The 126,395-nt window shown below is 50.3% G+C and overlaps 2 protein-coding genes across 2 annotated transcripts; one reads left to right on the forward strand and one right to left on the reverse strand.

Moving 5' to 3' along the window:
- Positions 1–2,909: 2,909 nt before the first annotated feature.
- On the reverse strand, positions 2,910–18,660 carry LOC140403643 (eukaryotic translation initiation factor 4E-binding protein 2-like). Its single transcript, XM_072491791.1, has 3 exons — positions 18,317–18,660; positions 4,998–5,180; positions 2,910–3,584 (listed from the first exon to the last, which is right to left on the reverse strand). The coding sequence occupies exons 1-3, from the start codon at positions 18,447–18,449 to the stop codon at positions 3,553–3,555; spliced, it is 348 nt and encodes a 115-aa protein (XP_072347892.1). The 5' UTR covers positions 18,450–18,660; the 3' UTR covers positions 2,910–3,552.
- Positions 3,579–98,616, forward strand: LOC140403641 (uncharacterized). Its single transcript, XM_072491790.1, has 20 exons — positions 3,579–3,679; positions 26,881–27,005; positions 29,962–30,102; positions 33,096–33,156; positions 33,808–33,967; positions 38,267–38,464; positions 40,236–40,367; positions 49,396–49,531; positions 54,086–54,159; positions 56,463–56,582; positions 61,075–61,240; positions 71,387–71,565; positions 72,598–72,796; positions 73,735–73,939; positions 78,991–79,164; positions 80,439–80,547; positions 83,562–83,710; positions 86,930–87,035; positions 91,399–91,497; positions 98,130–98,616. The coding sequence occupies exons 2-20, from the start codon at positions 26,885–26,887 to the stop codon at positions 98,379–98,381; spliced, it is 2,781 nt and encodes a 926-aa protein (XP_072347891.1). The 5' UTR covers positions 3,579–3,679; positions 26,881–26,884; the 3' UTR covers positions 98,382–98,616.
- The last annotated feature ends 27,779 nt before the right edge of the window (positions 98,617–126,395 follow it).

Here is a 126,395-nt window from a genome sequence, read left to right on the forward strand (position 1 = left end):
TCTGTCCAAGGGGGCGTCAGAGCGCATGGCATTCTATCCACTTATCCTTCACACCAACCATGGCATCTAGCCCGAGGACATCGATAGCAGCTCCATGGATACTCTAGCCGAGGACAGATAACACCCTAGCGATGAGCGACTGAATTTGACTGGCACAGGAACCTCCATATTAAAAGCCGCCTTGATGGATCATTGGACGGTTCAGCAGTGCAAGATTCATAGGGAGGAGTTCCAGAGGCATTGTGCTGGGTGGGTCCATTACTACCAGGAGAGGTAGACTGGGACACTATGACTGGCATCACTTGAGCTGTAATGTGTACGCAAAATTAATCATTTAATGTCCTTGCAACTCGCCAAACCGCAATGAAAACCTTTGCAGTGTGTAGCGGAGGGTCAGGATTGGCTGCCGCTAGCCTGCAGTCATATAGCTTCTGAGTGGGGCTGTTGTTGAATCACAATGCAGCACTGGTCCACATTTTCATAGAATTTACAGTGCAGAAGGAGGCCATTCGGCCCATCAGGTCTGCCCCGACCCTTGGAAAGAGCAGCCTACTACTTAAGCCCATGCCTCCACCCTATCCCTGTAACCCAAGTAAGGGACACGAAGGGGGAAATTTATCATGGCCAATCCACCATACCGACACATCCTTGGAGTGAGAGGAAACCGGGGCACCCGGAGAAAACCCACGCAGACATGGGGAGAACGTGCAAATTCCACACAGTCACCCAGGGCCGGAATTGAACCCCGGTCCCTGGTGCTGTGGGGCAGCAGTGCTAACCACTGTGCCACTTCAAACAGGAAACAGTGAACACTGTGGGAAAACAACATAAAACCCCTTCCCCTTCACACCCTGGAGAGTTACAAAGGGAACAATGGCGAGCATTGATTTACTCGTGTCATTAAGTAATGGAGGGGAGGGCTGGGGGAAGAGAAGGCAATGTAATGAATGCCAGCCCACATTTACCCCACAGCGAGTTTACCAGAAAGGGGGGGCAGCAGCAGATCCAAAATCTGGGAGGGGCACTTTGACTGCAAATTGGAATAGATTAAAATCTATTCAGTTGGAATGAAGGACAACGTGATCTGTGCAGACGAACATCCGTATGTTTGCGTGTACGGTCTGTGCAGGGGAGGGAGGCAGCCCTGCGGTACTTCACAAATTGCACCGCTCAGGAACTCAGGAAGGCCACGGGCCTGATGCCATGTTCATCGGCAAGAGTGCCAACGTTGGCTTGATGTCCAAGGCAGCAGCAGGATTCCTGCTTGGGTCACTGTCTGTGCGGAGTCTGCACGTCCTCCCCGTGTGTGCGTGGGTTTCCTCCGGGTGCTCCGGTTTCCTCCCACAGTCCAACGATGTGCGGGTTAGGTGGATTGGCCATGGTAAATTGCCCTTAGTGTCCAAAATTGTCCTTAGTGTTGGGTGGGGTTACTGGGTTATGGGGATAGGGTGAGGTGTCGACCTTGGGTAGGGTGCTCTTTCCAAGAGCCGGTGCAGACTCGATGGGCTGAATGGCCTCCTTCTGCACTGTAAATTCTATGATTATTGAATAACTCACTGGAGCATCGACAGAAGGGAAAATGATAGAAATACAGAGCTCGTCAATCAGTGTCTGCGAGCGAGAGGATAGGATGACAGCTTAAACCTTCAGGTGACAAAGTGGAATTTTCTCCCACAAAGCCACGATCAGAGCATGTAAATTCACCTGAGAAAGGAAGGCATGTTGAATTGCGCGGGACCGAAACATAGCCTGCATGAGGGAAATCTCTGGTGGAGGATTAGTGCTGGAACCTGCTACAATCAGAGTACTAAAGCAGTGGCCTCACTTCAAGTGCTTGCTGCTCCTGATAGATCTGCTGGGTTTTCCAGCCTGTTCCTTTTAAAAAAAATCCAATCATAATTGATGTTAAATGAGAGGAGCGACGACCAGCAGCCCCCTACATGGATCATAGAATTTACAGTGCAAGAGGAGGCCATTCGGCCCATCGAGTCTGCACCAGCCCTTAACCCCACACCTCCACCCCATCTCCGTAACCCCACCTAACCTTTTTGGACACTAAGGGCAATTTAGCATGGCCAGTCCACCTAACCTGCACATCTTTGGACTGTGGGAGGAAACCGGAGCACCCGGAGGAAACCCACGCAGACACGGGGAGAACGTGCAGCGTCCGCACAGTCAGTGACCCAAGCCGGGAATCGAACCTGGGGCCCCGGAGCTGTGAAGCGACCATGCTAACCACTGTGCTACTGTGCCGCCTGAACAGGCAACGTAAAAGGGGGACGGCACCTTTCCGAGGGGGGAGTTTCCGAGCCTCGGACACTGCTACCCGGGGCCAGGTTTTGGGTCACTGGCCTGGCTCGAAGAATAATAATGAAACATTAAAAAACTCAAAACGCTTACATGCAGGAAAAATGGTCGGCCAAATGCTTTGCGGAGAAGGACGGGGAAGAGATCTATCGCAATCTCCACAGTCTTCGGACCGGACCCCAGGCCGGGCAAGAGTTTGAAACCCCAGTTTGAGGTACCAACCCCAGTTCGAATAACTATGTATCTCAATCTCATTATGCCCAGTAAATAAACAATAAGATACATTTCCATCGCTATTTGCAAGTCGGTAACAGATAGCTGACCACGACGTGAAGGCAATATCACACAGCCCCCAATGCGAGTATCGACCGGGGACTCTGCCAAGCATGTCCACCCAAAGCTCAGCCTACTCAGACCCAAGACACCTCTACCTGGTCCTCACCAGGACCCGCACGGTTTCCTATTCAGAAATAAAGCTTGTGGGGGGACGCACGTTGCCGTCCTGAAGATGAAGAGGCCCGAGCGACGGAAGGAAGGCCCAAGGCGATGTGGCACATTCATCAGCAGGGCCGCATCCCTCGAAAAATAAAACTCACGGAACGTTTGCGTTCAAAACTAAATTTTAAAAAAACACCGGCAGCTTGGGAGTTCAAAGGATTATAATTAAAAGAATCAAGCAAGGAGCTTACAAACGGGGCTTTTGCAGGAATCAAAAACAGCTCTCCCCAAAAATTCCCCCCCCCCCCCAAAAACAAACGAGTACAATACCACTCTTACGCCAAAAACCCTTTCCAAAGCTCAATTTAAACATCATTCTCAGCTGTTATAATAACGGTGTTGGGTTTGGGGGACCGCTTCAATATTGCTTTGCGTACAAACAGTTTAAAAAAGAATTTCCTTTCGTTCTTTAACAAAACTTTCACTTTAAAAAAAAAAAAAAGGGCTTTTCTCTCCACCACCCAAACCATTATTTTCAAGAATTTGGTGAAAAACTATGACCAGCTTATTTTGTTACAAAAACATGATTTAACATCGTGCGACCAAAGGGTGTGACTTTGTAGCAGGGTTGACCTCTGGCCACAGGCACAACTTGTTGGCGTTAACTCCCTCTCTTCTTCCATTTTTGATTTGCAGATTTCCGCGGGAGCTTGTGAACCGCTGCAAAGGCCCAGGGGGATTTGTGGAACCGCAAGCCAGGTCGTCGGAGCGTCGGGAAGTGGAGGCGGCAGTCAGCACACGGCGAGATTAGATGTCCATCTCAAACTGAGCATCCTCCCCTGGAAAAACAAAGAAGAAAGAGTCACCCGCCAATATTTCAGTGCATTGACTATCTCAAGTGAGGTCCTAGGAGGTGCATAATCGAGTCAAGAAGGTAGGAGGAGCAACTGGAGCCTAAGCAACGGATATATCGCACAACCGGGTTGCACGCACCACCGAGGGAAGGCAGCACAGACAGGGGTGCTGCCCCTTTGGGCGAGGCGTTGAAAGCGAGGTACTGCCAAGCCTCTCAGCTCCACGTCAAAGATCCCGCAGCCACTATTCCAAGTGGACCGGAAGATTTCCCTCCCTTCCACCAGCTTTACGAAAACAGATAATTTGCGGCTGTTAAACACCATTCTCCCAGCTGCACCCAGCAATAAATGGTCCCCAGGGCTTCGCTGAGCCCTACCGGACTAGAAGCTGCAAACAGATAAATTAAAACCAGAGAACCTTCTTAACGCTCCACCCATCTCCATGACGATGTAACCTTTCAGGGTTCATTTTTAACTAATCCAGCTCGAACTCCCCAAACACAGCATCTCTACCTGGACTGCACCTCTTGCCAGCAGTGTAGACATCATGGGTGGGATTCTCGGATCCTGAGGCTAAGTGTTGACGCTGTAGTAAACGCCATCACGTTTTACGACGGCGTCAACAGGCCCTCAGGAACAGCGATTCTGAGCCTGACAGGAGGCCAGCACGGCCCTGGAGCGACCCACGCCGCTCCAGCTGCCGATACCGGCGCGAAACGGACACCGCGGGTCTGCTTTTGCGCACTGCAACTGTTGCGTTTGTGCGCATGCGCGGTGGCTTCCTCCTCCGCGCCGGCCCCGACGCAACATGGCGTAGGGTCACAGGGGCCAACGCGGAGCAAAAGAGGCCCCCAGCCCGAGAGGCCGGCCCGCCGATCGGTAGGCCACAATCGCAGGCCAGGCCATAGCAAAGGCCACCCCCCCCCCCCCCCCCCCGCAGTTCGGACCCCTCCTCCCCGCCCATCCCGGGCAGAGAATCGCTGGGGGGGGGGGAGGGGGCGTAGAGCGGCCCCCGACCGGCACCACGTCGGCGTCAATGGCACCAATTCTCCGCTCACCGGAGAATCGGCAACGGGGCAGCATCGCGCGATTCGCGCCTGGCCCGGCGATTCTCTGACCCGGCCTGGGCTCAGAAAATCCCGCCCCATGTCTCCAGCTAAGCAGGCCTGTCTGTTGTTTTACGGCTCCATTTATTCGAACGGTGTGCAGGGTCTGATTTTTTTGTGCACAAAACAGTTCACTCGTACAAGCGGGGCGCAGGGGTGCAAATGGTAAGACTACGCTAACCAGACCTGGGAACATGCCAACTGCATCGATACTGGTCTGTTGTTATCACCCGTCACTTCAACAGATAGAAATTTTCAGGAGTGAATTTCTTTTGCTATCGTCAAATCTCACCAGTGGCCGACTTGCCCTCTCGATTGTTTTCGGCACAGTGGCCAGCGTTGTTCACTACTGCCTTGGGGTCATCGGCAGGTGTGGTTACGCCTGGGATATGCGGGAGGTAACGAGGTGGGGTCTTGGCAATCGGGGAATGGCGACACTCCATAAGGAACTTCCGATCGTAAATAATCCGGGTACCTTAAAAACAAATGTAATAAACGTCTTAGCCGCTTATCAAACCAAGTGTACAAACTGCTGTTTGAAGTCAGCACCACAAATACTGCAGAGTCTCAATGACATCAGACCTCATTTGTTTATACTTTTAGAAGGAACGTTAAGATCTTGGAATGGGGGTGCGGAGGAGGCATACGAGAATGGAACCAGCGATGAGGGATTTATAACAATAATATAATCTTTATTAGTGTCACAAGTAGGCTTACATTAACACTGCAATGAAGTTACTGTGAAAAGCCCCTAGTCGCCACATTCCGGCGCCTGTTCGGGTACACAAAGGGAGAATTCAGGATGTCCAAATCATCTAACAGCACGTCTTTCGGGACTTGTGGGAGGAAACCGGAGCACCCGGAGGAAACCCACGCAGACATGCGGAGAACGTGCAGACTCCGCACAGACAGTGACCCAAGCCGGGAATCGAACCTGGGACCCTAGCGCTGTGAAGCAACAGTGCTGACCTGCCGCCCATTTAGTTCTGTCTCGAGACCTCAGAGAGCTGGGATCACTCTCCTTGGGCCATTGGAGATGACGGGAGGAGGGTGGGCAGCAGAGTTATTGAAGCTTTTGGACAGGGTAGTCAGGCAGAAGGTTATTTCCGCTGGCGGGAATTTTGGAAGCACAGATTTGAGGCAATAAGCAGAAGAGGGGGATGTGGAGGCTTATCGAATTGTTTCATGTGACGATTTGGTGGGATCTGGAATGCTGAAAGGATGGAGCAAGAAATTCATGAGGAATTTGGAATTTGGAGCCATACAAAATGCCGGTTACGCCACAGCTAGAATACGGTGTACCGTTCTCGTCGCCACACTATAGGAAGGATGTGATTGCACTTGAGGAGATTCATCAGGTTGTTGCCTGGGCTGGAGTGTTTTAGCTATGAAGAGAGAGGCTGGTTAGGCTGGGGTTGTTTTCCTGAGAGCAGAGAAGGCCGAGGGGGACCTGATTGAGATGGGCAAAATTATGAGGAACATGGGTAGGTAGGAAGCGACATTTCCCCTTAGTGGAGGGGTCAATGACTAGGGGGCATAGCTTTAAGTTTAAAGGGCAGGAGATTAAGGGGATTGGAGTAAAATTGTTTTCCCCCCCCAGAGGGTGGCGGGAATCTGGAACTCGCTGCCTGAAAGGGTGGTAGTGGCGGGAACTCTCACAACATTTAAGTAGTATTTACATCAGCATTTGAAATGCCGTAGCCATACAAGGCTACGGACCAAGAGCTGGAAAATAGGATTAGGATAGATCGGCGCTCGATGGTCGACAGACAAGATGGGTCGAAGGGTCTCTTTCGGTGATATAAACCTCTATGATTAAACACTTGAGGAGGAAAAAAAATAGTCAGGATATTGTGGGTGGGCTAAGAGTCAGAGGAATGGGACTAATTAGCGTAGACATAACTGACCAAACAGCCTCTCCTGGGTTGGGTGATCCTACGATTCAATCCTTTCAGCAGGACACACCCAGTGACCTATTTATTGTTCCTCCTCCTTGGCCCAAGGTCTAATATCAATGATTTATGACAGCAGCACCGTTCAATGGAAACACTCTCACGAGCCACGGGTGGAGCTATGGCGACACTCGTCAGACACATGCAATAATCCTGGTTTAAAAAAAATGCTCACGCAATTCAGGAAACTATGCTTGCTTCATAACTGCAATGTTAACAAACATTTACCACCATTCAGTCACCCAGGAAATAAAACACCCACATCTGACCAAAACGCACGCACACTGCTTTCCGTTTCACCCATGTTATTTTTTTTAGTGAGCTTAAGGAGGACCCAATTCTTTTTTTTCCCCCCCAATTAAGGGGCAATTTAGCGTGGCCAATCCACCTACCCTGCATATCTTTGGGTTGTGGGGGTGAGGCCTACGCAGACACGGGGAGAATGTGCAAACTCCACGCGGACAGTGACCCAGAGCCGGGATCGAACCCGGGGACCTGGCGGCGTGAGGCAGCAGTGCTAACCACTGCACCACCGTGCTGCCCTTTCACCTACATTTTAAACGTTCACTCGCGCGCACCTGTTTTATTAGTCAGAAGTACAATTAGCCACATTGGGGTTTCCAAGTTGGCACATGCGGCTGGTGACTAACACATCGGACATCGCTGCTCTGTGGCAGCTTCAAACTAGGGATGACCTCTGCCTGGGCCCTTTCTGCATGGCTCTGTATCACACTTGTACTAGAACGTAAGAAACAGGGACAGGAGTAGGCCACTCAGCCCTTCCGAGCCTGCTCCACCATTTGAGATCATGACTGATACACTCACTTTCCTGTTCGGAGCCCCTGTTCCGCACCATCCAATGAGATCATGGCTGTGTCCTAACTCCGTAGACCTGCAATCGTCCCGTATCCAATGATAGCGTTGACTAACAAAAATCTATCAATCCCAGATTTAAAATTAACACCCGATTATCCAGGCCCCTTTGGATCCATCCCCCTAATCTCCTCAGTCCCTCGATGTACAAACATAACCTATAGTCCTTCTAGTTAGAGAGGTGGGTTTTAAGGAGCTCTTCCGCTGCAGAAACCCTCATTCATGTCATTGTTACCTCAGGATTTGACGATTCCAACACGCCCCGGGCAGGTCTCCTGCATTCTATCTTCCAGAGGTTTGAATATTTTATAAGGCAGAGCGAGATAGATTCTTGACAAGGTTATCGGAGTGAAAGGTTATCGGAGGTCGGCAGGAACGTGTAGTTGAGGTTACAATCAGATCGGCTGTGATCTTATTGAATGGCGGAGCAGGCTCGATGGGGCCTACTCCTGAATGGTATGTTCGGATGACATTTTGTCCTTGCCAAGTCTTCGCGCGATGACAAATAGGAATGCTATCCACATACACAATGAGATGTCACTTGGGAGGCTAATGCAATCGGAGTCAGCCTCCGATTGGACAAATAATTGGCTTAAGGATAGAAAAGCACGAGTCCATGTTCTTCGTGTTCTGACGAAGGGCAGACGGCCCTGAAACATTAACTCTGCGAGTGTGGAGTTTGCACACTCTCCCAGTGTCTGCTTGGGTGTCACAACCCAAAGATGTGCAGGGTAGGTGGATTAGCCACGCCAAATTGCCCCTTAATTGGAAAAAAAGAATTAGGTACTCTAAACTTTAAAAAAAAAAACTCTGCTTTCTCTCTCCGTCCAGATCCTGCCACATTCAGCAATCTCAGAGGTTTGCTTACTTTTGAGTCCCAGTATATGCTTGCTTTTCACACTGGAGGGCGGTAGACAGTGATGTCCCCCCCAGGTGGTCAGTGCTGGGATCGCTGCTCTTTTTCCCTACATATAAATGCGGAGCTTGGAATGCGGAGTAAAACTTCCCAAATTCGGAGGAATGGCAGACAGCGAGGATGATACAAATCACCAGCAACGGGACAGAAATAGACTAGCAGAATGTGCAGACAAAGTGACAGATGGAACTTAATACAGAGAAATGGGAGGTGATGCATTTTGGTGGGGGGTTAGCGAGAGACAATGCAGACTTAATGACACAATTCTAACAAGTGCAAAGGAACAGCGGGGCCCAGGAGCACATGTGCATCGATCTTTGGAAGGCGGCAGGCCATATTGAGAGCGGTTAGCAAAGCAGACAAGCGGATTGAGTGAAGATTTGATGGGGGTGGAGGGGATTAAATGGGGTCGACTACGGCAGCACAGTGGTTAGCTCTGCTGCCTCCCGGTGCCTAGAACCCGGGTTCGATCCCGGCCCTGGGTCAGTCCGTGTGGAGTTTGCACATTCTCCCCGTGTCTGCGTGGGTCTCACTCCCACAACCCAAAGATGTGCAGGCTAGGTGGATTGGCCACGCTAAATTGCCCCTTAATTGGGGGGGAAAAAAATTGAGTACTCTAAATTAGAAAAAAAAAGGTGGATCGACAGGAAAAAACCTCTTCCGATAATGGAGACAGGTGGTGTGGTGGCGGGAATATCAGAGGCTTAGATTAATGCTCTGGAGGCATGGGTTCAAAACCCACCACGGTAGCTGAAGGAATTTAAATTCTAATTAATAAAACCTGGAATTTATTAGTGATAGTGACCATGAAACTGTAGAAACCCATCTGGTTCACTAATGGTCCTTCAGGGAAGGGAATCTGTTGCCCTTACCTGGTCGGGACTACATGTGACTCCAGACCCACAATGTGGTTGACTTTTTAAACTGCCCTCTGAAATGGTCTTTGGCAATCCACTCGATTCAGGGGCAAAAGGGATGGGCTACCAAAGCTGGGCCCTGAAAGAATAAAGTTAGCCAATTGTACAAAGACTCAGGAACACAGATTGAAGTTCTGGGCAAGAGATGGATGGGGAATGCGGGAAAGACGCAGTGGGCTGGAACAACTTGGAACACACAACCCACGAGGGTAGTGGAAGCGGAAACGACCGATTTCAAAAGAAAATTGATGAACGCTCGAAGGAAACCAACCTGGGGACTATGGGGATTGGATTAAATGGCTCGACAGTGAGATAGCATGGGCTTGACGGGCCGAGCAGTCTCCTGCTGTGCCCCCGAATGATTCCTTGACTCTACTGGGCCCACAGCTGTTACTTTGAACTTCCTGCCGTCGTATGAAGCAAGCCATTGGTTCTGGCTACTCGGCAAAGCATTTGGAGCTATTTCAGCCCAAAGGTTCCAGAATCTCATGTTGAGGCATACACTCAACGCCCCCGCCCCACCCAGTCACCCACCTCAGCGTTGCCTGTTGCTGCGCTGGTAGAAAACACTACAACTGGAGAATTCCCTCCGGACTCGCCAGGGTCAAACCCTAAAACACATCAAAGGCAGACACACACTGCGTTGTTCAGACAGAAACTCCACTCTCCAACTGCAACAAAGAGCTGTGTCACACAGAACGGTCCCCAGGGCAAAGCTGAACACATCTAACGTCCTGCTATTTTTGTTAACTTCGACAATCTCAAAGCAATCCAATTATTCTGGAAATAAAGACAGGATCAAACCGCGGGCCCAGTAGATTCAAATTTCCTTCGCTTTCAAACATCGCGGCTCTCGTTTCCGGCTCTCAACCCCTCAAGTCTCCACTCAAGTCTCAACAGTCGCATGATGATCAAAGGCCCCCCCCCCCCCCCTCCCCGCCCAGTTCGGTTTCCTCTGTCAACACTGGGAGCAGTCAGCGTTTTACAACTCAGTGTTGCTATTTGTAAAGAGAGTTCCCCTTTTGCCCAAATCTGGGCCTTCACAGATGGGCCCTCTCCCTTGTGGAGCGCCCAGAGGGAGGTTCATACCCTGGCAAATCCCAAAGGATGAGGCAGCGTTAATGCTGCCCAACACTTAATATTTTTTTAAATTTTTAATGAACTTCTGCGGTGTTGAAATGGGCTCACGGGACCAATCAATCATTAACGGAGAGACATTTATAAAAACCCAGAAGGCCCGAGGTGGTTAAGCCAAAGAAAAAGGCCGCAAAGCAGCATAAAGCATAAAGGTCCCAATGTGGGCCGGTTTTTAGGAGGCGATTTCTACGAGCTCCAACTGATGGGCCTCCGCCCATTATCGGGGGATCTTGCATTCAATGAGCTGCAAGGGGAGACCAGTCAGGCCGTCGCCGTGGGTTACGGGAGGGTTACTACAGTATCGACCAGGAGGCCCATCACCTGCTATACATCTCCATTACTCCGCAGCATGTCAACGTCTCGCAGTTAGAACTTGGTTACAAATTCTACCTGACAGCAAAGGCCACAAGGAATATTCCTGAGTGACGATGGGCCATTGGCTCAGTTAGAGAAAGCAGTTGTGTAGATTTGTTTGGTAACAATCCTGCTGATTTGAGGCGTTCCAGCCTTGGGGCTTCTGAATATCGCGGGAAGAAATTTAGCAGGGTTTCCCTGCTAACGTTCCAGCACCAACAAACACTTCTCGGAATAACGGGACATCTTACAGACTTGTTCTACCTGTGGTGTACACGGAGAGTGGAGCTATCTATTACTGTTACACAGCGAGTGCTTAACAGCAATTTCCACACTCGCCTCCCGACTCCCCAAAGATTGTCCACCATCGACAAGGCACAAGTCAGGAGTGTGATGGAATGCTCCCCACTTGCCTGGATGAGTGCAGCTCCAACAACACTCAAGAGGCTCGACACCGTCCAGGACAAAAGCAGCCCCGCTTGATTGGCACCCCTTCCACAGACATTCACTACCTCCACCACTGACGCACAGTGGCAGCCGTGTGCACCATCGGCAAGAACAGCCTCCCCGAACAGGCACGACTAGGGGCTTTTCACAGTAACTTAATTTGAAGTCTACTTGTGACAATAAGCGATTTACATTTTTAAGATGCACTGCAGGAACTCACCAAGTCACTTCAGCAGCACCTTCCAAACCTGCGACCTCGAGGACAAGGGCAAGTTCCTCTCCAAGCTACTCATTGGAAATACTTCGACCGTTCCTTCACTGTCGCTAGGTGAAAACCCTGGACCTCCCTCAACTAACAGCACAGTGGGTGTACCTACACCACATGGACACCAGCAGTCCAAGAAGGCCACTCGCCACCACCTTTAGGGCAATTAGGGATGGGCAATAAATGCTGGCCCAGCCAACGACACCCACTCCCATGGAAGAATGAAGTACAATAGCTCTGGTACTAAAAAACACATGCATCCCATCCATTGACTCGATCTACACCTCCCGCTGCCTGGGGAAAGCAGGCAGCATTATCAAAGATTCCTCCCACCCGGCTTACTCACTCTTCCAACTTCTTCCATTGGGCAGGAGATACAGATGTCGGAGAACACGCACGAACAGACTGAAAAACAGCTTCTTCCCCACTGTCACCAGACTCCTAAATGACCCTCTTATGGACTGACTTCATTAACACTACACCCTGTATGCTTCATCCGATGCCGGTGTTATGTAGTTACATTGCATACCTTGTGTTGCCCTATTATGTATTTTCTTTTATTTCCTTTTCTTTTAATGATCTGTTTGAGCTGCTCTCAGAAAAATACTTTTCACTGTACCCTGGCACACTTAATGAATGAAATGAAAATCGCTTATTGGCACAAGTAGGCTTCAAATGAAGTTACTGTGAAAAGCCCCTAGTCGCCACATTCCGGCACCTGTTCGGGGTGGCTGGTACGGGAATTGAACCGTGCTGCTGGCCTGCCGTGGTCTGCTTTAAAAGCCAGCGATTTATCCCTGTGCTAAATCATCCAATCCAATCAACGGCAGTCTTCAACGACTGACAATCAGTGATTTGCAAGAAAAACGTTTTCATAGAATTTACAGTGCAGAAGGAGGCCATTCGGCCCATCGAGTCTGCACCGGCTCTTGGAAAGAGCACCCAAGGTCAACACCTCCACCCTATCCCCATAACCCAGTAACCCCACCCAACACCAAGGACAATTTTGGACACTAACAGCAATTTATCATGGCCAATCCACCTAAAATACACATCTTTGGACTGTGGGAGGAAACCGGAGCCCCCGGAGGAAACCCACGCAGACACAGGGGGAACGTGCAGACTCTGCAGACAGTGACCCAAGCCGGAATCGAACCTGGGACCCTGGAGCTGTGAAGCAATTGTGCTAACCACAATGCTACCGTGCTGCCCCTTCCGTTTTGGTGGAATCGAATACTTTGAGGGCAGGGTGGAGCTGCACAAACCAAATCATATTGGCAGGCTGCAGCCAACCAAACTAGTTGAAGAATAGGACTCGAGTCCATCAGAAACGTTCTTTCAAACCAACGATAAAGATTAAAATGAGGATTTTACAATTTGCAATGGTCCCTGTACAGGCAGTGAATTTATACACAACCTGTGTTAGACGTTGTTAAAAAAGGAAGACTCAAAAGGAGGAGAAGGTGCCAGAAGATTAGGGGAATGGACAAAGGTGAGACTCGACATTAAGGGCTAGTGACAGACAGGGGTGGTGATGGTGGGCCGGGGCAAGGTAATATTGTTGTTCAGCAAAGTTTCCACCAAAGCCTTAATGTTGATCATATAAATGGCTTCAAATGAATGAAAATAACATCACGGGCAGCACGGTCGCAGAGTGTTTAGCACTGCTGCCTCAGTACCAGGGACAATTCCAGCCCGTGTGTGGAGTTTGCACTTTCTCCCCGTGTGTGCGTGGGTTTCCTCCGGGTGCTCTGGTTTCCTCCCACAGTCCAAAGATGTGTAGGTTAGGTGGATCGGCCGTGATAAATTGCCCCTTAGTTTCCAGGGCTGTGCGGGTTAGGTGGGATTTTCGGGAGTAGACTTGGTTGGGGTGCTCTTTCGGAGGGTTGGTGTAGACTCGATGGGCCGAATGGCTCCTTTTACACTAGGGATTCTATGGGTGATCAGGATATATCCACATTAAACACAGGCTTTTCTTCTTAGACATTTTAGAGTCAGAGTTTTACAGCACTGAAAAAGGACGTTCGGCCCATCATATATATGCCATCAAGCACCGATCTATTCTAATTCTATTTTCCAGCACTTGCTCCGTATCCTTGTTTGCTGCGGCGTTTCAAGCGCTCGTTAAAGTGCTTACCTGTTGCCTCTACCAGCCTTCCAAGCATTTTCTGGGGCTCGACCAGCTTATTTGCACCACGATTGCTTGCAGATTGCTCTTCTTTGCCCAAGGGCGGAGACTCTGTAGTGTGTAAACATCAACTGGCTTCTCCTTAACTGAACAGCAGGGCGCTGGGAGAATCGCCAAGGTTCAGAGAGGCGTGGGATTGTCAATCGTTAAGAGGCACTCAGCCAGGTTAGGGTCCACAGCTCAGATAGTGGCTCCGCCCTCTGCCGAGGTCCCTCCCTGCACGGCAGAGTGTGGCAGATCACGAGCCCCTGAGCCAGCTCCCGATGACAGTTCCTGCACACGATGTTTTTAAGCACTTCCTCTCATTATTTTGGTTTCCACACCAACAAAATAAACGGGTTGACAGGAGTCACACCAGGATTCCAGCGTTCCCCGGAGTACTTTTAGCTGCAGCACTCCCTGGTATGAATGGAGGATGGAATGTCAGAGGAGGCAAGAGCGGCAGGGGGCCCCGCCCCCTCAGGCGAGAGCGGCAGGGGGCCCCGCCCCCTCACAGGCGAGAGCGGCAGAGGGCCCCGCCCCCTCAGGCAAGAGCGGCAGGGGGCCCCGCCCCCTCACAGGCGAGTGCGGCAGGGGGCCCCGCCCCCCTCACAGGCGAGTGCGGCAGGGGGCCCCGCCCCCCTCAGGCAAGAGCGGCAGGGGGCCCCGCCCCCTCACAGGCGAGTGCGGCAGGGGGCCCCGCCCCCTCACAGGCGAGAGGTGTTGCCCCTCGCTCCTCCCGGTCGGATTTCACAGCCGTTGTCTTCTCGTGCACGCTGCCGCTTCTGCCGGCCCTCCTGTCCTCCAGCTGTATTCTCCTCTATCTGTTCCTGTGGATGTCAGGTTGGTTAATGTTTCCCTGCCCCCCCCCCCCACCTCCCTGGCTCTCCTCTATTGTTCCCTGTCTCTCTCTCTCTCCCCCCCCCCCCCCCCCCGTGGTTCGCCTTTCCTTCCTCTTAGACTGAGTTGTCGTCGTCCCCGTCCATCTCCCCCTCTCATGTTTCGGCTGCTTTCCCCTGATTCTTGGCTACCTGGCTATTCTTCTGCTTGTTTGTTGGCCACAAACAGGTCTCGGAACAATTGGGCGAATGGCTCCCACGTTCTGTGGAAACCGTCGTCTGACCCTCGGATGGTGAATTTGACTTTCTCCATTTGGAGAGATTCTGAGAGGTCGGACAGCCAGTCTGCAGCTTTGGGTGGTGCTGCTGACCGCCAGCCAGTCTGCAGCTTTGGGTGGTGCTGCTGACCGCCAGCCGAACAGGATTCCACGGTGGGCGATCAGGGAGGCAAAGGCAAGGACGTCCGGCCTCCCCAGGAATAGATCTGGCTGGTCTGATACCCCGAAGACTGCCACTTTCGGGCATGGCTCCACTCTCAACCCCACCACCTTGGACATTGCCTCGAAGAAGGCTGTCCAGTCTCCCACAAGTCTGGGGCAGGACCAGAACATGTGGGCGTGGTTGGCCGGGCCTCCTTGGCACCGGTCACATCTGTCCTCCACCTCCGGGGAGAACCTACTCATACGGGTTCTTGTTAAGTGGGCTCTATGTACCACTTTTAGTTGCGTCAGGCGGAGCCTTGCGCACGTGGAGGTGGAGTTGACCCTATGCAGTGCTTCGCTCCAGAGTCCCCACCCTATCTCGACCCCCAGGTCCTCCTCCCATTTCCCTCTTGTTGCATCCAATACGGTGTTGGCCCCTTCTACCAGTCGGTCAGACATGTCACTACAGTTTCCAGTCTCTAATAGGCTTGCGTCCAGTAACTCTTCCAGTAGTGTCTGTCGTGGTGGTTGTGGGCAAGTCCTTGTCTCCTTTCGTAGGAAGTTTCGGAGCTGCAGGTACCTTAGCTCGTTCCCCTGGCTAGCTGGAATTTCTCCCAGTCAGTTCGCCCAGTGTTGCGATCCTGCCGTCGGTGTATAGGTCCCCGTCTGTCAGTCCTTCTGTCCTGTCTCCACCTTTTGAAGGTGGCATCAGTCAGCGCTGGTGTGAACCTATGGTTGTTACAGATGGGAGCTTTGTCCGACATTCTGGTCAGGCCAAATTGCTGCCGTAGCTGGTTCCAGGACTGGAGTGTGGCTATCACCACCGGGCTGCTGGAGTGTTTTCTGGGTGGGGATGGGAGCGCCACCGTGGCGAGGGCCTCCGGAGGGAGGTCCCCCTGCAGGAGGCCTCTTCCGCGCCCACCCACTCGGCTTCTGGCTCCTTGATCCATCCCCTTATTCGCTCGGCTGTCGCCGCCCAGTGGTAAAGTTGTAGGTTTGGGAGGGCTAGCCCCCCCCCCCCCTGGATTTTGTTTCTTGGAAGACCGTCTTTGTGATCCTAGCATTCTTCCCCCTCCATACGAATGCCATGATTAGTTTGTCTAGTGCTTTGAAAAAGGCCTTGGGGATGTAGATCGGGATGAATCGGAAGAGGACACTCAACCGGTTTGGCCACGTTGTAAACGCACCTTCCTTGTCTGCCAAGTCCTGGGGTTGGACTCGAACCTGGAGCATCCGGCTCAGAGGCAGGGATGCTAACCCCCTGTGCCACAGGACCCCCCCCCCCCACCCCGAGCATCTGGAATTCATCAGAAGTGGAACATTCCCACGTGCTGCCGAATCCCCATCCTAGCCAATTCCTCTGCGTCAGGACGACTTTGCAGCAGAACCGTGCAGTGTACATTTCAAACCTGTGGAACTCGCTACCACAGAAAGTAGTTGAGGCCAAAACATTGTATGTTTTCAAGAAGGAGTGAGGGAGAGCTCGTGGGGTGAAGGGGATCAAAGGATGTTGCGGTGGGGGAGGGAGGGGGAAAGAGGCAGGAACAGGCTATTGAATTGGATGTCAGTCATGATCATAATGAATGGCGGAGCAGGCTCGAGGGGCCGAATGGCCTCCTCCTGCTCCCAGCCTTTCATAAGCAAGACTCACCAGAGGACAAAGAGCATCTCCTAGACACGGATAACACATGGGTCAGCTACAGCTCTTAGCCACTAGGTACCCATGGGTCCCCTAGGATGCCAGGATTGTCGTACGAGGAGAGATTGGGTCGACTGGGTCTCTATTCACTAGAATTTAGCAAGACAATGAGGAGGGGGATCAAATTGAAACGTATAAAATGACTGGATGCTGAGATGTTCTTTCCTCTGGTTGAGGGGGGGGGGGGGGTCTAGGATAAGAAGTCTCAGTCTCAGGATACGGGGTAAAACATTTAGGACTGTGGAGGAGAAACCTCTTCTAACCTGCACATCTTTGGACTGTGGGAGGAAACCAGAGCACCCGGAGGAAACCCACACAGACACGGGGAGAACGTGCAAACTTCCAGTTACCCGAGGCCAGAATCGAACCGGGATTCCCGACGCTGCGAGGAAGCAGTGCTAACCACTGCGCCGCCCGTCCCTAACTGCCCCTGGCTTGCCAGGGCCATTTTAAGAGCCCAGTTAAGAGTTGCCACATTGCTGTGGATCCAGAAATACATATGGGCCAGACTGGGGTAAGGATAGCAGATTTCCTGTCACACTCCCCATAACCCCCTCCCCTTTAGGAGCCTTAATTCACTTGCTCATATTTGGGGTGAGCAATTATTGAGCTGATTCAAAATGGGGGGGGGGGGGGGGGGGGAGGGGATTTAAATTTACAAGGAGGCAAAACAGTAGTTTAGTTAGTTATTATTTTACAAGGCCAGGCCCGAGCCCTCATTATAGGGTCCACTCCAGACAGACAAAGGGAGCAAAAAAAGATATATAACCCAATCAATCGTCTCTCTTTTGGTTTAAAACAAAAATGGACACAACTGCTGTGGGTGGGAGCCTGGCAGACACTGGAGAGAGCAGAGAACAGAGTGGAAAAAGATCCCAACTCTCTCAAAATAAGAGGAGGGAGATTAATGTCTCAACAGTCAGGCAACCCCTCCCAAAGGAAAACAAATCAGGCAACCTCTGCAAAAAAATAAAATAAAACCAGCATTGCCTTGTTAATCACGAGATTCCCCATTTGCAATACAACATGAAAACCTGAGTCAATGCAAAGGAGAGAGGGGTATTTACCAGCCACTGAAATTGAACCGATTTAAAAAAAAGCCTGCCTCGATTTTTAAAAAATCGATTAATCGCAGTTAAATGAAGGCAGTGATCTGGTCCAGTTCGCTCTGGACTCTGGCCCACTCGCTCTTTTTGAAGCAGAATAAAAGTTAACCCCGCTCCAGCAGCAGACACGAGGTTTCGGAGCTGCTGTTTGTATCGGGGCCCCGCAATTGGCAACATGTGAATGTAGCAATTCCGGGGCCGCTTGCAACCCGCGCTTTGTGGTGGTGGGGGGGACTGCAGATATTGCAACGAGGGTCAATGCTACCATGATCAATCGTTTTGCATTTGGGACAAAAGCCTTTCCTCCCACCCCTCCGATGTTTAAATCCCTCCCCCCCGCCGGACCAGGCACACACACAAAAAAAGGAAAGCATCGAGGCCGCTCCTGTTAATTTCAATAGTGGAGAGTCGATTTGCTACATGAAATTGCACAAGGCGCTGTTGCAATCTTGCTAGTTGGGATTGGGGGTTTTCTTTTTTTTTTGGGGGGGGGTTCAAAAGTCTGCATTTGTCTTACCTCCCGGAGTGGTGGAGAACAGGGTCCCCCCTGGGGTAGTGCAATAGTCCAGAGGTAGCTGCGTTGTATCGTTCAGGACGACTCTTCTGGTGGGAATCACTCGGCATTCGCTCTGCTGACAACTTGCAGACATCTTTAAAACAAAAAGAGGGAGGGGAATGCAAAATCTCTGCTCTCCAAAACGACCCCGCAAACAATAATGATAAATAAATAAGGACTATTAAATGTTGGGATTAGGGGGACTGAGGGGTGGGTGAAATTAAAAGCGCCCCTTGGCCGTCCTGTCTGCCTCTCTTCCAAACCCCCAACAGCAACACTTCCACCCTCGCCCACCAGTGAGGCAGCACCTCTTGGATGACCTCCTTTCCGTGATGTCTGCTTATTTGGGGGGGGGGGGGGGGCACACACACACCAAATCTCCGCCTGTGGTCAATGCTGTAAAGGCAGTGTGTGTGTGTGTTTGAGAACTTTAAAGGGACCTCCTTTCTCCATTAGCTTTCACAACCCTTTCTAGTTTATTAACATGCCATGCAATGTTGGGGCCCCTTGCTGTAAGATCATGATCTGCCAATTGCATTCACTGAATCGCTTGTTTATATATAATTTTTTTAATCGTGCATTTTTATGGCGCCTATCCCAGAAGGACCAAAACAAATTCAAAATTGTCAAAAGGTGCTGCCATTGCCACCAGCACTACTGGGATTTTTTTTTGCGCTGCTGGTTTAGCACAGTGGACTAAATAGCTGGCTTGCAATGCAGAACAACACCAGCAGAGCGGGTTCAATTCCCGCACCGGCCTCCCCGAACAGGCGCCGGAATGTGGCGACGAGGGGCTTTTCACAGTAACTTCACTGAAGCCTACTTGTGACAATAAGCGATTATTATAATAATAATAATAATTAAATGTATTCTTTCGTGTGATCTTGGCACTGCTGGCAAGGTCAGCATTTGTTGCTCTTCCCTAATTGCCCCGGCAGGCGCCGTAGAATCCCTCCAGTGCAGAAGGAGGCCATTCGGCCCATTGAGTGTGCAATGCCCCTCCGAAAGAGCACCCTACCTAGACTTACTCCCTTACCCTATCCCCGTAGCCCCACCGAACCGGCACATCTTTGGACTATGGGAGGAAACCAGAGCACTCAGAGGAAACCCACGCAGACACGGAGAGAATGTGCAAACTCCACGCAGTCACCCAAGGTCAGAATTGAATCAGGGGCCCCTGGTGCTACGAGGCAACAGTGCTAACCACTGTGCCACCGTGCTGCCCTAGGTTCAATCAAATTGTTGTGGGTCTGGAACAATAATGGTCAAGCTAGGCCAGTGAGTGACCCTCCTTCAACTCAGGGGGCCGCAAGATTGAAATGGGGCTTGGTCACTAACCGTGACCCCCATGAGTAATGTTAAATACATTTTGATACATGCTGAATATTTCATAAGTTCTAGAAAATGCTTAATCATTTATACATTAATAGAATTATCATCAACTTTGAATGGTAAAAACAAAATAAATATTGACAAAATAAATATATTTAAAAAAAGACACGGATGGAAATCAGCGGAATGTGGCAACCCTGCGTGTGGGCAACAGTGATCATAATGTCTCGTGGGGCTGCACTCAGAACCCTGATGGGCCACATGTGGTCCCCAGGGCGCAGGTTGCCCAGCACTGGTCTGGTGTCACTTGGAGGCCAGGTAGGGCCAGAAGGCTGTGTGAATTAGGTGGGTTTTTAAGGCATGTTGGTGCATGTACTAAATGAGTCGATGCTGTATGTATTTGGACAAGGGAAGAGATGGGACTTTCATTTGCAATGATGGTTCTTTGGGGCTTGGGTGTGTATGCGGGGGTTGTGTGCTAACGGGGATTTCTTGGTTTTCCTGGGACTGGGCAAGGGGGAAAGGGACCCGGGCGGGGGCCTCCACGCTGGCTGGTTTAAGCCGGCCAGTGAACGGGAGTCAGGTGGGGGGAGGGGCTGCGGCCATCGGAGCCTGGCAGAACAGGGTCCGAGTGGTCTAGCCGGGGTGGAAAGTTGGGGGGAAGGAACAGAGGTTGAGGGTTTTTACAATTGTAGATTATTAATCCGCTGCTGTGATGGGGTTTGAACCCTCAGAGATTCTCTGGATTACTAGTCCAGCGATGTTACCGACACACCGCTGTCTCCCCTCTCCTTGCGTGTAAGACCAGTTCTACCAGGAGCAGTCATTCCAGCTTTTACTGCCTGTTGTGTTTGGTCCTTTGTAATTCAGGAAGAAATCACCAAACACTTTGACTTGTCCAAACTAGAATCTTTTATTGAGTCTTGTGTGGTAAGATAGCAATCTAATACAGAGCACGTTATCATGGAGTCTGCTAACTACTCCTCTGAACTTGCACATAGCACTGACCATTCACATGTATGTCTTCTTACCCTCTCAATTTTCTTCTGAAGGTGGCGGGTCTGAAGGTGGCGGGATGTGTCTCCCCTTATCGTGGTCACAGGGTTACTTGACCTTAGTCTAGAGACCGCATGTGGGAGTGCTGCAGCACTGAGAGAGCTGTAGCGTAGAAGGAGCGCTGCAGCACTGGGGGAGCACTGCAGCATCCTAGGGGTCATAGTGCTGTATGTAGGATCTTGCTGTGTGTGAACTGGTTGTCATGTTTCCTGTATTACAAGTGACTATACTTCAGAAAGCATCTCCTTGGCGTTAAGGTGCTTTGGGATGTCTGGTGGTTGAGACAAGAGGGATATAAATACCAGTCTGTCTTTTATTTATTTTCTTGCTCCTTTATTGGTGATGCACCGTCAATTACCACAAAGACGAGAATAGTGGAACAATCGAGGCTTTATTGAGGGAAGATGTTGTGCCTCCTGTAGCTAGAGACTAGAATGGCTGCCAGCACCGGAGAGCACACACTTTTATACTCCGCCTACTGGGCGGAGCCAGCAGGCAGGGATACACCATTGTACCCTTAATATACGGGCAGTGCCGTAATACATATAATATGCCATTAGTGGTGACTACTACAATTGCCACCTTACTCTCCCACTTTTATCTTTAACCTTTTCCTTGGTCACCTCAACAGGTGCCTGAATGAAATACTGAGTGTCGATTTCAATAGTACCCTTAGCTGCTTGTAAATTCTCGCCGTTTAGTCTCACTCGCATTTGGGTCTAACATTATAATCTGAGGATCTCGGTGAGAAAGTGCTGTTTTAAAAAAATATATTTTTATTCTCCATTTTCACATTTTCTTCAGAATTTACACCCCACCAACAAAGAGTAAACGGTAACGAATACAATGTCAATCCCCCCACCAACAACAACGATCCCATCCTCCCACCAACCCCCAAACAACGGCCCACCTGACAATACAAGCATCAAATGAAACAAACCCTCCCAAGGCGCGAAACTAAAGAAAAGGAAAAGAGCAAAAGGAATCAGGAGTCGCCCCTGGTCACTGTTGACGTATACAGTCCACCCCCCGCCCCCCCCCCCCCCAAATATTCAATGCCATCCAATCCCCGAAAGAGTACGGTGAATGACATCCATGAATTGTAGACACTGCCCCCCCCCCCCCCCCCCCCAACCTCCTCCCCGACTCCTCCCCTCCACTTCCTCTTGTAAACTCCTCCCCAAACCTCTGTTCCTTCCCCCCAACTTTCCACCCCGGCTAGACTCACCGAAACCTGTTCTACCAGGCTCCGATGGCCGCAGCCCCTCCCCCCACCTCACTCCCGTTCACTGGCCGGCTTAAACCAGCCAGCGTGGAGGCCCCCGCCCGGGTCTCCTTCCCCCTTGCCCCGGTCCCAGGAAAACCAAGAAATCCCCTTTAGCACACAACCCCAGCATACACACCCAAGCCCCAAAGAACCATCATTGCAAATGATGCAAACTCTTCCCTTGTCCAAATATACAGCGTCAACTCATTTAGTACGTACTCCAACATGGAGTGTAAAAATTAAGTTACATGAGGCTACATCGGTACACGACCATTTCTCAATTCTGCCAGTCCTTCTGCCTTCGCAAACTCCTCCGCTGCTTCCGCCGTCCCAAAATAAAAGTCCTTGGATTTGTACATCACCCTCGACTTAGCTGGATATACAATGCCGCACTGCACCTTGCGGATGTACAGAGACTTCTTCACCCGGCTGAAGGCAGCCCGCCTCCTCGCCAGCTCCACCATAAAGTCCTGGTATATGCGTATACCAGCTCCAGCCCACTGCACCACCCGCTTCTGCTTTGCCCAGCACAGGACTTTCTCCTTCACGCTGTACCTACGGGAACACAGAGTTACTACTCTCGCTGGCTCACTCGCCTTTGGTATCGGCCTCCACGACCGATGAGCCCGATCCAGTTCGTATCGAGAGGGATCGTCCCCCTCTCCCAATAGCTCCGCCAACATGGTGGCAAAATACTCCGTCGGCCTCGGGCCTTCCACCCCTTCGGGCAGACCCACGATCCTCAGATTCTGCCGCCTGGATCTGTTTTCCAGGTTTTCCATTTTGGCTCGCAGACCCTTGCTGGTCTCCCTCACCTTCCGCAACTCCTTCCCCATCGAGGTGAGTTGATCACTGTGCTGCGATAATGCCTCTTCCACTTCCTTCAGTGCCTCACCTTGCTCCCGCACCTCCGCCACTGCGCTCGATACCGCCCCCCCCCCCCCCTCACCGGGGCAATCGCCTCCTCCACCAGCAGTTTCAATACCGCCCCCATCTCCTCCATCATCGCTTCCATGTGCTTTGTGAACTGTTTTTCAAGTTCCACAGCCATCACTTTGGTCATTTCTTCTGCTGTGAGCGATGTGGCCTCCCCGGTGCCCCAGCCTCCGCTTTCCTTACAGTTCCTGCGCTGACTTTTCCACTCACCGACTTTCATTAACCCTCTTTTTCACGGCCGTTGTTTTCCAAAACTTGGACATTTCTCCTCCCTGTGCCTTCTTACAGCCTTTCCAGCCTCCGTTGCCCCCGGGGCCGGGCATTAAAACTCCAAAATTCCTATTCCCGAGCGGGAGCTCTCCAGTGCTGCTGCCTCCCGCCCACCGTCACCGGAAGTCACCGAAAGTGTTGTTTTATTTACTCATGGGATGTGTGTGTTGTTGGCTAGAACGTTTACTGCCCATCCCAAATTCCCCGCGTTTAGAGGGCATTTAAGAGTCAACCACATTGATGTGGGTCTGGAATCACACGTAGGCCAGACCGGGTAAGGACGGCAGATTTCCTTCCCTGAAGGAGCGTCAGTGACCCGGATGGGGTTTTTACATCATTCGGCAATGGTTTCATGGTCATCATTAGACTTTTTCATCCCGGATCTGTGCTGCTGGGATTCGAACCCGGGTCCCAAAGAGCATTACCCCAGAGGATTACCTGCCCAGTGACAGTACCACGGCACCAGCATATTCCCTTGTGCAGGGGAACGGGGAAAAGGCAGGGCACTAAACCATGATGCTCGTTTGGGGAGCTAGTGCAGACACAATGGGCTGAATGGCCTCCTTCTGCAGTGCAACAATTCTGCGATCCTGTGATCCTTCATTGGCGCGTGTGAAGATCTGGCACTGGTGAGCATGAGATGAAGCTGTACACCTTTTACACTAATCAGAGTGAAGGATAACGTTGCTCTCTTTACATCTTCAGTTACTGAAGTCTGAAGTTAAGGCTTGTTAAGGGAGGTTGATAGGGCCCAGATCATATTCCAGTAATTCTAATCTAGCCTCTGCCCATGAGAAGATTGTGCAGTTGGCACCTCGACGTTCCCCTTCTCAATGGCTCTCAATTAACATTTCAACATCAGGAACGTTTACAGATGCTTTATTGGAATGTAATAACATTCCTGGGACAACCTCGGAGCAGCTGGCTGAATCCTCACCATTTGCAATGTCTCCAGTAAAATGAAGGAATTAAAGGCCTCAAGTGTTGGGCTCTTGTCCTCAAGTGCGAATCAGCCATTGGTCCCTGCTGCTGCTGATGGCCCACAATGCCCGACGGAGCTGGTAAGGGCGGCGTTTCCTGTTAACAAAATCATTTGTGGCCTATCCGCCTCACCAGCCGTCTACAATCCTGAGGGGGTATTGTCAGGGTGGATGCGGAGAAGGGGGGGGGCGGTTACTGTTTAAAAATAAGGGGTTGCCCATTTAAGACAGAGATGGAGAGAATTGTTTTCTCTCAGAGGGCTGTGAGTCTCTGGAACGTTCAGAGTTGGATGGATCCCTGAAAAGCAAGGGAGGGAACGTTTATCGGAGTAGGTGGAATGTAGAGTTGAGGTAATAATCAGATCCGCTGTGATCATTCATTCTATGAACTCTTCAATTGTGCTATCAAAGTCCATCTGATTTATGCAGTCTATATTAAAATCCTTTGATTATTGCCGTACTTTTCTGAAAAGCTCCTATTATTTCTTCCTTTGCATCTTACCATGCCCTTACTGTCGGGGCCTGTGCACCACTCCCACGTGACCTCCTGCCGTGACCATTTCTCATCTCCACACAAACCATTTCCACATCCCGAATTTAGGTCATCCCTCTCTAATGTACTAACGCCATCGTTCATTAACAGAGCCACCCCGCCACCTTTTCCCAGCTTCCTAAATGGAATGTCGTGCCCATCAATATTCAAATCCCAGTCTATATCATCCTGCAGCCATGTCTCTGTAATGGCTATCGGATCGTGTTTATTTATTTCCATTTGAGTTCCCAGTTCCAGAATCACAGAATCAGAATCACTGGATAATACAGCACAGAGGAGGCCCTTCAGCCCATTGAGTCTGCGCCGACGCATGAAAAGCACCTGACCTGCCTACCTAATCCCATTTGCCAGCACTTGGCCTATAGCCTTGAATGTTATGACGTACCAAGAGCTCATCCAGGTACTTTTTAAAGGATGTTAGGCAACAATACAGCCATGCACAAGCAACCTCTCTCTCCAGCTCCCTCCAGCCAGTCGGCCGTCACCTGACTCTAACATTCACTTATATACTAGTGAGACTCCTAGTGGTCAGTTGGTAAATTGCAACACAACCACGATATCACGATACCTTTGTTTAAAAAAAATTAATTTACGGGATGTGGGCGTCGCTGGTTAGGCCAGCATATATTACTCATTCCTAGTTGCCCTTCAGGAGGTGGTGGTGAGTTCCCTACTTGAACCGCTGCAGTCCTTCAGCTGCAGGTACACCCATTGTACTGTTAGGGAGGGAGTTCCAGGATTTTGTCCCAGTGACAGTGAGGGAACGGCCATATAGGGGCTGGTTTAGCACAGTGGGCTAAACAGCTGGCTTGTAATGCAGAACAAGGCAGCAGCACGGGTTCAATTCCCGTACCGGCCTCCCCGAAAAGGCGCCGGAATGTGGTGACTAGGGGCTTTTCACAGTAACTTCATTGAAGCCTACTTGTGACAATAAGCGATTATTATTACCCATTACACTCCTGACCTGTGCCTTGTAGATGGTGGACAGACTTTGGGGGGGTCAGGAGGTGAGTTAGTCACCATAGGACCCCTAATCTTTGACCTGCCCTGCTAGCCACAGTATTTATACGGCTGGATCCAGTTCAGTTTCTGATCAATGGTAACCCCCAGGATGTTGATTTCGGGGGATTCAGTGATGGTAACGCCATTGAATGTTCCTTGGAACTTCCCAGTTCATTGAATATTTCCTTAGCACATTATTCCTTCCAAAGTGTTACACCTCACACATTTCAGGGTTAAATTTCATCTGCCACTGATCCGCCTATTTGACCATCCCGTCTATATCTTCCTGTAAGCCAAGATACTCAACCTCACTGTTAACCACCGGCCAATCCTTGTGTCATCCACAAACTTACTTTCCTATCTGTTTTGTTTCAAATGCTACGTGCGTTCAGGGACAAAGATCCTTTGGTTTTAGACTGGAATCACAGATTGGCTCGGCGGGCTCAGTTCATCCAGTTTTCTTCCCTAAAGGACGTTGGTGCTTGGTTGAGGGAGAGCGATCGGGTGGCTTGCAATCCGATGTTTCCTTGGCCAAGTTTGACCGGAAGTCACTGGCCTTCATGGAATCCACACTAAAATGTTGAGGGCCTCCCCTCTCTTCCCAAAACCTCAAACCCGATTGATGTGATGGGTGTTCTGGATCACATACAGGTCACCAACACTTGAAGTAGTGCAACACTATTTTATTAAAAGGTTAACTATTTAAGCATACTTGAACTGTGGGTAAATACGACACTCGTTTTAACTAAAGACCTTTGCCTTGTCCTAACCAGTTGATGCTCTCAGCACATGGTGAATGTCTGTGTTGCAGGCTGTGAGCTCTGTGCTCCTAGCTAGCTGCTACTCGAATGAGCGGGAACTCTGATGCCCCCTGTCTTTATAGTGCGTGTGCTCTCACTGGTGATTGGCTGCGGTGTTGTGTCTGTTGATTGGTCCCAATGTGTGTCCATCAGTGTGTGTCTGCACCATGATATACTGGTGTATATTATGACACCGATGATCAAGAATTTATTTTTATCTGTGGCGGGAATTCAGAAGTATTCAGTTCACTGCAGAGCACTCTGGGAAATGCAAAATAAATCCTAGCTTTTTCTTTCAATTTTCTAATCAATCCATTTTGTTTCTTCAGTGAAATGGCTGCAACATATGTCGAGGAGATTGAGGACAAGATTAGGAGAAAGGTTTTATCGAAAAGGATCCGGATTTCAGAGTATTTTGGAGATTACGACAAGTTACATTCTGATTACATCACACGTAAGTGAGAATGATGTTGGGCGGGATTCTCCTCTACCCGGCAGGGCGGGCGTAACGGCGCCGAGGAGTGGCGTGAACCACTCCGGTGTTGGGCCGCCCGGAAGGTGCGGAATCCTCCGCACCTTCAGGGGCTAGGCCGGCGCCGGCGGGGTTGGCGCGTGCCAGCTGGCACGGAAGGACTGGTACGGCACGATTCCACCTCCGCCAAAACCCCGGCGCCGGAGAATTCAGCAGCCGGCGTCGGGGAGACGGTGCGGAATTCACGCTACCCCCGGCGATTCTCCAACCCGGCGGGGGTCGGAGAATCCCGCCCCTTATCTGAGAAACTGCTGAAAAAGTGTCCGTGTTAACTTTGGGGGGAGGGATTTGGTGGTGGTCGAGTGACTTAACTGTTAATGTCACTCGGCAATTTATGGGAGGTTTCTGGAGAATGATAACTTGTCCACGGAGGGGATTAAGGCTAAGTGTGAGGAGGAGTTGGGGGCAGCTTTGAAGGAGGGATAGTAATCCAGAGGCGAAGGTTAATAGACTTTGGACATGGTTCAAATCCCATCATCGCTGGTGGAATTTCAACTGAATGAGTAAGATCTGGAATGGTGAGCGTGCATCTGTCAACGATTAATACAAATCCGTCTTGTTAACTAATGTCCTTCAGAGAAGGAAATCTGCCGTCCTTGCCCCGGTCTGGCCTACATGTGACTCCAGACCCACAGCAATGTGGTGGATTCTCAAATGCCCACTGAAATAGGCCGAACAAGCCACTGAGTTCAAGGGCAATTGGGGGGTGGGCAGCAAATGATGGCCTTGCCCATATCCCGTGAAAAAGATATTTAGTTGTCACTGAACCACTTGTGTTCCTTTGGGCTGAGTAACAGATCCAGCAATAGGTCGACAGTTTGCCCTGGGAGGGTCTGAGAATTGTACACACGCATCCTCAGTACAAAGCTGCATTCCCACAAAACAGCCTCTTCTCGGTTTTGAATCACCCGTACGCACCCTGGTCCATCTCCTTCTCTTCCCTCTCTCGAGGACAGATTCCTCAACTAATAATAAGAACCTTTATTAGTGTCACAAGTAGGTTTGTATTAACACTGCAATGGAGTTACTGTGAAAATCCCCTCGTTGCCACATTCCGGCGCCTGAACAGGAACACTGAGGGAGAATTCAGAATGTCCAATTCACCTAACAAGCACGCCTTACGGGGCTTGTGGGAGGAAACCGGGGCACCCGGAGGAAACCCACGCAGACACGGAGAGAACGTGCAGACTCCGCATAGACAGTGACCCAAGCCGGGAATCCAACATATAAGCCCACATATCCTCCGAGATTTCAGTGGGAGCGTTAAAGACCCAATATGTTCTCTTTGCTTCCTCAGTTTGAAGGTTTTGTTCGCATCTTCAGATTTTTCCAGAGTCCCAAAAGATTTGAAGATGGACAGTTTAGCGCCCCCTTCACCCTGTCAGATGTGGGTGCTTGGTTTTATAAAGAGGGTCGATGTGATGAGAATTTTGCATGTGGTTGATCAGGCTTCTCCTTAACTGCGTCTATGTGTAGAAGAATGTTGCCGGGGTCTGAACATTGCAGCTGTGAAGAAAGATCGGACAGGCTAGAGTTGCTCTCAGTACAGAGGAGGCTGAAGAGTGACTTGAATGAAGTGTACAGAATTATGTGGGGCCTAGATAGAGCAGACAGCAGAAACTAATTTCTCTAGTAGCGAGTTCAATTACCAAGGGGCACAGATTTAAGTGATTGGTAGAAGGATTTTTAAACGGGATGTGGACATCGCTGGTTCGGCCAGCATTTGTTCCCAACCCTAATTGCCCTTGTGAAGGTGCTGGCAAGCTGCCTTCTTGAACTGCTACCATACATGTGGTACACCCACTGTTTTTTTTGGGAGGGAGTTCCAGGGTTTTCACCCAGCGACAGTGAAGGAACGGCCGATATACTTCCAAGTCAGGGTGGTGAGGGACTTGGAGGGGGATATCCAGGTGGTGGGGTTCCCATGTGTCTGCTGCCCTTGTCCTTCTAGGTGGTAGTGGTCGTGAGTTTGGAAGGTGTTGACAAAGGAGCCTTGGTAAGTTCCCGAAGTGCATCTTGTGGCTGGTACACACAGTTGCCACTGTGCGTTGGTGGTGGAGGGAGCGAATGCTTGTGCAAGGGGTAGCGACCAAGCGAGTTGCTTTGTCCTGGATGGTATTGAGCTTCTTGAGTGTTGCTGGAGCTGCGCTCACCCAGGCAAGTGGAGAGTATTCCATTACACTCCTTGTGGACAGGGTTTGGGGAGTCAGGAGGTGAGTTACTCGCTGCAGAATTCCCAGCTTCTGACCTGCTCTTGTAGCCACAGTATTTATAAGGCTGGGTCCAGTTCAATTTATGGTCAATGCTATCCCCAAGGATGTTGATAGACGGGGGGGGGGGGGGGGGCGTGGAATTCAGTGATGGTAATGCCATTGAATGTCAAAGGGCAATGGTTAGATCCCCTCTTGTAGGAGATGGTCACTGACTGGCACTTGTGTGGCGCGAATGTAACTTGCCACTTGTCAGCCCAAGACTGGATATTGTCCAGGTCTTGCTGCATTTGCATGTGGACTCCTCCAGTATCTGAGGAGTCGCGTACGGTGCTGAACATTGTGCAGTCTTCAGCGAACATCCCCACATCTGACCTTATGTTGGAAGGAAGGTCATTGATGAAGCAGCTGAAGATGGTTGATTAGCGGGGGCATGGGGAAAATATTGTTGGACCAACTAGTGTCTCAGCTGAGAGCAACAAGCCTGGCGTAGGCTAGGATGGAAGTTGGGGTTGACTGGTGTCCATGGTTTGGTGCCACCCTAGATGGTGCACTACCCACACAAAGAGCTCGCAGAAGACTCCTCTGTGTAACTGTCGATGGAAAATTCATTTCCATCTGCGGTGAGCACGCGTGACATTCATTTTACCCTTTTTTTTGTCTTACAGGATCTCAGTTTCTACGATGCTTGGATCAAACTGTGGGGATTCATTTCAGCCAAGAGGAAATGAATTGCCTGCTTAATAAATACGATGTAAAGTGCAATGGGACTGTCAACTACAAACACTTCATCAATGTCATTGAAAAACGTAGGTGAAGGATCAACAGAGGCCAGGTGGTGTTGGGGGTGGGGGGGTGGGGGGGGGTGGTGGGGGGTGGCTGGAAGAATTCCATGAAGTGGGATGGACGTCAGCTGAACCTCCTGAAGTAAAGCCCTGGCCTTTGGGACTTCCTTGTTCGAACATTCACTAACCCGCGCTCAAACCTTCGTAGGCCTGAGCACCAATTGCAGGCCCAATTGTTTTCACTTGTCCACAGTTAAAAAAAAAGATTATGAGTACCCAATTCTTTTTTCTTTTCCAATTAAGGGGCAATTTACCGTGGCCAATCCACCTACCCTACACATCTTTTGGGTTGTTGGGGGGGGGGGGGGGGTGAGACCCACGGGGGAGAATGTGCAATCTCCACACGGACAGTGACGCGGGGCCGGGATCAAATCCGAGTCCATGGCGCCGTGATACAGCAGTGCTCTGTGTCACCCTGCCGCAGATCTTATCTGCAGTTTTAACAGTTCAACAAAATAGAAGGCGAGTTTAGAAAATTCCAGAACAAAAAAAAAAGGAAAAGTTTATTTATACTGGAAGTAAATGTCGCCCTGCAGTCTCTGAGCTTCTTTACCCATGGGGCTTCAATCTTAATCAACAAGTCACACTTCAGATGAGTTGGATTTGCTCTGTTTTTAAGACAACTTCAACTTGGATTAAAGGCACACTCTAAATGCTGAGGAGGCTGCCCTGACAATGGACACTCACTATTCCTAAAGTTTTGCCTGATCTTACTGAAGACAAGACACTATAAAAGTAACAAATCTTCTCAGACTCAAAATGGTTTGGGCCCCCTTAAACATAGGTGAGAATGAGCTTGCGCAGTTGCAAAGGTGGTTATACCTCATTCTGTGTTGAGCCTCTGGGTAGATTGCTGGGCATTCAGGCACTTGGGTGGACCTGTGGCCCAGCGGGTTAGTGTCCCTGCCCCTGGGCCGGAAGCTCCGGGTTCGAGTCCCACCCCAGGACTTGACAGCCGAGGAAGGTGCGTCCATAACGGGAACAAACAGGCTGATTATAAACTCGCAAAATCCTTCCTAACACGTCAATGGCTGGCGGAAAGAGCGGGAGAGACTCCTGGTCAACCAACTTGATGTGGAATGCCCCTACCCCCCGCTCAAGGTATAAGCCACTGGCGGCAGAGTACCTACCTGTTCTGGAAACTACTATCTCTGGAAACAGACAAAATTGATGCATTGCTGGGAGGGGAAAAGGAAATGGAATAAGGTACTTCACAGGAATGTCGCGCAGGGTAAAATCGAGAATGGTAGGCAGGACTGTTGTGGTGAGCAGACACTAACTGCACAACCCAATGCTGCCCCCGCAGTGTTGTAACCTAGCTCACGGAGTCCCATTGTCAAGCACGTTCGTGGTTCGCCGTTTGTGAGGTTTTGCAGGACCGTGACCCCTGCGGATGGTGGGACATTACAGTATTGCCTTTAAAACAAACTATTGGCCAACTGGAGCGCAGTGACCAGTATCAATAGGATCAATACATCCAAAAGCAAAAAAGGTGTGGACGCTGGAAATCCGTGATAGAAGCGGAAACTGCAGAAACTGCTCAGCAGGATGTGTGGTGAAAGTAACAGAGGCCGATGATATTGCCGATCAATCGATTGTCCATAATCCTTTTAAGAACTTTTGCCATCAAGGTGCCGGCCACGTCGACTCCACCCAACCTTCTCCACCCGGATCTCTGGAATTCCCCCTATTTCCACCTCTCTATTTACCACCAGGGCTGATGTATCTTAACAATTGCTGTATAACTGGCCCCTTGTAACTTGAGTATACCTGTGCCCCTTCATGTGTGCCTTTGGGTTGCTGCTGGATCCAAGCCCATCACTCCTATTCCCGCTGTTAATAGACTCCAAGTTGCTTGTTGAAGTCACACAAAGCTGTTCTTTATCGAGACGGTTTGGTGGCTTGTTCAGTCTCACATTTCTCCTCCCACTCAACCCAGTGTCCCAGCTGTCCCCTAATTATACTCTTTTCAATAAAACAATAATAAATAAGTTAATCAAAAATGACAGGGTGGGGGGGGGGGGGGGTACAGCCCCTGGTGGGGCTCTGTAACGAATATATATCAAAATGTCAAAAGAAACTTACAAAATTCAAACCAAGGCGTCATTCCTGGGGTGATGATGCCGTGGTGCCCATCGGGCACGGAAGGCCTGAAGTGTCCCGTTGGACCCCGTGTGCTCCCCATTTAAAAAAAAAATATTTTTTTTTAGAGTACCCAATTGTCTTTTTTCCAAATAAGGGGCAATTTAGCGTAGCCAATCCACCTAGCCTGCACATCTTTTGGGTTATGGGGTTGAGACCCACGGGGAGAATGTGTAAACTCTCCACGGACAGTGACCCAGGGCCAGGATCGAACCCGGGTCCTCAGTGCCGCAAGGCAGCAGTGCTAACCTCTGTGCCGCCCTTTGCTCCCCATTTGTGCTCAAAGACAATTAATGTCCATTAATGTTTCTTTCAACTTTAACAATATTATTGACAAAATATTAACATCCACTTCTTAATTATTCTACTTCCTTTCTTTAAAACCTATTTTCTCTGTACCCCTTCCAGTCCTCTCTCTCCTACAATGCAGACAGAGGCCAGTTGGCCATTTGTGTCTATACCGACCCTCCAAAAGAGCATGCCACCTAGACCCACTAACCCATCCCATCCCCGTAACCTAACCTACACATTTTTGGACACTAAGTAATTTCGTTATTTATCATGGCCAATCCACCAAACCTGTACATCTTTGGACTGTGGGAGGAACTGGAGCACCCAGAGGAAACCCACGCAGACACGGGGAGAACGTGCAAACTCCACACAGACAGCCACCTGAGGCCGGAATTGAACCCGGGTCCCTGACGCTGTGAGGCAGCAGTGCTAATAACCGTGCCGCCCACGTATGGTGCCAATTTATAGGGTTTGAGATAAATGACGTTGTCCCTGCATTAATTCCATATCTATTTTATCAATAGGTTTCGATCCCAATAGTGTGAAGGAAGATCCAAGTCTACAGGTAGTGGAAGCGCCAGCATTGTGAGTAGCACCAATCATTATTACAGCAATCACTCTCCCAGTGCTTATTATCATAGAATTTACAGTGCAGAAGGAGGCCATTCGGCCCATCTTGTCTGCACCGGCTCTTAGAAAGAGCACCCCACCCAAGGTCCACACCTCCACCCTAACCCAGTAACTCCACCCAACACTAAGGGCAATTTTGGACACTATGGGCAATTTAGCATGGCCAATCCACCTAACCCGCACATCTTTGGATTGTGGGAGGAAGCCGGAGCACCCGGAGGAAACCCACGCACACACGGGGAGGATGTGCAGACTCCACACAGACAGTGACCCAAGCCGGAATCGAACCTGGGACCCTGGAGCTGTGAAGCAATTGTGCTAACCACTATGCTACCGTGCTGCCCACTATGATCTGCAATCCTTAATCCTGGATTAAATTGAACCACCACCCTTTCGCTTTGCAATCCCAAATGAAAGGGAGCCTGGACCAAATTCAAGGCAATGGCTAATATCACAGCCCATGATGAAAGAGAGTTCAGTGCCAATCATGGGTGCAAAGAAAAATTAATGCGTTTCTTTTTACAGCGAACGTGTTTCAATTTGAGCCCAAAATTCATAGAATCTAACTTTTGAAACTAATGCCCGATGGGGTTGTTATCTTTGCAGCCTTGGAGAGATCAACCCTGAAGATGATCCAGACGCCATGAGGTGCATTGAGACCCTCATGAAGCAGCTGTCCATCCATTACAAATACCACGGGACCGACATACTGTCGCCGTTTCGTGACTTAGACAAGCTAAACATTGGGACGCTGACAGACAGTCAGGTAAGATGAATGGTTCCCCATCACCTCACCATTGGCTCCTGTCAGCCACCCAGGCCCCAGGGCCTGAAACTCCCGCACTCCGAATCCTTGAGATGCTCTTCAAAACCCACCTGCAACTTTAATATACCCATTAGGCCAATCTTTCTCTCTTCCTGACAATGGGGGGACGTTATTCTGCTCAGAAGAAAAGAGCTGATTAACTTAAGCTGGATAGGAGCAATTGGATTCTGTATTCTGCACTCTATCCCAACTCACTCTTGTTTAGTTAGTTAACAGCTGCTAATTTGGGGGCGGCATGGTTGCAGAGTGGTTAGCACTGCTGCCTCACAGCATAAGAGACTCGGGTCGATTCCGGCCTTGGGTGACTGTCTCTGTGGAGTTTGCACGTTCTCCCTGTGTCTGCGGGGGTTTCCTCCGGGTGCTCCCATTTCCTCCCACAGTCCAAAGACGTGCACATTAGGTGGATTGGCCGTGATAAATTGCCCCTGAGTGTCCAAATGGTTAGGTGGGTTTACAGGGTTTTGGTGATGGGGCTGGGGAGCGGGCATGGGAAGGGTATTCTTTTGGAGGGTTGGGGCAGACCCAATGGGCCGAATGGCCTCCTCCTGCACTGTAGGGATTCTATGGCTGAAAATTCTTCCAACACACTGGCAGGTGGTAAGAATGGGAGAGATTCTGAACCAACTTAGTGATGGACGAACATTCACACCTTCACTACTCATAGCTCTGGCCTACAACATACATGTGAAAGTGCACGTTGCTACAGCAACACACTCCCACCGCCGCCATACTGCACCATATAGGCAGGCAAGGTTGCTTGAATGGTGAACTTGCGAAAAAAATCCGAATCAGATATGAAACTAGGTCAAAGGTTACCAATGCGCGCTCCTGCTTGTTTTAAAATAAACTCTTGTGCTGTTTTTTATTTTAAAATTTATCAAGGGGCAATTTAGCGTGGCCAGTCCACCTACCCTGCACATCTTTTGGGGTCGTGGGGGTGAGACCCACGCAGGCACGGGGAGAATGTGCAAACTCCACACGGACAGTGACCCAGGGCCGGGGTCGAACCTGGCACCTCAGTGCTATGAGGCAGCTGTGCTAACCACTGCGTCACCGTGACACCCCCACCCCCAGTTTTTATTTAATATATCCATGCTCCAAGACTGCAATCTTCTGTTAACAGCTGGATCGGAGACACTGGATTGCCATGCCAACATATATATTCATTTACATTAATGCTGCGTGAACATATACACTCAGAGTAAGATAATTATACGTAGGAAACCTGTGCCACTTGGTGTCATGCCAACCAATAAACTGCGCTGTGATTGGTTGCCAGTTCTAAACAACATATCAATTCCAGCACCATTAAAACGCACCGTGATTCTCTGCCGAGTTGTCAGTGTGACGTAATTTGAAGAGTTTAGATCTTCTGTGACCACACTTTAGGTTTGTGAATTTTTATTGATAAGTTCCGTCAGGTTGTGGAATTAAACTGAGTCCTCATTGGAAAGAAGGTTGACGCGATCGCCCGATACCATTGGCAGTTGAACACTTGACCAAGAGAAAGAGCGTAAAGGAGAAAAATGGGGAGATGGGCTCAGGGGGATGAATTCATTCCGTTGGCCTTGGCCTGATTATATTCTGCTGCTTGGCTGTTTGGCGCAAGCGTTTTTTGGGGACTTACCTTCATGAAGCGACTGTGCTTTCCCAGGTGAGCAATTTAATGCGTGCCGCCTTGAGCTGGTTTAGCACAGTGGGCTAAACAGCTGGCTTGGAATGCAGAACAAGGCCAGCAGCACGGGTTCAATTCCTGTACCAGCCTCCCCGAACAGGCGGCGGAATGTGGCGACTAGGGGGCTTTCACAGTAACTGCATTGAAGCCTACTTGTGACAATAAGCGATTATTATTTTGTTCAGTTCCGTTGCATTGGATGATGTGCGTGAGTGTTGGGACTATTTGAATCCAGCTTGTACATTATTCCATTGAATATTGGGATGCATTCAGATCGGCGATTTATCACTGGTCCGGCAGCAGACTGATTCGCTTCACGTATCGCAGGGAGCAAACCCTAACGAGGGTCAGCCTTGACCACGCTGAGGACAGAATGGGCTTTGCATCAACCAAGTTACTCGAAAACTACAAAACCGCAACAGCCCCTTCGGCCGACCTGTCTGAGCAGGCGTTCCTTTTCCACACAGCTGTTATCTCACCTGTTCCTCCCTCGCTGATAAATTCATTTTCTTTTCCTTAAACCACCAACTTGCCCTTCACGCTTCATTCACCAAACCCAATGAGCGCCTCTGGCTAGGCCCAGCATTTGTGGCCCATCCCTAATTGCCCTTCAGAAGGTGGTGGCAATTGCCTTCTGGAACCGCCGCAGTCCACATGGTGCAGGTACACCCACTGTGCTGTTTGGGAGGGAGTTCCAGGATTTTGACCCAGCGACAGTGAAGAAACAGCCGATATATTCCCAAGTCAGGATGGTGTGTGGCTCGGAGGGGTGGTGGTGTTCCCATGTATCTGCTGATGTATCTAGCTCAGGCCCAGTTACGTAACTCCCAGCATGTTGATGGTGGGGGATTCAGTGGTGGCAATGCTCGTGAGCACTAGGGGGAAATATTTGGGTTCTCAGGGCAGCACGGTAGCGCAGTGGTTAGCACTGCTGTCTCACGGCGCCGAGGTCCCAGGTTCGATCCCGGCTCTGGGTCACTGTCCGTGTGGAGTTTGCACATTCTCCCAGTGTTTGCGTGGTTTTCACTCCCACAACCCAAAGCTGTGCAGGGTGGGTGGATTGGCCACGCTAAATTGCCCCTTAATTGGAAAAAATGAATTGGGTACTCTAAAATTATATTTTAAAAAATATTTGGGTTCTCTTATTTGGATTTGTTTTATTGTCACGTGTACTGCGGTACAGTGAAAAGTATTGTCCTGCGTACAGTCCAGACAGATCGCTCCAGACATGAAAAACATAGGACATACGATAAATACACAATGTAAATACATACACACAGACATCGGGTGAAGCATACAGAGTGTAGTACTCTTCAGTAGAGAAAATGCGAAGAGAGATCAGTTCAATCCATAAGAGGGTCATTCAGGAGTCTGGTAACAGCGGGGAAGAAGCTGTTTTTGAATCTGTTCTTGCATGTTCTCAGACTTTTGTATCTCCTGCCCCGATGGAAGAGGTTGGAAGAGTGAATACCCTGGGTGGGAGAAAGAACAAAGAAATGTACAGCACAGGAACAGGCCCTTCGACCCTCCAAACCCGTGCCGACCATGCTGCCCGACTAAATTACAATCTTCGACACTTCCTGGGTCCCTATCCCTCTATTCCCATCCTATTCATGTATTTGTCAAGATGCCCCTTAAATGTCACTATCGTCCCTGCTTCCACCACCTCCTCCGGCAACGAGTTCCAGGCACCCACTACCCTCTGTGTAAAAAACTTGCCTCGTACATCTCCTCTAAACCTTGCCCCTCGCACCGTAAACCCCCTAGTAATTGATCCCTCTACCCTGGGGAAAAGCCTCTGACTATCCACTCCGTCTATGCCCCTCATAATTTTGTAGACCTCTATCAGGTCTCCCCTCAACCTCCATCATTCCAGTGAGAACAAACCGAGTTTATTCAACCGCTCCTCATAGCTAATGCCCTCCATCCCAAGCAACATCCTGGGAAATCTCTTCTGCACCCTCTCTAAAGCCTCCACATCCTTCTGGTAGTGTGGCGACCAGAATTGAACACTATACTCCAAGTGTGGTCTAACTAATGTTCAATACAGCTGCAACATGACTTGCCAATTCTTATACTCAATGCCCCGGCCAATGAAGGCAAGCATGCCGTATGTCTTCTTGACTACCTCTTCCACCTGTGTTGCCTCTTTCAGTCACCTGTGGACCTGTAAATCTTTGGGCTTTGGGGTCGAAACACACGCAAACACGGGGAGAATGTGCAAACTCCACACGGACAGTCACCCAGATCGAACCTGGGACCTTGGCGCTGTGAGGCAACAGGGCTAACCCACTGCGCCACCGTGCTGCCCTGTTGTAGACAGAATCAATGGATGGGAGGCATTTGGAGATGGTCATTACTTGTCTCTTCATGTGGTACGAATGTTATTTGATTATCATATGGTCAGAACATCCCAAGAATTACTTTTGAAACCCACGGTTATGTGAAGAGGTCCAAGATGCCGCGGTATGACAGTACGACACCACATTATTTTTCATGTGACATCCTAATGTAATCTAGCTATTAATATACAACCTGAAACTTTTCTTATGTTTCTCCTGCAGTTCCACCGTGCTATAATACGTCCTGTTGGTCTGACAGATGAGATGGTGTCCGTAATTGGCTCTCACTATGCAATCCCAGAGAAGCCTGGTTTCATCAACTACCTTAACTTTTGCAATGACATTCTCGCTAGAATCAAAGCCCTGAAGACTGACCGTCCCAATAGGCCTCCGATTCCCTATGGCTACTGGCCGCCTGAGGTACGTGGTACAGGGGAGGCAGTGGCGTAGTGGTATTATCGCTGGACTAGCAATCCAAAGATCCAGAGCCATGGTCTGGGAGAAGCCAGGTTCGAATCCCACCATGGCAGATGGCGGAATTCATTAAAAATCTGGAATTAGAAGTCTAAATGTGTCCATGAAACCTTGTTGATTGTCGTAAAAACCCATCTGGTTCACTAATGTCCTTTAGGGAAGGAAATCTCTCGTCCTTACATGGTCTGGCCTAGAAGTGACTCCAGATCCATGTGTGGTTGACTCTTAAATTGCCCTCAGGGATGGGCAATAGATGCTAACCCAGCCAGCGACCCCCACATCGCATAAACAAATATTAAAAACTTAAATAACACAGCACGAAGCTTGTGTTTGGCTTCAACATTTCATTGAGTTTTGATGTTTTAAGTTTCTGCGGTTGACGCTCCCAAGTTCTCCACGAAGGCTGTCAGCATTGACAGTCATGGCTGGGAGGAGCTTACCGTCAAGCATTCAAAATGGCGACCAGTTGTCCATCAAGCGGCGCCTCGCTTTGAGTCGCAGAGCCTGAACGATGTGAAATAAAGAAAGGAAAGCAATTCTTTCGTTCCCGTTCCCACTACCTCATGTGGCCAAAGATCTGTGGGACAAGAATCAGTCACCACGGAGACCCCCAGAAATCCGTGACGCTGAGTAGATGTCATCCTCGAATCACGGGGCGGCCGAGCGTGGTGTCGACATTTGGCTTTTGTTGTCCGAATTGTGGCCGGAGTTCTCCGGCCATTGGGATTCTCTGTTCCCGCCGGTAGTGCGGGTTTCCCGACGGCTTGGGATGGCTTCAATGGGAAATCCCATTGACAGGCAGCGGGAGCAGAGAATCCCTTCGCCAGTGAACACCGTGCCGGTGAGAAACACGTGATAGGGAACTGGAGAACCCTGCCCTTTGGTGTTTGGGATTCAGTGTTTGAGTCCCTGCCATTTCTTTCGCGTTTTTGGGTTTGTTTCAACCAATCTTCGGATAAAAATTTGGATATTCCTTGGATGCTTCCCATTTCTGTTCAGTTTTTAAAAACGGGGTAGTTTGGCCTCAAGATGTTTGATGGTTGTCATAGGGATATTGGGTTATGCCAGATATTCACCTCAGCAGCAAGGTCTGTGCCGGAAATTCGGGAAAAGAGGAGCTGGAATTGGGATCCAGAATTCCCTGCGTGACTAAAATCTTAAAAAGGTCTGATAAAATGCGAGGGTAGCTGAAGGTTTGTCAGAGTTAATCCAATCTCGTAACGGATTCTGGGGTGCTTTATGGGGCGCGTGGAATGGGCTTTAAGCCGCATCTAACGTGTTGTTCCCTGATCTGAGGCACTTGTTAATCTGTGTAGAGAGAACCATCCCCTCCACACCTTATCATTGGTGAAGGGATGGTGTTGAAGGCGCTTTGACCCTGTGGCTAATCTATGCTAATTTATCCTGACGACATTTAAGAAGCATTTAGAAGAGCACTTGAAATGCCGTAGCATACACGGCTACGGACCGAGTGCTGGGAAATGGGATTGGAATAGATAGGTGCTTGATAGCCAACACAGACACGATGGGCTGAAGGGCCTCCTTCTGTGCCGTAAAACTCTCTGAATCTACGACCAATACCTGCGATCACTTGAAAATAGAAAACGTTGCGCTGAAGTGAGCTTAGAACAATCATCATAAAAACAAAGCTCAAAAATGTACTAGCAATGGCAGTGAGTGAAGACAGGGACTGACGAGGTTGAGAATATATTTGCAGATCCCCAAAACGCCTGAGATCCTCGAGGTGTTTGACAATCTGCGGAGAACCATTTTCCTGAAGGGCATTCGAACCTCCGAGTTCTTCAAGGATTATGACAAACTGCGGAGCGGCCTTATCACCGAAAGTCAGGTGAGTGAAGCACTTTGCGCAACAAAATCAAAGTTGTTAATAAGAGAAGAACATAAGGAACGGGAGCAACGGTCTTTTCCTTCTCGAGCCTCCTCTGCCAGTCAATAGGGTAATTAATGGCCGACCCTCTGTCTCATTTCCACTTTCCTGTCCAATTCCCCTGCCCCATGTTGAGAGCTGGAGCGGTCCAGTGTGAATCACGCTGAGGTTTCCCCCACAGAGGGTGACAGTATCAGTGACATTGCTCTGGTGGTCATAGACAATGAGCAGGTATGAGTGGCGGAGTGGGTTAGCAGCCCTGGGCGCGATTCTCTAAAAGGGAACATAGCGAGCGTGTTTAGCCGCATGTTCACCGCCACTCACAGTGGCAAGAAACACATTATTCAATGTGACTCGCGTTGGATAAGAGGCCTGAATGGGGAACGCATGGCCGAGGCTGCACATAGCCCTGTTTGGGGAGCTCCACCCGCCGGAACACCCAAAGCAGCGAGAGATCGGGACGCCATTTTAAAATGGCGCCCCGATCTCCGAGGCCCCCGAAGCGACCCCTGATCTCTCCCCAGCCCGGATGCACTATGGAAGGATCCCCCCCCCCCCACCGCACACAACCATACAGTATACCCCCCGAAAGACCGCGCACGCGCATAAATGACAGCTTGGCACCACCAACCTGGCACACCCATGCCAGCTGGCACTGCCACCTGGGCACTTTGGCATGGCCTGGCTGGCACCCAGTGTTCCAGGAATTACCAGCGATGGAAACAGACAAAAGTCTGCCTTAACGCACAACTCGGTGTGGGAAGAGAAAGAAGATGGTGGCATTGACCCCTACCAATTGGAGAATGTGGTCCATCTCCATTCTCTCTCCTGCTTTCCTTCCTTTCCTGTTGGGTGTGGGATGCTGGGTGGTGACAGCCAGGGAGACAGGTTGGAGTTTCCATGCAGACAGTGGTTTATGGAAAGAAATATGGGCAGGAAATTTGGCCTTCCCACATCCCTCTCTTCAATGCACGTTCCGCATCCCACAGCCATACGCCCATCATGTCTTACCTCTTTGACTTCCCAAGATCCTCTTCTCGTCCACTCTCATTCCAATAACCCACCCTCCCTCCTGCTACCCCATGATGATTAGGTCCACCTCCTCAACTCTTGTATCCTCCCCGTTACCCCTCCCAGTCACTCCTCTCATCCTTAATCCTCCATATGTTGTCCACTCATCCCCAACGGACTGCAAGACCCCCATAAGCTCACTTTTAACCTGTTTTCCCTTCTCTTCCCTTCTCCCTTCCTTCCTGATTCACCGGGCAGGGTTTTCCAGCCCCGACCGCCTCCGGGATCAACCGATCCTGCCGAAGGTCAATGGACTTTTGGTTGGACTTCCGAATGTCCCACAGTGGGTCCCCCCCACCCCCATGACTGGGCCAGAAAATTGATGGAAGTGGATACGATCCTGCACGGTCTTGACAAGATGGAGGTGGGAGGATGTTTCCCTCTTGTGGGTGAGTCCAGAACAAGGGGGCACTGTTCTAAAATCAGGGGTCAAACTTTAAAAAAAAAAAAATTTTTAGTAAGGTATTTGAATTTTTTTATAATAATAACGATAACAATGACATAAACGTGGTATAATAAACATTACCACCCCCGACCCAATCTTCACACATCCCAACCATGAAACAACAATCCGGCCCTCTCCCCCCACCCTTCGAGTCCCTCCACATTAACAAGATCCGTCTCTGGGCTACCAGGGAGGCAAAGGCCAAGAAGTCGGCCTCTTTCACTCCCTGAACTCCCAGATCTTCCGACACTCCAAAGATCGCTACCTCCAGACTCGGCACCACCCCTGTTTTTAGTACTGTCGACATTGCCTTAGCAAAACTCTGCCGAAACTCTCTAAGCTTCGGGCATGCCCAGAACTTGTGGACCTGATTTGCTGGGCTTTCCGCGCACCTCGCACACCTGTCCTCAACCCCGAAAAACTTGCCCATCCTAGCCGCTGTCATGTGTGCCCAGTGGACTACCTCAAATTGTATCAGGCTAAGCCTGGCACATGATGAGGAGGTATTAACCCTGCTTAGGGCATCCGCCCATAGACCCGCCTCTATTTCTCCTCCTAGCTCGTCCTCCCACTTGTCCTTAAGCTCCTCCGCCGGAGTTTCCTCCGCCTCCGAAATATCCAATGCCTTCCCCTCTCCCACTCAGGGACTGGAGACTACTCTATCCTGTATCTCCCTGTGGTAGTCACCACTAGCAGTATTATATGTAATACAATAAGGCTCGTATCGTCGAGGTACATGGGTAAATCCCTGCCTGCTGGCTCCGCCCAGTAGGCGGGGTATAAATGTGTGTGCTCACCGGTGCTGCAGCCATTCTGGTTCCAGCTACAGGAGGCACAACATCTTTGCTCAATAAGGCCTTGATTATTCCACTACTCTCGTCTTTGTGGTAATTGATAGCGCATCACCCCCTTGCCGGCAGCTGTGGAAAGGCCGGAACCTGCTTTCTCAGGAAGTCTCTCACCTGCAAATACCTAAACCCATTCCCTGCTGGCAATTCAAATTTATCCTCGAAGGCTTTCAAGCTGGGGAAGCTCCCGTCTATAAATAGATCCCCCATCCTCCTAAATCCTGCCCTTTGCCACCTCCGGAACCCACCATCCAGCCTACCCGGTACAAACCGATGATTATTATAAATCGGGGTCCAAATCGTGCTCCCTCCATTCTCTTATACCTCCTCCATTGCCCCCAGATTCTCGGAGCCGCCACCACCACTGGATTTGTGGAGTATCGGGCCGGCGAGAATGGAAGAGGTGCCGTTATCAGTGCTCCCAAACTTGTGACTTTGCATGACGCCGCCTCCATCCGCTCCCACACCAACCACTCCCCTGCTACCCACTTCCTAATCATGCATATATTAGCCACCCAGTACTAATTGCAGAAGATCGGCAGCGCCAACCCACCCTCCCCCCGACTGCGTTCCAGCAACATTTTCTTCACTCACAGGGTTTTACCCGCCCACACAAAGCCCGAAATAACCTTATTCACCCGCTTGAAAAAGGTCTTTGGGGTGAAGATGGGGAGGCACTGAAAGCCAAACAGAAATCTGAGGAGGACTGTCGTTTTCACGGTCTGTATCTTCCCCGCCAGTGATAGCGGCAGCATGTCCCATCTCTTAAAGTCCCCTTCCATTTGTTCTACCAACCGGGATAGGTTTAACTTGTGCAGAACCTCCCATTCCCGGGCCACCTGGATTCCCAGATACCGAAAGATCTTCCCTACCATTCTAAGCGGCAGCTCTCCCAGTCTCTTCTCCTGTCCTCTTGCCTGGATCGCAAACATCTCGCTTTTCCCCATGTTCAATTTGTACCGCGAACAATTGCCAAATTCCCCCAGGATTCGCATTACTTCCCCCAACCCCTCCAGCGGGTCTGAAATATACAAGAGCAGGTCATCTACGTAGAGCGAGACCCGGTGCTCCACCACCCCCCGAACCAGCCCTTTCCAGTTTCTAGAGGCTCTTAATGCCATGGCCAATGGCTCTATGGCCAGAGCAAACAGTAACGGGAGAGGGGGCACCCTTGCCTCTTCCCTTGGTGTCGTTTAAAGTACCCCGAAATCAGCCGGTTCGTACGCACACTCGCTACTGGTGCCTGATGGAGTCAATAAAGCCTTCACCAAACCCAAACCTTCCCAGAGCCTCCCACAGGTAATTCCACTCCACCCGATCAAAAGCCTTCTCCGTATCCATCGCTACCACCACCTCCACCTCCTCTCCTTCTGGGGGCATCATAATAACATTCAAAAGCCTTCAAACATTGGCCTTGAGTTGCCTGCCCTTTGCAAATCCCATCTGGTCTTCCCCTATCACCCCCGGGACACAGTCCTCTATCCTTGTGGCCAGTATCTTAGCCAGCAGTTTGGCATCCACATTCAGTAGAGAAATTGGCCTGTATGTCCCGCATTGCTCTGGATCCTTCTCCCGTTTCAGGATCAATGAAATCGAGGCCTGCGACATTGTTGGGGGGAGGACTCACTTCTCTCTTGCTTCATTAAATGTCCTCACCAGCAGTGGGCTCAATACCTGTGAAAACTTCTTATAGAATTCCACCGGGTAGCCGTCAGGCCCCGGGGCCTTGCCCGGCTGCATGCCCTCCAGCCCCTCAATTATTTCCTCAATCTCAATTGGGGCTCCCAGCCCTTCCACCAGATCCTCATCTACCCTCGGAAACCTCAACTGACCCAAAAACTGTCTCATCCTCTCCACCTCAGCCGGGGGATCCGACTCATGTCGTTAACTATAAAAGTCCTTAAACATCTCATTCAACCCCGCTGGGTCCAGGACAGTATTCCCGCCTCTACTCTTACTCTTCACCTATCTCCCTGGCCGCCTCCCTTTTGCTGAGCTGGTGCGCTAACATTCTGCTCGCCTTTTCCCGCTACTGATAAATCGCCCCCCTTGCCTTCCTCAACTGTTCCACCGCTTTCCCTGTGGTCAACAGCCCAAACTCCGCCTGTAACCTCCGCCGCTCCCTCAGTAGCCCCATGTCTAGAGCCTCCGAGTATCTCCTGTCCACCTGGAGTATCTCCTCCACTAATCTATCCCTCTCAGCCCGTTCCACCTTTTCTCTGTGGGCCCGTATCGAGATTAATTCCCCTCTGACCACTGCCTTCAAAGCTTCCCAGACCGTCGCTGCAGAGACCTCCCCCGTATCGTTTGTTTCCAGATAGTTCTGGATGGACTTGTTAACCCGCCCACAGATCGCTTCGTCCGCTAGCAACCTCACATCCAGTCTCCACAGCGGACGTTGCCCTCTCTCCACACTAACCCGTAGATCCACCCAGTGCAGGGCATGATCCGACACTGCTATTACACTGCCAAGTACTCAGTCTCCATCACCCCCGGTATTAGCGCCCTGCTCAGAACAAAAAAGTCGATGTGAGAGTATACCTTGTGGACATGTGAGAAAAAAGAAAACTCCTTCGCCCTTGGCCGTGCAAACCTCCATGGGTCTACTCCCCACATCTGTTCCATAAACCCCTTCAATTCCTTTGCTGCAGCTGGCCTCCTCCCTGTCCTGGATTTTGACCGGTCCAATTCTGGATCAATGACTGTGTTAAAATCTCCTCCCATAATCAGGTTATGTGACTCTAAGTCTGGGATCTTACCTAATACACGCCTCATAAATTCTACATCGTCCCAATTCGGAGCATATATGTTCACACGTACCACTCGCACCCCCTCCAGCTTCCCACTCACCATTATGTACCTACCCCCCTTGTCTGACATGATTCCCCCTGCCTCGAATGCCACTTGTTTGCTGAACAATATCGCTACCCCCCTGGTCTTTGAGTCCAGCCCTGAGTGGAATACTTGGCTAATCCACCCCTTCCTCAATCACATCTGGTCTGTAACCTTTAGGTGTGTCTCTTGTAGCATTGCCACGTCCGCCTTCAGCCCCCTCAAATGCGCAAACACGCGAGCCCTCTTGACCGGCCCATTCAACCCTCTAACGTTCCATGTAATCAGCCTGGAAGGGGGTTTACCCCCCCCCCCACCCTGCCGACTAGCCAACACCCTTTTTAGGCCAGCCTCTGGCTCCGCCTCCTCGAGCCCCACTTTGGGCATTCGGCGTTCCCAACCTCCCATTTGTCCCCTAGTAACAGTTCCTCCCCTGTCAGCAAAGCAGCTACTCCCCCCCCATCCACCCCCCCCCCCCAGCAACAACACTAGAAACCCAACCCCCCCAAGTCAAGCTCCAGCTTAACACCTGCTTGCCCCCCACTGCGCTTCCGTGAGTCAGCTGACCCATGCTGACTTGATAGCGCCCGCCCCTGGCACCAAGCAGTCTGTCTCCCCATTGTTCTCTCCCCTCTCCCCCCCACTTGAACAAACATATTAAGAACATCACATTCCCCAGTAAACAAACATCAGAAAAAACAGTGAAGAAAGAGCCACTTTAGCAAAAACAGAAGCAGCCCCAAAGACAGTCCCCTCTCTAACCAGCTCCCTGCAAGACAAAGTTACCTTTAGCCATCCAAACAGCCCCTTATTACACATTGCACTACTTATACTTTTCCAGCCCAGCACAACAAATCACCACCACAGTACTTCTCCAAGGCTACAACATCTTTTAGTTCGCCTCCAGCCTCTTTTCTTTAATACAAGTCCATACTTCGTCTGGTGTTTCGAAGTAGAAGTCCCGTTCCTTATGTGTGACCCAAAGACGGGCTGGGGACAGCATCCCAAACTTCACCCCCTTCTTAAAGAGGGCCGTTTTTGCTCGATTAAACCCAGCTCGCCTCTTGGCCAAATCCGCGCCCAGGTCCTGATAAATGCGCAGCTCACAATTCTCCCACTTGCTACTCCGTTCCTTCTTGGCCCACCGCAGAACGTGTTCCTTGTCCATGAATCGGTGAAAGGGTACCACCATCGCCCTCAGCGGCTCGTTCGCTCGGGGCTTCTTCGCTCGGGTTCTGTGCGCTCTATCCACTTCCAGGGGCCGAGGGAACGCCTCAGCCCCCATCAACGTCTCCAGCATGTCCGTCACATAAACCCTCGCATCCGATCTCTCACTTCAGGGAGGCCGACAATTCTAAGATTCTGCCTCCTGGACCTATTCTCCAGGTCCTCCAGCTTCTCCTGCAGTCATTCGTCTCTGGCGGTCATTCATCATGTCCACCTTGGTCTCCAGCACGGTTATGTATTCCTTGTATTCGGACATCTTTTTCTCCACCTCCTGGATCGATCTCCCGTGGGTCTCTTAATTCTGCACAACTTGATCAATCGAAGCCTTAATCGGGTCCAGCGTGTCCTTCTTCAACTTGGCGAAGCAATCTTCAAAAAACTCCACCAGCTGCTCCGTCGACCACTGTGCCGTCTCCCCACGGCCTTTGCTCTCCGCCATGCTTTCCCGCATTGCTGACTCTGCTCACGTCTTCCTTATAGGACTTTGTCTTCTCACACGGCCACTTCTGGTCCAATTCTTCATACACCGCAGGGGAATTTCTCCTCACTGTCTCACTCTGCACTGATTTATCCCATAAAATCCAGAAAAAAACAGGGGATAAAGGTCCAAAAGTCCATCACAGGCGGGAGCTATCAAATGAGTGACCTACTCCTCCATGGCCGTCACCGGAAGTCCAGGGGTCGAACTTTTAGGTCAGAGATGAGGAGAATCTTTTTTTTGCCTCAGAGGGTCGTCCAACTTTGGAACTCTCTGCCTCAGAAGGCGATGGAGACGGGGGTCACTGAATAAGGTGGAGGTAGATAGATTCTTGTCAGGCAAGGGGATCAAAGGTTATCGGGGGTACATGGGAATGTGGAATTCGAAACACAAGCCATGATCTTATTGAGTGCCGGAGCCAGCTCAAGAGGCCAAATGGTCTACTTTTGCTCCTGTTTCATATGTTCATATGTTCATGTTGTCTCTGTAATTATATCCGTTCCTCTTCACATCATAGGCCTTGCCTTTTGAAGTTGCCCCTCCTCCATTAGTAACAATGACAAGGAGGGAGGCTATGAACATAGCCAAAATCCATCAGTTGTGTCATGTACTAAAAACACAACTGCGTTAAAATTTAACTTGTGCGGCGGCGAATTTAGACACTTTTAAAGGGGGACTGATCGTGGATGCAAAGTTGAACTCCCAGCAGGGTCTGGGAGTCACGTCTTCCTCTAAACTTGACTTTAAGGAAACAAACACCTGAATTTATACGGGCTTATCCCAATCATCAAACATCCCAAAATGCTTTTCAGCCAATATAGTACTTTTAAAAAATAAATTTAGACCACACAATTATTTGTTTCCAATTTAGCATGGCCAATCCACCTATCCCGCACATCTTTGGGTTGTGGGCGAAACCCACGCAGACACGGGGAAAATGTGCAAACTCCATATGGACAGTGACCCAGGGCCGGGATTGAACCTGGGACTTTGGCGCTGTGAGGCGGCAGTGCTAACCACTGCGCCACATTGTCACCCCATCAATAAAGTGCTTGTGTGGGTCACTGTCCGTGTGGAGTTTGCACGTTCTCCCCGTGTCTGCGTGGGTTTCGCCCTCACAACCCAAAGATGTGCAGGGTGGGCGGATTGGACACGCTGAATTGCCCCTTAATTGGAAAAAATGAAGTGGGTACACTAAATTAAAAAAAATAAAAATGTTTTAAAAATAAAAATAAAGTACTTGTGTAATGTGGAGAAATAGCAGCCAATTTTCACACAGCAGACAGCAATGTGAGAAGGACCAAATCGGTTTTTGTGACGTCGATTGAGGGATAAATATTGGCCCCCGGACACTGGGGAGAACTCCCTCGCTCTTCTTCAAAATAGTGCCATGGGATCTTTCAGATCCGTCAGACCATGAGATGGGGTCTTTGGTGTAAAAGACAGCACCTTCAACAGTGCAGCACTCCCTCAGTAGTCTTGCACTCGAATGTCAGCCTTGATTTCGTCTGTAAGTCCAAGAACAGAGACTTGTACCTGGAAACTTGCAACTCAGATACAAAGGGTGGGATTTTCCCCTCGCTCCCCCCTCGTATCGTGTCCTCGGTGCATCTTCCGCCATTTTGAAGTGCACCGTGATTGAATCCTCGTAATCCCAATAAATCTATTTCGTAATGGAATAGCTCATTCTGAACGCACACTTGTGTGTAATAAATATCAACGCAAAGCAGTTGCTGCGAGTCACAACTGTCTTTTGATTGTCGTATCCCTCAAAACATACGGCTCAGTGACATCGGCTGGGATGTCTGTCGGTGTCTCAGCTCAATGAGACATTGGCGTAAAGGCACGAGAGTCTGTCAGTTTACTTACAGCATCAGAAATTATAGACACGAATGTAAATGATGGAACCTTTCCAACATAAAAACTATCTATTGTCAAACAAAATGGAGAATCTGATGGGTAAATTTGATGGAAACACTGTGGCTATTCTGACTATGTATGTCACTGAAATCAAAATGGCTGGTGGAGTAGAACTGCCTTTACCACCGGGCCATAATTGAGTGATTTATAATTCATTCCTTTCCACAGTTTAGGCGAGGTCTGTACCTGACTTGTGGAAAGGAAGGCATCTTATCCGAGCAAGACATCCAGACACTTCTCAAGTGCTTTGGCACTGCAGATTGCAAAGTCCGCTATCGCGATTTCTGCAACGTGATGGAACATGGTGAGTGGGACTTCTCCAGTGGCGACGAGTTTGCATTCTAACTTCTACTCGGTCCTCCGTTACAGAAGAAGGATGGTGAATGGTGGCGCTCCTGCCTTGCTATCTCAATCAGCCTCGGTGTGAACCTGGGTCTAGAGCCTGCCTGCCCATCTTAAGACAATCCGTGCAGTCACATGATCACCTGCGGCCAATGTGACGGCTAGAAAGAGACAACCGGACTGGCCATTTTTACCTATTTAGCCAATCAGGACGCTGGAAAACATCACTGAATTGGAAAGCCACGTGATCACACCGCCTAAATGTGACCGTGGTGCACACCAAATTCTTTATTAGATAGATAGGTGGATAGATGGATGAAATGTTGACAGAATTATTAATTTCCCGTAATGGGTCATCATGAAGGAAAATAAGTGCGCCCGAATCCAAACAGCGCCAAGTGCCCTCGATGGAACTGAGACTTAATATTCCCTTCCAATTGGGAGGTCATGTCGAAGGAGGAGAAGCACTGAGGGGGTAGATTCTGCTAACTGAGGAGGGAAAGCTTGTTTGCTTCTGGACGTCTTTCCGTGTTTTGTTTTTTAAATTTAGAGTACCCAATTCATTTTCCAATTAAGGGGCAATTTAGCGTGGCCAATCCACCTACCCTGCATATCTTTGGGTTGTGGGGGTGAAACCCACACAGACACGGGGAGAATGTGCAAACCCCACACGGACAGCGACCCAGAGTCGGGATCGAACCTGGGACCTCGGCGCCGTGAGGCAGCAGGGCTAACCACTGTGCCCACCGTGCTGCCCCATCTTGGCGTGTTTAGGCTTCTACTTCACCCCCCCCCCGAGACTCCTCATCCGCTGTGTGTTTCTCACTTCCACACTTTGTACAGTGCCTCCAGCTGTTCTTATCGTCCTCCCCACTCAACCCAGTGTCCCCTATTTATACTCTATTGAATAAAACTAAAAACCAGTAAACTAAACAAAAATGACAGGATAAAGCCCCAAGTGGGGCACTGTGACAAGAACAAAATGTCAAACGGAACTTAAGTAATTAAACTAAAGTATAATTCCTAGGGTGAGTCATGTACTCCAGCAGCTGTTTCTGTAAAGGCACCTCACAATTATAAAAAGTCATTTTACAGCTAGTTAAAGAATTAGTTAATATTGGCGCAAGGGAAAATGCTGGAAATTCTCAGTAAGTCTGGCAGCATCTGTAGGGAGAGAAAAGAGCTGACGTTTCGAGTCCGATGACTCTTTGTCAAAGCTTTGGGCACGGGAGCAATAGGTCAGAAGGTGAGAGCATTGAGGGAGAACTAGGGAATAGGGACAGTGTGGCTCTGAGGCAGAGCAGACGGGGAGAAGTTGCTGAACACAGCGGGTCTGGTGGCCTGAAGTGCATATGTTTTAATGCAAGGAGCATTACGGGTAAGGCAGATGAACTTAGAGCTTGGATTAGTACTTGGAACTATGATGTTGTTGCCATTACAGAGACCTGGTTGAGGGAAGGGCAGGATTGGCAGCTAAACGTTCCAGGATTTAGATGTTTCAGGCGGGATAGAGGGGGATGTAAAAGGGAGGCGGAGTTGCGCTACTTGTTCGGGAGAATATCACAGCTATACTGCGAGAGGACACCTCAGAGGGCAGTGAGGCTATATGGGTAGAGATCAGGAATAAGAAGGGTGCAGTCACAATGTTGGGGGTATATTACAGGCCTCCCAACAGCCAGCGGGAGATAGAGGAGCAGATAGGTAGACAGATTTTGGAAAAGAGTAAAAACAACAGGGTTGCGGTGATGGGAGACTTCAACTTCCCCAATATTGACTGGGACTCACTTAGTGCCAGGGGCTTAGACGGGGCGGAGTTTGTAAGGAGCATCCAGGAGGGCTTCTTAAAACAATATGTAAACAGTCCAACTAGGGAAGGGGCGGTACTGGACCTGGTATTGGGGAATGAGCCCGGCCAGGTGGTAGATGTTTCAGTAGGGGAGCATTTCGGTAACAGTGACCACAATTCAGTAAGTTTTAAAGTACTGGTGGACAAGGATAAGAGTGGTCCGAGGATGAATGTGCTAAATTGGGGGAAGGCTAATTATAACAATATTAGGCGGGAACTGAAGAACATAGATTGGGGGCGGATGTTTGAGGGCAAATCAACATCTGACATGTGGGAGGCTTTCAAGTGTCAGTTGAAAGGAATACAGGACAGGCATGTTCCTGTGAGGAAGAAAGATAAATACGGCAATTTTCGGGAACCTTGGATGACGAGTGATATTGTAGGCCTCGTCAAAAAGAAAAAGGAGGCATTTGTCAGGGCTAAAAGGCTGGGAACAGACGAAGCCTGTGTGGCATATAAGGAAAGTAGGAAGGAACTTAAGCAAGGAGTCAGGAGGGCTAGAAGGGGTCATGAAAAGTCATTGGCAAATAGGGTTAAGGAAAATCCCAAGGCTTTTTACACGTACATAAAAAGCAAGAGGGTAGCCAGGGAAAGGGTTGGCCCACTGAAGGATAGGCAAGGGAATCTATGTGTGGAGCCAGAGGAAATGGGCGAGGTACTAAATGAATACTTTGCATCAGTATTCACCAAAGAGAAGGAATTGGCAGATGTTGAGTCTGGAGAAGGGGGTGTAGATAGCCTCGGTCACATTGTGATCCAAAAAGACGAGGTGTTGGGTGTCTTAAAAAATATTAAGGTAGATAAGTCCCCAGGGCCTGATGGGATCTACCCCAGAATACTGAAGGAGGCTGGAGAGGAAATTGCTGAGGCCTTGACAGAAATCTTTGGATCCTCGCTGTCTTCAGGGGATGTCCCGGAGGACTGGAGAATAGCCAATGTTGTTCCTCTGTTTAAGAAGGGTAGCAAGGATAATCCCGGGAACTACAGGCCAGTGAGCCTTACTTCAGTGGTAGGGAAATTACTGGAGAGAATTCTTCGAGACAGGATCTACTCCCATTTGGAAGCAAATGGACATATTAGTGAGAGGCAGCACGGTTTTGTGAAGGGGAGGTCGTGTCTCACTAACTTGATAGAGTTTTTCGAGGAGGTCACTAAGATGATTGATGCAGGTAGGGCAGTAGATGTTGTCTATATGGACTTCAGTAAGGCCTTTGACAAGGTCCCTCATGGTAGACTAGTACAAAAGGTGAAGTCACACGGGATCAGGGGTGAACTGGCAAGGTGGATACAGAACTGGCTAGGCTATAGAAGGCAGAGGGTAGCAATGGAGGGATGCTTTTCTAATTGGAGGGCTGTGACCAGTGGTGTTCCACAGGGATCAGTGTTGGGACCTTTGCTCTTTGTAGTATATATAAATGATTTGGAGGAAAATGTAACTGGTCTGATTAGTAAGTTTGCAGACGACACAAAGGTTGGTGGAATTGCGGATAGCGATGAGGACTGTCTGAGGATACAGCAGGATTTAGATTGTCTGGAGACTTGGGCGGAGAGATGGCAGATGGAGTTTAATCCGGACAAATGTGAGGTAATGCATTTTGGAAGGGCTAATGCAGGTAGGGAATATACAGTGAATGGTAGAACCCTCAAGAGTATTGAAAGTCAAAGAGATCTAGGAGTACAGGTCCACAGGTCATTGAAAGGGGCAACACAGGTGGAGAAGGTAGTCAAGAAGGCATACGGCATGCTTGCCTTCATTGGCCGGGGCATTGAGTATAAGAATTGGCAAGTCATGTTGCAGCTGTATAGAACCTTAGTTAGGCCACACTTGGAGTATAGTGTTCAATTCTGGTCGCCACACTACCAGAAGGATGTGGAGGCTTTAGAGAGGGTGCAGAAGAGATTTACCAGAATGTTGCCTGGTATGGAGGGCATAAGCTATGAAGAGCGATTGAATAAACTCGGTTTGTTCTCACTGGAACGAAGGAGGTTGAGGGGCGACCTGATAGAGGTATACAAAATTATGAGGGGCATAGACAGAGTGGATAGTCAGAGGCTTTTCCCCAGGGTAGAGGGGTCAATTACTAGGGGGCATAGGTTTAAGGTGAGAGGGGCAAGGTTTAGAGTAGATGTACGAGGCAAGTTTTTTACGCAGAGGGTAGTGGGTGCCTGGAACTCACTACCGGAGGAGGTAGTGGAAGCAGGGACGATAAGGACATTTAAGGGGCATCTTGACAAATATATGAATAGGATGGGAATAGAAGGATACGGACCCAGGAAGTGTAGAAGATTGTAGTTTAGTCGGGCAGTATGGTCGGCACGGGCTTGGAGGGCCGAAGGGCCTGTTCCTGTGCTGTACATTTCTTTGTTCTTTGTTTGTTGTCATTGGACTCGAAACGTTGGCTCTTTTCTCTCCCTACAGATGCTGCCAGACCTGCTGAGTTTTTCCAGCATTTTCTCTTTCGTCCCAGATTCCAGCATCGGCAGTAATTTGCTTTTACCCAGTAGTTAATGTTGGCGATGTTACTAATCATAAATACAAGGAGCAGCCAAGCCAGATCTTAGGAAGAGATCAACAAGAGTCCTTTGGAGTTAACTGTACCTGGATTTTTCCCCCCCCGTGTCGGTGTGTGGCACTGTTGAGTTTCTAACACGAAACATTTCTCTCCTCAGCGTATAACGTCCCTCACCTAGACAAATATCCCACAGCAGAGGTATGCAGACCACCAAGAGGAACTCTGTTCCAGGTGAGCTCCCGGATGTTAAGAAGGCGTTTTTGGGTCTCGAGTGAAGTCTGGAAAGCTGAGGTGGCATAGTTACTGTCAGAATCAGGTTGCACATCGCAATGGCAGACCGTGAAGTCACAGTGGGCCGAATGGCCTCCATCTGTTCCGTAATGACTCTAAGGATTGAATTCTGTTGGTGGCCATGGGGCCCTTCATGAGGCCATTGCGGGGAACGGCCATTCAGTTATTGGCAGAGGCCTCCCTCATAGAGATACCAGCTCGGGCACAGGGAGAAGGAGAGGGCGCCTCCATGTTGAGGCACCCTCGAAGGGCTAGTAAGAATTTAAGTTTAAAGGGCCAGGCAAGTAGGTGGGCCTTAGTAACCGGACCCTCCTATTGGAGCTGTGGGGGGAGCCATTGCTCCCTGGGTGCATCTTCGGTGGGGCGTGAAGCCTCCGGGAGGGAAGGGCCCTCCACCTTTTCCCGGGAAGACTGTGAGAGGCTATCCCGCTGTACCTGAGAGTCTCCCCAGCTGGCTTGGGACCATGGCAGCAGTAAAACCCCAGCATTGTGGGAAAACAAACGTCAATAGATCCGTGAATTGGATTAATTGGCGGCTCCGTCTTCAAACAGCTGTTCCCTTTCGAAAGTTACTATCGAATCCACTTCCACTACCCAATTCAGATAGCACATTCCAAATCACCGAGAGAAAAAATAGTCTTCTCTTCCCCCGGCCATTTTGTCAATTATTTCCAAGTTGCTTCATCTGGATATTGGCCCTCCCCTCAGGCGGAACAGTCTCTCCCTATCTACTCTCGCGAACCTCCTGATGATATTGAAATCTCCCCTGGATGCTCTCTGCTCTAAGGAGAACATTCCCAGCTTCTTCCGTCTCCCCAGGAAACTGAAACCGCCCCCCCCAACCCACCCCGCCATCCCGGGAACCATTTTAGTCAATCCCCACCGTTCCATAGCCTGGTCCCCGGAATTAGATACAGAAATTTAGCTGAGGTCCAACAAATGACTTGCAAAGGTTTAACAAAGGTTATACTAACTGTATAGAACCTTAGTTAGGCCACACTTGGAGTATAGTGTTCAATTCTGGTCGCCACACTACCAGAAGGATGTGGAGGCTTTAGAGAGGGTGCAGAAGAGATTTACCAGAATGTTGCCTGGTATGGAGGGCATAAGCTATGAGGAGCGATTGAATAAACTCGGTTTGTTCTCACTGGAACGAAGGAGGTTGAGGGGCGACCTGATAGAGGTATACAAAATTATGAGGGGCATAGACAGAGTGGATAGTCAGAGGCTTTTCCCCAGGGTAGAGGGGTCAATTACTAGGGGGCATAGGTTTAAGGTGAGAGGGGCAAAGTTTAGAGTAGATGTACGAGGCAAGTTTTTTACGCAGAGGGTAGTGGGTGCCTGGAACTCACTACCGGAGGAGGTAGTGGAGGCAGGGACGATAGGGACATTTAAGGGGCATCTTGACAAATATATGAATAGGATGGGAATAGAAGGATACGGACCCAGGAAGTGTAGAAGATTGTAGTTTAGTCGGGCAGTATGGTCGGCACGGGCTTGGAGGGCCGAAGGGCCTGTTCCTGTGCTGTACATTTCTTTGTTCTTTGTTGTTTTATCAAGGGGTTAGCACGCTGGGGCGGTCTTGTGACAGAGTGGGTTAGCATGCCTGCCTCTGAGCCAGACGCTCGGGTGAGTTCAAGACCCACCCCAGGACCTAACGGCTAAGGAAGGTGTGCTCATTTTAACATTTTTTTTTTCCAATTAAGGGGCAATTTAGCGTGGCCAATCCACCTACCCTGCACATCTTTGTTTTAAAAAATATATGTTTAGAGTACCCAATTCATTTTTTTCCCAATTAAGGGGCAATTTAGCGTGGCCAGTCCACCTACCCTGCACATCTTTGGGTTGCGGGGGCGAAACCCACGCAGACACGGGGAGAATGTGCAAACTCCACACGGACAGTGACCCAGGGCCGGGATCGAACCTCTGACCTCGGCGCCGTGAGGCAGCAGTGCTAACCACTGCGCCACCGTGCCAGCCTGGGAGGTGCATTCATAACGTGATCAAACCTGTAAATCCTTCCAAACACACCAATGGCTGCCGGTAAGAGCGGGAGAGACTCGATGTGGAGTGCCCCCTCCCCCCTCAAACCATAAGCCCCTGGCGACAGATTAGCGACCTGTTCCGGGAATTACTAGCTATGTTCGCGCAACCACGAGGAGTGGGATGAGAATCGGAATGGAATGGGTATCACTCTGAGGTTGACTCACATTGTTTTGTTTTTCTACCCCCCCCCCCCACAGCTTGGGGCAAAACTAACAGATTTAGAGGAGCAACGCGTGAATGACGTGCTCAGAGGGTTTTCAAAGCAAGTGGAGAAGAGACAATTGTTGGTGAATCCTTTCTTCAAAGATTTCGATGAGGTGAGCGTACATCCCTTCGCTCGGGAATGCTTTCAGAGCTGTGAGCTTCCCCAGTGACTGCCTGAGATTCCACATCCCCTCATTGTACCCAATGCCCCCGGATCGCCCATTCGCCACCTCATCCCCAGTTGACACGATTGAAGTCAATCCACATTCTCACCATTGCTTCATTACAGGCCTCATCCTGGGGAACCATTACTGAACCTTCTCCAGGGCTGGTATATTCTTCTTAACGTTAGGTTAGACTTTCATATTCAACAGGCAGAACGTGGTGGAACATTCACCGGGTGTGAACAGAGAGGTTGAGTGCCTTGGGTTGCAGGAAAAATATAGACAGGATGGTCAAACGGGCAGATAAGTGGCGGATGGAATTTAACCCTGAAAAGTGTGGGGTGATATACTTTGGAAAGAGTAATGTGACACGGAAGTATTTGATGAACAGCATGACACTGGGAAGTCCTGAGGAACAAAGGGACCTTGGCGTGTTTGTCCATAGATCTCTGAAGTCAGAAGGGCAGGTTAATAGGATGGTGAAAAAGGCATATGGGACACTCGCCTTTATTAATCGAGGCATAGATTACAAAAGCAAGGCGTCATGTTGGAGTTGTACAGAACTTTGGTGAGGTCACAGCTGGAGCACTGTGTGCAATTCTGGTCGCCACATTATAGGAAGGATGTGATTGCGCTGGAGGGGGTGCAGAGTAGATTCACCAGGATGTTGCCTGGGATGGAACAGTAAAGAATAGAGATTGGATAGGCTGGGGTTGTTTTCGCTGGAGCAGAGAAGACTGAGGGGCGACCTGATCGAAGTGGACAAGATTATGAGGGGCGTGGAGAGGGTGGATAGGGAGCGGCTGTTCCCCTTCGTTGAAGGGTCAGTCACAAGGAGACACAATTTCAAAATGTGGGGCAGAAGATTGAGGGGGGGATTTGAGAAAAAACCTTTTTACCCAGAGGGTGGTGATGGTCTGGAACGCACTGCCTGGGAGGGTGGTAGAGGGGAATTGCCTCACATCCTTTAAAAAGTACCTGGATGAGCACTTGGCACGTCATAACAGTCAAGGCTGGGGGCCAAGTGCTGGTGAATGGGGTTAGGTGGGCAGGTCAGGTGTTTCTCATGCGCCGGTGCAGACTCGATGGGCCGAAGGGCCTCTTTTGCACTGTATTATGATTCTGTGATTCTCCACTTGCCTGGATGAGTGCAGCTCCAACAACACTCAAGAAGCTCAACACCATCCTGGATAAAGCAGCCCACTTGATTACCACACCATTTACCACCTTCAACATTCACCCCCTCCACCACCGACACACAATGGCAGCCGTGTGACCCATCTACAAGATGCACTGCAGCAACTCAACAAGACTCCTCAGGCAGCACCTTTCTCCTCGTGGCTGGTTTAGCACGGTGGGCTAAGACAGCTGGCTTGTAATGCAGAACAAGAGCAGCAGGGGTTCAATTCCTGTTCCAGCCTCCCCGAACAGGCACCAGAATGTGGCGACGAGGAGCTTTTCACAGTAATTTCATTGAAGCCTACTTGTGACAATAAGTTATTATTATTTAGGGCAGCACGGCAGCATTGTGGCTAGCACAATTGCTTCACAGCTCCAGGGTCCCAGGTTCGATTCCGGCTTGGGCCACTCTCTGTGCGGAGTCTGCACATCCTCCCCGTGTGTGCGTGGGTTTCCTCCGGGTGCTCCGGTTTCCTCCCACAGTCCAAAGATGTGCAGGTTAGGTGGGGTGGCCATGATAAATTGCTCTTAGTGTCCAAAATTGCCCTTAGTGTTGGGTGGGGTTACTGGGTTATGGTGATAGGGTGGAGGTGTTGACCTTGGGTAGGGTGCTCTTTCCAAGAGCCAGTGCAGACTCGATGGGCCAAATGGCCTCCTTCTGCACTGTAAATTCTATGATAATCTATGAAAACCCACCACCCCTACCATCTAAAAGGACAAAGGCTCAGATACCTGGGAATCCCACCACCTGGAAATTCCCCTTCAAGTCACTCACCATCCTGACTTGGAAATACATCGGCCGTTCCTTCCCTGTCGCAAAATCCTGGAACTCCCTCCCCAACAGCACAGTGGGTGTACCTACACCACACGGACTGCAGCGGTTCAAGATAACAGCTCACCACCATCTCCTCAAGGGGCAATTAGAGATGGGCAATAAATGCTGGGCCAGCCACATCCCATAAATTAATTTAAAAAATAGAAAGTCTCGAATATTTCAAATGAGCTTTAGCCAGCCAGCACTTAATATCATCGTAGCCATTGGCCCAAAGGACAATAGGCATCTCTCTCCATTACAGAGAGAGACAGCTTGAGGGGCATTAGTCCACAAGCTTGGGGAAAGTCAAGGAGACAGGAGGGGGCAAAATTCTCCGTAATCGGCGCAATGTCCGCCGACTGGCGCCAAAAACGCGCAAATCAATCCGGCATCGCGCCGCCCCAAAGGTGCAGAATCCTCCGCATCTTGAGCGGTCGAGCCCTAACCTTGAGGGGCTAGGCCCGCGCCGGACTGACTTCCGCCCCGCCAGCTAGCGGGAAAGGCCTTTAGTGCCCCGCCAGCTGGCGCGGAAATGACATTGCCGGGCGGCGCATGCGCGGGAGCGTCAGCGGCCGCTCACGGCATCCCCGCGCATGCGCAGTGGAGGGAGTCTCTTCTGCCTCCGCCATGGTGGAGACCGTGGCGAAGGCGGAAGGAAAAGAGTGCCCCCACGGCACAGGCCCGCCCGCGGATCGGTCGGCCCCGATCGCGGGCCAGGCCACCCTGGGGGCACCCCACCAGGGCCAGATCGCCCCGTGCCCCCCCCAGGACCCCGGAGCCCGCCCGCGCCGCCTTGTCCCACCGGTAAGAGAGGTGGTTTAATCCACGCCGGCGGGACTGGCATTCTAGCAGCGGGACTTCGGCCCTTATGGGCCGGAGAATCGAGTGGGGGGTCCCGCCAACCGGCGCGATTCCTGCCCCCGCCAAATATCCGGTGCCGGAGAATTCGGTAACCGGCGGGGGCGGGATTCACGCCAGCCCCCGGCGATTCTCCGACCCGGCGGGGGGTCGGAGAATCTCGCCCAGGACTTCCATCAAATGTCACAGTGGGTTAGAGGATTGGACCAATGACGTTGGCGTTATTCTGTCCCATACGCCAACACGTTAGCAACTGAGATGATCAACCGCCCCAACTCACTATACCTTATATACCTCTGATGAAATCGTTTTTGTGCTCATTTTAGTGCCGATGAATAGCTTCTGATTTGCGAACCAAAGGCCATTTTTTTGTCTCCTCACCCCCCTCCCCGCCAACACCACGTGGATAATTTATTCCTCAGTTTGAGAGTCTGAAACTTTCCCTCCGACAGATGTTCAGCTCTAATGATCCAGATTAGCTCGGTCTCCTTTTCAAACAGCGGTTACAAGATTGTCCATCCTCCAGTATCTCAGGCTCACAGCCACATCCAACAGAAGGCCTGAAACCTAGGCCTGGATTTTGCCTTTTGACTTATCGGTCCTACTGGGAGCGGTGGGATGCGGGATTGGGGTGGGGTGCAGGCATGGGGGGAGTGGGAAAGAGCATTGGGAATTGGCCAGTGGAAGGGCAGACCTAGTTGGTGAAGGGGGGGGGGGGTTACTGGAGGCCTCAGTGGTGTGTGTAGAGTTGTTTGGAAGGCTCATGGGGGAAGGGTGCTGGGGGGGGGGTTCCTCAGGCAAACATGCAGGATCCAAATGATAGGTGTAAACTGGGATCCCAAGGTGTTGGTGGGATGTAATTTATTGGGATGTAGTTTGTTGGGATTGGGAAATCCGGGCAACAACAGTCAAAGCTGAAAGGCTGATCGCAGCCCGATTATCATTTTCAAAGCTGCAGTCCGCCTCATGAGACCAGATTATGAGGAAAAGCCAGTAAAGCTAGTTTGGAGAGCCGGTACAGACACGATGGGCCAAATAGCCTCCTTTGGTGCCCTAATATATCATATCATAGAATTTACAGTGCAGAAGGTGGCCATTCGGCCCATCGAGTCTGCACCGGCCTTTAGAAAGAGCACCCTACTTAAGCCCACACCTCCGCCCTATCCCCATAACCCAGTAACCCCACCTAACCTTTTTGGACACTAAGGGGCAATTTAACACGGCCGATCCACCGAACCTGCACATCTTTGGACTGTGGGAGGAAACCGGGGCACCCGGAGGAAACCCACACGGACACGGGGAAGGCGTGCAAACTCCACACTGACAGTCACCCAAGGCCGGAATTGAACCGGGGTCCATGGAGCTGTGAGGCAGCAGTGCTAACCACTGTGCCACCGTGCCGCCCCCAAATTCCAGCCATTTGCTAACTTTCACTGCTTTTTCCTTCTGGTCTCCCTTCCAACCTGCAGTTAAAGCTGGACGTGAGGCGAACGTAGGCCCACCCCAGCCCCCTACCCACCACAACCCCCCCTTCACCCCCAACCCCCATAAGCCTCGGTAATTAATATCTGGATGCATTCAATTAAACAGAACGTGACGTACAGAAGACTCCTGACTAAGACGCAGTTTGAGAGAGGATTGGATTACCTGGGTTTGAGCGTGGAGCCAATGGATTTCAAACTGCTCTGTAAACGATTTGAGGATCCGGTCACTGGAGAAATAAACTACGTCGCGTTCAGCCAAGCCGTTGACAAAGGTAAGAGAGTCTCCGTTTGATTACTGCTCACCGAGGATCTCCTAGGAACCAGTCCAATAAAAGCAAAACGCCGCAGAGGCTGGAAATCTGACACAAAAACAGAAAATGCTAGATAAAGGCAGCAGGACTGACAACGTTCGAGGAGAGAGGCACAGAACCGTAGAAGGATCATTTAGATCCGAAACGTTAACGCATGTTTCTTTCTCCAGCCGCAGACACTGCTGAGTCTATCCGGCGTTTTCTGTTTTTTATTCCTTGAAGGATCCTAGGCCGGAATTCTCCGGCCTAGGATCCTTCAAGGAATAAAAAACAGAAAACGCCGGATAGACTCAGCAGAATTCTCCGGCCGTTTGCCAGCGGTCGGATTCTCTGGTGCCACCGGCGGCAGTGCCCCCGCCCGTGGGTTTCCCGGCGGAGTGGGGCAGCTTCCATGGCCCATTGACAGGCAGAGGGAGAGCCCCGCCACCAGCGAACCGCGCGCCACCTCCTGCCACTGAGAAACACGCGGCTGGGAGGACCAGAGAATCCCCTCCCACATCGCTAAAACAGCACCTCCCAAACGTCATTGCATGACTTTGTGCTTCAGTCATCGTGTGACACCACCCCCCCATCTCTCCGCCAGAGGGGCGTGGAATTGTTGATCGGGGCGTGGGGGGGAGGGGAAAGATAAAGTGTTGTATGAACATTCGAATTAGGGGCAGGAGGCCCCTCGAGCCTGCTATGCCTTTCGATAGGATCGTGGCTCATCTGATCGTAACCTCAACATCTTAATTGCACCTTTTGCAGCCACAAAGTCTGTCTGTCTTTTAAACCAGGATTTAAAAAAAGTACTGCAGCATATGTATAAACAGCCTAACCCAGACTTTTAAAACCATTACTGCATCAGATACATTCGGACAGCATGGTGGCACAGTGGTTCGCACTGCTACCTCACAGCGCCAGGGTCCCGCGTTCAATTCCAGCCTCGGGTGACTGTCTGTGTGGAGTTTGCACGTTCTCCCCGTGTGTGCGTGGGTTTCCTCCGGGTGCTCCGGTTTCCTCCCGCAGTCCAAAGATGTGCAGGTTAGGTGGATTGGCCGTGCTAAATTGCCCTTAGTGACCAATTGGTTAGGTGAGGTAACGGGGCTAGGAGTGGGGGTTTGGGCCTGGGTAGGGTGCTCTATTGGAGTAGGGGCCGGTGCAGACATGACAGGCCAAATGGCCTCCTTCTGCACTGTAGGGATTCTATGATTCTGTATATCAGGGGCTGGTTTAGCACAGTGGGCTAAACAGCTGGCTTGTAATGCAGAACAAGGCCAGCAGCGCGGGTTCAATTCCGGCCTCCCCGAACAGGTGCCGGAATGTGGTGACTAGGGGCTTTGCACAGTAACTGCATTGAAGCCTACTTGTGACAATAAGCGATTATTATTATTATATTACAATAAATGAACCAATTTCTTACATTCACCACACAGGCATGTGCACACAAACATACGGACACACAAATTAGGAGCATGAGTGGGCCCCTCGGCCCCTCGAGCGTGCTCCGCCATTCAATACGATCGCGGCTGATCTGATTGTAACCTCAACCCCCACATTCCTGCCGACCCCCGATAACCTTTCACCCCTTGTTACACAAGAATTTATCCAACTCTGCCTTAAAAATATTGAAAACTTCGGCTCCCACTGCCTTTTGAGGAAGAGACTCACCACCCTCTGAGAGAAAAACAATTCTCCTCTGTCTTAAATGGGTGACTATTTTTAAACAGTGACCCCCCTAGTTCGAGATCCACCCACAAGAGGAAACATCCTCTCCACATCCAACCTGTCAATACCCCTCCAGGTCTTATAGGTTTTGCTCTTACTCTACTAAACTCTAGTGAATACATACCTAACCTCTGCGTGGCAGGGCAGCACGGTAGCATTGTGGATAGCACAAATGCTTCACAGCTCCAGGGTCCCAGGTTCGATTCCGGCTTGGGTCACTGTCTGTGCGGAGTCTGCACATCCTCCCCGTGTGTGCGTGGGTTTCCTCCGGGTGCTCCGGTTTCCTCCCACAGTCCAAAGATGTGCGGGTTAGGTGGATTGGCAATGCTAAATTGCCCATAGTGTCCAAAATTGCCCTTAGTGTTGGGTTGGGTTACTGGGTTATGGGGATAGGGTGGAGGTGTGGACTTTGGTAGGGTGCTCTTTCCAAGAGCCGGTGCAGACTCGATGGGCCGAATGGCCTCCTTCTGCACTGTAAATTCTATGAAACTCTCCAACCTTTCCTCAGAAGACAACGGGTGGAACAGTGGTTAGCACTGCAGCCTCTCAGTGCCAGGTTCCCGGGTTCGATCCCGGCCTTGGGTGACTGTCTGTGTGGAGTTTGCACTTTCTCCCCGTGTCTGCGGGGGTTTCCTCCGTGTGCTCCAGTTTCCTCCCGCAGTCCAAAGATGTGCAGGTTAGGTGGATTGGCCGTGCTAAATTGCCCTTAGTGACCAATTGGTTAGGTGAGGTAACGGGGATAGGTGGGGGAATGGGTAGGGTGCTCTTTTCAGGAGGTGATTGCAGATTCGATGGGCCGAATGGCCTCCTTCTCCGCTGTAAGGTTTCTATTCTATTCTAACCCGTCCATCCCTGGGCTGAGTCTAGTAAATCTCTGAACTGCTTCTAACGTATTTATATCGTTACACCCGTCTGGGATGGCACGAGTCCGCAGCCATAGGCAGGGGCCCTGAAAAGACACAGTTTGTGTCGTCACGCACTGGCTCCCAGAACTCGTAACTGAAGCATGATGAACATTCAGATATAGAACAATTTACACCTGGACTGGTCTCTTATTCCAGAGAGGCTGCACAGTGAGTCCTTGCAGTACCTGCTGTTTCCCTCTAGAGTGTCTCAGTGAGCAGTAAATTCCACCAGTCCTGGTCGAACCTCAATTGACAGCTACATTAACTGGATGCCAGGGTTTCACGTGGGCAAGGGGAATTGGGCAATGTTTTTTGATCAGGCGATAGTCCCCTGTCAATAGTGTGCGATTCCTACCTCATTAACCTTTTTTACATATTGGGCCGTACACCATGGCCCTGGTGTTGGGTGATTGGACAAGCTGAAAAGGGGAGGAAAATCCACGGTACGCGGTTGTTGGTAGTGGGGGGGGGGGGGGGGGGGAATTAAAGGGATGCAACACTTAAAGATGCTTGACTATACCCAGTGGAGTTTAGAATAATGAGCCATATAAGATACTGAGGGGGTTTGGCAGAGTGGGCGCTGGGAGAATGTTTCTAAGGGGTCACAGACTCCCTACAGTGTGAAAGGAGGCCATTCAGCCCATCGAGTCTGCACTGACCCTGCAAAAGAGCACCCTACCTAGGCCCAGTCCCCCACCCTATCCCTGTAATCCCACCTAACCTGCACAGCTTTGGACCGTGGGAGGAAACCAGAGCACCCGGAGGAAACCCACGCCGACACGGGGAGAACGTGCAGACCCCACACAGTCACCCAAGGCCGGAATCGAACCCGGGTCCCTGGCGCTGTGGGGCAGCAGTGCTAACCACTGTGCCACCTCATTTCAGCATTTGGTGTCCCCCATTTGAGATGGAGATGACAAGCAATTTCTTCTTGAAGGGTTGTTAACATTTGGAATCCCCCCCCCCCCCCCCCCAACCCCCCTCCCCCCCACCAGAGAGAAGTGGAGGTCGAGCCATTGAATATATTCAAGGCTCAGCGAGGCAGGTTTTTGAATGACAAAAGTCAAGTGTTGTGAGGGAACAGGCGGGGAAATGAAGTTGAGGCCACAATGAGATCAGCCATGATCTTATTGAATGGTGGAGCAGGCTCGAGGGGCTGAATGGTCCCCTCCTGGTCCACTCCCACAGCCCAAAGACGTGCAGGTTAGGGGGATTAGCCATGCTAAATTGCCCTTAGTAACCAAAATGGTTAGGAGGGGTTATTGGGTTACGGGGATAGGGTGGAAGTGAGGGCTTAAGTGGGTCGGTGCAAAGAACAAAGAACAAAGAAATGTACAGCACAGGAACAGGCCCTTCGGCCCTCCAAGCCCGTGCCGACCATACTGCCCGACTAAACTACAATCTTCTACACTTCCTGGGTCCGTATCCTTCTATTCCCATCCTATTCATATATTTGTCAAGATGCCCCTTAAATGTCCCTATCGTCCCTGCCTCCACTACCTCCTCCGGTAGTGAGTTCCAGGCACCCACTACCCTCTGCGTAAAAAACTTGCCTCGTACATCTACTCTAAACTTTGCCCCTCTCACCTTAAACCTATGCCCCCTAGTAATTGACCCCTCTACCCTGGGGAAAAGCCTCTGACTATCCACTCTGTCTATGCCCCTCATAATTTTGTATACCTCTATCAGGTCGCCCCTCAACCTCCTTCGTTCCAGTGAGAACAAACCGAGTTTATTCAATCGCTCCTCATAGCTTATGCCCTCCATACCAGGCAACATTCTGGTAAATCTCTTCTGCACCCTCTCTAAAGCCTCCACATCCTTCTGGTAGTGTGGCGACCAGAATTGAACACTATACTCCAAGTGTGGCCTAACTAAGGTTCTATACAGCTGCAACATGACTTGCCAATTCTTATACTGCAGATGCGATGGGCCGAATGGCCTCCTTCCGCACTGTATGTTCAATGTTCTATGTTCCTGCTCCCATTTCTGACCATCTTACGGCTACATATGGGGGGGGGGGGGGGAGAAGAAAATCTGTTTGTAGTTTCTTCAATCGCTTTTGCCTTTTTGGGTCGAAGGTGATTACCCAAACGCAGCAGGTGACACAGTAAAGGTGGAGGGGCTGTACTGGTGCAGCTCCTGAGCGAACGCCAGCTTGGTAGCTGTGCCAATGTGGAAGCGGTTCAGTGTCGAGTCGGTAACTGGGGGAGTGCCTCTGTTTATCCCCACCTCCCCATTTACCCTCCCTCTCCCCAGGGTGGCATTCCAGCAGACCCGGCAGGAGGCGGGCGCAGAGACCCTGAGGGCAGAGCTGCTGCCATGACCACTGCTGGCAATGCCACCTTGCGGCGCATGACCAGCTGCAGTCGCCGTTCAGGTGGCCCACTGCCCCCCTCCCTCCTGACTCCGATTCTCTGCTGATCGCGTTGCCGGAGGATCCCGTGCCTGGAAATGGGAATGTTCGAGCACCGCGGGGTGGGTGCACTGTGCTGTTGTCCTGCCCAAGCTAGCTCCGTTTCCCTTCCTCTTCTACCTCCACGGGGCAACCCATTGTGCCAATAAAATGAGCATTCCAGGGAATGTCACAAATCACAAAAAGGAAAAAAAATCCAGAACCCATATGGGGGAAAAATAGCCTGAAAGTATTATTTGAGGAAAGATTGGAGGTAGTTCAGAGGAAGGTCGTTAGATTGATTCCAGAGATGGAGAGGTTGAACAGCTTAGGCCTATACCCTCTAAAGTTTAGAAGAATGAGGGGAGATCTAATTGAGGTATACAAGATGCCGAAAGGTTTGGATAAAGTAGACGTGGAGCTGATGGTTCCTCTAGTGGGACATTCTAAAACGAGAGGTCATAACCTTAGAATAAGAGGTAGCAAATTTAAAACCGATTTGAGGAAAAACCACTTCTCCCAAAGGGTTGTGAATCTGTGGAATTCGCTACCCCAGAGTGCGGTGGATGCTGGGACAGTGAGTAAATTTAAGGAGGAGTCAGACAGATTTTTAATTGGTAATGGGTTGAAGGGTTACGGAGAACGGGCAGGACGGTGGGGTTGAGGCCAGGATGGGATCAGCCATGATCACATTGAGGGCGTTAGGCTCGGGGGGCTAAATTGCCGACTCCTGCTCCTCGGGCATGTGTTCCAGGGAGGAGATGCTCTGGCTGATTTCGCAATCCAGCTCTTGGCCTATGACATTGTAGGTAGCAGATGAAGAACATATCAGCCATGAGCAGACCCAATGGGCCGAATGGCCTAATTCTGCTCCTATCTATCTTATGTCTTAAGATAGATCTTTCAGATCCACTTCCACCCACACCATAGTGTCAGAAAGACTGGAAGTAAATACATAGTTAGGCAAGGGACAGTTAGCCGGGGGTACTGACACTTCAACATCCCAATGATAGTGTTGTGACTGAATTACTCTGCTTTTCAAAATGGCGCCGATAGCCCCGACCGCATTCACTTGATGTTCTTCTGAAGGAGTCTGCGTGATGACGTATGGCTCGTAGGTCCAGAATGAACGCACAAGTACCCACCCAGGCCTTCAGCGAGAGCCATGCCTGTCACAAGGTACAGGATAGAGGACACATCAGCTTTCTCGAGCACTCTGCTGCCTGGATCACCCTTGGCTGAGTGAGATATCATGGTTTGCATTTCTACAGAACCCAGTCAACAAGAGGGGACAATTCCTCCTAAGGGCAGCGCGGTAGCATAGTGGTTAGCACAATTGCTTCACAGTTCCAGGGTCCCAGGTTCGATTACCCGCTGGGTCACTGTCTGTGCTCATTCCAAGAGCCGGTGCAGACTCGATGGGCCAGCAGACTCGATGGGCCAAATGGCCTCCTTCTGCACTGTAAACTCTAAGAAATTCGATGAAATAGTCCCACATTCCTTCCTTTTGCTTGATCGCTGTCCTTCCAATAACATAGGAATAAAAAAAACACCGGAAACTTTATTTTTTAATGGGATATGAGCATCGATGGCAAGGCCCAGCATTTGTCATCTATTCTTAATTCTGATTGAACTGGGCCAGCACGGTGACGCAGTGGTTAGCACTGCTGCCTCACGGCGCCGAGGACCCGGGTTCGAATCCCGGCCCCGGGTCACTGCCCGTGTGGAGTTTGCACATTCTCCCCGTGTCTGTGTGGGTTTCACCCCCACAACCCAAAATAAATGCAGGGTAGGTGGATTGGCCACGCTAAATTGCTCTTTAATTGGAAAAAAAGAATTGGGTATTCTAAATTTCTTTTAAAATTAAAAAAAAACAATATTAATTGTGATTGAACTGAGTGGTTTCCTCGGCCATTTCAGAGGGCTATTCAAGAGTCAGCCACATTGCTGTGGGGCTGGAGTCACATGTAGGCTGGGCGGGGAAGAGCATTGATGGAGCGGCCATGGAAAGGTTGGAATGCTGTCATCCTGAGGGTGGGAGAGGGGATTTTTAAGGGGGTCAGGGGTTATGGGGAGAAGGCAGGAGAATGGGGATGAGAAACACATCCACCATGATTGGCTCGATGGACCGAATGGCTTAATTCTGCTCCGATGTCTTATGTTCCTATGGGAACATGTTTGAGTTCCAGGGCACTGCTGCCTTTCTCCCTGAACGGTGACTCAGCATTCTGATGATAGGAACATCGGATCAGGAGTAGGCCATTCAGCCCTTCGAGCCTGCTTCACCATTCAACACGATCGTGGCTGATACGACACTTCAACCGCCTTTTACCCCACACTACGCCCAGTAGGAACATCGGAACAGTCGATGTGCTGGAAACTGCCCTGGGCGTGGTGTTGGGAGCCACAATGATGACACTGGAGGTGACCGCTGATCCGTGTTGGAAAGAGCAGACTCCCAGCAAATCCCGGCGGTTGTTGGAGCCGGGATTTTCCATGCTCATTGGCATTGAGCACAATCATTTTTTCAGCGCAGCCAACATTGCGCACAGGGCTCCTTCCCTCTGTCACCACCACCTGAACTCGCTACAGCAGATCATTAAACCTCTTTGTGCGTGGTAGCCAGCCCCTTGCGGCAGCGCCCAGATAGATTTCTGGATGTGTGGGAGGTGGGGAAGCACAGAAACCCATGACAGGCAATTGACTATTCAAAGTATTTTTAGTTTATTAAGGAGCAACAGTTTAGATACAATATGCATTAATGACTTGGAGAAAGTATACGTTCCACGGCAGTTTACTGATCCCAGAGGATGAATGGATGGTTGATCTCAGTAGCTTGCGATTGCAACATCCATCTCTCCAGTCGAGGTGTTAGTGAACTCTTCCATAGAGAAGCCATGGTGTAGAGGCAGGCCATTCGGCCCATCGAGCCTGCACCGGCCCTCCGAAAGAGCACCTGACCTAGGCCCACTCCACCACCCCATTCTTCCTCCTCCACCTGAAGAAGATAATTGCCTGGCGGGCACTACCCCCCCACCGCCCCGTCCCCCCCTGACCCTGAGCACTTGCTGACATTCCCCTTTTTCCTGCGGGGCTGGTAGCCCACCTAACGGCAATCACTTATTCCACCTTTCCTGACCATTGAATGCGAGAGAGAGGCACTCAAAACATCAGTGTGGTTACCGCCTCCCTTGTCCGAAACCGGACCGAGGTCAGCCTTTAAGTTTACATCATGCTGAGGGTCACTTCCTGGCACTTTCTAAACACTGACAGAGATAAGGGGAGCATACAACACGTCATCCTACCGACCAAGGAATGTCAACAATGCAGCCTGAACCATGTGTCCTTGTAGTTCCCAAGGGCTGTTTAGAAGTTGAACAGTTTAGAAATTGCCTTTCAAGACAGAGAATTAATGCCCCTGAGCTAATCTCATTAAATTTTCATACCACGCAGGAATTGCCAGTTTATTAAAGACCCCCAATTTACCTCAGTTCCTGGCAATGCCCACCTTCTTCCCAAGACCTCACGGGTGTCAGGAGGGCCTGTGAATGGATGGTTCCCCGCCGCCGTCCGTCTCCCCCCCCCCCCTCCCCAATCTATCCCCCACTTCCAGTCAGCTCTCTGGTCCGGTGTAAGGCCGCCAACCCTCCAGGTTAGGCCCTGGAGCCTCCAGCAATGGTCGATCAATCTCCAGGGCACTGCTGCCCTGGATAAAAATCACCGGGGCCTGAAAAAAAAGATGGATGACAAAAGAATGTATCTGATCATTTCTCTTCACCAGGTGTAAAAGGTTCGATAGTCAACCATCGCCCAATTGGTCAATGAACCATTTTGCCTTCCGATTGGCGGAGGAAGGCCGAGCGTCACAGGATGGATGAGTTGGCCAACTAGGGCGTGGGTCTCTCTTTACGTAGCCCTCTCACCTGTATCCCCAGGAGCAGTTTGGTGGGGGTAGGTGGGGTGGGTGGGGCGGGGACGGTGGTGGAGCAGGAAACTATCATAGATTATCATAGAATTTACAGTGCAGAAGGAGGCCATTCGGCCCATCGAGTCTGCACCGGCTCTTGGAAAGAGCACCCCACCCAAGGTCCACACCTCCACCCTATCCCCATAACCCAGTAACCCCACCCAACACTAAGGGCAATTTTGGACACTAAGGGCAATTTAGCGTGGCCAATCCACCTAACCCGCACATCTTTGGACTGTGGGAGGAAACCGGAGCACCCGGAGGAAACCCACGAACACACGGGGAGGATGTGCAGACTCCGCACAGAGAGTGACCCAAGCCGGAATCGAACCTGGGACCCTGGAGCTGTGAAGCAATTGTGCTAACCACAATGCTACCGCGCTGCCCTTAAGGTCACATAATCCCAGATGACCATCGGCTGCTTTCAACTTTGAGAGCTGACTGGTGGTTGTTTAACCTGAGGATCACCACTCCTCAGGCGAGGGGCATTCAGGAATAACCTGAGCCGGTACGGGAATTGAACCCTCGCTGATGGCCTCGCTCTACATCACGGACCAGCTGTCCAGCCAACTGAGCTAAACCGGCCCCACTTGAAGTAGGCTTCAATGAAGTTACTGTGAAAAGCCCCTAGTCGCCACATTCCGGCGCCTGTTGGGGAGGCCGGTACGGGAATTGAACCCGGGCTGATGGCCTTGGTCTGCATTACATGCCAGCTGTTTAGCCCACTGTGCTAAACCCAGCCGAAAAAAATAAATTTAGAGTACCCAATTCATTTTTTTTTCCAATTAAGGGGCAATTTATTGTGGCCAGTCCACCTACTCTGCACATCTTTGGGTTGTGGGGGCGAAACCCACGCACACACGGGGAGAATGTGCAAACTCCACACGGACAGTGACCCAGAGCTGGGATCGAACCTGGGACCTCGGCGCCGTGAGGCAGCAGGGCTAACCCACTGCGCCACCGTGCTGCCCATAACTGGAGACTGGATGGGACCGCCTCAAATCTGCCCAGGTGACGACCCCCGACCCCCCCCCCCTCACCATTTGCCCTTTGAACTTGTGGACGGGGCAGCAGGATAGGTGAAGCCCACCCGCTCAGTGGTCAAAGGTCATTTTCTGTGGTCCCTCTCCCAGAATACAGTGGGTTTACAGTGGATTCCGTTGAGTCCGAACCTCCAGCGGAAGACACGACGCCGAGTCAGGAACAACAGCTGATCGGATTCACACAGCCGGCAACGGCAGACGACAATAACGTCGACCTGGGTGAACTGATGTCTCGAATGCGCCACCATATTCTCGTCAACAGAGTCCGGGTGAGGATTGCAGATTCTATCACTCCTCGTTTTTACTCTCCTTTCTTGTTGTTCCTCCTGTTGGATTTCCCCCCTCCCCCCACACCCACAATGCCCCCCCCCCTCCCACCCAAAACCCACATTCCCACCCCCACACACCCCAGCGCGCACAGCCCTCCCACTTCCTAACCCTCACCCATCTGCTTGATCGGCATCCCATTCGCCACCTTAAACATTCACTACCGACTCAGAGTGGCAGCCGTGTGTACCATCTGCAAGATGCACTGCAGAGACTCAACGAGGCTCCTGTGACAGCACCTTCCAAACTCATGACCACTACCGCCTCGGAGGACGAGGGCAGCAACCACATGGGAACACCACCACCTCCAGATACCCCTCCAAGCCACTCACCGCCCTGACTCAGGATCATATCACCTGTTCCTTCACTGTCGCTGGGTCAAAATCCTTCCTAAAAGGGCGGCATGTGGCGCAGTGGTTAGCACTGGGACTGCGGCGCTGAGGACCCGGGTTCGAATTCCGGCCCTGGGTCACTGTCCGTGTGGAGTTTGCACATTCTCCCCATGTCTGCGAGGGTTTCACCCCCACAAACCAGAGATGTGCAGATTAGGTGGATTGGCCACGCTAAATTACCCCTTAATTGGAAAAAACAAAATAATTGGGTACTCTAAATTTATATATAAATGTGTAAAAAACGAAAGAAAAATCCTCCCTAACAACACTCTGGGTGTTCCCTACACCTCAGGGACTGCATTGGTTAAAGAATTGGTTAAAGCACACCGCTACCTTCCCAAGGGCCATTAGTGATGGGAATCAATGCTGGCCTCGCCCACACCACTCTAACCCAGGAACGTAGGGACAAAACGTACCCCCTTCGTTCCCCCATCACCACCACCCCCTGCCTCCCCTACCACCACCTGCCCACTGGTATTCGGATGTGTGAGTGTTGGACGGTGAACACATAGGATAAACTGCTCCCCTACCCACCAAACCCCCCACTCTGCTGGTCTAACTAAAATATATTTCCCTTTTCAGACCGTTGATTTCATTGAGGACTTTGATGCTTTACACAGTGGCCGAATAGCCATCCCGGTCTTCAGGAGGACTCTGAGTATGATCGGGTTCAAACCTGAGCTCAGTGACGCCCAATTCAGAGCTTTAGTGGAATGTTATGAAGATCCCACGATGCCTGACCATGTCATCTGGACTAACTTCACCAAGGACATTGACTCAGGTACAGAATTCTGGGTAGGAGTGAGAGACATTCTTAGAAACACACACAGAAAATAGAAGCAGGAGGAGGCCATTCTGCCCTTCGAGCCTGCTCCGCCCTTCACTATGATCATGGCTGATCATCAAGTTCAATACCCTGACCCTGCCTTCCCCCCCATATCCCTTTAGCCCCAAGAGCTATATCAAACTCCTTGAAATGACACAACGTTTTGGCCCCAACTACTTTCTGAGGGAGCGAATTCCTCAGGTTCACCGCTCTCTGGGTGAAGAAATTTCTCCTCACCTCAGTCCTAAAAGGTTTGCCCCTTATCCTCAAACTATGACCCCTAGTTCTGGACTCCCCCACCATCGGGAACATTCTTTCTGAATCTACCCTGTCTAATCCTGTTAGAATGTTATAAGTTTCTATGAGATCCCCGCTCGCTCTTCTAAACTCCAATGAATATAATCCTAACCGACTCAGTCTCTCCCCATATGACAGTCCCGCCATCCCAGGAATCAGTCTGGTAAACCTTCGCTGCTCTCCCTCCACAGCAAGAACATCCTCCTCAGATAAGGACACCAAAACTGCCCACAATACTCCAGGTGTGGCCTCACCAATGCCCTATATATTTGCGGTAAAACATCCCTATTCCTATACGCAAATCCTCTCGCTATGAAGGCCAACGTACCATTTGCTTTCCACTGCCTGCTGTACCTCCGCGCTTACTTTCAGCGACTGATGTACGAGGACACCAAGAACTCACTGAGTATAACTGGAAGTGTCTTTATAAAGATAATCTCTATGTAATCTTTATTATCTTGACTTTGCGACGCTCCCTGTGCCCTACCAGTCTGTCCTTGTCAGAGGTCCACTCTGGCATGGATATCTTGTAGAACCATCTCTTAATTTAAGGGTTGCCTCACTCCTATTTAAATAAACGTCAATTCTCTTCCCAGTGTTTACGCTTCCCGAATTGGAGAAGAAACCCAATGTGAATGTCCCACCACTGGAGACTTACCAACTACCCAAGGTTGGCACCGTGGACGCCGACATCTTGGACCCCACGGACCGTGCTCAATTCGAGTCACTGATTTGCCGTCTGAAGGAACGGATTATCCACAGGCACCTCGAGACGTACCCCGTGTTTCGAGATTTTGATAGGTATGTTGGTTATTATTTTCCTTAAAAAAAAAGAAGCTCATCAGTGGAATCCTTAAATTAATATTAGGCTAGGTCTGAGGAATGGAGCAAGAGGAGGAGGTCATTTAGCCTCTCGGGACTGTTCCCTCATTCAACCAGATCATGGCTGACATATGGGAGATTGGAGAGGTTGCGATTGTTCTCCTTGCAGAGCGGAAGGCTAAGAGGAGATTGACGAGAGATGAGCCACAAAACCGCGTGCGATATGACGAGTCCAATTTGCCAATCAGAGGACCTGACCATTATCCCTGCTCTCCATCTCTTGCCAATTACCTAACCAGGTCAGTAATTTGCCTTCAATAAGCCTCAACTTTAGCCAGATGTCTCTTCTGAGAGATTTAATTTGATGCCTTCTGGGGATGCATACAAAACACAGACATAGACATTCTTCTGTCCATTAGTTCAGTCACGTCTTCAAATTCAATCAGTCGTCAGGACGTCCCTTTCGCAGATCCATGGTGAGCCTTCCTGGTTGGATGAAGATCAATGATTATCAATCTTCCTCTTCCCGCTCCAGGTGGTGTGCTGAGGCAGACTTTTGTCCGTTTCCATAGCTAGTAATTAATGGGGCAGGTCGTTATTCCGTCGCCAGGGGGCCGCTCCGCATCGAGCGTGATTGACCAGGAGTCTCTCCCGCTCTTACCGCCAACCATTGGCGTGTTTGGAAGGATTTTGTGGGCTGTTACTCAACCTGTTTGGCCGCGTTATGAACGCAGCTCCCTTGGCCGTCAAGTCCTGGGGTGGGGCCTCAAGTCAGCGATGCTACCCACTGCGCTGCAAGACCTCCACGGTTGTCAACGCCCTCGTTTAAGCAAATTAATCATGAACCCTGAAGCTTGAGCAGATCACGCACACCAGCCAGGGAACGGTGTGGTTTGCATTCGATACACGGCACAGTGAGGTGATTATCGACAGAATTGGGACAGCGACTGGGGAATTAAAACTATTTCAGCCCTGATTCCGGCCAATTTCGATGCTTCCGAATTCATACACCCAGCAAGTGCAAATCTCCAACCTCTTGGACACAGTCTCCTCCGGGTTTGACACCCCGCTCCTCACTAAGACACCCAGGCACAAGGTCACCTTCACTTCCCTCTGCGCATACATGGTGACACGCAGCTCTCGCCTCTGAATCAGATACCCAATTCCAAGCACTTGAGCAAAACTCTCTGCTGACACATCAGTGCTGTACCGGGCGGGGGAGTGCTGCATTGTTGGAGGTGTGTCTTTTTGTTCTCTTTTTGTCTGATGTTAAACTGAAACTCTTTCTGCCCTCTCAGGTGACCTAAAGGACCCCATTGCGTGATTTCATAGAGCCTGATGTTATCCCCAGCGTCCTGGACAATATTTATCCCTCATCGACCATCACTATCAGGGCATTATCTCATTGTTCCTTGTGGGTCCTTACTCAGCACTAATTGGCTGCGACATTCCTGGGCATGGCAACAATGACTACTTTACAAAAGTAGCTTTTTGGTTGTCAAGAAATTTATGAAACCCTGGGAGCTTCCAGGATTGAACTTCTGGCTGGCAAAGTTACACCCCCCCCAAAACAAAGCCAAGTGCTTGTAAAATGGGATCCTGCTTGGGTGGGGGACCTGATTGGGAGGGGCTCCTGATTGGGAGGGGGCCCTAATTGGGAGGGGGTCCTGCTTGGGAGGGGCCCTGATTGGGAGGGGGTCCTGATTAGGAGGGGCCGTGATTGGGAGGGGGCTCTAATTGGGAGGGGGTCCTGATTGGGAGGGGGCCCTAATTGGGAAGGGGTCCTGATTGAGAGGGGTGTCCTGATGGGGAGGGATCCTGATTGGGAGGGGGCCCTGATTGAGAGGGGTGTCCTGATGGGGAGGGGATCCTGATTGGGAGGGGGTCCTGATTGGCAGGGTGTCCTGATTGGCAGGGTGTCCTGATTGGGAAAGGGTCCTGATTGAGAGGGGTGTCCTGATGGGGAGGGAGTCCTAATTGGCAGGGGGTCCTGATTGGGAAAGGGTCCTGATTGAGGGGGGGGGGGGTGTCCTGATTGGCAGGGTGTCCTGATTGGCAGGGGGTCCTGATTGGGAAAGGGTCCTGATTGAGAGGGGTGTCCTGATGGGGAGGGAGTCCTAATTGGCAGGGGATCCTGATTGGGAGGGGGTCCTGATTGAGAGGGGTGTCCTGATTGTCAGGGTGTCCTGATTGGGTAAGGGTCTTGATTGAGAGGGGTGTCCTGATTGGGAGGGGGTCCTGATTGTCAGGGTGTCCTGATTGGGTAAGGGTCTTGATTGAGAGGGGTGTCCTGATTGGGAGGGGGTCCTGATTGTCAGGGTGTCCTGATTGGGTAAGGGTCCTGATTGAGAGGGGTGTCCTGATTGGCAGGGTGTCCTGATTGGCAGGGTGTCCTGATTGGGTAAGGGTCTTGATTGAGAGGGGTGTCCTGATGCGGAGGGAGTCCTAATTGGCAGGGGGTCCTGATTGGGAAAGGGTCCTGATTGAGAGGGGTGTCCTGATGGGGAGGGGGCCCTGATTGGGAGGGGCCCTGATTGGCAGGGGGCCCTGATTGGGAGGGGCTCTCCGTTGGAAGATTCACTTTAAAGTTAATCCAATTGCGAGAAAACTTTTTTTTTAACCAAAGGAGACTTTGTTCTGGGTTGTATTTTTGCCAGTTTGCCTGTAAATGGTATCAAAATATTTACCAGGGATTTAGCCACCACACGTGATTATACTCGTGCCAAAGCCAAGTGATAACTGGCGCCCACACTCAATTTGCACCGACATAGAGTCCATCCCCTTTCACCCACATGAGAGCAGCTGGTTTCAAAGAAGCAGCATTGGACACAAGCCCAACCTCCCAGTCAGGTAAAGATGATCAACTTGGGATGGAACGTTAGGTCATTCAGCCTGTCGAGCCTGCTCCACCATTCAATCAGATCACCTATCTCACTACCCCTTCCTGCGCTACCCCTATTTAATAGTTCACGGTAAGCAAACGTAAACAACATTTATTTGACAATAATTATCTACATGAGCACCTTTAGAACCTCACCAGGTTCTAACGGGGGAGCTCATACTCCTCAAGGAGCTCAGGGAAAACAATCATCCCCACACCGCATGTCCCTTGCAGGTTATTACACCCTTGATGTCATTAGTATTGTTCCAGGCAGGAGGGGGGTTAATTTAAATCCCAATAATTCCACCTCTCTCCACCTGTCTGTAAACAGAAAGGTGTTTTTGATTTGCTTCCCCCTTTATAAACAGCAACATATTTCCCAACGGCAGTTTTGGTGGTGTCCAACTTTCTAATCATAACCCTGCAGCAAACTCGAAATAGGACGAACTTAAAGGGTTAGTTTATTTGCACACACCCGAACCACCAGAGGGTCGCCACATCGTCTCCCAAGCAGTCCCAGTAAAAGAGGGATAGGGAAAAGAAAGATTTACAGGGCAAAGTACACAGAGATTGTTTCAGATGGGTCCAGAGCCCAGAATCAAAGTCCACTGAGGTATTCCTTCATGGAGGTCAGCAGGCTGAAGCCAATGGTGGAGGATTCACTTTTTTGCTGACGTTGACTTCATAAGGCAAGATACGCATGCAACCATGAATCAGTCTTGTAGGCGATGGTATAGAGGTTCCCGTAGAAACAGTGTAAATGGGGCCAATATTCAATCTGGCAGAACCTCTTTTCTGCGCTGCTGCTGCTAAATAGATGGAAAAATGACTGGCCAAGTTTGAAGTACAGCAAGGCAATATAACTGGTTCCACCAGCTGTGGAGGTTTATGCCATATGACTCCCACCTCTCCAGAATATCTTTGCCAAGGGATGCGACTTCCTTATCTGGGTTCCCGAGATGGTTGATTGTTCCAACCACTAAGAGTTGAAACAAAGTTGGCAGGATCCTTTGTCCTAGCAGATGAAGAGGCTCAGGTTGGCCAGTCCTGGCTCTTGGAATGCAGAAGACCTTTCTATAGTTCTCTTTGAATTTGGTCTCTGAAGCCCCCAGATGATTCTTAGTGCATCTTCTGAGATAACGAGGTGTAAGTTTCTTCGATACTGCCATGGTAGCTCCTTTTGTGCAGAGGGTCACACACAGACATAGCTCTAGCCATTTTAAAATGGCCTTTGTCCAGTTTTTTAAACTATAAAAATAGCCATGAGGATCTCTAAATAAATTTATAGTTGAAAAAAATGTACACGGTGAGACCCGGAGTATCTAGAAATCTGTCATGTCATGTGAGAGCACCTTTAAGAAATGGGTGTTTATCAATGATGTCAGAGAGTGGGTGGAGCTGGGCTGTCTGTCCGCTTTTTACTTTCGTTTTAGGCTGTTTGCTGCAGGGTGAATTTTAGTTTTGTTTTCAGTGTTGGAGCTGAAGCCAGACAGAGCAGGTGTACTGTTGATCTCTCTGCCCTGAAAAGACTATCTCTTGATCATTTGGTGAATTCAGAATTATAAATGTTCTCAGTAGTGACTGTAAACCTGATGTGCTTCTGGTAAAAGGCGTTTTAAGTCTTATGGATGTTAAAAGGAAAGAATTAATGGTTGCTAAGATGTTCACTGTATGTTTTAAAAAGGTTAACTTGAGTTCATAGAATAAACATTGTTTTGCTTTAAAAAATACTTTTCCATTTCTGCTGTACCACACCTGTAGAGTGGGCCGTGTGCTCCCCATACCACAATCTATTAAAGGTTGTGGGTCAGGTGAACTCCATGATAAACTTCTCTATAGCCTGGCCCATTACAGTCAATTTCTGTCTTGAGCGTGCCCGATTACAACTCCCAAAGATTTACCACCCTCTGAGTAAAAAAATTCGTAATAAGAAATGGAATGCGATAGTTCCCGAATGGAGGAGTTCATGTTCAATTAAAGCCAAAACAGGAATCGGTCATTCAGCCGGTCAAGCAATATTCCATCATGGCTGACCTAATTACTTTCTTGGCCAAGAAACCGTACACGGTAAATTCAGGCTCCTAGTTGGCCACCTCGGGTATGCGCTGTAGATGGTTGAGTTCCGCTCTCGTCACTGTCACTTTTCTAGATATAAAAATAACCACGTGTTTCGGGCCCAGTTCCGCCGGTGTCTTTCTCAGCTCAACCTGCCAGCGACCGACGAAGAGATGGACCTGCTGGAGAAAGTCTTCTCTGATGAACTGGGCTTCGACTACGTCAGGTTCCTGGAGCAGGTGGACCCACCGGAGAGACCGGAGAAGATGTGAGTATGAGTGTTGCCTTACTGGATGCCGTTAATGCGCGGCTCTTGGCTGGACTGGCCGGCGAGGTTTGACGCCTCCTTGCGATAGTTTTCATTCCTCGTCCTGATGATGGTTTACCTCAGGTTATGTCGGCACGGGTGTCACCAACATCCTGACATCTCAACTTAGCGGGTGTTCCCCGTGGTTAGAATTTTGCGCTTGCCGTGGGGATTTGCTAACCCGGGGCTGCATTGTGGCCCCCCTCCCCTTATTCAGGATGGTTACCCACCCCCAGAGGGGAAGGCAGGGAGCTCAGCAGCCCCATCACATGTGGTGGTCACTGCCGGTACAGCATCTCGAAGAAGATAGTTCCGCGCTAGGTGGAGTGGGGGTGGGTGTTTGGGGGGGGGGGTGATAAGTGTATGTGTCACCATTGCTGCAAACGCACCCCATTTCCATTGGGGCTCCCTTGTTGGCCAAAGAGTGTCTGACTAGGAGGACCTCCAACCCTGGTCAGCTGAGAGCCTTCCATCGCTTACCTGGCGGTTGTCCCTGAAGGCCGAGCATCCACCCGCTGTTTGTACAACGGCAACGGTGACAGGAAGGCGCTTCCAGTTGGCCACTTAAGTGGCTTAATTGGCCTCTAGGCCGGAGTGGTCACTGCTGGCAAGGTGCCCTGCTGGCCAAACACTTTCCAACAGGGTAAAGATCAAAAGATGGAACCCAGGTTGAATCGATTCCTCCCGTCAGTCTCAGGATGGCTAAGTTCAATGTGACTGTCAATGTACTAACTCAGCGTAGATCAGGAGAGGGATGGGAGGGGACACCATTGTTGCCGACCTATCTGGTAGAACCGGTTCCCAGCAAAGGCGTCCAAATGGGGGAGGATGGCTTGGCCGATCTGCCAAAGGTTGTCGCGAGGTCAAGCAGGACAAGGAGAGACCATGTGACATGGCTAAAGTCTGGCCATTGTCACAGGAGAGGTGACTGAGAGGTCACCTGAAGGCCATTGCTTACCCTGACTCTCTACCGGTTGATGCCCCACACTTTACCCTTTGGTAACTGTCCGGAAAAGCTCTGGTGCTCATCTCCTATTCTGCACCTCCCCCAGTCTTAGCTGGCCCACATTATTGAATCCCGAGCCAAGGGAGTTGGATACGGGGCTGCGGTGATATGGAGTTATGCCGGGCTCAGTTAGGCCTGAGAATCAGGAAGTTGGATGTCAGCTTGCGCTCGCCTATGAGCTGGTTGGACGTTTAGCATCCTTGACACTTTCGCATTTACCTCTGCACAGGTATAATAAACTAATGAACGAGATTCACCTGCTGAAAGAGTCAAGGAAAAGCCTTGAACTGGAGGCCGCAACTGACATTAACTGCATCTTAGAAAAAATTAAAACCAAGGTGAGCACAGTTTATCGGAGTCCATTCCCAAACTCTCTAACAATACCAAATTACAACACCATAATCACATCGCAGCTGTTATACAGAGTACCTAATTTCTGGCCCCTTGCAGCCTCCGTAGACCGGAGCTTTGCTGCCTATATCCTCCACCGTTCCTTTGCTTGCCGATCTACTTTGACGCCCAGTTTGGCAATGCCACGATTTTGAAATTCTCAGGCTTGTTCTCAAATCCCTCCATGGCGTCACGCCAAGCAGCCTCTGTAATCTCTTCCAGGCCCACAACCCTCTGAGATCTTGGTACTCCTCCAATTCAGGCCTTTTCTGGCCCTCCCTTTTATTCACCTCGCCACTGGTGGCCACGCCTTCAGCTGCCTGGGCCTTAAGCTCTCAAATTCCTTCATCTAAAGCACCTCTCCCTCCTTCTATAAGACTTATAAAGCTCCTTAAAACCAGCTTTGGCCACCTGTCCCAGTATCAGCGTCAATGTTAAAGGCTCTATATAAATGCAGCAACGTGTTCCATCTACAAGATGCACCGCAGCAACTCAGCAAGACTCCTTCGACAGCTACTTCCAAACCACCTGGCAGGAATCAGAGGGAACACCGCCATCCGCAGGTTCCCCTCCAATCCATTCACCATCCTGACTTGGAAATATATCGCCGTTCCTTCACTGTCGCTGGGTCAAACTCCTAGCAGCACTATGGGTGTGCTTACACCAAATGGACTGCAGCGGTTCAAGAGGGTGACCCACCATCGCCTTCTCAAGGGGCAATTAGAGTTGGGCAATAAATGCTGGTCTAGATAGCGACTCCCGCTTCCCATGAACAAATAATAAAACAAGCATCTCTTCACTTCTTCACATCATTCTGCAGGGAAAGTGTGCAAAGATACAGAAATGAGAGCTCGGGAGATGCAAACAGCCTCAAAGCCATGGCCCACTAACAACACTAGACATAGATGCAAACACATTTGAACTAGCAAGGACTTAGTGCTGGGGAAAATGCAAGTTAGACCATCGGTACGAGTAGGTCTGTGGCAGAGTCTGTGGGTTCAGCCTCAATACCAACCTGCCACTTGCTGGTTATGCTTCAACAATCAGATACTAATTTACCGGCCCTAAAGACTAATTATCCGACTGATACTGCTCAAGACTGACCGCGGGATTCTCCGACCCCGCCGGCCGCTGAATTCTCCGGCACCGAAAATTCAGCGGGGGCAGGAATCCCCGTTGATTCTCCGGCCCACAATGGGCCGAAGTCCCGCTGCTGTCATGCCAGTCCCGCCGGCGTGAATCAAGCCACCTACCTTACCGGCGAGACTGGAGGCGTGGGCCGGCTCCGGGGAGTGCCGCCATGGTGGCCTGGCCCGCGATCGGGGCCCACCGATCCGCAGGCGGGCCTCTGCCATGGGGGCACTCTTTTCCTTCCCCCCCCTCGGCCAGAGCCTCCGCGATAGCCGATGCGGCAGTGACCCCCCCCCCCTGCGCATGCGCAGGGATGACGTCAGCAGCCGCTGACGCTCCCGCGCATGCACGGACATCCGCCGCCCGGCGCAGTCCCTTCGGCCCCGGCTCGCGTGGCGCCAAAGGCCTTTCCCGCCGGCTGGCGCGCGTCAACAACTCCGCCGCGGGCCTCTCCCCTCAAGGTGAGGGCTTGGCCCCTAAAGGTACGGAGAAATCCCCACCTTTGGGGCGGCCCGACGCCAGAGTGGTTCCAGCCACTCCATCCCACCGGGAACTCCGCCCCGCCAGGTAGGGGAGAATCCTGGCCAAGGTGTGAACATTTCGAACCGTATGGATATATTTCCTAAAAAAGAGTCATTGATTTCAGGGTGGGGGAGCAATAATGTTGATGAGATGAATAATGACCTTGGTCGTAGGGTTGAGGTCATATCCATTTTTCCCATCGCAACCAACAGATCATCTACCAACTTCCAATGCCTGAACTGCAAAGTGTAATATCCCGTGCTGAAATGCCAGATGTCTAATATTGAATACACAGTACTTAACTTTGCAAGCCTATTAAATCTCAGCATTGACTATTGGGTTCAGTATAAAGATGAGCCAGATGCAATATTGCCGTTTTAATTTTACCATCCCCACCCGCCCCCAATGCTAAACTCACCCCTCTTCATATCTAATACCCCATTGGGAGGCTGTGAGGCTTTTAGCAAAACAATTGTGTGTTTAAGTCAGTGATTGGCAATCTAGGCTGGTGAGTGGGCCACACACGTGGGCCTCCTCCTCAGTGAAGTTGAAATCGGGGCTTGTTCACTGACCATGACTCTTGAATAAGATTAAATACATTTAATACATGCTGAATATTTCATAACAGGTTATAGAAAATGCTTAATCATTCATATATTAATAGCACTGCCATCAACTTCAAATGGGAAAGGGTGTGCAGTGGTGCAGTGGTTAGCACTGCTGCCTCACGGCGCTGAGGACCTGGGTTTGCGCCCGGCTCTGGGTCACTGTCCGTGTGGTGTTTGCACATTCTCCCCGTGTTTGCGTGGGTTTCGCCCCCACAACCCAGAAAGATGTGCAGCGTAGGTGGATTGGCCAGGCTAAATTGCCCCTTAATTGGAAAAAAATAATTGGGTACGCTAAATTTATTATTTCTTTATTTAAAAAAAAAGCTACAAATAGGAAAAATAAGATAAATATTTCAACTTTAGATGCTGAGGGAGTTGCGCGGCTCTCACAGTCAATGTTGTGAGCAATCAGCACGCACCTCACTTAACTCGTCCTTGATTTACGTGCAAATCTCTTCAGTCATACCGGTAGAGAAAAAAAACGACATGGACAGAAATCAGTGGACTGTGGCAACCCTACGCATGGGCAACGGTCATCAAAATGTCTCATGGGCCGCACTCAAGACCGAGATGGGCCGCGTGTGTCCCTGGGCCGCAGGTTGCCCACCACTGGTTTAAATTTTAGTGGTTCAGATGTGTGAGTGAGGAAACTGAAAGACAGATGTTTCCAGCTGCTCCTTACCTATATTGTGTTGCTTCAGACATACAGAAAACCGGTTAAGATAGGCGACCATATGAAGGACTTCGACAAGCTGAATAGTGGGCGTATTCTAAAGAATAACTTCAGGAGGGCCCTCGACTTGGATGGTTTCGAGTTACAACCTTCGGAGATGGCAATTCTCGAGAAAGCGTAAGTAGACACTGTAGACTTTCTGCTTAAGATGACAGGGCTTCAACCTGATATCATTGAAGTCATTCCCTTTTGAATTCCTGCCTTAAAGCCATCTTTCTCTCTCTGAGACAGTCCAGGCTTTTGGGCCAAGCTTTTGCTCATCTCTCTGAACATTACCTTTTGTGGCCTCAGGGTCAAATGTTGTTTGAAAGCGCCCCTGTGAAGTATCTTGGGCTGTTGTACTATGTTAAAGTTGCTATATAAATGCAAATTTGTTGTTTAGAGTCCAACAGCGATAGTTACAGTAACAATTCTTATCTGAGCTTCTGTTCATGCAGCAAGTTATGGGTTATATGGTCTTCTGCTGAGCCACTGAGTACTGGGAATGCTGGGAAAACTCAGCAAGTCTGGATGTATCTGTAAGGAGAGAGAACAGAGGTTTAAAAAAAATTTAGAGTACCAATTCATTTTTCCAATTAAGGGGCAATTTATCGTGGCCAATCCACCGACCCTGCACATCTTTGTGTTGTGGGGGCGAAACCCATGCAAACACGGGGAGAATGTGCAAACTCCACACGGACAGTGACCCAGAGCCAGGATCGAACCTGGGACCTCAGCGGCGTGAGGCAGCAGGGCTAACCCACTGCGCCACCGTGCTGCCAAAACAGAGTTAACATTTTGAGTCCTTCGGCTCTTCATCAGAACTAAAGAGAGGAGGAACTCAGTTGGATATTAAACTGTAGCTGCGGGGGAGATTGCAACAAGATGTAGCAACCTCATGAACAAGAGGCAGTGAGGGAGGGGAGCAGGGGGAAGGGAGGGTCAATACACTGAAGTAATACATGTATGGAATATTTAACTAAAGAGGTTTAGGATGAAGGAGAGAGTTCACAGTCTAAAGTGGTTGAACTCAGCGTTGAGTCCTGAAGGCTTTAACGTGCCTCATCGGAAGATGAGTTGTTGCTCGCCCAGTTCGCGTTGGCTTCGCTGGAACATTGCAGCAGGCCAAGGACGGACATGTGGACATGAGAACAAGATGGCGAGTTGAAATGGCAAGCGACAGGAAGGTTTGGTTCCTGCGTGCGCACTGAGCGAAGGTGTTCCGCAAAACGATTGCCCAGTCTACGTTTAGTCTCCCCAATACGGAGGAGACCGCATTGGGAGCAGCAAATACAGTGGACCAAATTGGAGGAGGTGTAGGTGAAATGTTGCTTAACCTGAAAGGTGTGTTGGGGATATTGAATGGTGAGGAGGGAGGAGGCGAAGGGGCAGGTGTTAGACCTTCTGCGATTGAAAGGGAAAGTGCCATAAGAAGGGGATGGGGAGATGGGGGTGATAGAGGAATGGGTGTCACGGAGGAAGTGGTCCTGTAGAATACTGACATGAGATGCAGGTGGCTCATACTTCCTCTTGGCTGGATTATGGGTTTATGGAACAGCTGTGGACCGGAACAGGACAGATAATAAAATAGAACAACTAAAAACACATAATGTTTTCAATAGCCGAACTTTGGAAACTGTGTCCAAGGGCGCCTCAAAGCCAGAGGTGATTGCAGCCCACCAAACACAAGCCCATTGAAACGGGTGTCCACCGTCTACACGTCTCAACAGTAACCCATTGATCTTAAGTGGCGTCCCTTTAGGCGGGGGGGGGGTTTCACTCATGTTAGCAACCTCCGTCACCTCTGACCTCTGTCAACTCCGACCTCCGTCAACTCCGGCAACAAACTAGGCCCCAGGCTTTTGTCTTTCTTCTGGATACCAGCCTATGTGGTCGGGGGGGGTGGGAGTGGGGGTGGGGGGCGGGGGGTGGGGGGGGTGGGGGGGGGGAGCTGGTACAGATGTTATGCAAGTCTGCACCTCCCAAACATTCCTAAAAGCAACAGATGAAGAAAGCTGATCTTCCATCTTGTGGATGTTGCAACCTGAGGTCAATGTGGCCCAGGCGCGAACAATGACCCACATTCCACAGCGAGTGTAAGGCACTTGAACCAGGTCTGAAATGTAGGGTCAACACCCAGTCCTCATCCCTCTGTCTCTCCCAGCTTCACTTGCACACCCCAATTTCCAGTGCACAGTCCTGCACCCCACTGTCATGCTCCCTCCTACAGAATGGTTCCACTGTTCACACCAAGCTCCCAGTGGTCCAGCGCTCTTTCCACTCCAGTAAAAGGTGTATTGAGCCTCGTGAACAGATCCTGTGTCGGCTAACCAGGCAGAGCAGTAACGTCGGCACCAACCTTGTATAGCTCAGGGTATCCCTGGAGTACTGGCCGATATTTGTCCCTCAATCACTATCACGTGGAATAGATTAGCCGTTCATGCTGTTTGTGCGAGTTTATTGTGTGTAAATTGGCGACTGTTTTTCCTACATGGAACAGGAGCAGGCCATTCAGCCCATCGAGCCCTACTCCGCCATTCAATTAGATCGGACCCAATCTACCTCATTTCCACTTTCCCACGCTACCCCCATATCCTTTGATGTAATTTGTCCAGAAATCTCAATTTGTCTCTGGGGTAGGTAATTCCAAAGATTCACCACCCTCTGCGTGATGAAATTCATCCTGCATCTTAAACGTTCTACCCCTTATTCTGAGATTATGTCCCCTGGCTCTGGACACAGTTGGGAGAAACATAGAATCAATTTGGCCCATCAGGCCTGCACCGACCCTCCGAAAGAGCACAATACCTAGGCCCAAACAGGCAACGGAATGTGGCGACTAGGGGCTTTTCACAGTAACTTCATTTGAAGCCTACTTGTGACAATAAGCGATTTTCATTTCTTTTTTTTTTCATTTCTTCGAGACCCAATTTCTCCAATCTCTCCTCATAGACAATCCCGCCATCCCAGGCTGTAATGTGAGACATCTTACTACAGTGAAAGACTCTGAATAAAGTTCTTTCATTTGCTCTATATCCTTATTTTGGAGAAAGGTCAGTGACATCGTTCCATATCACAAACTCATGTAAATATGAGTGAATATTACAGGCCATCATCAGCATTATCCCATATTCAAACTACTGCATGCATGCAATATAGGAAACTATTCTAAACATCATCCTATATTACCAACTACAATAAATGACCCTACCACTGCCAACATTACGGACGCGACGATGAAGATTCAAAATTTAGGAAACATTTGAGGTGTTTTTTCCAGCATTAATATGAAATGTGTGTACAATCTCCGACATTTCAATTTGCACTATTTACAGTGCACTATCATTGGCTTCCTAGGTATGAATCGTGTGGGAAACCAGACTCCGTTGATTATAAGCAATTCATCGCTGAAATTGAATCCATATTCACACTCGAGCATCTTGAGAAGTTCCCTCGGGCAGAGGTATGATCAGAGGCCTTAACAAATGTTCATTTCCATCTCTTACCGGAGATATTAGATCTCATGTGAAAATCACCATCTTTCAGGCTGAAAGGTTTATCCCGTTAGCGATTCACAGCAGAATTGTAAACATTCATGTGTGAAATTCGCAAAGGATATCTTGCTCTAGAAACTCCTCTGTTTCTGTGGCTTTCTGTATATAGGAGCCCTCAGGGCTGGTTTCAATTTACTAAACGCAGCGTTTAACTCCAGCGTCATTCTGATGAAGAGGAGAAAATTAGATCAACCAGGGTTGCCCCTCATTTTATGTGAGTGTTTGTGTGTCTCTTTATCTGTGTGTATTGGTGTATGGCTATGTGTTTATGGGTCTGTGTCTGTGTATAATGGTGTATGGCTGGGTGTTTGTGTGTGCATGTGTGTGTCGGTGTATGGCTATGTGTGGGTAACGGTGTATGGCTGTGTGTCTGTGTATGTGTGTGTATATCGCTGGCTTTGAAAGCAGACCAAGGCAGGCCAGCAGCACGGTTCGATTCCCGTACCAGCCTCCCCGAACAGGCGCCGGAATGTGGCAACTAGGGGCTTTTCACAGTAACTTCATTTGAAGCCTACTTGTGACAATAAGCGATTTTCATTCATTCATTTCATTCATCAGTATATTGCTGTGTCTGTGTGTGTGTATGTGTGTGTGTCTGTGTCTGTGTGGGTAATGCTGTATGGCTGTGTGTTTGTGTGTGCATGTGTGTGTCGGTGTATGGCTACGTGTGGGTAACGGTGTATGGCTGTGTGTCTGTGTATGTGTGTGTATCAGTATATTGCTGTGTCTGTGTGTGTGTCTGTGTATGTGTGTGTAATGGTGTATGGCTGGGTGTTTGTGTGTGCATGTGTGTGTCGGTGTTTGGCTATGTGTGTGTAATGGTGTATGGCTGTGTGTCTGTGTATGTGTGTGTATCAGTATATTGCTATGCCTGTGTGTGTGTCTGTGTATGTGTGTGTAATGGTGTATGGCTGTGTGTTTGTGTGCGCGTTTGTGTATGTGCGTGTGTCTGTGTATGTGTGTGTAATAGTGTATGGCTGTGTGTTTGTGTGTGCGTGTGTGTATGTGCGTGTGTCTGTGTATGTGTGTGTAACGGTGTATGGCTGCGTGTTTGCGTGTGTGTTTGTGTTTGTGTATGTGTGTGTAATGGTGTATGGCTGTGTGTTTGTGTGTCGGTGTTTGGCTATGTGTGTGTGTGTGTACCAGTGTATGACTATGTGTGTTTGTGGTTTGTGTGGCTGTGTGTGTGTGTGTGTCTGGGTATGTATGTGTGTGTATCGGTGTATGGCTATGTCTGTATGTGTGTGTGTGTGTCTGTGTATATGTGTGTTTAGGTGTATGGCTAGCTGTGTGTGTGTGTCAGTGTATGGCTATGTGTGTGTGTGTGTGTCAGCGTATGGCTATGTTTGTGTGTGTGTGTCAGTGTATGGCTATGTGTGTGTGTGTGTGTCAGCGTATGGCTATGTTTGTGTGTGTGTGTCAGCGTATGGCTATGTGTGTGTGTGTGTGACAGCGTATGGCTATGTTTGTGTGTGCACTTGTGTGTCTGTGTAAGCATGTCTGTTTCTGAGTGTGTACCTGTGTGCGTGAGTGTATGTGTGCACATGAGTACTTGTAAGTGTCTGTATGTCAGCACATGTTTATCTACGTGTGTGTGTATGTATATTTGTTTCTGTGTGTGCATATATATCTGTTTCTGTGTGACTGTGTCCATGTGTGTTCAAGACCGCATATGTGTCTGAATCAACATGCATTGTAAATGACAGACTCTGGTAGGGACATTAGAGGGACAAGGAACCAGGAATTAGCAGAAAAGAGCAGCAAGCGAGCAGAGGCCAGAGAGTTATAAACAGCAAACATGCAAAAACTGCAGAGTTTGGTTCAGGAAAATGATAAAATTGACAACGAGTTTTTAAATTGTACATGCATCACGGCCCATAGGGTAAACAATAAGATCGGAGAACTGTCACATGGCACTGTGACGTGACTGCATTAACAGAGACATGATTCAAAGTCAGCAAAGGGTTCCTGATATTCCTGGTTATCAAGTATTTAAGAATGATTCAGAAGGAAAAAAAATGGATGGCGGATCGTGTGTGCCCATCAGCGCCACTAGAGAGTTGGTGGTTGACGCTAGTACTGCATCCGGCCCGAGCTCTCAGATGGGGTTTCCAGCTTTCTGTACCCAGCCCTTTCTGAATAAAGGGGCTACATTTGCTACTTTTGAATCTAATAGGCCCTTCCCCGAATCTAGGGAATTTTGGAAAATTAAAACCAACGCACCAACTACTTCCCCAGATGCTTCTTCTTAACCCTCGGATGAAGTCCATCAGGACATGGGACGTGTCAGGCTGCAGCTCCAATAATTTACTCAATATCACTTTCCTGGTGATTGTAATTTTCTTGAGTTCTTCTCTCCCTTACACTTCCTGACTTACAGCTATTTCTGGGATGTTGCTTGCATCCTCTATAGTAAAGACCAATGCAAAGTGTTCAGTCCATCTGCCATCTCGTTATTTTCCATAATTACTTTCCCAAACTCTCATTCTAGAGGACTTTGTTAACTCTTTCCTTTTATAACTAACTGTAGAAACTCTCACTATCAGTCTTTATGTTTCTAGCTAGCTTTCTCTCATACTCTAATTCCCCTCCCCCTTATTAATCAAGTAGAGCACTCGCTCATACACTCTTGATACAGAAAAAGCTCCCATACATGAAACCCAGTCAAAGATTTTAAATCCCCTCATGAACAATGTATTCTAAAAACAAACATCTATTTAGTAACTACAGCAAATCCTTTAATATCCTCTTTAAATTGCAATCAAAATGTGAACTCATCATCTCCCTGCACCCCCCACAGCTGATATATGTGCTTTTGAAACTCAGTCAAGCATTCAGAATAACCTCAGTCAGAATAACAGCCCTTGGGAAATGTCAATAATTAACTCTGTGTAACTGTAGCATCAGATGGTAACTTTTCCACGAACTTACACCAGATGGCCTGCCAATTAAAGCAGTCCAGCGGCCGATTTCTTAAAAAAACTCGACTGTTTACTTCAGCTTTTTTATGTTGCTAAGGGTGTGATGATTTACACATGATTTTGAATCATGACATTTAAACAGACTTTACCCTCCCTTCAAGGGCACTCCCTAAATTTGTGACTTCCACATTGCAGTTTAAGGCCCTTGAAACTATAATATTCTTGGTCTTGTTGTGCTAACAAATAATGTTTGCTGAGTCTTCTGAGGTAAGGCAAATATAAATGTTATTGGAATGCATCGCACGGTGAGCTACATCTGACCATGATTGTCAGAAAGAGATCCCAACTCCACAAAAATGCAGCCCAATGTTTCGGGCTGATGACCTTTCGATGAAACTGGAAAAATCTGGTCTTTAGAGTAACGATGAAAAATGCCAAAAATATTGAAGATTAAAAATGGTAATCTGGGTAAAAGTTTATTTCTGTGACACGACTGGAATACAGGAAGGTGGAGGTCATGCAGGGAATATTCCTGGGCATATTCCTTTGCAGGGAAACTATATATTGTCCCTAGATGACAACAGGAGTCGAAGGTAAAAGTGAAACTGAAAAATAAGCTCATGACAGATTTGCAAGGATACCAAATCTCAAAGGGAACAAGTTATACTGCACGAGAAGAGGGTGCTGATTGGTTGGCAAGTTGGTTCTGATCGGTAGAGGTTTTGCCATTGAGAATGCACTTGGGAACAGTTAACTGCCAAGGTTCTGTGTTTAATTTCAAACCGGGCAGGTCAACTCTGATTGGTCAGGGCATTGCAATGGGGAATGAAGCAGGGAATGGCTGTGCACATCCCCCCCCCCCCCCCCCCCCCCCCCACAGTCACCCGTCCCAAACTTTTGTTTCATTGAGAAAGGAACCATGAATGGACATGTCCTCTTCTGTTTGCAAGGGACAGGGCTCCTGTGCATGCTTCTATGACCCATAAGTGGGCTACATTGCGAATCCAATTGATCATCTTAAGCTGTCATTGTAATTCTTAGCACATCTCGGGACTGCTTAGCAAGTGTTGTCCAATCGCAGAACCACATCTAACGTTGGACGTTGAGTGTGTGTGTGGGGAGGGGGGGGGCATTTTCCAGCCCCGCCCGCTGGCCGGATCTTCCAGTCCTGCTAAAGTCAATGGACTTATGGCTGGCTCGCCATATCGACCGCGGGCAGGAGCAGAGAATCCTGGACCAAGTTCTGGGTTTTGCAGGCACCGGGATGGTTGTGTATGGTCAGTACTTTGTTATTTGGTCAGCACTTTGAATTTATTCGGAATGTTTGCTCACTGATGTTCCCGCCCTACAGGTTACCCAGTACAAGCCACCTCCGGATTGGGAGCTGAACGTGCTGTCGACGGAGGAGATCACGGTACTCCAGAAGGCCTTGGCCAGACTGGCAGAAACGGTACGCATACCGGGAGGGATTTGAGAATGATTGCTTAAAGGTAGCTGAGGTAGTGAGAGGTGGAGTACGCTGCTGGTAGTAGGACTGGACTAGCAGCGCAAAGGCCGTGTGTTCAAATCCCACCTCAAGATGGACACTAGAATTCAATAAATTTGTTAATTTGTGGGTTGGGAACAGAAAAACGACATGGAGTCAGAGAGCTACAGAGTTTTACAGCACAGAACGAGGCCCTTCAGCCCATCCTGTCTGTGCCGGCCATCAAGCACCCATCTACTCTAATCCCATTTCCCAGCACTTACTCCGTAAGCCTTGTATGGCTCTGGCGTTTCAAGCGCTCATCTAAATGCTTCTTAAATGTTGTGAGGGTTCCCGCCTCTACCACCCTTTCAGGCAGCGAGCCCCAGATTCCCACCACCCTCTGGGTGAAAAAGCTTTTCCTCACATACCCTCTAAGCCTCCTGCCCCCAGACTTAACTCTACGCCCCCTGGTCATTGACCCCTCTATTAAATGGAAAGGTTTCTCCCTGCCTACCCTATCTCTGTCCCTCATGCTTTTGTCCACCTCGATCCGGTCCCCCCCCTCAGCTTTCTCTGCTCCAAGGAAAACAGCCCCGGCCTAACCAGCCTCTCTCCGTAGCTGAAAGGCTCCAGCCCAGGACACATCCTGGCGAATCTCCTCTGCATCCTCTCCAGTGCAAGTTTCCGAGTTGTCATAAAAAACCAACAAGTTCTCACTCTAGAAAGAAACCAGCCATCCCTCACCAATTCAGCTGGCAAGCGTCTTCCGTCTCACACCGCGTGGCCGGTTTTGAATGATCTCGATCCACCTGGGCAGCACGGTAGCACAAGTGGATAGCATTGTGGCTTCACAGCGGCAGGGTCCCAGGTTTGATTCCCCGCTGGGTCACTGTCTGTGCGGAATCTGTACATTCTCCCCGTGTGTGCGTGGGTTTCCTCCGGGTGCTCCGGTTTCCACCCACAGTCCAAAGACGTGCAGGTTAGGTGGATTGGCCATGATAAATCGCCCCACCCAAAAAAAAGGTTAGGGGGGTTATTGGGTTACGGGGATAGGGTGGAAGTGAGGGCTTAAGTGGATCGGTGCAGACATGATGGGCCGAATGGCCTGCTTCTGCACTGTATGTTCTATTCTTGTGATACCGTCAATTCACTGTGAGACCGTGAGAACGAGTGAATATTTGGCTTTATTATCCATGAACTCGCCTGCCAGTGTCGGTTGTACAAATGAGTGCCACCCACAGGTGGCCGGTCTATATATTGCCCTGGTGAGGGCGGAGCCAGAGGCGGAGCCCACCGGGGTTCCAGTACAGTACCTGGAAGTAGACCGTATCATCATTTCCAGGTCATAGGTCACAGCACTATACAGACAGTTCATTCTTAGGTGAATACATTCACCACAATTCTATTCTATTCAATATTCACCTCCAGAGATAATAGACAATAGTGTTGCTCACACCCTAAGCAAAAAAAAAAAATTAATACGCGAGTCAGGTGCATCCATCTTGGAATGACAGGAAGCAGGATTCAAAATCTCAGGGAGGTTCCATTGCAAACTCCCAATCTTTAAAATAAAATTATGCCTTCATGGGGCCTGGGCGTTGCTGGCATTTGTCGCCCATCCGAAATTGTTCGGCCATTTCAGAGGGTATCGCTGTGGGTTTGGAGTCAAGCCACGCCCCCTGGTGGCAGGAACCAATCAAATTAATTGACGTCCTGTTGAGGCCCACTGAAGGAGGCTGACTGGGATTTTCTGTTGCCGGCCTCCAGGCTCCCTCAATTGGGCGGGGCCTGGCCACCCAGTCTGTCCTAGACGCCCTGCAGCCTCTCCTGCCGAGTCACTCCCCCCCCCCCCCCCCCCCCCACCCCCCCACCCCCAACCACATCCCTCCCCTCCATTTTGAAGTGCCCTCACTGTCGCTCCTTACTTTGAAGCTGGGCGGCCTCCAACTTCGAGAATTGACTAGTCCGAGGAGGGGTTAAAATCAAGGGTGACTTCTTCCTACTCATTTGGGGCGGGGGGGTTCTGACCCACAATCGACCCTGCTGAAGGGGTTGAGAAACCTGCAGGAAAAGACCCCGCCTCTGCAATGATTGACCGGACGTTCTACAGTTTTCTGAAACATTTCGGTCCTCCCTAGCTGCTTGAGGCTTGTTATATCTGACACCACCCAAAATGTAACTCACCCAGGAATTCAGCCAAGCTGCTTTTTGTCCGTGTTTAGATGAATTGGCTGCAGATCACGGAATAAAATAAACATCCCCCCCCGCCCCCACCCAGCCCAATCTTCACGCACCTCAACCATACAACAGCAAACATCCCCCCCCCCCCTCCCCCCAGCCCCTTGGAATACTGCATCTACTCACATTTTTATTTTCCCCGAGAAAGTCGACGAACGGCTGTCACCTCCGGGTGAACCCGACCATTGACCCTCTTGAGGCGAAGTTTATCTTCTCGAGACTGAGAAACCCAGCCATGTTACTAACCCAGGTCTCTACACTTGGGGGCTTCGAGTCCCTCCACATTAACAAGATCCGTCTCCGGGCTACCAGGGAGGCAAAGGCCAAGACGTCGGCCTCTTTCACCCCCTGAATCCCCGGATCGTCCGACACTCCAAAGATCGCTACCTCCGGACTCGGCACCACCCGTGTTTTTAGCACCGAGGACATTGCCTTCGCAAAATACTGCCAAAACTCTCTAAGCTTCCTCAATCTTCCAATTCCTGCCCTCTGCCAACTCCGGAACCCACCATCTAGCCTACCCGGTCCAAACCGATGATTATTATAAATCGGGGTCCAAATCGATGCTCCCTCCACCCTCTTATTTCTCCTCCATTGCCCCCAGATCCTCAGAGCCGCCACCGGACTTGTGGAGTATCGGGCCGGCGAGAACGGCAGAGGTGCCGTTACCAATGATCCCAGACTCGTGTCTTTACATGACGCCGCCTCCATCCGCTCCCATGACGACCCCTCCCCCACTACCCACTTCCTAATCTTGGCTATATTAGCTGCCCAGTAGTAATTGCAGAAGTTTGGCAGTGCCAACCCACCCTCACCCCGACTGCACTCCAGCAACACTTTCTTCACTCGCGGGGTTTTACTCGCCCACACAAAGCCCAAAATAATCTTATTCACCCGCTTGAAAAAGGCCCTTGGGACGAAGATGGGGAGGCACTGAAAGACAAACAGAAATCTGGGGAGGACCGTCATTTTCACGGTCTGTACCCTCCCCGCCAGTGATATCGGCAGCATGTCCCATCTCGTAAAGTCCCCTTCCATTTGTTCTACCAACCGGGATAGGTTTAACTTGTGCAGTGCCTCCTATTCCCGGGCCACCTGGATTCCCAGATACCGAAAGCTCTTCCCTACCATTCTAAGAGGCAGCTCTCCCAGTCTCTTCTCCCGTCCTCTTCCCTGGATCGCAAACATCTCGCTTTTCCCCATGTTCAATTTATACCCCCAAAAATAGCCAAATTCCCCCAAGATTCGCATTACCTCCCCCATCCCCTCCAATGGGTCCGAAATGTATAAGTGCTCCCTCAGTAGCCTCGTGTCCGGGGCCTCCGAGTATCTCCTGTCCACCTGGAGTATCTCCTCCACTAACCTGTCCCTCTCAGCCCGTTCCGCCTTTTCTCTGTGGGCCCGTAGCGAGATTAATTCCCCTCTGACCACTGCCTTCAAAGCTTCCCAGGCCGTCGCTGCAGAGACCTCCCCATATCATTTGTTTCCAGGTAGTTCTGGATGGACTTGTTAACCCGCCCACAGATCGCTTCGTCCGCTAGCAACCCCACATCCAGTCTCCACAGCGGACGTTGCCCTCTCTCCACACTAACCCGTAGATCCACCCAGTGTGGGGCATGATCCGACACTGCTATTACACTGCCAAGTACTCAGTCTCCATCACCCCCGGTATTAGCGCCCTGCTCAGAACAAAAAAGTTGATGTGAGAGTATACCTTGTGGACATGCGAAAAAAAGGAAAACTCCTTCGTCCTCGGCCGTGCAAACCTCCATGGGTCTACTCCCCCCATCTGTTCCATAAAACCCTTCAATTCCTTTGCTGCAGCCGGCCTCCTCCCTGTCCTGGATTTTGACCGGTCCAATTCCAGATCAATGACTGTGTTGAAGTCCCCTCCCATGATCAGGCTATGTGACTCCAAGTCTGGGATCTTACCTAACACCCGCCTCATAAATTCCACGTCATCCCAATTCGGAGCATATATGTTCACAAGTACCATTCGCACCCCCTCCAGCTTCCCACTCACCATTATGTACCTACCCCCCGTGTCTGACACATTTTCCCTGCCTCGTTTGCTGATCAAGATCGCTACCCCCCTGGTCTTTGAGTCCAGCCCTGAGTGAAACACTTGGCTAACGCACCCCTTCCTCAATCTCGTCTGGTCTGTAACCTTTAGGTGTGTCTCTTGTAGCATTGCCACGCCAGCTTTCAGTTCCCTCAAATGCGCGAACATGCAAGCCCTCTTGACCGGCCCATTCAGTCCTCTCACGTTCCATGTGATCAGCCTGGACGGGGGGGGGGCTTCCAACCCTGCCGACTAGCCATCGCCCTTTTTAGGCCAGCCTCGAGCTCGCACCCTCCGCTTGAGTCCCCACTCGGGCTGTCACCGTTCCCGACCCCCCATTTGTCCCCTAGTAACAATTACTCTCCTGTCAGCAAAGTAGCTCCCCCCCCCATTCCCCCCCCTAGCAACAACACTAGAAACCCAATCACCCAAGTCAAGCTCCAGCTTAACACCTGCTCACCCCCCACTGCGCTTCCGAGAGTCAGCTGACCCATGCTGACTCGATAGCTCCCGCCCCTGGCACCAAGCAGTCTGTCTCCCTATTGTACTCTCCTCTCTTCCCCCCCCCCCCCACATCAATAAACATTTTAAAAGCATCACATCCCCCAGTAAACAAACAACAGAAAAAACAGTGAAGAAACAGTCACTTTAGAAAAATAGTCACCCAAAGAGCAGAACTAAATTCAAAGCCCATCCCCCCCCTAACAAGGCCCCTGCAAGACAGATCAACCTTTAACATCCACACAGCTCATTATTTCACACAGAGCTACTTAAATTTATACAATCCAGCACCACAAATCGCTGCCACAGTACTTCTCCAAGGCTTAAGTGTCTTTTAATTCGCTTCCAGCTTCATTTCTTTAATAAAGGCCCATACTTCATCTGGCGTTTCAAAGTAGAAGTCCTGTTCCTCATGTGTGACCCACAGACAGGCTGGGTACAGCATCCCGAACTTCACCCCCTTCTTAAAGAGGGTCATTTTTGCCCGATTGAACCCAGCTCGCCTCTTGGCCGAATCCGCTGCCAGGTCCTGATAGATGCGCAACTCACCGTTCTCCCACTTGCTGCCCCGGTCTTTCTTGGCCCACCGCAAAACGTGTTCCTTGTCCATGAAACGGTGAAAACGTACCACCATGGCCCTTGGCGGCTCGTTCGCTCTGGGCTTCCCCGTGAGGGCTCTGTGCGCTCTGTCCAATTCCAGGGGTCGAGGGAACGCCCCAGCCCCCATCAACTTCTCCAACATGTCCGTCACATAGGCCCTCGCATCCGACCCCTCACTGCCTTCAGGGAGGCCATCAATTCTGAGATTCTGCCTCCTGGACCTATTCTCCAGGTCCTCCAGCTTCTCCTGCATTCTTTTCTGGCGGTCGTTCATCATCTCCACCTTGCTTTCCAGCACGGTTATATACTCCTCGTGCTCGGCAACTTTTGTTCCACCTCCTGGATCGCTCTTCCGTGGGTTTCCTGATTCTGAACAACTTGATCAATCAAAGCCTTAATCGGGTCCAGCGTGTCCTTCTTCAGCTCGGCGAAGCAATCCTCGAAAAACCTCAACAGCTGCTCCATCGACCACTGCGCCGTCTCCCCGCACCCTTACCCTCCGCCATGCTGTCCCGTGTTACCTGCTCTGCTTGCGTCTCCCTTATAGGACTTTGTCGTCTCCCACTTCTGGTCCAATTCTCCAGACACTGGAGGGGGATTTCTCCTTACTGTCTCACTCTTCACTAATTTATCCCATAAAATCCGAAAAGAAAACGGGGGAAAAAGATCCAAACGTCCATCACAGGCGGGAGCTATCAAATGTGCGACCTACTCCTCCATGGCCGTCACCGGAAGTCGTACCGCTCCACACTGATACATCGAAGTAATTGTTAAACGATAATATTAAAGGTTACGGAGCCTAAGTGGATTGGTGGATGGCCAAATAGATCATAGAATGGTTGAGAGGGGCTGAGTGGCCTTCCCATGATCCTACGTTCCTTGTGCAGTTTATATGGGGCCATCGGAGAACAAACCAAACACTGGGATTCACCCCTGAAGGGTTCCTACTGCAAGTGACACAGGAGGAAAATCACAGGGTGGGGTCGTATGTGGATTTTTTTTCTTTGTATAGTTTTTGTTCATTGAAATATTGGAGGTATGCTGGAGTGGGGTGCAGGGTTTTTTTTTTGACCGGTTTGGGGAAGGTGGGAACGGTGATTGACATGATGTCCCCTTCCGGGTACACGTCCAATTAGAGTTGTGCCCGGGATTTTCACCGCCACTCCCTCCGCTGCCCGAACGCGATTGAAGAATGAATGTTTCTCGTTGGCAGGTGAAGAAGAAACAGCTCCAGCTCTTCCCGCTGTTCGAGGACTACGACCAGCTGAACATAGGCAGCATCACGCGGTCGCAGTTCCACCGCGTGCTGCTGGAGCTGGAACTGGAGGCCCTGCTGAGCCCGCAGGAGATCCGCGTCCTCTGCCAACGGTTCCACCAGAACATCGGCCACCGCCACGACGTCAACTACATCGCGTTCTGCCAAGCCGTCTACGATGCGGCCTGCATGGACAAGAGATTGCCCTAGGCACTGGGCTCTCAATGGGAACATGGAGCCACTCTCGCCGGAACCCTGTGGCCCCTCCATCTCCTGTGCCATGGCTATCACCATTGAGAACTGATCTGCTAAACCCGATGACGAAATAGAAAAGCTCAACACAGCGTTCAAGCGACACGCGCAGCTCCCAGAGTTTGTAGAAAAAACGGTATTTCGGCTTTCGAAATACTCTGATGCCTTCCATAAAATTCAACCATTCAATTTTCCTCGAGTCGTTATCGAATGCTATTTCACTTGAAACAATTGTTGTTATTTTTCTCTGCACTTTGAGATGAAACCTCTGCTCTCTCGGGTGTGCGTAAATTATCTCGGGCACTATTTCAATCAGACAGTCTCCCGCTGCCCTGCCCGATATTCATTCCTCAAACAATGTCACCACAAGATACAGATCATCTAGCCGGGAATGGGAATTGACTGCCGCGCTTTCCTGCATTGCAGCAGTGCCAACGTTTTAAAAATAAAATTAGGGCTTTAGAGCATGCCGGGGATGGAAGAGATGCTTTACTGGTGTTTGAGACAGGATTCCGTAGGGATCTGCTCTGAACCGCAGGAAAGAGGGAGCCAGAGCAGCGAATGCCAACTGCTCAAACTCACACACAGCAGCTCAGCATTCCGAGAGTTTTATTTTTATTCTCCTCCTTTTTCACATTTTCTCCCAAACTTACACCCAACAATAAACAATAATCAGTAACGAATGTACTGTCAATCCCCATATCAATAACAACGATCCCATCCTCCCACCAAACCCCCAAACAGCCCGCATGTTAACATAAACAAATGACAAAAGGAATCAGGAATCACCCATAGACTTTCCGAGAGGTTTAATGATCTTACCAGGTCAGGAAGGCGAGAGGCCAGCTATCCATTCTAAACGCACTTCACAATTTACAGTCATCTCCCCCGACCCTGTTAAATTGGTTCAAGAGTTTACAATCGAAACCCAAGGTATGGTAATGACCCATTTACACCCAGTCCTCCAAATGCAAGAGTTCACTCGTAGTTAACAGGTTCTAGAGTAACATCTCTTCGCAAGTAACTGGACGCTTGTGTCAGAAATGGTGAGATATGGGGAAATGAGTGATCTATGAGTTGCTATCTGACCATAACAAAGAACAAAGAACAAAGAAAAGTACAGCACAGGAACAGGCCCTTCGACCCTCCAAGCCTGCGCTGACCATGCTGCCCGTCTAAAGTAAAATCTTCTACACTTCCGGGGTCCGTATCCCTCTATTCCCATCCTATTCATGTATTTGTCAAGATGCCCCTTAAATGTCACTATCGTCCCTGCTTCCACCACCTCCTCCGGCAGAGAGTTCCAGGCACCCACTACCCTCTGTGTAAAAAACTTGCCTCGTACATCTCCTCGAAACCTTGCCCCTCGCAACTTAAACCTATGCCCCCTAGTAATTGACCCCTCTACCCTGGGGAAAAGCCTCTGACTATCCACTCTGTCTATCCCCCTCATAATTTTGTAGACCTCTATTAGGTCGCCCCTCAACCGCCTTTGTTCCAGTGAGAACAAACCAAGTTTATTCAACCTCTCCTCATAGCTAATACCCTCCATACCAGGCAACATCCTGGTAAATCTCTTCTGCACCCTCTCTAAAGCCTCCACATCCTTCTGGTAGTGTGGCGACCAGAATTGAACACTACACTCCAAGTGTGGCCTAACTAAGGTTCTATACAGCTGCAACATGACTTGCCAATTTTTATACTCAATGCCCCGGCCAATGAAGGCAAGCATGCCGTATGCCTTCTTGACTACCTTCTCCAGCTGTGTTGCCCCTTTCAGTGACGTGTGGACCTGTACTCCTAGATCTCTCTGACTATCAATACCCTTGAGGGTTCTACCATTCATTGTATATTCCCTACCTGTATTAGACCTTCCAAATGCATCACTTCATATTTGTCCGGATTAAACTCCATCTGCCATCTCTCCGCCCAAGTCTCCAAACAATCTAAATCCTGCTGTATCCTCTGACAGTCCTCATCGCTATCCGCAATTCCACCAACCTTTGTGTTGTCCACAAACTTACTAATCAGACCAGTTACATTTTCCTCCAAATCATTTATATATACAACGAACAGCAAAGGTCCCAGCACTGATCCCTGTGGAACACCACTGGTCACAGTCCTCCAATTAGAAAAGCATCCTTCCATTGCTACTCTCTGCCTTCTATGACCTAGCCAGTTCTGTATCCATCTTGCCAGCTCACATCTGATCCTGTGTGACTTCACCTTCTGTACCAGTCTGTCATGAGAGACCTTGTCAAAGGCCTTACTGAAGTCCATATAGACAAAATCCACTGCCCTACCTGCATCAATCATCTTTGTGACCTCCTCGAAAAACTCTATCAAGTTAGTGAGGCACGACTTCCCCTTCACAAAACCTTCTCGCTAATATGACCCCTTGCTTCCAAATGGAAGTAGATCCTGTAGATCCTGTTCTCTCTAGTAATTTCCCTACCACTGGCCTGTAGTTTCCTGGATTATCCTTGCTACCCTTCTTAAACAAAGGAACAACATTGGCTATTCTCCAGTCCTCTGGGACATCACCTGAAGTGATGGATCCAAAGATTTCTGTCAAGGCCTCAGCAATTTCCTCTCTAGCCTCCTTCAGTGTTCTGGGGTAGATCCCATCAGGCCCTGGGGACTTATCCACCTTAATATTTTTCAAGATGCCCAACACCTCGTCTTTTTGGATCTCAATGTGACCCAGGCTATCTACACACCCTTCTCCAGACTCAACATCCACTAATTCCTTCTCTTTGGTGAATACTGATGCAAAGTATTCATTTAGTACCTCGCCCATTTCCTCTGGCTCCACACATAGATTCCCTTGCGTATCCTTCAGTGGGCCAACCCTTTCCCTGGCTACCCTCTTGCTTTTTATGTATGTGTAAAAAGCCTTGGGATTTTCCTTAACCCTATTTGCCAATGACTTTTCGTGACCCCTTTTAGCCCTCCTGACTCCTTGCTTAAGTTCCTTCCTACTTTCCTTATATTCCACACAGGCTTCGTCAGTTCCCAGCCTTCTAGCCCTGACAAATGCCTCCTTTTTCTTTTTGACGAAGCCTACAATATCCCTCATTATCCAAGGATCGCAAAATTTGCCATATTTATCCTTTTTCCTCACAGGAACATGTCGGTCCTGAATTCTTTTCAACTGACATTTGAAAGCCTCCCACATGTCAGATGTTATCCTCAAACATCCGCCCCCAATCTATGTTCTTCAGTTCCCGCCTAATATTGTTATAATTAGCCTTCCCCCAATTTAGCACATTCACCCTAGGATCACTCTTATCCTTGTCCATCAGCACTTTAAAAACTTACTGAATTGTGGTCACTGTTCCCGAAATGCTCCCCTACTGAAACTTCTACCACCTGGCCGGGCTCATTCCCCAATACCAGGTCCAGTACAGCCCCTTCCCTAGTTGGATTATCTACATATTGTTTTAAGAAGCCCTCCTGGATGCTCCTTACAAACTCTGCCCCGTCCAAGCCCTTAGCACTAAGTGAGTCCCAGTCAATATTGGGGAAGTTGAAGTCTCCCATCACAACAACCCTGTTGCTTTTACTCCTTTCCAAAATCTGTCTACCTATCTGCTCCTCTATCTCCCGCTGGCTGTAGTAAACCCCCAATATTGTGACTGCACCCTTCTTATTCCTGATCTCTACCCATATAGCACTCTGAGGTGGAATGGCTACAACACACAATGTGGCGGGCAAGCCCACTGTGTCCATTCTGGCCCTCTGCAGGAGCAACCCATCTCGTCCCACTCCCCCCACTGACCTTCTCCCGTGAAAACCTCCTCCAAACAAACTAAACACACCTCGGCACTGTGGAGGATCCGAGTGAGGGAGCTGTCCACTGGTTCGTGTACAACGTCGGCTCAACTTCAAACCAGGCCAGACAGCGTGAGCTTTACTGCAATTACCCTGCCTAAATCACAGAATCACAGAATTGTTAGGGCGCAGAAGGAGGCCATTCGGCCCATCATGTCAGCACCTGCTCTCCAAACGAGCATTATGACTGAGCGCCGTTCCCCTGCCTTTATCCCAAACCCCTGCCCATTGTTTCTCTTCAAATAATTATCTAACGCCCTCTTGATCGCCTCGATCGAACCTGCCCCCACCACACTTCCAGGCAGCGCATTCCAGACCCAAACCACTTTTTCCCTCACATCACATCTGCCTCTTTCGCAAATCAATTGTATCTGTGCCCTCTCATTCTTGATCCCCTTTCTAGTAGAAAGAGTTTAAGACCATAAGACGCAGTGGCATCAGTAGGCCGCTTGGCTGCGCCATTCAATGAGATCATGACTGATTTGATAGAATCCAAAGATGTCCAGGTTAGGTGGATTGGCCATGCTAAATAATCCCTTAGTGTCCAAAAAGGTTGGGTGGGGTTGGGTTGCGGGGACAGGGTGGAGGTGTGGGCTTGGGTGGGATACTCTTTCCAGGGCCGGGTGCAGACCCGATGGGGCGGATGTCCTCCTTCTGCGCTGTAAATTCTCTGATTCTAATCCTCAACTCCACTTTCCCGCCTTATCCCCATAACCCTTAATTCCCTTACTGAAAAAATCTGTCTCTCTCAGCCTTGAACATACTTAACGGCCCAGCCTCTACAGCTCTCTGCGGTAAAGAATTCCACAGATTCACTCCCCTCTAAGAGAAGAAATTCCTCCTCATCTCGGTCTTAAATGGGTGACCCCCTTACTCTGAGATGCTGCCCTCTGGTCCTAGACTCTCCCACAAGGAGAAACAACCTCTCAGCATCGACCCTGTCAAACTCCCTGAGAATCCGATATGTCTCAATAAGGTCGCCTCTCATTCTTCTAAACTCCAGTGAGCACAGGCCCAACCTACTCAACCTCTCCTCATAAGAAAATCCCTCCATACCCGGAATCAACCTAGTGAACCTTCTCTGGACTGCCTCCAATGCCAATCTATCTTTACTTAGATAAGGAGACCAAAACTGTTCACAATATTACTAGAGCCTTGTATAGTTTCAGCAAGACTCCCCTATATTTATACATTATTCCCTTTGAAATAAAGACATACATGCCATTTGCCTTCCCAATTACCCGCTGAACTTGCACGCTCGCATTTTGTGATTTATGCACAAGGACCCCAGATCCCTCTGTGCTGCTGTTTTCTGCAGTCTTTCTCCATTTAAAAAATATTCAGCTTCTTTATTCTTCCTACCAAAGTGCATTACTTCACATTTTCTGACATTATATTCTATCTGCCAAGTTCTTGCCCACTCGTCTAACCTGCCTATTCCACTCTGTCGACCCTATGTGTGATCCTCACGGGGAGTTTCTCCCTCTCTACTCTCTCCAGCCCCCCACCCCCCCCACCCCCTTCGATGATTTTGAACTCCTCTATCTGAAAGTGTCTCGCAAACTCCTCTTCACAATGATGAATTGCAATTGCCTGGAAGCTATTTGAATTCCAGAGAAGCCCTACAGGACAGAACGAGGCAATTCAGCCCATTGAGTCTGCGCCGACCCTCTGAAAGAGCCCACACCCCACCCTATCCCCTTAACCCCATCTAACCTGCACATTTTTGGACACTAAGGGCCGATTTATCAAGGCCAATCCACCTAACCTGCAAATCTTTGGATTATGGGAGGAAACCAGAGCGCACGCAGGAAATCAGTGCAGACACGGGGAGAACGTGCAAACTCCACACAGGCAGGCTGGGATCGAACCCGGTTCCCTGGCACTGTGAGGCAGCAGAGCTAACTACTGTGCCACCGTGCCGCCCACAATTAGCAATGATCCGTCTGCAGGGGGATGCTTTATCAGTTGCAGATGTATGCTTCAACAGCCCCGGCGCTGGGAGATGCGTAACTCTGAGGTAAATTGACAGCAGGAAAAGAGTATAGTTCCCCTCCCGTCTCTCCCACGTCACCCTTTCGGGGAAGGTTCGACATGCACCTGTGTGTGGAGTGATGACCTGAGAATTGCTCTTTTATCAGAATGAGTCATACTTGGGTTTCATGGGCTGGTTTGAATTGGAAATGAATCATATGGAGGCACCTCCCCTTAGGCAGATCTCCTAATGCGATGATGGAGCAGTAAATGGACTTTATATAAACCAGCAGCAAAAATGGACAATTAGTGAGTTATTATTTCGGTGCCAGGTATGTGTGGTGGCAGGATATTAAAATGCAGCGAGCTCGCAAAATAAAGCAGACAAGAGCTGAACACTTTGCTTTTGACTGATGATTACACTGTTGGCGGTTCAATATTTACCGATACTGTGGAATGATTGCTGATAAGTTATGTAAATAGTGTACAGCTGCATATTTGGAAGCCACTTGTCCTTTGTGTTGTGAGATGATAAAATGCAAGCAACTGAGGAAGGCTGTTCAGCTCTTCGGAGTTCATTCTGGCCAGTGCGGCCCTTACATGCTCCTCAATACCATATTTTGAACCATTGAACCCCTACTGTGCAGAAGGACGCCATTCGGCCCACCAATCTGGACCCACCCTCTGAAAGAGCACCATACCTAGGCCCACTCTTCGGCCCCATCCCCATAACCCCACCTAACCTGCACATCTTTGGACACTAAGGACGGCCAACCCACCTAACCCGCACATCTTTAGACTGTGGGAGAAAACCAGAGCACCCGGAGGAAACCCACGCAGACACGGGGAGAACGTGCAAACTCAACACGGTCACTCGAGGTTGAATTTGAACCCGGGTCCCTGGAGCTGTGAGGCAGCTGTGCTAAACACTGCGTCACCAAGCCACCCGTGACCATTCTGAATGTTCCTTCCATTAACGATCGCTCTATACATGGAGGTAAACTTGCCGATAGTCCGCTGCATCAAGTCGGCAAGCTTATTCCAGGCCCCTCTCTCGTCCAGTCCCCAGCCATTGAGAAGGACAAGAGCATCAATGTTGCAGCAGCACTCCCAAGGTCTTCTTGATTTGGTGGCCTCACCATTGGCAGCTCAATATCCTGGAATCCTGGGCGTCATTCTCCGCCGGCGGGAGTCTCCGTTTTGCCGGCGCCCGGGGGGTTTCCCGACGGCGTGGGGCTGCCCCACAATGGGAAACCCCATTGACTGGCTGGTGTAACGGAGACTCCCGCCGGCCGGTCGGGGCAGAAATGTGGCGGGGCGGGTAGGAGAATTTCGCTCCCTGTGCCTGACATCGGAACTTTTCACAGTAACTTCACACTTGTGACAATAAAAGATTATTATTATTAAATCTGTGTCCTCTCGTTCCTAACCTTCCTCCACTGGAGACACGTTCTGCAGGCAATGCTTAATAACTTGGTAAGAATTTTTGATGAGGTAACGGAGGTTTGATGAAGGTAATAGTGTTGATGTATCTGTATTTCCAGGTCAGCATCATTGAGGTTACAGTGCAGAAGGAGGCTATTCAGCCCATTGAGTCTCCACCAGCCTTTGGAAAGAGCACCCTACCTAATTCCGCGACTCCACCCTATCCCCGTAACCCAGTAACCCCACCTAACGTTTTGGACACTGAGGGGCAATTTAGCGTGGCCAATCCACCTACCCTGCACATCTTTGGGTTGTGGGGGCGAGACCCACGGGGAGAAAGTGCAAACTCCACACGGACAGTGACCCGGGGCTGGGCTCGAACCTGGGACCTCGACGCCGTGAGGCAGCTGTGCTAACCACTGCGCCGCCCTGCCGCCCGGGATCCCTGCAATTGTTGACAAATATTAATGACCTGGAAAGATCTCTGACTGAAGGAGATCGTTGGAAGATGACTGGGCAAGTTGGTTTAAACGGCACATGGGTTTGGGGGCTTTATAAATGGAGCATAGAGCTCTGTTTAAATAAGAGAAGGTTGCGAGAGAGGTTTGAGAGGAGTGTGGAAAGTCATGAAGGGTCTAGCCATGATGGATAGAGAGAAGGAATGACGGAGAGCCAGAGGGCGGCAATGGCAAAGGAAGCAATAGTGACATGAGGATTGACGCTGTGGATGGTTGGTTTCCGGAATACACTGACTGATGGTGTGGTGGAGGAAGATTCAATCACGGCATTCCAAAGTTAACTGGACAATCAACCATCGAGAAAAGGGGCTGCAGGGTGGGGGAGTGGGATTGGCAGAGCCTGTCTTGCTAGCACAAACAGGCCGAGCGGTCCCCACCTGTGCTCTGACCATTCCGTGCCTCAGGGTTTCTGCCTGAAACTCTTTGCCCTCCCCCACAGACCCTGACTAACCTGCTGAGTGTTTCTTTTAAAAAATATATTTTTATTGGTATTTTCTAGATTTACAGAGTAGCAGCTCAAGTGTACCTGGTATTTACAAATAAAGTTGTTTCTTATTTACAACGATTTTTACATGTGGTCCCTCCCATCTGTCTCCCCCCCTCCAACCCCCCCCCCCCCCTTCCTTCATTGGTAGCTTAGTTTCCCTCTTGGTGCTTCCTTCTGCCCTGGGTGACACATACCGCATTCTTTCTGTTGGGGTTTTGAGTTTTTATTGTTGGTTGGGGAGGTGGATTGGCCGTGATAAATTGCCCTCAGTGTTGGGTGGGGTTACTGGGTTATGGGGATCGGGTGGAGGTGTTGACCTTGGGTCGGGTGCTCTTTCCAAGAGCCGGTGCAGTCCTCCCGCCCCTCACCTCTCTTCCCAGTCGCTATTGGCCTCGAACAGGCCTTGGAACAGGCTGATGAATTGCCCCTTCAGGGAAACCCTCGACCGACCCTCGGACGGTCTACCTGATCTGCTGAGTGTTTCCGCCACCTTCGGCCTTTTATTTTACAAACGCAGGTGCAGGGCGGAGACAGATGCTCGACGTGTGGAACAGGTGGAACTGGCTCACAAATAGAACACGAACCGGGAGGCAACTGAATCACAGGGAACCTGTGTCCTCCTGTACTACGTCACGGAATACTGGGATGATTACGGTGCAGGAAGAGCCCATTCGGCCCATCAACCCCGTGCCAGCTCATTGGTAATACTATCCAATTTACCTCACTCCCCTCCTCTTCCCGAATTGCCCTGTAATATTTTTACCTTAAAAATTTAACTAATTCTCTTTTAAAAGTTCCTAGTCTTTTTACTGATCTTCCTGCCGTGTGTTTTTGGGCCGTGTCCCGTTCATAGATTAACATAGAATTTACAGTGCAGAAGGAGGCCATTCGGCCCATCGAGACTGCACCGGCTCTTGGAAAGAGCACCCTACCCAAGGTCAACACCTCCACCCTATCCCCATAACCCAGTAACCCCACCCAACACTAAGGGCAATTTTGGACACTAAGGGCAATTTATCATGGCCAATCCACCTAACCTGCACATCTTTGGACTGTGGGAGGAAACCGGAGCACCCGGAGGAAACCCACGCAGACACGGGGAGGATCTGCAGACTCCGCACAGACAGTGACCCAACCCGGAATCGAACCTGGGACCCTGGAGCTGTGAAGCAATTGTGCTATCCACAATGCTACTGTGCTGCCCAGCGGGATTCTATTTTCCCACCTCTCGCCTTTGGTATTTCCCATTTTAACCACCCCACGCCTCCGGGAAATCCGCTGGCGGGGGTGCGCTTCCGCGGGGCAATTGAATGGCAACGACCAGGCAATGCCGGCCAGTTTCTCCTCATTTCGTCTCTCAGGACCATTCAAGGTTTTGAACGCCTCTATCAAACCTCTTCTGAACCGACCCTGCTCCAAGGAAAACAATCTCAATGTCTCCAGTCTCTGAAGCCCCTCGGCGCCATTGCCGTCATGATTCAATATGAGGTAAGAGCTGGCAAGCGGAGCTAATTGGATAGCACTATTAAAGAGCTGGCCGAGGAACAATGGGCCGAATGGCCTCCAGTGGTTCTATTTGATTCTACAGAGTCGGGGAAAGGGGTCAATTGGAGAGCTCTTTGAGTGAACTGGCCCAAGCGTGATGGGCTGAATGGTCTCCTTCTGTGTTGTACAGCTCTATGAAGAGAGTCCCATATTTGGCATGGTGGCGGCACGGTGGCACAGTGGTTAGCACTGCTGCCTCACAGCGTCAGGGATTCCGTTTCAATTCCGGCCTTGGGTCACAGTTCATGTACTTTCTCCCCGTGTCTGCGTGGGTTTCCTCCGGGTGCTCCGGTTTCCTCCCACAGTCCAACGATGTGCAGGTTAGGTGGATTGGCCATGATAAATTGCCCCTTCAGTGCCCAGGGATATGCAGTTTGGGTTACAGGGATAGGGCAGGGTGGACTGGGGAGTGAACATGGGCAGAGCACTTTTTCTAAGGGTCGGTGCAGGCCCAATGGGCCGAATGGCCTCCTTCTGCACCGCAGGGATCCTGATTAAAGCCTGGTCAAAGTTGAGTTTCAACTGGGCCTGGGGTAAGAGAACCACGGTTGTTCAGTGTTCCCAAGGTAGAGCAGACGACCCAGCCCCTGATTGTTAGGCCCTGCAGTGAATGCCATGGGGTGTGGGGGATTGGTGAAGGAGTGGGACGCGGAGGGCTCTTTCCCACTGGGGCGCTGGAAAGGTGCGGAGGAGGCAACTCCCGAGGGACAGTCAAGTGGCAATGGGCCCAGGGAGGCCTGCGAGGCCTCTCCAAATGCACTCCATTCCACGGCCAGCTGGGAAAATAGAGGGCCATAACATTTCCTGGATTAAGAGTTGTCAGACGTGCAGCTCTACAGTTCCGTATTTACCAAAAACTGGTCAGAGGGAATGTAAAGAATGTGCGATCACCTTGGAGTCTTTGACGTGCCTCAGTGAGAGAGTACAGTATTAAACATGAGCTATTTCCACAAGCAAGCTAACTCAGGAGGGAACCTAACCCAAAGGTGAATACTGATCCAGCTGCATTATGAAGAACGTGTCCAGGATCCAGTTCCGCCTCTACTGAGAAACCTATTACCGACCAGGGATGTAAAACAGGATTAAATGGAGACAGTTGCCGAGAAAAATAAATATTGACTCAGTCAGGTTGGATTCTGCTCCTGCTGAAGTAAGCGCTCACTGGGATATTCTCACATTACAGCCTTATTGCAGTTTGACCAGAATGTGGGAATCTTCCAGTGGCTCAAAGGTGAGAAGGTGGAGGGTGGGCCACATTGTGGGTGCCACTGCGGTGAAGGCCAGGGGCTCTTAGAGTCAGTCAGTGAGGGGTGACTTGATTGAAGCGTGTAGGACCCTGAAAGGCCTCGACAAGGTGGACGTGGATGTTTCCCCTTGTGCGTGAGGCCTTGTTTTATAAACTAGGGGCCGCTCTTTTCGGACAGAGAGAATTTCTCTCTCTCAGAGGCTTGCGCGACTTTGGGACTCTCCGCCTCGGAGGGCGATGGAAGAGTCAGAGAGCCATTGAATATTTTTAAGGTGGAGGCAGATGGATCCTGAGGCAAAGGTTGTCGGGGATAGATGGGAATGTGGAACTTGAAACACAAACAGATGAGCCATGGTGGTACCGAATGACAGAGCAGGCTTGAGGCCTACCCCTGCTCCTATTGCGTCTCTACGGAATGCAAGATGGAGGAGACAAGGGGAGGCTTCAGGACGCAGCTCCAAGTAGGGTTGCCAACTGTGATGGGACATATTCCTGGAGGAATAACTCCAGCCATCAGTTGGCCAACAAATCCATTTTTGTGACTCACTGCCTTCTTACGCCAATTGGAAATCAAAAAGTCTCATAAACCAATTGGATGATGTTTGACCAAACAGTCTTGTTTTCCTGCAATTTCAATATTTTGATATCTGGTAAAAAGAAATGTTCATAAGAAATAACCCCTCAAAATACTTGGGCGGCATTCTCCGTTCCCCGAAGCCAATTTCGTAATCGCCGGTCGGGCTGAGAATCCCTTTCGACGCCCAAATCGGGGTGGGGCCAGTTTGACGCCGGTTTTGTATCTTCCGCGCCCTCCAACATGGCATCATCGCGTCGCGCGTCGCGGCGTTAGCGCGCCATCGGAAGGCCCCGCCCCCGATGCTCCGCCGCCGATGGGCCGAGTTCCCGACTGCGCGGTTGACTCATGCTCTCAGAAGTCGTGAACCCGGCTTGGCGGCCGCGGACTGTGTCCAGCGCCCCAAGGTCGGGCGGGAACCGTGCTGCTGGCCCGGGGGGGAGGGGGGCTTCCGCGAGGGCTGGGGGGACTGGTGGGGGGGGTGGCCGGGGGGGGGGGGGGGTGGGGGGGGGGGCACTATCTGTCAGGTCGGGTCCGCGCACGTCCGGTGCCATGTTTTACGGAGCGTCGGCTGCAGGTCATCGGCGTGCGCGGCCACGGACCGGGCCGTTCTCCAGCCGTTTATATCGTGGGATTATAGAGCTCCGGCTGTACATCGTCTATTGCATCTCTTACAATAGTCTGAGGAGTGAAACTATGGAACAGGTTGATGCTGGGCCGACTGACAAAGCATGTTGTACAAAGGCCGCGGAATCTCTTGGCGCGGACTCCAAGGATTGTTTTTGCTCCGCGCCGCAGATAACCGAAGGCCTCCAGGTTTTTGAGAACCTTGACAGGAACACAAAGCTCCTTTCCGCCGATTCCAAAGGTCAGCCCCAGAGATGTGCCACCAATTCCTGAAAGATTAATATTTGTCCTGTTTCCTTTGCTTGGCCTGGCAGCTTAGGCCCGACTGATGTCGAGAGATTTGCAAATAAGGAGGGACCTCCTCACGCCAGCTCAGACGGGTGGGGCGGTGTTTATTTACCGATGTTTGAGAAATGACAAAGCTCACAAGAGGTGTGGCCCCACATCAGCATTCCACGTTCTGATTTGGACGTGTTTCTGCACGCAGAATAAGATTTTAAAAGTTGTTATTATAACATCCCTTAAAGGCACTGACAGAGCCCTTGTCCCGAGTATGTTTATCTTCATTTATTCATGGGATGTGAGCATCGCTGCCAAGGTCCAGCATTTATTTTTATTTTTTTATAATTTGGAGAGCCCAATTCATTTTTTCCAATTAAGGGGCAATTTGGCGTGGTCAATCCACCTAGCCTGCACATCTTTGGGTTGTGGGGGTGAGACCCATGCAGACAGAGGGAGAATGTGCAAACTCCACACGGACAGTGACCCAGAGCCGGGATCGAACCTGGGACCTTGGCGCCGTGAGGCAGCAGGGCTAACCCACTGCGCCACTGTGCTGGCCCAAGGTCCAGTATTTATTATCATCCCTAATTGCCTTTGAGCTGAGTGATTTTCGAGGGCCATTTCATGGGGTCAGTTAAGAGTCAACCACATCGCTGTGTATGTCTGGAGTCACATGTAGGCCAGACCGGGTAAGGACGGCAGATTTCCATCGTTGAAGGGGCCTCAGTGAACCCGACGGGTTTTGACGACAATCGGTGCTATTTGTCACGATCCACCACGATTGTCGGAATTTTTAATTCTGGATTTTATTAACTGAGTTGAAATTCCACCCGCTGCCGTGATGGGATTTGAATCCAGGCCCCAGAAAATTAGCCCGGGCATTTTGATTGCTAATTACCACTATTTCTCCCCGCCCCCCCACCCCCCCCCACTGTTGCGGCAGCTTTCACGCCACCCTGGACACCCCCTCCTGGGCTACTGTGAGGAAAGATCCAGCATTTCCTCTCTGGCTTCTCCCAATGGGAAGTGCATGGGGTGGGGGAGGTGGGATGGAGTTCCGCAGTGGCAGTGGGATGGTGGGATGGAGTTCCGCAGTGGTGCCCATCACAATAGTTTTCCAACACAACGCCATTGCGACAAGCTACTGAAGAGCGGGGGAAGAAGGTCATGGGGCCATACCTCACAAAAAGAAGCACATATCTGATCAAATTCTAGGGAAGGAAACCGTCAGAATTTTACTGATCCCTTCGTTCTCAATCAACGAGTTCAAAGCTCTCGTCCAATTTTCTGTCACTTTCTGCTCTCTTGTTTGGGAGAAGCGAGCTCATTGTGGGTCATCGTGTCTTGAGGAAGCCAGTGGCAGGGGAACAAGGATTTATTGAACTATGTACAATACTCTGCCCGCAGGTTAACTCTCTCCCAATCCAGTCCTTGTTGGGACAACCAGCGACTCCGGTCCCTGCTTGGGCCGGCTTTAAGTGTAGTCTTTAACGAGCTCCAGCTGGGTGGCCTCCGCCCCCTACTGGGGAAGCTCGTACTCCATGGGTCCCACAGGGAGATCGACAATAGTTTCCCCCGTGGTCCTGGTGAGGGTTATGACAATGTCATGTATAGAGGCTGCCCTTTCACTCAGCTTTCACCATGAACCTTGACATTGAGAATTGGCAGACTATGCAACTGCCAAGGCATCGCACTTCTGTGCACTCCACGCCTGGCGCCCTTTGAGATGGAAGCAGAAAGCGCTGAAAAGACTCAGGGGCTCTGGCAGCGTCTATGGAGAGAGAAACACAGTTGACGTTTCGAGTTCATATGACTTTTCTCGGGAACTGAAGAGTCGTTCGGACTCCAAATGTTAACCGTAGATGGGCATTTTGCGTCTTTTCCGCCAGCGGGATCATCCACCGGTTCCCCGGTGGTGGAAGGTGTGAATAACAGGAAAACCCCGTTGACATTGGAAGAGCTGGCCAATGGTGAGCTAATCGCCGCTGCCTCAAAACACGCCATGGTGGGTGGAGGGTTGGGGTGCGGTGCAGGAAAATCCCACCCTTCGCTTCTCTCTCCACAGCCACAGCCAGATCAGCAGAGCTTTCCCGGCACTTTCTGTGTTTATTTCAGACCTCCAGCATCTGCAGTATTTTGCTTTTATTGTTGCCTTCGAACTTGGTTGAAAATGGACTTTGATGTGACATATTCAACCTTGTTTGATTTCCTTCCTATTGTTATGAGCAGGGCGACTGGGCTTGACGTCAACTCAATATTTGAGTTCCGTGCCATGAATTGCTCAATTCTGAGGAGCTGTATTTAGGTGGGAGGGGTTGTCACCACGGTAACTGCCGAGTCGTTCAGGCATAAGTCAGCAAACAGGCTCACTGATGTGTGTTTAAAGTTGGGCTGAGGGATCTCGCCATTGCAAATTCAACACGTCAAAACGTCGCATGAAATTTGTCACGTTTGTCAAACTGGAATTCACATTGACTTCCAGGGCTTTTGCACAGCTTTAATAATAATCTTTATTGGCACAAGTCGGCTTACATTAACACTGCAGTGAAGTTACTGTGAAAAAACCCTCGTCGCCACATTCCGGCGCCTGTTCAGGTACACTGAGGGAGAATTCAGAATGTCCAATTCACCTAACAAGCACGTCAATCAGGACTTGTGGGAGGAAACCGGAGTACCCGGAGGAAACCCACGCAGACACGGGGAGAACGTGCAGACTCCGCACAGACAGTGAATCAAGCGGGAAGCGAACCCGAGACCCTGGCGATGTGAAGCAACAGTGCTGCCATGCCGCTGTCGGAGAAGATGCTACGTCTCCAGCCATTCCCCCCCTCTTTGTCGCATAGCCTCATAGTTCGGCATGGTGACACAGTGGTTAGCGCTGCTGCCTCACAGCGCGGGGACCAGGGTTCAATTCAGGCCTGGGGTGACTGTGTGGAGTTTGCACTTACTCCCCGCGTCTGAGTGGGTTTCCTCCGGGTGCTCCGGTTTCCTCCCACAGTCTAAAGATGTGCAGGTTAGGTGGATTGGCCATGATCAATTGCTCCTTAGTGTCTAAAGATGTGCAGGTTAGGTGGGGTAATGGGGACAGGGAGTGGGTCTGGGTAGGGTGCTCTTTCAGAGGGTGGCTGTGGAATACATGGGCCAAATGGACTCCTTCTGCACTATAGAAAATGGTGCTATTGCTTCTGCATCATAAAAGTGTCAGACAGCACACCCTTTGGTAGGAGAGCTACCTGTTGTATCATACATTATTGTTACAAGAACATTTAAGAAGTATTTAGATGTGTCCTTGCGATGCCAAGGTGTACAAGGCGATGGACCAAGTGCTGGGAAATGGGATTAGAATAGTTGGTGTGCTTGTTCTGGACCTGCGCAGGTGCGATGGGCTGAAGGGCCTTTTCTGTGCTGTCAGACTCTGTGACTCTATGACAAAACGAAGCACAGCATCATGAAGGACAACTTTGCAAAGTTTCTCAGTTTTAGTATCTCATAACCATATTCTTTCATTCACTCATATTCAGGGGCTGTTTAGCACAGGGCTAAATCACTGGCTTTGAAAGCAGGCCAGCAGCACGGTTCGATTCCCGTAACAGCCTCCCTGAACAGGTGCTGGAATGTGATGACTAGGCTTTTCACAGTGTTATAACCTGCCTACTTACGATTGGCTGGGGACTAATGACTATCCCACAATCCTATGGGAGTATGAACTTCCCCAATGAGGGGGGGCGGAGAAACTCCTAGTATAAATAAGCTGGCCAGTTCAGGAACCAGCAGGAAGGAGAAGGTAGCAAGGGAAGTTACTGCTATTGTTATGTATATATTATTATAGTAAATAAACGTTATTACTTTGTATCCTTAAAACTCGTGCTGGATTCTTCGTGGCCCTTACAAAACTGGCGATGAAGGTTAAAGTGAATAGCTGTCTACACTGCTGAAGCCACCTCCCTGGATTTTTGTTGGATACAGGTTGGAAGTTGTTTTCTATTATACCATGCCTCTGTACGGACGTTTGGATGTTTTTGATGCTGCGCTGGAAAGCTGGAACCAGTACACACAACGGATGCGTTACTATTTCCGGGCAAACAATATCACTGAAAACGAGCGCCAGGTGGTCATATTGCTCACCGCCTGCGGCCCGCATACGTTTGGGGTGATTAGAAGCCTTACGTACTCAGCTGCGCCGGACACCAAAACGTTTGACGAACTTGTGAATATAGTGGGGCAACATTTTAACCCAACCCCATCCACGATAGTCCAGCGTTACCGGTTTAATACCGCTGAGAGGACCCCTGGAGAATCCCTTGCCGATTTTTTATCCAGGCTACGCGGGATTGGGGAATACTGTGACTATGGTGAGACCTTGTCAGAAATGTTACGCGACCGTTTGGTTTGCGGTATTAACAATGCGGCAACCCAGAGAAAGTTGTTAGCGGAGCCAACATTGACTTTTCAACAGGCAATACAAATAGTCTTGTCCCGAGAGAGCGCAGAGCGAGGAGTACAGGAGCTACAGGGAATGGAAGTGCATGCCTTGGGGCGCAACCCTTTCCGCCCAAAAACGTCCCCCCGCACTCCTGCGGTACCTTGGGCGAGGCAACGACCGGACCGACGCCAGTGGCCATCGGACATTCCTCCCCGAAGGGAGCCTTCTCCAGAGCCAATGGATGAGGAGCCATGTCCGTGTCAGACTTGTAGGCGCCGACCCCGTCGCGGACGGCGGTCCTGGGGAGGCCAGAGGCGCCGTCGTTCCGACCGAAACTGGGACCAGCCCAGGGGCCGTAACTGGGACCAGCCCAGAGGCTGTACCTTCCATGTGGATGAACCTGTGGCGACCACTCCTGAGGACGTGGAGACGGAGGACGACTGCCTGCAGCTGCATTGTGTGGCATCTCCGTGATCACCCAGAGGACATTCGACCGCATCAAGCAGGGTATACAGACCCTTACATTAACTGACTCACAGGCCAGGTTGGCCACCTACACGGGGGAACCACTGGACATTGCAGGAACTACAATGACCCCTGTTGTCTATGGACGCCAGGAACGGCGTTTCCCACTTATCGTAGTGCGTGGCCATGGGCCCAGCCTGTTGGGTCGGGACTGGTTGCGCCATTTGCGGTTGCAATGGCAGCACATCCTCCAAACAGTTTCTGTAGGGTTGACTGAGGTGCTAGGACGATACCCAGAGGTATTCCAGCCTGGTTTGGGGAAAATAAAAGGGGCCGTAGCCCGTATCCAAGTTGAACCAGGAGCCACGCCGCGCTATTTCCGGGCGCGCCCAGTGCCTTACGCTTTACTCGAGAAGGTAGAAGGGGCGCTCACTCGTTTGGAGAGTTTGGGTATTATCAGGCCCGTCCGTTTTGCTGACTGGGCAGCACCAATTGTACCAGTAATGAAGCCAGATGCCACAGTTCGCTTGTGTGGCGACTATAAACTTACAGTGAATACAGTTTCCCGACTCGACCGATACCCAATGCCTCGCATAGAGGATCTCTACGCGAAGCTTGCAGGTGGACTCTCATTCACAAAATTAGATATGAGTCACGCCTACCTGCAGTTGGAGCTGGACCCTGCCTCCCGACCATATGTAACAATTAACACACACCGGGGCCTGTATGAATATACACGGTTGCTCTTTGGAGGATCCTCTGCCTGCACAATTTTTCAACGTGTTATGGAGGGCATTTTGAGAGGTTTACCACGTGTGGCTGTCTACCAAGATGACGTGTTGATGACAGGGACGTCGGAGCAAGAGCATTTGGAAAATCTGGAGGCTGTCCTTAGACGCCTTTCTAAACGTCCGTTTACGTCACACAAAGTGCGTATTTCAGGCAAAAGAAGTAGTCTACCTAGGTTATCGGGTGGACCGCGAGGGTCTGCACCCCGTCGCAGAGAAGGTGCGTGCAATTCAACATGCCCCCACCCCGACTGACACTTCGCATCTTCGTTCTTTTCTCGGTCTCGTAAACTATTACGGGAAGTTCCTCCCCAATCTGGCAACTCGCTGGCCCCCTTGCACCTGCTGCTAAAGAAAAATCACACCTGGGTTTGGGGTCAGCCGCAAGAAACCGCTTTCCGGCGGGTAAAGCAACAATTGTCGTCGTCTGGGTTACTAACCCACTATGATCCTGGAAAGCCTTTGCTCGTCACATGTGATGCATCCCCGTATGGTATTGGGGCCGTCCTGTCCCACAAGATGGAGAACGAGGCCGAGCGACCGATAGCTTTCGCCTCCCACACATTGACTGCAGCGGAGAAAAAGTACGCGCAGATCGAGAAGGAGGGCCTGGCAGTGGTTTTCGCGGTGAAACGCTTCCACCAGTACGTGTACGGCCGCCATTTCACTATCGTGACTGATCATAAGCCCCTGCTGGGACTCTTCAGAGAGGATAAGCCAATACCGCCCATTGCTTCTGCACGGATCCAGCGCTGGGCTTTGTTGCTTGCTGCATATGAGTATTCTCTGGAGCACAAACCAGGTACGCAGATAGCAAATGCCGACGCACTGAGCCGATTGCCTTTATCGACCGGCCCCATGTCGACCCCCACGACCGGTGAGGTGGTTGCAACCCTAAATTTTATGGACATCTTGCCTGTCACGGCATCACAGATCCGTGAGTGGACCCAGACGGAGCCAGTCTTGTCAAAGGTTCGGCACATAGTCCTGTATGGTGGGCAGCATAGACAACTCCCAGGCGAGTTGCGGGCATTTTCCTCCAAGCTGTCAGAGTTCAGCGTGGAAGACGGCATCCTCTTGTGGGGGATTCGTGTGATTGTCCCGGAAAAAGGCCAGGAGCTGATATTATCAGACTTGCACAATGGGCATCCAGGCGTGACTAAGATGAAAATGTTGGCCCGGAGTTATGTCTGGTGGCCAGGCCTCGACACCGACATTGAGAAGGTGGCCCAAAACTGCTCCATTTGCCAGGAGTATCAGAAGCTTCCGCCGGCCGCGCCCCTACATCACTGGGAATGGCCAGGGCGGCCTTGGGCATGCTTACATGCAGATTTCGCAGGCCCTTTTCAGGGATCCATGTTCCTTCTACTAATTGACGCCCAGTCCAAATGGCTGGAGGTGAATAAGATGCAGGGGACAACGTCCTGCGCAACAATTGGAAAAAATGCGTTTATCATTTAGCACGCATGGCCTCCCCGAGGTGCTGGTCACGGATAATGGCACTCCATTCACGAGTGAGGAGTTTGCTAGGTTTACAAAGATGAACGGCATCCGCCATATCCGCACTGCCCCTTACCACCCGGCTTCAAATGGGTTGGCAGAGCGTGCAGTGCAAACATTCAAAAGAGGCCTAAAGAAGCAGTCTTCCGGATCAATGGACACGAGACTGGCTCGCTTTTTGTTTACGTACAGGACCACGCACCATGCAGTGACTGGGGTAGCTCCCGCAGAACTCCTAATGGGCCGGAGACTTCGCACCCGCCTTAGTATGGTCTTCCCGGACATTGGCGCAAAAGTACGCCGCACACAAGAACGGCAGGGACAGGGATTGTCTCGGCATCGTCCGATTCGGCAGTTTGCGCCCAGTGACCCAGTGTTCGTTCGGAATTTTGCTGGTGGTGCCCAATGGGTTCCTGGTGTAATCTTTCGCCAAACGGGCCCTATATCTTACCAAGTGCAAGCCCAGGGTCGTCTCCAGCGAAAACACGTAGACCACGTTCGGTCCAGAAGATCATCCCCTCAAAAGATTCCCCGTCCCCGGAGCTCATTTCAACAGCCGCAAAGACCAGAGACATGGGAAGGTAGTCCTCAAAATCTTCCACTGGTGCCTCACTCGAAGCCTGCGCAGGTCGTTACGGGACCGAATGGAGATAGAGACGCTGACATGACGGAGGCAGCAGACTCTGACTCCGCGATGGAGACACAGGATGCATCAGAGGGGGTATCCTCGGGTCCACAGGCCGTGGATGTACAACCGCGCCGTTCATCACGGAAGCGCCGGTCTCCGTCTCGTTACACGCCGCCTGATCCAGCGCCGCGTGCAAATGGCGTCCGGCCTGCGGCCAAACGAGTTTGACGCCTTCCTTCGCCAGGGTCTTCGGTGGATTCCTTGGACTTTGGGGGGGAGGGATGTTATAACCTGCCTACTTACGATTGGCTGGGGACTAATGACTATCCCACAATCCTATGGGAGTATGAACTTCCCCAATGAGGGGAGCGGAGAAACTCCTAGTATAAATAAAGCTGGCCAGTTCAGGAACCAGCAGGAAGGAGAAGGTAGCAAGGGAAGTTACTGCTACTGTTATGTATATATTATTATAGTAAATAAACGTTATTACTTTGTATCCTTAAAACTCGTGCTGGATTCTTCGTGGCCCTTACAAAACACAGTAACTTCATTTGAAGCCTACTTGTGACAATAAGCGATTTTCATTTCATTTGGGAATGTTTCCGCTTATGCTGTGGGAGGACAATGCTCAAGCTCTTACTCCAGGTAGACTTCCAAGGGCTAATAATCCGACTTCCTAATCGCAGGAGGGAGCCTTCTCCTTGGGAATGCATGTCGGACTGTCAGCCCAAGTCTCGGGCTCATTTGGAATGATTAAGCGCAGAGTGAAGTCCATTATTGGACGACAATAGCGAGCGTGAGCCTCAAACCTGGAAGATTGCAGCATTGCGGACTTCCAATTTCAGCCGCCCTTGCGGCCTCACCCAGGGAGGGAATGACCAAGTCATGGCCAATTCTTGTCATGGGCGGAACAGCCTGAATAGAGGTGATTAAACACCCCGGGAAACACAACAGCGATTTTTCTTGTGGTACCCTGCAAATGCAACTTATTAGGGTTAGACAACGAAGGGCGAAGCTCGGTGTTGAACTCGCTGTAGCTGCCCCAGAGAGGATAACACAATGATGGGCAGCCTGGGCCAGTGAGTGGGCTGATAAGGGGCCCTCCCTCATTTCACTGGGCCGCAAGATTGAAATGGGGCTTGTTCACCCGGCATAACCCCGGGAATAAGATTAAATACATTTAATACACTTTGGACACAGAGGGAGCGCACGGCTCTCACAGTCAATGTTGTGAGTAATCAGTGCTTGTCCTCGATTTGCATGCGAATGACTTCAGTCATACCAGTAGGAAAAAAACGACACGGATGGAAATCAGCGGAATGTGGGAGCGTAAACCTCACGGTGTTGCACACGTGGCGCGTGGGCAAGAGTCGGCAAAATATTTTGTGGGCCCCACTCAGAAACCAGATGGGCAGCAGGCTGCCCACCACTGGAATGACCGCAACATCTCCAGGGTTGGAATATTCTCAACATATTCTAGAGGTTTGTGAGAAGTTTGTATTCCCTGGGAAGTGGACAATGGATCTCCTCAGGGTTTATTTTTTTCAAAGAGTTGAAGAGATTTGGTTGGGGAAGATAATGGAAGAACTGTTTTCTCCGATGGGGATTGAGGGCACGTTCTCTTAAAATTAGTGCTGGTTTCATGCCTGATGGGAGTTTTCTAATGGTGCCTCGTATGCAACACCGTGAGGTTTTACCCTCCCACCTCCCTCTTGTGATCTCCCAAAGTTTATGGTGACTTCTGTCTCTGGAGATGAAAGTTGTCCTCCACCAATCTCTCGCCATGGAGTTAAGGTACCAAAGGAATCTCTACAGAGGTGGAACTATTCAAGCACTCAGGAGCAAACGTTATCTTTTGAAACAAAGATCTTTCCATGTGTGATGAACGGTTACTGTATTACTGTACCCTGATCATCATGTAAGGTGATGTTCCCTTTAAGACCGGGCTTGAAACTCTGTGGGACTCCGCCTCTGGCTCCGCCCACCTGGGAGTCGTATATAAGGGGCCGCCTTGTGGGCAGCACCCAGTAAGCACCCGTCTCGGCACCAGACTAGTTCTCAGCTGATTAAAGCCTTTTTTACCGTTTACTTTCTAAGCGTCGTTATTGAGGGTACAACACCATGCCGAGTCGGTACCTCGGGGATGGGAGTATTTTATCCCTTTAATCACATTTTTACTTGATGTTTTCAGTTTCCTTTGCCATATTCCTTTGTCGCCATATTCTTTTTTATTTTTTTTATTTTTTTAAATTCTCCTCCTTTTTCACATTTTCTCCCACATTTACACCCATCAACAATAAACAATAATCAGCAAGATATGTCAATCCCCATAATAACAACGATCCATCCACCCACCAACCCCCAAACATCAGCCCGCATGTTTACATAAACAAATGACAAAAAGGAATCAGGGGTTACTCATAGTCACCCTTAATCTTACACAGCCCCCCTCCCCTCCGCCCCCCCCCCACCCCCCCACCAACTAATGTTCGATGTTATCCAGTTCTTGAAAGTGCATAATAAATAGTGCCCATGAATTGTAGAACCTCCGAGCTTCCCCTCAGTTCAAACTTAACCTTCTCAAGGGTCAAGTATTCCAACAGGTCCCCCCGCCACGCCAGGGCACAGGGTGGAGAGGTTGCTCTCCATCCCAGCAGGATCCGCCTTCGGGCGATCAATGAGGCGAAGGCTATGATATCTGCCTCCGCTCGCGTTTCCAACCCTGGCTGGTCCGACACCCTGAATATGGCCTCCCAGGGGACCCGGGTCCAGTTTCACATGCACCACCTTGGAAATTACCCTAAACACCTCCTTCCAGTACTCCCCTAGCTTTGGACAGGACCAAAAAATATGAACGTGATTCGCGGGCCCCCCCCCCCGCAACGCTCACACACATCATCTACTCCTTCAAAAACTCGGCTCATCCTCGCCCTCGTGAGGTGCGCTCCATATACCACCTTCAGCTGTATCAGCCCCAACCTCGCACATGAGGTGGAGGCATTCACTCTCCGGAGCACCTCACACCAGACCCCCTCCTCTATAACCTCTCCCAGCTCTTCCTCCCACTTTGCTTTGACCCCTTCCAGTGGTGCCTTATCCTCTTCCAGAATAGCTCTGTACACCGCTGACACTGCCGCCTTCTCCAGTCCCCTTGTCGTCAACACCTCCTCCAGCAATGTGGAGGCCGGTTCCTCTGGGAAGTTCTGTATCTCCTTCCTGGCAAAATCCCGAACCTGCATGTACCTAAACACTTCTCCCTGCTCTAGCCCATACTTCGCTTCCAGCTCCCTCAATCCTGCAAACCGACCCCCAAGAAACAAATCTTTTAGCGTCTTAATCCCCCTCTCTTCCCATTTCCGAAAACTTCCATCCCACCTCCCTGGCTCAAATCTGTGGTTCCCCCGAATCGGCATTTCCCTTGACCCTAAACCCAACCTGAAGTGTTGGCGAAACTGCCTCCAGATTTTCAATGAAGCTATTATTACCGGACTCCCTGAATATTTCCCCGGAGCTATCGGGAGCGGCGCTGTTGCTAGTGCCTTCAGCCCCGACCCTCTGCACAAACTCTCCTCCATTCTGACCCACTGAGAATCCACCCCTCTGACCCAGCTCCGCACTTTCTCCACATTCGCCGCCCAGTAGTAGTATAACAAGTTCGGGAGACCCAAACCCCCTGCCTGCCTTCCCCTCTGTAGCAGCACCTTTCTCACTCTGGCCACCTTCCCTCCCCATATGAATAAGGTAATCCTTCCCTCAATCTCCCTGAAAAAAGACTTTGGCTGGAAAATCGGTAGGCATTGAAAAATAAACAGGAATCGCGGCAACACATTCATTTTAACCGCCTGTACCCGACCCGCCAGTGACAGAGGAAGGCCGTCCCACCTTGCCAGATCGGCTTTCACTCTCCCCACCAAACTAATGATGTTGTACCTGCGAAGCCTCCCCAACTCCCGGGCAACCTGCACCCCCAGATACCTAAAATGAGTCCCTGCCCTACGGAATGGCAGCCCCCCCACCCCTGCCCCCACCCCCTCGCCATATTCTTTTAAAGGGTCTGCCTTTTTTTTGTCCCTTGGTTTGTTAATTTAATTTAATTGGTTTGCCCAAAATACCATTAAAATGACAGGCTTTGAAATTGGAATTTAAGTTTACGTCACTGCTATGAATGGTATACTTATCCCTCAACAATTCCTAAAATAGATTATCTGTCCTACATTGTTGTCTGCGGGAGCTTGCTGTGTACAAATTGACCGCTGTTTTTCCTTATCGTGACTACAAAACAAGTTTCTGAGTATGTGCAAGGCCTTTAATTCCTTTTTTATATCCTTAGAGAAGGCAATCCGACTGCCAGTATGATGGCAAAGTGGTTACCCACTGGGCTAGTATTTTAGATGCCTGGTCGAATGGTTTGGGGGTGTGAATTTAAATCCCACCAAAGCGGATGTGGAAATCAAGTTCAGTTGGCTAAATAATTTGAGAATAAAGCCTCGCGTCAGTAACTGTGATGACAAAACTATTGGATTATTGACACCCTTTGGAGAAGGAAATCTGCCACCCTCACCAGGTCTCGCCTACATGTGACTCCAGTCTCCGAACTACCCTCCTGAAAGTTCTTCCCAAGCCACTCACCATCTTGAACCACGTCGGCAGTTCCTTCACTGTCGCCGGGTCAAAATCCTGGATCTCTCTCCCTAACTGCACTGTGGGTGGACCGACACCACATAGATTGCGGCGGTTCAAGAAGGCAGCTCACCACCACCTTCTACAGGGCAATTAGGGATGGGCATGCCCACATTATATGAATTAAGTGGCAGAGCGGAAGAGAATTTACCGACGGCACTGGGGAAAGTGTGAGAAGGAAAGGACCTTTCTTCAGGAAAAGGGGAAAGGGTGATGTGTTCATGTTCCTGATGTCCCTGTGACTGAGGCAGTTTATCACTTTGGTCTTGTTCATATTTGACATCTGAGTCCGCATTTCACTTGCAATGCAAAATCTCAAATTGGATTCCAGAGGTGACAATCATTGACCTACGCAGACACAAGTACTGTCAAAGGCTAAAAACGTCATACAATCACAGAATTTACAGTGCAGAAGGAGGCCATTCAGACCATCGATTCTGCACCGGCCGTTAGAAAGAGCATCCTATTTAATCCCACGCCTCCACCCTATCCCCGTAACCCAGCAATCCCATCTAACCTTTTTGGACACTAAAGGACAATTTAGCACGTCCGATCCACCTAACCTGCACATCTTTGGACTGTGGGAGGAAACCGGAGCACCCGGAGGAAACCCACGCGGACACGAGGAGAAAGTGCAAACTCCACACAGTCATCTGAGGCCGGAATTGAACCCGGGTCCCTGGCGCTGAGAGGCAGCAGTGCTAATCACTGTGCCACCCCTGACGGGATGGTCACTCTTTGGAGCTGGGCTTTTCTGGAAAATCCCTTTGCTTCTCAAAGGACCCAAGGCTTCCCACGATGGTGAGCCTTGATTAATTTCTGAGAGGTCTTTCTGAGGTTGCAGATATGAAACGGGCTGCGGGCGGGGGGAGCTGTCACAAGTGAAAGCCCCCAGGGCGGTGGGGAGTGTGCACTGAATCCTTCTCCATCATGTCTTCCGAAACATTGTCAATCCTGCATTGTTGATTTCTCATTGAGTTCCTCAATGGCATTTCTGAAATATCTGTCAATCATTGGAATGATAAACATTTGCCTCCATGTTTTCCGACGACAGTGGAAGTCAGAGATCTTGGCGTACAGGTACACAGGTCGCTAAAGGCAGCAGTTCAAGTAGACAAGGTTGTAAAGAAAGCATTTGGAATGCTTCATTGGCAGAGATATAGAATATAAAAGTAAGATTATAATGTTGGAATTGTATTAAACACTGGCGAGGCCACAATTGGAGTCTTGTCTGCAGCTCCTTTTTTAAAATTTGTTCACGGGATCTGGGTGTTGCTGGCCTGGCCAACATTTATAGCCCATTCCTGAGGGCAATTAAGAGTCAAACACTTTAAAAAAAATGTATTTTATGCCAAACATGCGTAAAAACAGCAACATTTACAACGACGCACTCCACATCCGATCCACCTAACCTGCACATCTTTGGACTGTGGGAGGAAACCGGAGCACCCGGAGGAAACCCACGCGGACACAGTTTGCACAGTTTTCCCCCGTTTTACCCCCTCCCCTCCTCCCTCCCCACCCCCCACGACGAACAGTTCCTCAAACATTGTCATCAACAACCCCCCGCCGTGTCTCGAGAACCCTCCGCCGACCCCCTCATCTCAAATTTAACTCTTTTCCAACCGGAGAAAGTCGCACAGGCCCTCCAGCCAGGCCGCCAGCCCCGGCGGTTTGCCCCACCTCCATTCAGCAACAACCGTCGCCGGGCAACCAGAGAGGCGAGGCGAAGGCCACAACCTCGCCCCCCCCCCCCCTTTCCCATCCAGCAGCTCCGGCATTTCCGATACCCCAAAGATCGCCACCATTGGGTCCCGGCCTGACCTCCATCCCCACCACTTTAGATAACATCCCAAACACCGCTTCCCAGTAACGCTCCAGCATCTCGCACCCCCAGAACATGTGGGCATGATTTGCCCACCCTCGCCCGCACTTCCCGCACTCAGCGGCCACCCCTTGGCTAGAACCCACTGATCCTCGCCCGAGTCGTGTGTACCCTGTGCACCACCTTAAACTGAATCAAGCTCACCCTCGCACAGGAGGAGGTCGAATTCATCCTACGCATCGCCACGCCCCACAGTCCCCAGCCTATTTCCCCCCTACCTCTCCCCCCATTTGCTCTTGATCCTCATCACCTGTTGTCCAACCACCCGTATATATATATCCCCAATCCTACCCCCTCCCAACTCATCCAGGAGCAGCAGTTGCTCCGACAGGGAATACCCCGGCAACCTGGGAAACATCCTCCACTCCTTTCTTGCGAAGTCCCTCGCCTGCTCATAATTGAATTCACTCCCCTTCGGCAACTCATACCTCTCCAGCAACTCATTCAGACCTGCAAACCGCCCTCACGTCCCTCACCCTCACCAGTCCCGCCTCCCTCCACTTGCCATTCAGCCCATCCAGCTCCCCCCGGCTTAAACCGGGGATTCCCGCACAACTGTGTCAACACTGACATCCCCTCCAACTTAAAGGGTCTCCGCAACACCCTGACTGTTGACTGTACCACGGGACTCCCTGCATACTTCCCCCAAAGCAAACAGCAGCAGAGCGTCACCGTAGCCCTCAGACTGGATCCCCTACAGGACTCCTCCTCCACCTTGACCCACTCCACCCGCCCACCTCCCTCCCTGTCTCATTCCCCTGAGCAGTCCAAAACTCTGTGAACACATCTCATTTGTACGATACACTTGCCACCAGGGCTACATACAACAGACACACCCACGCCACAAGCTTCAGGCCAAACCCAAAGCTACCCAAGACCTCGAATAAATACTCCACTCCACCCGAGCATAAGCCTCCGCATTCATAGAGGCAATAACCTCCGGCATCCGCCCCACTGACAGAGTCTTGACCACATTTAACAGCCTCCTGATGTTACAGGAGAGCTGCCTGCCCTTTACAAAACCCGTTTAATCCTCAGCGACCGCCCCTGGGACACCTCCCTACATCCTCCCCGCCCGCCACTAACTTAGC

Source organism: Scyliorhinus torazame, chromosome 28, assembly GCF_047496885.1.
Source record: "Scyliorhinus torazame isolate Kashiwa2021f chromosome 28, sScyTor2.1, whole genome shotgun sequence".
In the NCBI taxonomy this organism is placed as follows: domain Eukaryota; kingdom Metazoa; phylum Chordata; class Chondrichthyes; order Carcharhiniformes; family Scyliorhinidae; genus Scyliorhinus; species Scyliorhinus torazame.

Coding starts and splice junctions, on each gene's coding strand:
- LOC140403641 (XM_072491790.1), top strand. CDS start 26,885: ATGGCTGCAACATATGTCGAGGAGATTGAGGACAAGATTAGGAGAAAG. Junction 33,968..38,266: donor GGACGCTGACAGACAGTCAG/GTAAGATGAATG, acceptor TTTCTCCTGCAG/TTCCACCGTGCTATAATACG. Junction 83,711..86,929: donor ATGGCAATTCTCGAGAAAGC/GTAAGTAGACAC, acceptor TTGGCTTCCTAG/GTATGAATCGTGTGGGAAAC.
- LOC140403643 (XM_072491791.1), bottom strand. CDS start 18,449: ATGTCTGCAAGTTGTCAGCAGAGCGAATGCCGAGTGATTCCCACCAGA. Junction 5,181..18,316: donor GTTCTCCACCACTCCGGGAG/GTAAGACAAATG, acceptor TTTGTTTTTAAG/GTACCCGGATTATTTACGAT. Junction 3,585..4,997: donor AGAGGGCAAGTCGGCCACTG/GTGAGATTTGAC, acceptor TTGTTTTTCCAG/GGGAGGATGCTCAGTTTGAG.